The following is a 144,179-nucleotide window of genomic DNA, read 5'->3' as shown; positions in this document are numbered from 1 at the left end:
AAACTTGTTCTGATTAGAAGCTGCTGCCCAGGGAGGTGTGATCTAAGGAAGACAGAGAAGGTAACACACGTTTGTCTTACACCAGTGTTACTACAGTGCCACAGCGAGCATTGCCAGTTGTGATGCCAAATGCACCTTGCAGGAAAATGGCATTGTTTTCAATTGTGTAGAAACTGTTCATAGTTCACAGGATATTAGGGGTTGGAAGGGACCCAAGGAGGTCATTAAGTCCAACCCCCCCTGCCAGAGCATGCAAACAAATCTTCTAGTGAAGTTTTCTAAGGTGAAACGGGTTTTGAAGGGCAGAAATGAAACTCGATAGCCAATGCAACAATGCACACTAGGAAGTGAGAGTTACTAAGGGATTACTGGCCCCACTGCACAGTGTGTAACTTTTGGAGAGGTGTCTTTCTGCAGTGCAGAGCTTTGAGTACTGCTTCAGGCCCCTCTTCCTTCTGCAAAGAATCTTCACCATCTGGTGAAGGAAAGCTTGGGGCCAGGACACTGAGAGATACCATGTGGTAGGCTTCTAGTTGTGGGTCACAGCAGTAATGCTGTTAGCAGAAGATACCTCCTCTGCCTGGCTTTAAGTTGGTAAGGCTTTATAATAGGATTTTCTTTAATGAGGCCAATCTCTGTGGTTTGCCTGCTCCCAGTTTGCTTCACTTGACTTTTTCTGCTCTTGTCACTTAGTAGCACGAGTCTCCCAGCTCTTCTGAAGTATCGCTGTAGTCTGCTGAGTCCACACAGGCAGAACTCACTCTGTATTTAAATGGCTTTGGACACTAACAAGAAAAGAAAGCAAAGTAACTGATACTAGCAGCAGCCTGAAAAACTTGTGCCAAAAGATGGTGAGAAAGGACTGAGTACAGTGTGATCAGAAAGAAGCTTTTGGATGTGAGTTGCTAGCATGTCTCTCTCTTGCTCCTTTGGTGTTTTGGTCTATTCACTGTTAATTCTCTGTAGCACAGCTTGGTAACAACATTCTGAAGAAGTAGCTCAGTTTTTAGTATATTCTGTGTATCCAGAATGTTCAGGCTCTGCAGAGGTAGCAGCACTCAGTGATTCTCTGGAGAGACTCTACCCTATACCCTTCTGTTAGCATCCCTCCTGACTGTGTAATCTGTTACCCATTTCGCAGTTGGTAAATGTTTGCTCCTTAGAAATGAGGTCTGCCTTTCTTTAATGTTTTAATGGCACATTACTGTGTTTCTCTAAACAGTGTGGTAAAGGTTAAATATTGACACAGTGGATAAAATGAAATAAATTGGTTTTTATATAATATCTTTCAACAAACCTGTAACACAAGAAGTCTTTTGTAACACAGAAAATTCAGGTTTGAGACCCAGGGGCACTGCTGAGCAGAACCCTCTGAGAGGCTGCAGATCCCACATGCAATTCATTATGGGTTTTTTAAACCCATATGAAAAAAAGATGAAAATGAACTCAAAACATCATGTGACTTAAACTGGGAAATAAAATTGGCTTAACAAGTGCTTTGTATTTTACATTATTGCAGTTTGAAGCAAATATTTAAAACAAGCTGTGGAAGGTTTTGCTGAATTGATTCCGATGAGTCACTTCACAGACACAGGTAATTTCTCAAAAGCATTGGTATGTAAACATCATTTCATGACTTCTAATACTATGTGCACCTGCCTTTCATTTACCATCCTGCAAATAAATGTAAAAAACAACTATTTCATTATATCTATTTTTATCTGTGCCCTGCCTTCTCACCTCCACAAGGAAAGATGCAGGGAGGTTTCTTTGGAGGGTAAACGCTGACTTGGAATCATTTCCTGCAGATGGCTTCATTTCTGCTTCTGACGGTTTCTTTTAAGAGGCACTTTAGACACAATCCAGTGAGTATAGAAGTAGGGATACTAGGGGTTTCTGAAGGCTGAGGCAGCTGGAGCAGCAGCAGCAGCAGAAATCTGTTTGTTAAAGTTCAGCAAACTTAATCCAATTAGATAAGAATTAACACTAGGACAGCAAGCAGTTGTGGAAGATGAACTGCGAAGTTTGTAGGAGGGTCATGGAAAAAAGAAATCCAGTGCTGAATGAAATGGTCTCTATCAGCTTTCTTAATGGGCCTGAGGTCTAGCTGCATTGATCAGGGACAGGAAAAAGGTGTTTCTTTGCAGTGGGCTTGAGCTGATGTTGCTGTAGAACCTTTAACTTGGGAAATGCTGAATTTTAAAGGCAACACCTAACATTAAACTTTTAATCAGTCAGCCACTTTCTAGCCCTTCATGTGGAAATGCCTACAGGGTACCAAACTTGTGCTGGGAAACAGCCCCAGCTATTTTCAAATCAAATGAAGAGTGGTCTTTGAGCAGTTACCCCCCTTCCATGTGTTTACTTCCCAAACACCTACAGTGTGGGCACAGCCTTAGTTCAGTTCCCTCAAAGATTTTATTTGTACTGAATACCAAAGCCATCACCCTGGTAAGGAGTGGTAACTCCATCCCCCATCCTGCCTCCAGCCTGAAAGAGCTGCTTTTCTCAGTCAGTGTGTGCTGCATTCTTCTACAGTTACCTCTTGTTCAAGCATGCCCCAAGTTCCTCCTGCTGGGTACAGATTGCAAAATGTTATCAGTGAAGAAGTGCCACCAAATAAATCCTCCCTGGGAGTGCTTTTTCTTGTTGTGTTTCTCCTTGCTGAAATGTAGCAAGGACATTGCTGAAGTGCTGCTTTAACTGAGTGGCCACTTTAAAGTTCAAATAAGTTGAATGAAGTAAGTTTGACTGTTTTTCTTAGGGAAGACTGCTTTGGTGAGTGACCTCTGTGTGCTCTGTCCTTGAGTGTTGTCATCTTTCTGCAAGTTAGTCTCCGCATCCACTTGAGAAATCAGAGGACTGAGGTCACAGGATACAACACTGACATCTCTGCTGTCGTTTTTGTCTTTCTTACAACCCAAAGTACTTGGAAAAGAGCAGGGAGGGGGAGGGTTACCTTAATTTCTGAATAACTGCAGTTCAGGAAGATGTCTACTTTTAAACCTTGCTGAGACTTGATCTGCCAAGATGTTTGTAAATTGCAGAGGATATAGAATGTTGAGTCTGCAGAAATTACCATTGCCATGAGACCTCCCCCCCACCACCCTGGAGTACTGTGTCCAGCACTGGACAAGACAAGAACATGGACCTGTTTCTCAGTGGTCTCCTCTGGAGCCACTCTAACATGATCTGAGGGCTATGGCACCTCTCCTGTGAAAACGGGCTGAGAGAGTTGAGGTTGTTCAGACTGGAAAAAAGAAGGCTCCAGGGAGACCTTAAACAGCCTTCCAGTATTTGAAGGGGGCTGGAGGAGAGCTGGAGAGGGGTGTTTACAAAGGCATGGACTGACAGGATGAGAGATTAATGGCTTCAAACTGGAAGCAGCTCAATTGAAATCAGACATTAGAAAGAAACTCTTCCCCATGAGGGTGGTGAGGCACTGGAACAGGTTGCCCAGAGCAGCTGTGGAGGCTCCAAGCCTGGAAGTGTTCCAAGCCTGGCTTGATGGGGCCTTTTGAGCAACCTGGTCTAGTAGAAGGTGTCCCTGCCCATGGCAGGGAAGTGGGAACTAGATGATCTTTGAGTTCCCTTCCAACCCAAACCAGTCTGTAATATACTGATTCTAAAGGTAAGTATTTTTTCAAATCAAATGGAGTTGTAATCTCAAAGTCATCTTTTCTGTCATATCTCTAACAAAGCTTAGAACTTGAGCAGATCTACTCACTTTCTAGAGACAGCAAGATAGGAATATACAAAGAAGTTGTCAATAACTCTTCCTGTTGAAAGGTATTATTCTGCTCTGGATTCCTCCTTGAAGGATAGGTTTTGCTGTCTGGAAGGAGCAGAAAGGGACATGGTGCCAACTGTACACTCAGAGGGAAAAACACCTATTAACCTGAAAAAAAGACATGTTCCATGCCAGAAGCAAACCTCTCCCTCAGAACTTCTTGCCCCTTCCTCCTGAAGCATTTTGGTTTTGAAAGCTGATTACTGTTACACAGCCCCCACTAGTCAGCCCAAGCTGGGGTGGTAAGTTTGGTGCTTAGGCACCACTTGAGTCCGTGTGAATATGATCCCCTTACAGTCATGCACAGCTCCTAACTGCAGTAGTAACTCTTTGCATCACTTCAGTAGCTGTCAAAGTGGTGTGTCCTTGTGACAGCATTTGACAGGGCTTTTCAAAAGCCCTTTTGGTGTCCCATTTGTGCTGTGACCTGCTGAATAATCTTGGGAAGGGTAGTTTGCCACTTATCTGTCTTTCCATATCATTATCTTTTTTTCTGAGGTACTGCATGAAGCTTTCCTGAAATAGTGAGAGAAATGCTATGCAGGAGCCTACTACTGGAGTACCTGTGGTGTTTGATGAGAATTATTGGAAGTTCCTCCCCTTTGATGTAGGTTTAGAAGAGAATCTAAAACTGTGGTTTTAAATTACCACATCAAATGATTTCACTTCAGAGTATGTTCATTGTGAAGGCTGATGACTCATTTCTTTATCATCACAGGCTCAAATCTTACGCAACTGCTCTCCAAGAACAGTTCTCTGTTCTCTAAGAACATCTTTGTTGGTGATTTGGACAGTAGGACTAAGGCACCCTCAGCAAGTTTGCTGAAGACAGCAAGCTGAGAGGTCTGGTCACACTGGAGGGATGGAATATCATCCAGAGGGACCTGGACAGGCTTGAGGGATGGGCCACTGGCGACCTCATGGAGTTCAGCAAAGCCAAGGGCAAGGTCCTGTACCTGGGTCAGGGCAATCCCCAGCATAAATACAGGCTGGGTGGAGAATGGAGAGAGAGCAATGCCAAAGAGGACTTGGGGTGCTGGTTGATTGAGAAGCTTGACATGAGCTGTAAATGTGTGCTTGCAGCTCAGAAAGCCCACTCTGAGTTGGCTACAAGAGAGCTGGGGAGGGACTTTTTACAGAGGCAGGGAGTGACAGGATAAAGGGAAAGGTTCAAACTGGAAAAAGCTGTATTCAGATTAGACATGAAGAAGAAATTTTTCTGCTTGAGGGTGATGAGGCACTGGAACAGGTCACCCAGAGAAGTTGCAGAGGCTCCAAGCCTGGAAGTGTTGAAAGGCAGATTGGATGGAGCCTTGAGCAACGTGATCTAGCAGGAGGTATCCCAGCCTATGGCAGAAAGGCTGGAATAGATTTAAGGTCCCTTTCACCCCAAACTGTTCCATGCTTCTCTGAAACACTTCTGTTTATCATGTACCAGACACTCTTTTCCTCTTCACAGGCTTCCCTTGAGCTCAGTTCTTTTCTCTACTTTTGTTAGGTGGCTCTATCCCTCAAGATCCACAGACTTAGATCCTTCCTGGAGCTATAAAAAATCTCTGGAAAGGAGTTCTGTAGGAAGAACCCCAGTGCAATTATGAATGGAACCAGCTCAATGGGAGCTGATAGTTGCAAACCACTTGATTTTTCTCAATACAATCTTAAGCAATTAAACAATGGAAGAAGAATTGTCTTTCCCTGGGCTAGATTGTTGGGTTTTCCTGATGCTGCGTTGCTTTTACTGCCATTAATGAAGATGATTGGCTTGTCCCACACCCATTGAAGGAGAACAGTTCCAGGAAATATTTAGAGTGTATCATGGACATTGGCTAAACAACTGTGACTGGTGATTTACCTGTAAATTCAGTGTGTCCTGAAGATCCCTAGCATGCCAGAATGCCTTAATGAAGTATTTAAGAGCAACCACCAATAGCTTTTGATTTTTGGACTTGATGCCACTTTTAAAACTTTAGGTGAAATATCTTAAAATGTAGTTTTTTTTTTTTTTCCCCTGTAAGTAGGGAAAATATATGGGACTATATGGCACTAAAGAAGTTACTGTAAGTCATTTGTATTCCTGTACCTTGTCATCAGGGTCTCCAAGCTGCACATTTTAACATCAACACCTAACAACCTGAGGCTGGCACTGACACAGAGCCTGCCGGGTGGTCCTCTGGTGAAGAATGGCAGGAAACAGCAGGAAGTATCAGGGGAGAGGGAACCCTCAGCTTGGGCACAGCAGGGAAGAGGACCCCTGCTTTTAAGAATTCCTTTCATAGTAAAAGTGCCTGGAATTAGATTTATGTACTTTGGAAGGTGGAAGGACTGAGTCAGCCCTGCTGGAATTTGAACTTTTGTGCTAGGGTGCTGAGATGGCTTCAAGTCTGAGCTCACACTGCATCTCCTGCACCAGCTCATGAGAGCTTTCTTAGCCTTGCAGCCTTCAGTCTGCAACCTGCTGTGGCTGTGTGAAGGGGAGAGTTTGGTTTTAAACCCACTTAAATCCCCAATGTAACGTTTCCTTATTTTTTACAGCTGCTGCTTCCAAGTGAGCATTTGAGGATCCCCTCTGTGACACCCCTGTATTTAATGCAGTCGATAGATCAGAGGTAAAATATGCAGTACCTTCTCACACGCAGCCAAGGTGTGGGCTTTCATCTGCAGTTGTTATTTCAGATAAGCAAGCTGCAGCTCCTTTGTTCCTGGGGGATGCCAGCTCAGGATTTCACTTTGAAATGCAGCTACTCTCCACCTCTTAGCTCCTTTTCCCATACCAAATCAAAGATCAAACTCCTCATGCCACCATTGGCTTCTTTGCTAAGCACATGGTTTAAAACTTGGTGGTTTTTACATTCTATGTAACCCTGAGGAAGAAAAAAAAAATAAAGCTGCTCAGTGTTTTTCAGGTGTTAAAATACAGGTTGATTCAGTTTGGTTGGATAAGAGGACACATTTCTTCTGCAAAAGGGTTAAGCCCTGGACCAGGCTGCCCAGGGCAGTGGTAGAGTCCCCACACCTAGAGGGGTTTAAAAGATGTGCAGGTGTGATGCTGAGGGACATGGTTTAGTGGTTTACTTAGAAGCATTGGGTTAGTAGTTTGACTCAATGAGCTTAAAGGTCTTTTCCAACCTAAACAACTCTGATTTTATGATATGACCTTTCTATGTTCAGGACAGTCAAAGCAGTATCTTAATAGTGCATTTAATACTAATGTAATGTCAGCTTTGCCTCAATGCAGGCTTTGGTGGTTCCATGCCCAAGTCTGTGCCTTCAGGCACAATGGTGCTTACAAATACTCCACAAAGCACAGTTGTATTAAACGAGTGCAGCAGATCTTTTGGGCAAGTGGAAGACATCCAGGTATCACTGGAGCAGGAGCTACTAGGGTACAAACACTGCCAGCCATGTGTCATGGAAAGCATTTCTGAAAGCTTGGTCATGTCCTTGTTCACCAAGAAGCAATGCTTGTCCTCAGTGGTGTGTGGGTTCCTCCTTAGTGTCATCTCTGAGAAACAAAATATGTCAGTTGTGCCACTTTCTCTCCAGGGAGATGGTTACTCTGAGGCTGCTGTTACTTAATTTGCACTTTTGTTTCAGTTGTGTGGGGAAGAGTGTGACACTTGTTGAGGCTTCAGATATTGAGTAACCTCTGCCATGACAGGTGGGACATCTTGTGGTTTTCACATTTGATACTCAGCTTTCTCTTGCCTTTCAATAGAGATGACACCTGATGTGGGTAATAGGAACAACAGGCTCAATAGTGCCTGATTTCATGTCAAGTCTATTGCTCCTGCTTCTTGTCAGCTTCAGCAGAGCCAGGGGCTGATGCAGCTGGTTCCTGTATCTTCTGCTGTTACCAGCTAAACAACAAGAGGCAGGGATTCAATTTCTGGTTTAAATCCTTTTCATGATGTTTGCTGTCTAAGCTGCCAGTGCTAATAAGCTACTTTACTCTAAATCTTTATCAGTTTGCTACTACTGTTCTTAGATTTAAGTGCAAATGAGCCTTGTCAGGTCATTAAGATTTAAAAGCAGTCGTGCAGGAATCAGCAGGGGTGCTGTGCAAAGGACAAGTCTGCTTTTGCTCAGGTCCATCTTGTTTAGAAATTACTGTGCTCATCTCTTTTCAGAAGGATAGAAGTGATTTCCTGAAAATTTATCCATGCTCAATTTCTCACATATATGTGTCCAATTTATTTTCCAGCAAACTGCAAAACAATCATAACCACTTTTTCTAATTCCCTTCTCCTACCTGCCCCCTGCTCCCCTTCTGGCTTAGGGGAATGAACTCACTTTAAAACAAAATGAAAAGGACTCTAGTTGCCTCCTGGCTTGCAGTACTTGAAATCACAGAAGACCAATTTCTTTCATTGGGGGTACACAGTCTGTTGCCATTTTACTGCATAGATGTTTTTCCTCAGCAAAACCTTCTACTTTGAGCTGGTGGATGAGATTTTTTTTAATATATATAAAGCTAATTATAAGGTTAAGTGCTTATGTTGTTCTGAAATATTGCATGAATCAGTCATTAAACTATAAAACCCTCACACTTGCATCCAATTTTCTTCACCTTGAGGCAACAGGCATGTGCCATTCCATACACTGCCCAGGTTTTACTTTTATGAACAGAAAGCCCACGGGGTTGGGCATTTCTGCTACTACCATTCTTGAGTATCTTGAGCCTTAGATGCACGTTAACATCCAGACCCAAAGGGATGATGAAGCAAACATCATTTCATTCTCCAGGTGTCTTGTGTCACTGAAGAAAAAGTGACACCCCCCCCGAAACTGGTGCTGGGAGAAGCAATGAAGCTCGCTCCCATTAGAGGCTCACAGCACACACAAGCTTATCTTTTCCTTGCTGTGGGCTGTTTCTGGACTAACAAGAGACCAGAAGGCTTGAACTATCCTGTATCTTGTGGAGTCAAGGTGCAGACAGCTCAACTTCAGGTTGCTTGGATAAAGAAAAGGCTTCGCTTTCCTGTGCAGTCAGAAATGAGGTAAATCCAAGTCAGTGAGCTAGTTTGGATCAGGTCACTTCTGAAGCAGAACTCTCCATTCCCACTTACCCTCCCTCAGTTTATATTACAGAGCTTTCTGAACACTTCATTGAATTCCTTTTGGATTAAGCTAAACTCCAAGACATACTTCAGGAATGCTCCTAATGTGCTTCAGCCATGAATGCCTTGCTGTCCATGGAACCAAATCAGAGCTAACTCAAAGGAAAGCTTCCTTGCACTGTGTGTAGTCTGGATAACTGTTTACAGATCTGCTTTTGTGGGCTCACAGAACTTAGACAGGGCCAAATGGCTATGAATATGCCTTACCATAGAGTTATGTTGCTTTTGCTTGCACCAACTCTACCAAAGACTAAGAAATTGTGTCCCCTTTTTGAATTTCAGAGTCATTAACTGAAAAAAACCATCTGCAAACCCTGATACTCAGGGGCAGTTTTTCCTACCCAAGGTTGTTAGCAGAGTGATGTTGCACAGCCTGGGAGCTGGGGGTGTATTTCTCTTCCTCGTTCTCCTTTATTAAAATACATTTTAGCCATCATCCCATTCTCTTCTGGAGGAAAACAGGATATAAGTATGCAGAAATGCATGGAAAAGCCAACTGATAGTTGTCTTCAGCAAACCAGAGGACTCCAGGGTTTTGTTAGTTACTTGGGCCAAAGAGTAAGACTGCTCTGGTGAGACCCTGCAGGAACTGCTGTCCAGCTCTGGAGTCCCCAAGACAAGGAGGACATGGAAATGCTGGAGTGGGTCCAGATGAGGGCCGTAAAGATGATCCAAGGGCTGGAGCACCTCTGCTACAAAGACAGGCTGAGAGAGTTGGAGTTACTCAGACTGGAAAAGAAAAAGCTCCAGGGAGACCTTAGTCTTCCAGTATTTGAAGGGGGCTATAGGAGAGCTGGAGCAGGAGTCATGGAGTGACAGAATGAAAGGTAATGGCTTCAAACTGGTTGAAGCTGCACTCAGATTAGACTGTAGGAGGAAATTCTTCCCCATGAAGGTGGAGAGGCACTGGAACAGCTTGCCCAGAGCAGCTGTGGAGGGCCCAAGCCTGAAAGTGTTCAAAGGCTGGTGGGACAGGGCCTTGAGCAACCTGGTCTAGTGGAAGGTGTCCCTGCCCCTGGCAGAGGGTTGGAATTAGATGAGCTTTAAGGCCCCTTCCAACCCAAACTCTTCTATGATTGTTCTTCATTTCACAAAACACGGAACAGCAACTTTCACATGTGCATGAGCCAGCCATGGCAGAGAGCAGAACAGAAAGTCAGACAATGGTGCATCTGCCAAGGAAACCTTCAGCTTGGCATCCAACTCTTCAGATCAGAATTCCCTTAGAAGTGGTTGCTGCTGCTTCTGATTAGATCCTTAACACCATAGCTTGCAGAAGATACTGGAATCTCTTGTGGGAGAAGCTGTATTATTCACCTTTGGTAGATTATGTATCTATCCAGAGTACAACAATTAAAAGGAGTCCTGAGTTAAGCAAAAGCTCAGCAAAACAACCTGGTGCTGACACACAGATACTGTCAGCTGATAGCTGGTTGGTGTTATGCATTATAAAACAAGCAAGTCCAGACAGAGTTTAACTTTCAGGAAGCTACAAAAATACATGTAGCTGTAAAATTATATTTAGCCATTAATTTATTGTCAAGTCTGTCAAACCTGATCATAAAATGCTTAATGAAGAAGGTTACACATGCTCAGGGCCCTGTGTGTTTCTCCTGGGAAGTGCTCTGTGCGGTAGCATGCCCCTACAACACCAAACTGTCACTGTAACAGAGCATTTTTGCTCTTCATCGCCAAGGTGAAGCTGTTATTTCAGTTTCCATCTTTCAGGCAGCGAGGTACTGGTGGCTCACCAGAAAGCAAACCCACTGACCTAGCCAAAGCTCTGTAAAAATGTCAGCTTTTTTGTGCAGGATCTCTAGACAAAGAACAAAGCCTAATCATTGCTGGGATTCAGATTTGTTCCTGAGCTTCTGTCCCATTGCTGCAACTCAAATCTTAGGACTTCACAGGGGAAACAGATATTAGTAGGTAATGAGCCCTGACATATCACATGGTCTTTCTACTGGGCCTTTGTCAAGGGCTAGGGATGGACCAGACACTGAACAAGTGACAGATGCTCGCTATGAACCCCTCTCCCTTCCTCAAGGGAAGAGAAGGGGAGGGAAGGATAGAGACTGATGGGTTGGGAAAAAAAATTAAAACAGCTTCAATGAAATATGTACAAATACAAACAAAACGTCAAACCCAAGGACAGAAGACCCACAGGCTGAGACGAAAATGGATTTCATGAAACAGCCAAACTGATCCCAGTGTCCATACAAAGCATATAAAGTTATACACAGCCTATCAAAGGTCCAGCAGTCACAGCAAACAGGAAGGCAGTCCTCAGGAGAAAGAGTAGGGTCAGAAGAAGCTCAAGCAGGAAGCTCTAGCAGAAGGTTCCTCTTACCTCAAACTTCCCCCTTTATGCTGAGTGTAATCCTGATGGTGTGGGACACACCTGTAGCCAACTGCAGTCAGCTGTGCTGGCTGACTCACAACTGCTGATGGCCTGCAGCCCATGGCTGGGCTGACATTCCAGCCCAGCACAACCAGGACATTGACTGATATTTTCCTGGAGGACATCTGAATCTCCATGGATTTTCTAAACACTGTCTCAAAATGTTCACAAATATGGCACATCATGTTGAAACTGGCAGCTCCAAAGTGGCTCTTCCTCAACACTTGGGTTTAATGTGCCCTGGTTCATCTTCTTTGGGATAGATATGAGCAAATAAGCTGAAGCCTTACCCTGATAAAGAAACATCTGGATTTGTAGAGGCACAATTGACTTTCTTGAAGCATGGAGAATGCCAATCCTGCTTTACCATAGGATCCCAGGATGTTAGGGGTTGGAAGGGACCTTCGAAGATCATCAAGTCCAACCCTCCTGCCAGAGCAGGACCATAGAATCCAGTACAGGTCACACAGGAACACATTCAGATGGGTCTTGAAAGTCTCCAGAGAAGGAGACTCCACAACCTCTCTGGGCAGCCTGCTCCAGGGCTCTGTGACCCTCACAGTGAAGAAGTTCCTCTCATGTTGAGGTGGAACCTCCTGTGCTATAGTGGATATCTATTACCCCTTGTCCTAGCACAGTGTGCAACTGAGCAGAGCCTGTCCCCTCCCTCTTGACACCCAGCCCTCATATTTATAAACGTTTATTGAATCCCCTCTCAGTCTTCTCCAGATGACGCCAAGAAGCACAAAGGCTCAGATGCCTATGGCTCTACAGCACAGCCATATTAAGTACAGAGCAGTTTGCACAGGGTGGGGTTTTATAATGTGGCTACATGCTGGAGGAGAACAAACAATACCTAAAATTATATGGAGTTAGATCATTGTATCAAATCATAGAGTGGTTTGGGTTGGAAGAGACCTTAAAGATCATCTAGTTCCAACCTCGCCACCATGGGCTGGGACATCTCCTACTTGACCAGGTTGCTCAAGGCCCCAGCCATCCCTCTCCAGCTCTGCCGTAGGCCACTTCAAATGCTGGAAGGCTGCTTGAGGGTCTCCCTTGGAGCTGTCTCTTCTCCAGGCTGAACAACCCCAACTCTCTCATCCTGTCTTCATAGGAGAGGTGCTCCAGCCCTCAGACCACCTTTGTGGCCATCCTCTGGGCCTGAAATGGAAAACAATAACTGATTTAGCAATGGTAATTACATCTCCAAACTTTCCCTTCTAAAGGATTTGTAATGGTGTCCTCCTTCGGATTCTGTGCCTGCAAAAGTTTCATCTAAGCTGTGTGCCTAAAACAGGCCAGTATAGAAGTCAGTGTCGCAAAATGGGGGTGGGAGAGACAAAGCTCTATTTGGGACCACAGCAGAGCACTCTAAGCACTGAGCTTTCTGTAAGATCATGAGATGATAGGAAATAAAAGTGACTGAGATCAGGCAGCGGGAAAGACTGTCTCCTCCAGTGGTTTTCCTGAACACACTAGATTGCATGGTGCTTTTCCCATGTGCACCTGAAGAAAAGGGAGGGAATGAATTCTGCTGGGCTGTCATTTGAGGGAGTGGAAATTCACTGCTTGGATCAGAGTTTTTACTCTCCGGTTCTTTGCAGAAGAATAGCTTCATGGGCAGTACTGTGAAGAGCAGTAAGTGTAACAGCTCCTGAATAAATGAGGCCAGCCAGGCTGGAGGGACTGGAGGTGATTGTTCTTCCTTGTCAAACTGTTTGGGGAGGAGGGTGCAGTGTAGCAGAGGGCAGCCACCAGGGAATGGACATTTTGAGGGGGGAAAGGCCATGTATCAGTGAGCTGTGGAGTCTTGCTTCAGAGAGTTAATACAAATGCGCTGGGTTAGGAACTGGCTGGAGGGCTGAGCCCAGAGAGTGGTGGTGAATGGTGCCACATCCAGCTGGCAGCCTGTCACTAGTGGTGTCCCCCAGGGATCAGTGCTGGGCCCCATCCTGTTCAGTAGCTTTATTGATGATCTGGATGAGGGGATTGAGTCCATCATCAGTAAATTTGCAGATGACACCAAGCTGGGAGCAGGTGTTGATCTGTTAGAAGGTAGAAGGACTCTGCAGAGGGACCTTGCCAGGCTGGACAGATGGGCAGAGTCCAACAGGATGGCATTCAACAAGTCCAAGTGCCAGGTGCTGCACTTTGGCCACAACAACCCCATGCAGAGCTACAGGCTGGGGTCAGAGTGGCTGGAGAGCAGCCAGGTGGAAAGGGACCTGGGGGTACTGGTTGACAGGCGCCTGAACATGAGCCAGCAGTGTGCCCAGGTGGCCAAGAGAGCCAATGGCATCCTGGCCTGCATCAGGAATAGTGTGGCCAGCAGGAGCAGGGAGGTCATTGTACCCCTGTACACAGCACTGGTTAGGCCACACCTTGAGTACTGTGTCCAGTTCTGGGCCCCTCAGTTTAGGAAAGATGTTGAATTGCTGGAGCATGTCCAGAGAAGGGCAACGAGGCTGGGGAGAGGCCTTGAGCACAAGCCCTATGAGGAGAGGCTGAGGGAGCTGGGACTGTTTAGCCTGGAGAAGAGGAGGCTCAGGGGTGACCTCATTGCTGTCTACAACTACCTGAAGGGAGGTTGTAGCCAGGAGGGGGTTGGTCTCTTCTCCCAGGCAACCAGCACCAGAACAAGAGGACACAGTCTCAAGCTGCGCCAGGGGAAGTTTAGGCTGGAGGTGAGGAGAAAGTTCTTCACAAGAGAGAGTGGTTGGCCATTGGAATGTGCTGCCCAGGGAGGTGGTAGAGTCACCATCCCTGGAGGTGTTCAAGAGGGGATTGGATGTGGCACTTGGTGCCATGGTTTAGATAGGCATGAGGTGTACGGTGACAGGTTGGACTCGATGATCCTTGAGGTCTCTTCCAACCTTCTTGATTCTAAATGAGAACTGTTAAGTATTGAGACCTAGAAAACCGCCTTCACCTTCTGCAAGACTTGTTCTGCATGAGTGGTGGGTTTGGATGGGTGAGTTTTTTGCCCCACTCTCATTATCAATTATTGTTCAGCAGTTGGTGGCTTGGTCATAGAGTGGTGTGGACTTGGGTTTTTTCCAGGGATCATACAATAATTAGGATTGCATACTGGCTGCAGCTTTCTTACTTCTGCCTAGAACAGAATCTTCTGGTGCAACAAAGTTCTTGTCCCAAAACAGACCACAGCATGCCACTCTGAACACTGTCTTAAGCACTGCACAATGAGGAGGTGCCAGCTCCTGTGGGCTGTGCTGCAGCTCATTTTATAATAGATTTTCCTTCTTAAGATCTGAGTTGTAGGAATAGAGTGATTGCAATAGAACACAACTTTGCAAAATTAAAAACAAACCCTACAGCTTGGAAACTGTGAGTCAGGTCCATCCTCAAGCTCAGAAACCAGAAAGCAAATAAAAGAACCTAATGATGTTGCCCAAAATAAATACCCACAGTGTTGGGACACCTGACTGAGGAAGGGTGTAGGGGAGAAGCTCTTTGTTTTTTTTAATCCTCAAGCTTGGCACATCTGCCACAAACTAAACAAACAAATGGTTCTTGGAGTCAGGAAAGGACAAGCTAATGTACAACAGGCTGAGTGGTCATAGCAGTCTGCCACAGGTGAGTGCTTCTCACAGAAGTGACTTGAAATGCCAAACAACCCTTCCACTGAAATCTTGGGAATGTGTTTATCCAACCATTTTGGTTTTACTCTAAGAAGTAGTGACAGCTACTATGAAAAATGTGTACAGAGAAATAGAAACACTGCAAACTGCTGTAAAACTTAGCAGGAAACTTCCTTCCTTCCTTGGCTTCCCCGACACCCCAGTGCCAGAGCAGCCACAGGCACTGAGCAGTCACTGTGAGTCAGGCCTAGTGAAAGCAGAAGTTATGAAAACTTCAAGCATTGCCTTTCCTTTTTTAAATTCCAAGGTTTTACAGAATGCAGCTGCTTCTTTTTCCTTGCAGCCACTAGAATTATCAATGGCAAAGAAAAGAAAAGGTGGAATTCCTGCCTAATCTGGGCTCCAACAGGTTTTATGGGGAAAGAGACACTGATGGTGCAAGACTAATGATACAAGAAGGACAGCTGGTAAGACATAAATGTCTTCGGCTCCTCAATGCTGCCACGAGGCAACTTTGCCAAAACTTGTCAGCAAATGTTGTGTTATTTCTCTTTGGGTTAGTGCTCGCTTGGAATCTTTCAGTCTCGGGATGGTACGTTAGGCTAAAGATGACCATCACATGAATGCTCAGCAGGTGTCAGAGTGAATTAGTGGCCCAAACTGACAAATAATTAACACTTAACCTTGACCAAATGAGGAGGCCTAGTAGACCACACACACAAATACGTGTTCTGAGAATAACTGAAGAGGGCCTATTTCTGGAGTGCTTGAGGAGCATTATGACAATGTTTGTTCCTCCAGCTCAGCCAGCCCTGATGGGCTTCTCATGTTTCTCACTTCAGAATACAACTGTATAAAAATGACTTCTGTCAGAAGTGCTGTTAAATTTGGAGAACAGTGTGGTGGGTTGACCCTCTGCTCTATCACTCTCCTTCTCAGATGGACAGAGGAAAGACAAAATAATGGAAGGCTCCTGTGTCAAGATAAGGACTGGGGAAGGACATCACTCACCAACTACTATCACAGGCAAAACAAATTTGGGGGAAAATATTTACTTGTTTGTTTGGTTTTTTATTACCAGTCAGACCAGAAATGGAGAATTAGAAATAAAGCCCAGTCTTCCCCCCACCCCTCCTTTCTTCCAAGGTGCAGCTTCACTCCTGATTTCTCTTTCTTCTACCCCACAGTGGTGCAGGGGGATAGGGAATGGGAGCTGCAGCCACTTCATCGCATCTCCACTGCTCCTTCCTCCCCAGGGCAGGATTCATCACACTGTTACCCTGCTCTAGTGTGCCCTGTCTCCCATGGCAGACAAACTTCTCCACCATGAGTCCTTCCCATGGGCTACAGGTCTTCACAAGCTGCTCTTGCATGGGTCCCTTCCAGAGGGTGCTGTCCTTCAGGAGCAGACTGCTCCCACGTAGTCACAAGTCTTCCCAGCAAACCTGCTCCCATCTGGGCTCCTTTCTCCACAGGTCCAGAGCAGGCTTCCCACAATGTCACAGTCACCTTTGGGCATCCACCTGCTGTGGCATGGGGTCCTCCTTGGCCTGCAGGTGGTATCTACTCCACCATGGACCTCCATGATCTGCAGGGAGACAGCCTGCCTCACCATGGTCTTCACCACAGGCTGCAGGGAAATCTCTGCTCTAGCACCTGCAGCACCTCCTCTCCCTCCTCCTTCACTGACTTTGGTGCCTGCAGAGATGTTTCTCTCACACATTCTCATTCCTCTCTTGGGCTGTGATTGCACAATTGGAGGTTTTTCTCCCTTTCTTAAATATGTTTTCACAGAGGCACTGCCACTGATGGGCTTGGCCTTGGCCAGCAGTGGGTCCATTCTGGAGCCAGCTGGCATTGCCTCTGTTGGACACAGGGGAAGCTTCTAGCAGCTTCTCACAGAAGCCACAGTCTGTAACCCTCACTACCAAAACCTGTCCAGGCAAACCCAATGTCCAGGTAGCCCTTATTTCATGTGCCTGCTCAGGCTCACCTTGATTAGAACAGAACTCAACAGATAGTGCAAGTTTAGATCTCTTTTTTTAGGTGAAAAGCTGAAACAATGGTCCAAGAGGCTTTATGAGTCTTCATGACAGGGGCTGTTTGAGCAGAACAAGAAGGCAGGTTTATTTGATGGCTGAACAGTCTTAACAGAGCTAAATAGCTTAGACAGCAAATCTTTATTTAGATTTAATTGCAGTAGATCTAATTAACAGTTGTATATTAAAGACCTGAGAGTCTCTGATCTCTTTGAAAGTCACCAATGCTGCCAAAACTACACACTCATGAAAACCAGGAGGCTGACTTACACTGTGAGGTGATTGCACTGAAGTAATGAACGCAGTTCCTTTGGGAGGAAAATAATGGCTGTTTACAAAAAAACAACAAACTCACCCAATTGGCATAAAAGGCTAAATCTAGGAGAAAGTGTGAAATATTGGAAGAACTTGTAACAAGGAGACTTGCCTGGTGTAGGCAGCAGCCTACTTCAGTATCAGGTACTGCAGAGGTTCAGAGATTTTGATGCTATCATAAAAAGGAATCTAGGAAGCATGTTTCTATTTTAGCTAAGGAGCTATAATGGCAAAGCTGTGCCCCTAGCATGGGTGGGTACAGCCCTGCTCTGCCTGGCTGCCAAGGGATGGGATGGGCCTGTAGCACAGGGCTCCAGCTAACGTTAGGCTGTAGCTTATTTCTCACATTTCCCTGCAGCAGTACAGATGCTCTTCAGTCTATTTGACCTCCTGTGCAGACAGGAAAAAGAAGTTGCAATACTTCATTGCAAAGGAGGGAAGCAAAAGCTAAGATCACCCACAATAATGATTTTATGTCTCTCCTCCCTTTGGGATCCATGACTGCTGCATTGCTGCCATCAGGAGAAAGTTCAGGTTTGGAAATAAAAACCAAAAATGCATGTCAGGGTTTTTTATGTTTTGTTTATCATCTTTTCCTTCCCACTCCTCCACTGTAGATGACTAATTTCCCCTCAAGTCCTTGGGGACACTGACAGTACAGCACAGCCTTCAGCTGCCTCTTCAACTATCCTGGATGCAGAACATGCAGCCCATATGCAGCCTCCATATTCTGTCCTTCTTAGAGGCAGGTACTGGCCATATGTAGAACATGAAGACCTCCTTTTGCAGATAAAATGGTACCAGAAGAGGATGAAGACCTGTAATTTCTCTTCTCCTGTCCCTTTAGGTCTTGAGAGGACATCTGACCATGACTGTCATACTAGCAATGGATAATCCTGCACTAATCCACTTATTTACCTGCATGACTTCCCTCTGCTCTTGCAAATGATAGTATCTGCCCAGCTTCCCCAGCCTGCCTCTTGGGCATGCATATCCTTCCAAGGAAAGCCACAGCCACACAAGGAGAAGACAGAATGCTCAAACACACCAATGTTCAGTGCAGTTCAGGCAAAGTCAGACAGCTGTTTCATATTTGACCCCAACAACCTTTTGGTGGGCAGTGTACTCTGATACTGCAGAAATGGAGAAGTACCTGCAGGTTAGTGAGACTGTGAAAAATGCAAACTTAGGGCTTTTCCTTTCTCTCTGGAGTTCTGATGTGTCTTTCACAGCCTTTTTCTGAATTTCTGGTTTGTGTTTTTTGGTGTTTTTGTTGTGTGTGGGTTTTTTTGTTTGTTTGTTTGTTTGGTGTTTTTTGGGTTTTTTTTTGTTTTTTTGTTCCCAGAGCAGACAGGAATATTAGCCCTCCAGAAACAAGTTTTACAGGAAGATCTAATTACATACTCTATATTCAACCCAGGGCATATTATACAGCCTACTTTTGAAACAAAGCTACTTGTTATGGTTCCCTAATGTTATTACTAATGTTATAATAGGGATTTTGTGTCTGACCTGCCTCCTATCTCACCACTCTATCAGATTGGTTGCCTTTTGTAAATTCTGATTAAGCATTAACTCAAAACATAAATACTCAGGAATTTTCCTAGTCAGTCTGACATTTTCTAGTTTGCTGCCAGGCACAGAAACCCCATTCTACAAAATCCTGTGCTGCTGCTTTAGTGAATGAATACAGAACACTCTTGAAGCCATTGCAAATACAGACTTTTACAGGGAGAGGCCTAATTCCTTTCAGCTGTATAATTTCCCATCTCTTGCTACATCCTGTGTTTTCCTAATCAAACCACCTGCTGTTTCAGCTAAATGGCTAAAACTACTACCTGCCTGGTTTAAGTTTAGAATCCAAAGAGGGTGTAACAAGAGGATCATTCATCATTCAATCTGTATCCTCCAAGCAGATAACTAAATTCAGCATTCAAATGAAACATAAATGTTCAGCTGGACTGAGAAACTCCTGAACCAGTTGGTAGACTACATTCCTAGTGGGAAGAAAGTCCTCTGCCTTTAAAATCTGGGTTGTTCTCACAGCTAGGAGCACACCCTTAGGAAACAGCAAACAGATTCTCCCAGAAGGGGGAAGTGTACACAGTTTCCAAATAAGGAATTCTCCCCAGAGTCTTAAACAAAGGAAATCGTCCTCTTTTCCTACTGTAAGTCACATGAATCATTTTTCCCCTAAAAGAGGCTTCAGTACAACCTTCCCAGATGAATATGTTCACTTCAGCAGTTCGAGTTCCTATGCTTTCAGTTTTGGTTTTGCAAAACGCAGTAGAAATGATGTCTCAAGTTCCAGTAGGCAGACTTGTTTCCTTAGCTTCTTTATATTCCCTGCTCCAGCTGGTTTGGGAGAGCTGCTCTGTCTGCAGAGACAAAAGGCAAAGTAGTTGGTTGTTTTTTTTTAAATAAAACCTTTCTGAAATCTGCAGAGAATATATTCGTATGACAAATATTTGTTACTGCTCCCAGAAAAAAAGGGACCAAACCCATTTGTACATCTCATGTAGGAAATTCTTTTTAAAAAGGAAAAAAAATAGCCTTAAGCACTGTCTAATCTGCTTTTGCTCTACTGGCCTTCTGCTGAGTAACAGGCTTCAGGGACCTCTTACAATCAAGGTCAAAGATTGCTACATGACTTAAGAACCCACCTTGGAGCCTGCAGCTAACACGTCCTTGCTTTCCAGTGCTAGTGAAGCCACCTCTTCCTCTGTGTTACTCACACCACTAGCTTGTGAGCTCCTGGACAGCACTGACAATGTCAGCTGGTGCAAACCTACAGCTCCTGCCTGGAATTTGGATTTTTCTCCTATACTGGGTCTTTGTATGAAGTTCATGCCTGTAACTTTTCCAAGAGCTGTTTTAGCCCACAGGCAGACCTTTCAACTATTGTTGCAAGATCTCTCAATAAAATCAGGACCTAATTATTAGTGATTTTTCCCCCCTCCCAGAAGCTGATAAGCCTACACCCTAAATATCTTCACTGTATCCTGTGGTTAGCAGCAGCTGCTAGCTGCTCCAGCCAGCTCAGTCCTTGGAAGGTGCCAGCAAGCCTCCTGGTGATGCTTCCCCAGAGCTGGCTTCATAAACAGAGTATTGGCCACTATAAAGACAGCAACACAGCTGAAGTTTCCATGTGTATCATCTGACACTTTCCAGCTCCAAGCTGAGGGCTAGGTCTCAGTTCAGAACGTTTTTCTGCTCCAGTAGGGACAGGAGTTGCTCAGTAACAAGAGAGCAGTCGATAAAGACTGTGAAAGGAATACTGGGAGGAGTGAAAAGGTTGGTTTGCCTCTAAGGAAATGATGCCCTCATTCTGTAAAGTTTCCTCTCCCACTTGGAGAGAGGGGAAAGGTGGGAAGCAGCAAGAGAGGAGATTCACACATTTCTTGTTTCACTTCTCTATGATACAATGAAGGGAACTGTGTTCCACATCTGGCCTTAAGCTGAGCACTGGGTGAACCCCACTCCAGTCACTGCTGCTCATTTACACTCTCTCTATCACTGCCTCTCAGCTGTGTTCATTCCTGGGAAGACTCTCTCTTGCCAGGCATGTTTTTGCATCCTCATCCCACCCACCCATCCAAGTTTTTCTGGCAGATGTGTCTTAGCCTTGCTCCAGCCCTTAGGATGCCTCCACCTACCACTTCCTGCTATAAAAACCCTTTAGAGTTCCACCACTTGGATAAGGAGGCACCAAGTGCAGAGCTGTGCCACCTCTCAAAGGCACAGACAGAAGGAGGGCTGCCAAATGACAGTAGTGTACCGTGGCAGCTCTTTTCCTGCTTGTATTCTCGTAGACCCACACACATCAAGAACTGAGTCTGTTTTAACAGCCCTTGAATTCACTTCAGCAGTCCCTGTAGCACATAAGAGTCACCACAGTGAACACTCCCTGTACAGCAGCTACTGTGTGGGAGTATTTGTGACTGTCCTACACAGCTCTCAAGATATTCCATTTCTCCAGCCATGAAGGTTCTGATCCTTTGCCACCCTTCAGCTGCAACAACTTGGCCTTCGTGCTACCCTTGGGGCCCTTAAGCCATTCCCCTGTGCATCATGTGAGTACAAATAGGCAGCTCCAGCCCAGCCAGGTGTGGGAGGGTGCAAAAGATTTTAAGACATGAAGAAGCTGGGAGAAGAGGCAGGAAGATGAGAGCTCTGTGGAGACTAAGAAAGGAGCTGCAAAAGGCTTCTCCCAAAGGGAGAAGATGTTCCACGGGAAACTCCACAACAAAGAGGAGTGTGCTTCAGATTCCCTTCTGACATTGCTGTTCATGGAGAAGGGAGTTAGTTTAAAGCATCACTAGGAGCTGGCTTGTCCTGCTTGCTCCATTTTAAGTTATTAAAAATAGAAATGAAAATTTTAAAAAATCTATTTTCCTGAATCTCTCTGTCAGCAATAGAAAAGAAAGATTTTTACATTTTATTTCTAGCTGGCATTTCATTTAATGTTACAAAACTGTAATGTTTGGGCTGTAAATGCTTCAGGCAACTTGAAGGAAAACTATTTCCACAGGATCTTAAATCACAGAAACAGTTCTATTGCTATGAATTCCTCACACTATACAAAAAAAAAAAAGAGCTTTTTATGCTTTTAGGTTTAGCTCTTCTTTATTTACCTCATACCATTATAGCAGGGAAGGGTTCATAAATATTGAGTATATACTCGAAATAATGTCAAAACCATGAATTATCAAGATTCCTAAAGAGAAAAGCAGCAGGGACAGAAGACAGAGAGACAAAGAGGGACAAAGAGAGAAGGTCATTTATTAAAAGCTGAACATTTTACAGGAGCAAATATATGATTAGATTTCTAATAATGTAACTCTCAAATAATGTATGCCATGAATTCTTTCAAACCCCTCAAAACTTACATGTGTGTGGAAGGCAATATGTGCCAGGGGCCCAAACCAAGGAACACATACAAAGTACTACAGGATCCCTGCATGTAGTGTAAATTATTCTGACCGCAATTACAAGGATTTTTATGCCTGAGAGGAACCAAAGCAAGTTTCCTATGCTCCCAGAATATAGGAATATAGCTGTGAAATGAGTGCATGATAAATTAGGCCTTTCTCTCCTTATTTTTGCTGGCTTTCTTATATCAGGAAAACCTCAGTGCTAGCCAAAGACAAGGGTTTGGTTGTTTTTTTTTCCCATAAGAGATCAATGATTATAACATTTCCTATCCAGTCCACATTTCTACCCCTTGTTTCCTGGAGACTGTTCTAGTCCCCACCACACCAGCCTAATTCTCATGATAATAAAATCATGCCCTGCTCAGTTTCAGAAAGATAAAACAGGATCCAAAAGCAGAGAAGGCTTCATGGCTGTGAATCAGTTAAGGCGACTTCCTTCAGTCCAGAGTTAGTTAAGTAAGATCCTGAGCCTCAAAGATTTAGATGTCTAACTTGTATTTAAAGGCACCTAATTACCTTTAAGAATCTGAGCCTAAGTCCCTTGGGGTTAACTTATGGCTCTCTCCTTAGTGTTTCCTACAGCTGTTTCAGAAAGATCCCTGTTTGGTTTGCTGACACTAGACACTTCAGGAGGGAACAGGACTCTTATTTCAGACCTGTGGGTGCCAGTAGGTACCAGAGCAGTTAAAAGTGAAGATGCTTCAAAGGAACTGCTGGCACCTTTTCAATCCCCACTGTGAATTTAGTTTCTTGTTCCCACTGACTTGACTTTGCATGCACTTGAAACCCCACCTATTGCCAATTCTTGTGCTTTCCACCTTCTATATGCTTACATACAACTTCTTTCATGAGCCCTACATAATATGCTGCCTTCCTCTAAGAAGCTGCAGGCTCTTTCTTTCCTCTCCTGCTTTGCGACATCCTTGCTTTGGAATCCATCCAGTAAGCTCCTTAGGCACAAAGAGTCACAAGTACTTAGCACAGAAGGGTATTACATAAATAATAATAATAATAATACCATTAATAGCCCATAAATGGAACCTTAAGGGGCTTCTAATCTTCACACATGCTTGGAAAGTGACTTTCCAAAACTTTCTAGTTTGGGTGAGAGTTCTTAGCAGCAACATAATAAGCAAGATATCAAACAGGTTTGTACAATTACACAGCTGAGTGGGCTCCAGCACAAGGCAGCAATGTGTGTGTATATAGTTCAGCTGTGGCAGAGCATTGCCCATCCCTGGGTTTTTGGAGCTGAGTTTTAAATGCAGTTTACAGGGAATGTGTAGGATGTATTACTCTTCTGCTCCACTCACTTGCAACTGGGTGCCAGGTTGAAGGAGTGAATCATTTTGGAAGCAGTGGATTTCTTTTAAGTTTCCTGAAATAAGGGATGACGTAATGTGTGCAGTTACACACATACTAGCAATACACTGTTGATGCCTATATTTAATGGTCTTTACTTTTTTTAAAAGTTAAGTGATATCATATATAATTTCAACAACTCTGGTGCTTGTAAGAACATTTTGTTCTCCATTTTACTGGAAGATTTCAGCACCAAAATTGTGAGCAAAATGAGCAGTTGATTTAACACTTCTAATAGAGTTTCTGGTTTTACTTAGGACTGAAATGTTGCTTATGCTTAAGAAAAAAATAAACAAAATAGAGGTATCCTTGAATAACAACTTTTGCTTCAGACCACTGTGACTACAACATCCTCTCCACTGCTCAGCAGTTTGACGTTTGAAGAGAGTTCACTGAGTTTGCCGTAAAATGCACATATTTTAGCAAACATTGATTGGTTTAGAGCTCAGCAGTGGTCTGCACTGGGGAAAGAGCTGTCCTGGCAAAGAGCTGTCTTAGTCTGGAAACCAAAGTGGCTAAGACATGGGCAACAGCCCCTCTCTCTGACACAGCACATGCTGATGTGTTGGCCCATACTTTCCATTGCTGGTGCCCGACTCCGCAGCAGGTGCTGGGAATCCACTGGCATGGGACTTGGAAATCTCATGAAGAAAACCAGCCTCCCCTTGGAAAAACCAAGCCGTCATTGCCAGCCTGCCCGGGGATGGTGGAAACTGCCGGCTTGGAATCTGGGGCACTGAGGTAGCCCTTAGGGCTGCGTCCTCTCACAGACCGTCCCCAGAGCTTGCGTGTGGGGTAACAGAGGCTTCTCTGGGATGAAAACCGAAGATTTGCCCGTATCAGCTCTCCTTTTTCCTGCGGTTCTTCCTCAAGGCTGGGAGCGGGGCGTGTGGAAATCACTAATAATAACGGAAAGCCCCTCGGGAAAGGGGGAGAACGCAGCAGCAGCAGGAAGGACGCCGCGCGGACTTAACGGGCGCTGCAGCCATGGCAACGCCATTCCCTTCAGCGGGCCGCGGCGGCGCCGGGGCGAAGGGGCGGCGGGCGCGGCGGGACCGGGGGCGGCAGGAAAACTGCCGCCCCCGGGCTCGCCGCGCCCGCCGCCCCCTCGCCCCGGCCGTCAAGAGTCTGTGTCAAGTTTCCCACTACAGGGTACCTCCAACCACAGTGCACAGAACGAAAATACAGAGAGAAACATAAACCACGCAGACACAGGGCTGCTGGGCCAGTGAAGTGTGTAAATGCCCACGCTTATGAAGGGAAGTGCATGAAATGGAACGCTGAGGTAGATGGAGAAGTGGGTGAAAGAGACACGCTGTAAGCCCAAGTTTCACCCCTTTTTTGAGTTTAAATGCAACATTTCTCAATGGGTGGTCTGGAGGAGGTGGTTTCACAGAATCAGCCAGGTTGGAAGAGAACTGCAAGATCATCAATCTCAACCAATCACCTAACCCTAATTAATCAACCAGACCATGGCATTCAGTGCCTCATCCAGTTGCTTCTTAAACACCTCCAGAGACATCGACCCCACCACCTCCCTGGGCAGCTCATTCCAATGGCCAATCACTCTTGCTGGGAAGAACTTCTTTCTAAGATCAAGCCTAAACTTCCCCCTGCACAGCTTGAGACTGTGTCCTCTTGTTCTGGCGCTGGTTGCCTGGGAGAAGAGACCGAACCCCACCTGGCTACAACCACCCTCCAGTAGTTGTAGAGGGCAATAAGGTCTCCCCTGAGCCTCTTCTTCTCCAGGCTACCCCAGCTCCTTCAGACACTCTTGTGTCAGTTTCACTGGCAGGTGGTTCTGAGAGGCATCCCAGCCCAGGGAGGATGCTGGTGACAGCCCACTGTGATCCAGGATAGCTCGAAGGCTCTCATTTTGGATTGCCATTTATAGGCTGCAAGATAATTGACTTTTGTGAGGTTCTTTTCCATTTTGGCCTAACTCTGGTTTGCACTAGCCCAGGACTTGCTAGATTTGGGGGTCCTGGTACTTTTCAATCAGTTGTACATGCCCAGAACTTTCTGGATCTTGGGTTCCTGGTATGCCCTCTTTGGCCCACAACGCAAGTACAAGTGTACTGGTTGCAAGAAGGTTGACTGATTGTTCAAGATGATAAAGAGGGTACTAGGAGCCAGGTGTGCCACAGGAATGCCTCAGCCAGTGCTCTGGTCCACTGCAGGAGATAATTGTTATTCCTGGCCCCAGAGAAGAGAGGAGGCAGGAACCAGGTACGTTCAGAGGGGCACCTTAACGCTCTGGCTGGCTGCCTGGCACAATCTGTACTTTTCCAATGGTCTGCGGTGTGGCTCAGGGAGGGAGTCACACCCTGTGTCAAGAGGCCCATGAGCGAGGGGGAATCATACCACAACAACGAGCACCACAAAGAGGAACAGAAAGAGAGGAATCTAAGGTTTGCCTGGGAAGAGCAAAGGCAGCAAAGCTACACTTTATCATCTGTCATTCCCCTTCCCAAATACGGACCCTCAGGGTGCTGACTGCACAGCTGACATGGCCCCAGGGCCAGTTACTGCTGGGGTGCTACTTGCATGGCCGCACACCCCTCTCAGTCTCTTCTTATCCCTTGTGCTGCCCTCTGCAAATTGTGCCCAAAACTGGGGCAAGGAAGCAGAATGGTGGAGGAGCTGGTTGCTGCTCCAGAGGTGAGGAGAATGGGATGTTCCCTGCTGATAGATCATCTGGGCTGGAAATGTGAAGGTGCACCCACAATTTGCTATTCCTCTGCTGTCAACAAATAACAGCAACAAACTGTCAAGTCTCTGTGCTGCCCATCTGTATAAAAGATGGCGATTTGCCACTGATAGAGATTAATCCCCCAACTTAAATGGCAGAAGGGCATGTTGTGGAGTTACAGTGTTCATTGAACCTGCTAATGCATATGCAGTAACATGCATGAATTCAGTTGATGAGTGCCCTCTCTGTACTTTTAATATAGCCTGCAAAATTATGCTGCAGGACTCATTCTTCATTTGTCCTCCTCCTGCATATATTCATCACATTGCAGGTTTCAATGGTGTGAGTGTGTGGGGTTTTGCCACAGGATGTCTATTCCTTAGTTCCTGAGTGGATGGTGCTCTGGGGATGAGTTGCAGCTGGGTGCTGAAGCAGGAGGTTACACAGCCAGCTCCTGTTTCTGTTTTGCAGAAATTGGAACATGGATAGTGAGCAACACCAGGGAGGTCCAAGGGAGACGGGATGGTCTCAATAGCAAGGCAAGTCAAGCCAAGCACCATTTAGCAGAACTGCAAGCTCTCTTTGCCGATGTGACACAATGCTGGGCAGCAACTCCAGCGTGCTGGCCACTGCCAGTATGTGCTCCAGTGACTGGGTATCCAGTCTGCACCACCAGAGATACAGCTCAGATCATCAGATTTCTAATCCTAATACAGAAAGTGCAAAAAAAGATATTAAATACTCTGAAAAAGTAAGTGAAACAGAAGTTGGATGTGCTTCAGACTGAGAATCCAAAGTACTGTGTCCCTTGTTTATATTCTTTGCCAGCCTTAAGGAGCATTTCCTGCGGTATCAAAGCACAGCCCATGTGCTGTTCCCTGCCTCTGCACAGCAGCTGCCAGCTCCCCAAAGACAATAATGCAACCATCTGTGTGCCTGCAGTGCAGATGAGTTACAGGCCAGTCTCATAAATGATTGCATCAGCTGGGGTTGTTTAACCTGGAGAAGAGGAGGCTCAGGGGTGACCTCATTGCTGTCTACAACTCCCTGAAGGGAGGTTGTAGCCAGGTAGGGGTTGGTCTCTTCTCCCAGGCAACCAGCAGCAGAACAAGAGGACACAGTCTCAAGTTGTGCCAGGGGAGGTATAGGCAGGATATTAGGAGGAAGTTCTTCACAGAGAGGGTGATTGCCCATGGGAATGGACTGCCCAGGGAGGTGGTGGAGTCACCATCGCTGGAGACGTTCAAGAGGAGACTGGATGAGGCAGTTGGTGCCATGGTCTAGTTGATTGCTTAGGCCTGGGTGATCAGTTGGACTGGATGATCTTGGAGGTCTCTTCCAACCTGGTTGATTCTATGATTCTATGATCAACACTACCATGGAGGACGTGCAGTGTGCTGCAGGAGTGGGACAGGGCAGCTGGAAATGGCGGCTGATGTCTTCAACTTCTTTTGCCACAGGAGAAACTGTTCCTAGAACTGCACCCTGAGTCCCTTATCCCTCAAGTAGTACCAATGTGAAAACTTGTCCCTCACCTCAGAAAGGTCTGTAACAACCTCTACATGAATGTTGGAGAGTAACTCTGCCATCTGAGTCCTTGAGCTGCAGCAGCGTTTGGTGTCTGTGAACACATAAACACAGGCAGAACAGAGAAGAAATCAGATAGTTGACCAGGCGCTCACCAAGTGGTCACTGGCTGTTCTGCTCACCAAATGATGCCTGGATCCCACAGGATGCAAACCCTGGAACATCTCACGTGATTAAAGACTGCACCCTCGCACAACTGCGCAGGGGTCCAAGCGAAGGGCACAGCTTGTAACCCAGCATTTGGCTAAAATACTAATTTCCTTTGAGGCATTCTGTTTATCCAAAAATACCTCTCCTCCCATCTAGAACTGTTCAGGGCAGCTGTCCCTCCATTCCAGCCTGCCTGTGACACCTGGGAGGCTGTCACTGCCAGCAGTGGCAGGGTGCCTGAGGAGCAGCCATGAGCTGGTAGGGACATCCTGAGTCCTGCCTGCTGCTGGGCAGCTGAGCCCAGCCCCGGAGCTGGGCAGGGGTTGCTGCTATGAATTTCCTGAGCTGCAGGGGTGGAGAGAAGCAGCCTGTGTTGCCCAGGTAAAGGCAGGCTCTGGGGGTGTGCTATTGATTTGCTGGGCCAGACTTTTGACATGGCACAAGAGAGAGAAGTGAGCAGCTGAGGCCTGTGGTAGGATGGCTTGCCCCACCAGAGATCAGTACACCTCAGCAGACTGGGGAGCAGGCACTGGCAAAGCCCCTAGTTAGAGGGGTTGAAGTTTTCTTTGTTCTGTTTGTCTTATGGAAAAACAAACTGATGAGGAAATAGGTTTAAGGGTTCAGGACACAGGGAAGGGAATATTTATGAAATCTTTATTTACTGAGTAGCACAGCCCAGCTAGCAGTGACTGTTCTTTTAAAGACTTGGAAGGTTGTCTGTAGCTGAGGAAATCATGACTGGTCAGGGTGGGGAATCTAGAGAGTTTAGTGCATGTTTGTTGGGTTACTTCTAGTTTGAAATAAGGGCAGCTTCAGGGACAAGTGGCTAAGTTCCCAAGCCAGTATTTTTGTGGTTTCACAATCACACTTTCAAAAATGTTTTCTTCTTCCTGTTGCTTTGCAGAGGATTCACCAAAATAGCCCTGAAGATTGCCAACATACCAGGCAAAAGGAAAAAAATATTGCTAATAAGCGTCTGGTTTGCTGTTTGTGTGACATACAACACCAGAAGACAAATAGGTTTGAAATGCAAGTGTGTTTTCTATTGTTTTTAATTTCACAGTGGCTCTTTAAGAACACAACATTGCCACCAGAGTTTATTTTGCATTTCACAGTAAATAAGAGTTAGGCTGCCAGGAGTGGTTACTTTGGGTATTTTTTCAGTTGTTCCTAAAATTGTGGTCTAAAAAATCCTAAAATGCAGATTGTGCTGTTGCATGTTTTTGGAAGGACAAGTTCATTGTGTCCCCACAGTGCTCCATACTCTGCTTTACTGCTGCACGTTTACCTCTAAGCTGTATTCAAAGAAATCCTATTTCAAGCCTTTGTTCTCTTTAATGAGGGCATAGGAAAAGCACTTCCTTTTTTTACTGTACAATCCAAAGATTATGAGCTAAACTGGTTACAAGTGGTGACTGATGAGTGACTGTCCATGATGGTACTACGTTTCTGGAGATGGCTCTGGTTCATACATCCAGTATTACTCAGGCAATGCCCAAGCACAAGCCAAAAACTATTCCAAGTAGGCAGTGTGGAGACTTGCTTTAGGAAAGAATTTTAGAATAATTTTGTTTGGAAAAGACCTTTAAAATCATCAAGTCCAGCCATTCTCTAAATAAACCAAAGGTGGTGCTAAGCTGTGTCTCTCAGCACCACATCTCTTCCTCTTTGAAGCACCTTCAGGGATGGAGATTCAACCACCTCCCTGGGGAGCCTGTTCCAGGGCTTGAGAATACTTTTATTTAGTGAAGAAATTTCTTCTCATATCCAACCTAAACCTCCCCTGGCACAACCTGAAGCCATTTCCTCTCATCCTGTCACTTGTTCATATTACTAATACAGACAAATGATTTCTGAAGGAGGTAATTCCTCATTTTCAAGTGGAAGGCTGAGGAGGAAACAGTGAGATGAAGCATGCAGGGCAAACGATAGGAGATCTTGAGATACAACTTGAATCTTCTTTTGATTAAGTTTCAAGGCCATAAATTCACGAAGTTGGTGTTTCAGGTTTTGATAACGAGGCAACTAGTCTGAAACACTGCCACAAATCTCAGCTTCATTAAGTACTCAGCTGGCCTACATCTATCCTATGTAGTGGCCCAGGTCCTCTGTTAGGAAAACCTCAAGCTGGTGGAACTACTTGCCTGATTTCTTTACAGAATAGATAGTAATTTAAGTAACAAAATGTAGATTTCAGCTACACCAGATACATCCAAGCAATCCTCTTTTTTTTTTCTTAGAAAAAATGTGGATTTCCTCTAGGATGTGAAAGATGAACTACAAAGTAAAGGGAGAAAGAAAATTTACATTTTCTCCTGCTACTGGAAGTCTGTAAGTTCTGGCAGAGAGTGTCATCTGCTGAGTGTGTTCATGCCTCAGACTAAGCCTGCCAGTGTGTCTGAAAGAGACCAACATCAGTTTGAAGAAGGGAAGATGTCTGGAACCACTCTCCTTCAGCAAGCTGCTTCAGCTCTTCAACCACTAAACTTAGGGATACAGCAGCTGTAGACCAAGAAAATTAATTCCAGCTTCCCTTGCCCTTCCTCCCCAAACCCCAAACACCCTGAGTTATCCCTAAATAATGTCTGTGGTTGCCTATTTAAGTTGCTTGCAAAGTTTCCACTTAACCACAGTCATTTTGTAGGAATGAGTGTGTTCCTTCAGTGTTAGAGGATAACGCTTTGTGATAGAGAGAGCAGAAATAGGGAACAGAAAAAAGGCCAGAGGAAAGCAGAGGCCTCGCCTCGTACTGCCCAAATAGCCTGAGCAGAGCCACGGAAAAGCCAGGCACACCATATTTAGGGTTGGATGGTGTTTGTACAGGCAAGAAGGCTGTTGTCTATGCAGTTAACTCCAAGCACTTTTAATTGGTCTGATTGACGGCTGCCACATTGGGAAACAGTGAAGCCCAGTTAAGCCTGGAAACAGAACAAGGGGCCCCACATGCACCCTAAGATTGCCTGCTGTAAAAACAAGACAGCTAATTCAGGTCCTCGCTTCTGAAGCAGCTCTGCTTTCAAATCCCTGAAGCTTTGCTCCTCTCTGCTCCTGCCAGACTGTGTGACTACGTGGGGAGGCTAAGTCACAGAGATGTTCACTGGGGTGGGTGTCTTGCCAACTTGAAGCTTCATCGGAGCAGTAGCACAAACCAGCTGTCTGTAGGGCAGCAGGTGGGAAGTTGATAAGCCTTTAAAATCAAATAACAACTCACCTGCTACATACTTAAAATAGCTCCTTTTTAAGGTAGGAAAGCTGCAGATGTCAAGGAAAAGGTTACAGGCATGCACAAGCTAGAGAAGGATGACTGCTTCCAGCACAGAGCTGTGTTTGTGTGGAGTCAGGATGTGCTAATCCACACTTGCACAGATAAGGCACTGAGTTCATGCTCACCTTTGTTGTGTGAATCTGACATTCCCAAAGGTGCCTCCAGGATTTAGGTGTTCAATTCCCAGGGGCAACAGGGTGCTGAAATGTAGTTACTTCCTATGAGAGCAGAAAGAGTAGAGCTAAGTGACTATGAGTACCCATTTCTTCACCAAAAGTGATGCCAGCTTGTTCTTCCAGCTCCCATCAAGCCATGGCAGCTTTGCACCATTTCAGTGTCATGCTTTAACAGCTCCAGCCATTGTGCTTCTGTAAATTCGTTTGCAAAGGTTCTAGGTTCTTCTGATCAGACTGGAGGAGGAGAAGCCTCATTTGAAATGCTTGTGGGTCCTACTCTTTATCTCACAGGAGGGCCTTGACCCAAAGAAATCTGCAGTGCCTCTGAGCTGAGCTGTCACTGCTTTTGTGTCACTTGAGCAGAAGGCTTTCTGTGCTTGGCATTGCAAATGTCAAAAGGCTCTGACCTGCACAGCCACAGAACTATATTTCCCTTTTTATTTCAGCCTTTTCTCAGAACTGTGGGGTAGAGAAAAATGCCTACATTTCCCCAGACAGTTCCAGTAATCATATATGACAACAGTAGATAAATCTGCATGTGTACCTAAATAAAATCATACAGAAAATTCAGGTGCATTTTTGTATAGTGTAATTTTAAAGCTAATAAATAGCAAAAAAAAAAAAAAATCACCTCAACTTTGGAATCACAGAACATTGGAGGTTGGAAGGGACCTCCAGAGATCATCGGGTCCAACCCCCCTGCCCAAGCAGGATCACCCAGGGTAGTCTGCACAGGAATTTCACATGCAAGCCATTTCTAACAGAAAACATCCCTATTTTCCCATCTTCCAAGCTTGCCACAGCTTGTTCTGTGTGGTGAAGCAGGTGTATTAGGCATTGAACTGAAAGAAACAGTGATAGAACTTGTCCTTTCTTCATCTTTTATTTTTTTTAATTTGTTTTCTTCTTGCCTCCAAGGCCTGAGCTGATATCTTCTGCCATTTACAGAAGCAATAGTCCTTTACATTACATGCCCAAGCCACCAGCCTGGTGGAACAGCCCACATTTTAGACACTACAAACCTTTCCCATCTCTCTTTAAAAGGCTGGTGGATTGATCCTGCCCAGCTGTTTCTGTGGGTTCTTACCAGGTGTAAGGGGAGTGGCAGGGAGAGAATGAAGGTGGTAGAGGGATGAGCTACAGTGCTCAGCAGTAGAGGCAGCAGGAGTAGTAGACAGCTAAAGCAGTACTGTGCTGGGTTTGGCTGGCACAGAATTAGTTTTCTTCCCTGTAGCTGTTGTGGGGCTGTGTTTTGGATTTGTGCTGGAAGCAGTGTTACTAACACAGGGATGTTTATGTTACTGCTGAGCAGAGCTTGCATAGAGTCAAGGTCTTCTCTGCCTCTCACCCTACCAGCGAGCACAAGAAGTTGGGAGCTGACCCAGCTGGGATAGCTGACCCCAACTGAGCAAAGGGATATTCCAGACCATATGATGCCATGCTCAGCACACAAAGCTGGGGGGAGAAGGAAGGAGAGGACATTCAGAATGATGGCATTTGCCTTCCCAAGTAGCTGTTACATGGGATGGAGCCCAGCTCTCCTGGAGATGGCTGAACACCTGCCTGCCCCTGGGAAGTGGTGAGTGAATTCCTTGGTTTTCTTTGCTTGCAGGTGCTGGTTTTTGCTTTACCTGTTAACCTGCCTTTATCTCAACCCAGAGTTCTCTCACTTTCACCCTTCTGATTCTCTCCCCTCGACGCACTGGGGGAGAGTGACTGAGTGCCTCTGTGGGGCTGAGTTGCTGGCTGGGGTTCAGTCATGACAAGTGGAGCAGGGTTGAAGAAGGGAAGGAAAAGACGGAAGAATGTTTTAAGACACTTCCAGCAAAGCACTTGTGTGTTTATTTAGAGTGCTGTGCTTTGTGGCTTCACTGTGCTTTTGCTGTGCTTTACAGAGTTTATCAGGAAGACCTTTAAAAAGTCTTGACCTCCACCACACTCATTCATGTGGCCATTTGAGCCAAACATTTTGCTGGCTTCCTCTCCTTTTTACTTTTTAAGCCATTGGGAAGTTCCTCCTCTCCCTCTTTCTCCATGGAAGGTGCTTGTTAGCTGTCCATGGCTTTACAGTCTTTTCCCCTCCCTTGCCTGGGGCTGTCTGATCACATCTCCGTTAACTTTAAGGTACTTTAGAAAATACTATGTTAAAATTCCTTCAGTTTTGAAGCCTCTCTTGTTAAAGCTCCTTTAACTGTACATTGGTGGATCAAAGAAGCAGAAATCATTGCCAGGTCAAGATAAAACATCTCCACTGCATCTAAGCACAGTTCAGTGTCTGCTCTTTTCCTGTGGCTGCTGTTTCAAAAAAAAAACATTCTTCAATTTCCTACTTCAGCTTGTGCCAAAAGTAGCACCCAGCTATTGAGGTATAACAACATGTGCTAGTAGGGCTCAGACGTTTGTCTTTGCACCAGGCCAACCATCAGCAGCCCTTCCAAAACTAGTATCAACAAAAGGGAGCCTCCTCTTTTACCTCCCTAGAGCAAATAGAGAATTGCATAAAGGTGTGAATTGTATGCATGAATGGAACACAGACTGGAACATAAGTGTTCTCAGAGTAATAATTGTGATTACCTCAGGAAATAAGATAAGTACCTTGGACATCTAATCCAAGTCTTGTTAGTAGAGGCCATCAGTTGCCCTCTAACAACATGCTCTGCCTTCCACTACAAAGTCAGTGACAGGACAAGAGGCAATGGCTTCAAACTGGGAGAAGCTCGTTTGAGATTAGACATTAGGAAGAAATTCCTCCCCGTGAGGGTGGTGAAGCACTGGAACAAGTTGCCCAGAGCAGCTGTGGGAGCTCCAAGCCTGGAACTGTTGAAAGCAAGGTTGGATTGGGTCTTGAGCAACCTGGTGTAGTAGGAGGTGTCCCTGCCCATGGCAGGGGAGTTGGAACTAGGTCAACTCTAAGGTTCTTTCCAACCCAAACCATTCTATGATTCCATGTAGATTTATTTTCTCAAACTAAGTTGTGTTTTAGCAGAGACAGATCAGAGAAGTTGCCACTAGACATCTTTGTCAGATTTTTAAAAGTTTGGTTTTAAATCAGAAGGTAGATGGCAAAACCAGCTGGTGGCCTGTCCTGAAAAATAGTAATTTGCTCAGTTTGGGAGGCAGAATTCTTTATTCACCTGTGAGTACATGCTGTGATTCTGTGATTTTAGCTTTTTCCAGTTCAAACTAGTTCATGCCAGCTTTGTTTCACATGGAGATGTGTACTTACAGGTAGTTTTAGTGCCTCTGCTTTACAGGCTTCAGGAACTTGATCCCATTCAACACAGTCACATTTCTCCTAGTGCAATGTTGCATTCCAGCCAGAGAAGAAAACACCCTAGGGAAAAAAAAGATCTTGACAAGAAGAACCATCCCACAGAGGAAAAATGACCAAGTATTTCAGATTGCATCTCCTAGAAATGTCTTGTGGGGCTTAGACACAAACAGGTCACTACCAAACTGATCCAGTCAGATTCTCTGGGTTCCAGCAGGCCATGTTTAATTAAGGTGACTGATTCACTGATCAAATATTTTTTTTTTCCTAGGGAAAAAATCATTATTAGCTTCTTCATAGTTAGATTGTCCTATAAACAGTGTTTTGGATTCCTGTTTTAAAGCAACTACAAAACTTAATATATTTTGACGAACATTTTCTTATTTATAGACCTCAGTATAGGTCTTTCAACTCTTCACAGTTTTGGTCAGGAAAAAAAGAAAGTGTTCAAATATTCACAGAACAGGACTACTGTAAACTGAGTTAATCTCTATCATGGATTTCCTGGACACAAATGTCACTCCCAGCTTGGATTCTCCCCTGATCATGGTCTTCCTCTCCAGTAACCAAGGTCTTGCTGACTGAGGCACAAGCAGAGGAACAGTTCTGCTGTGAAAGAAGGAAATCAGCACAGTCACAAGTTCTGTGTCAGCTCAGAATAAAGCTGAAGGCTCAGAAGAAGGGAGGAGGTTGTTGGAGGCTCTTCAGAGTTTCCAAGAATCCAGTTGGCTGTGAAACCAACTGAATGGCAGGGACATGTTACTGTGGAACCAAAGCACAAGACCTCAACGATGCAGCCTTCACAATATTTACACCTCAGTCACTGGGAATATCAGTTCCTGCTCAGATCACCTCTCTGCTGACTGGACCTCAGTCACAGGTGCTGTGTTTCTAACTCTCCTGCCTGTGTCTGTGCCTTCAGACAGCTGTGCTGAAGTTCCCAGGAACACCTGCAGTTGTGACCCCCTACACTGAGATTAATAAACCTTCCCATCTGCCTGGATGGAGAGCTGTGGTAACCAAGCATTTCCTCTGAAGTTCTTATGCATCCTTCTCTCCCACAGCCTCCATATCCATGTGTTTAAAGTCAGCAGGTGAGCTGCAGAGTCTCCTTTCTGAGTTGTGGGATTGCAGTTGACAACACACTCCCTACTTCTCCCAGAAGGAACCTGAAGGAACAGGGAGGAATCATGGCCCTATGCTCTGGCCAGCTTCCACTTTAGATAGTGACACCCTGCTAGTCTCTATCCCTTTTGCAGATTTAACTAGATACAGGGCATGACTCACTGCCCACCAGAGCTTTCTGTGTAGCTTCCTGGGTGGCTAAGACATAGCTCAGCAAGAAGATGGTGGATAGCCTTTGTGCATCTGAAACTTTATGAATCAGTCTAGATGAATTCCAGGCTGTGGGCATCTGAGAGAAAATAGCACTAGAACAGACTAAGCACAGCTTTGAGTCTTTAGACTATGAAAACACAAAAACCCTTATGGATGCTACTGAAACCTGATCCCTGATGAAACTTGCACCACAAGATTCAAGATCACACCTTAAGATCAGAAGAGAAAAATCAAAACCTGAGATGGATCTGTGTTCGCTTCTCTCTCCTTATGATGCACCTTATGAACCCTTTCTGCTCCGAAAGGGTTCTCAAGCCCTGGAACCGGCTCCCCAGGGAGGTGGTTGAATCCCTGTTCCTGGAGGTGTTTCAGAGAGGCAGAGATGTGGTGCTGAGGGACATGGTTTTGCACCAGACTCAGCAGAATTAAATAATGATTGGACTTGATGCTCTAAAGGTCTTTTCCCACCAAAACAATTCTATGATGGGGGACACCACACTGGACTCCCACTCATCCTGGAAGAGCAGGCTGCTAAGGGAATTCCCTACACACTGCCTAGGAAATCAGACCACCACTGGCCAGTGAAAATAAACCAGGAGTCTATCACTGCCTGTCTTCATGTCAATCATAAGAAACTTGGCAGCCTTTGAAGTCCCTGAGCTGGGCATCCAGTCCCGTGAGTCAATTCATGTCAGCTGTGTCCATCCACACTCCCCAGGAGAGCAGCTGCCCTTATGGAGGTCTTGAAGGGCCTCCAGGGTCTGTTACATATCCCCTGCATGCAGTGTTCTCCAACACTTGGTAGCTGTTTGTTGGCTTACTGATGTTAATGTTCTGTGAGCTCCTATCAGAGATATTTATTGCCATGGCTGTTAATGTTTTGGGAAGGCACAGGCTGGCTTGAATTCAAAGGAGGGCCCACAGGGATGGAAAATAAGCCCTAAGGTGCTTATTTCAGGAGCCTGACTAATGCACCTTACTAAAGAGATGGTTGAAGAAGGCAATGTGATGAGTGGGTGTTGATATCACAGCTGCAGAAGGTGTTATGGCGAAGGGCTTTTCAGTTCCGCACAGCAAGATCCTGTTTCTTGCTGTTGCTGTTAGAACTTCCAACAATCTATCAAATGAAGGCATTTCTGCCAGGGGACAGTGATTAGTCACCAGGGCAGGGGGCAGGGGGATCAATAAACTCACCCCTCTGGGAGATGCTAAAAAGAGAAAAAGCAAAAGCAAGCTGTGCTGCATTGACTGAGACATGCCAGCGTGCTGGGGAGGGCAGGGCATGTGAAGGATGTGAGCTAGCAAGATCTTGGGGGCTCTCTTTTAACTCAATAATGTGTAAATCCTTTGTGCTCCTGCAGTGTAGTCTGTGAGGGTGGCAGTGGGAAAATGTTCAAGGTCGTGTTGTGATGTAAGAATACTGGGAAATGAGGTGCTGCATGTTCTGTTATTACTGGTGGAGCGCTTTGAATGCAGAGCAGCATAAGGAACAACTGTGGTCCCATGGGATCCCAGAGAGACAATGCTGCATGGGCAAGAGCTTAAAGCCAAACTCCCAAATTCCTGCTGTCATCCTCCTCTCTGCTGGCCCTTTGTTCAGTGCTAATTAGTGCAGAACTCACATGAAAGAAAACAAAATGAAATCACTTCTTCAGAATCCCAAGTAGCTCTAGTCTTCACAAGGAGGGTGATAGTGAAGACAGGATGGTATTGGTGATGGATAGAAGTTTGTCACTGTGGATGTGGAACTCGAGGAATGACAGAGAGGGAACTCATATTCTGAAGGGTGTGAAGAGCAGATGCTCTTTATAGCCAAACAGAACAAAAGCTTGATTTTCTGGAAGGTGTGCTGCTCTGTGGAAGCTTTGCATCAGCCAGGTGAGAGGTACAGTTTAGGTGCTCTCCTGGCTCCTTTCAGTGGCTCTGTTTTGTTTGTTTTTTTTTTTTTTTTTTCCATTTCTAAGCTATCAGGATGTTTAACAGGAATTCAGCCTCTATGAATGAGATAAAGAAGAAATTTTCTGTCACATTCTGTGATTCTGTGTTCCTTTTGAAATCATAAGGTTCAATAGCCTTGCTTTATAAAACCTGCTGAAATATTACGTGAACTTTGGTATTTTTGGACACTTCTTGTAGCTTCAGAAATTCAGTTGACTACTTCAGACCATCCATGCTGTTCCTTCAGCATTCCCTTTGAAGAAGAAGAATGAGGATGAGACTTTCTTGCTAACCAGGCTCAGTGTGTTTTATACACTCAAAAGGGTGGAGCGCAGCTAAAAAAGATACAACCTAAAAGAAGTGAGGAGGAGAAGAAATCAAGAACAGGGCTTCATTTGATCTTGCCTAGTGAAAGAGTGCTTGCTTTCTGAGCTGGGGCAGAGGGATGGGGCCAGGCTGGGCAGGGCAGCTCTGTTTTGCCTCCTGTTTCCCACCAGGGAAGGAAGCACGAGCCTGTCCTTTGGAGGAGGAGCATCTTCATTATTGACTTTCTGACTCACTATTGGCTTTTTGACTGACTCTGTCCTGGACCCTGTTATCTCAGGGCTTTTCTCCTGGCCCCTCAGTCCCAGCCTACTTCAGTAATATCCCAGCCCTGCCATCAAGGCCAGTTTGAAGGGACAGAGGACAGCTGCAGTCCGAGGGGAATCTGGTAGGATAGAGGAAGCACCAGGAGAAGGTGGGTTTCTAATTAACTTGAAAAAAAGAGAAAGAATCAAGGGTCTTCAGTAACAGGCTTGCCTCTTCTCATTGAGCTTGTCTTAAGCTTGCAATGAAGGGCATAATTAGGTGTCCCTCTCTGTAGCTTGTGTTCCTGTGCTCTATAAAATTGTAACTTACATGCAAAAATAAAAAGAAGTTAGAGGGAGCTTTCTGTTTGGTGCATTTTCGCTGGGAGCTGAAGCCACCCTGAGTAAGCAGAAAGGGTTTTGTGAAGGATGCAATGACTTTGCCCAGACTTCATTGACTTAAACTTGGAAGCACAATGGGGAAATGAGGTCCAGGAGATGTTTTTGCATATCCATGCAGCAGTCACACAGTCTTGCTGCCCTGGATCAAAGGAGAGCCTGGCCTGAGATTAAAGGGGGGATAATTGCAAGCAACCAGAAAGGTTTATAATAAAGGTGATAATAATATACAGCAGAGGAAGGAAACTGCAAAGAACAGAAATGAGGATAAAATGCAAATAAAAAGAGATCCTTTGATCCTTCTGGCTTCTCCCTGTATAACAGAATTATTTTATCACCCACTTACTTAATTTCCCTTCCACTTTCATCTTGCTTTCCTCTCATAGCTTTCTAGATCTCCTGCTCTGACTCTGCACCAGCTCTGCCTCCCTCCACATGTCTCGTAGCAGTGCAGTGCTGATTCCAAACATGAAACATCTTCAACAATGGACTGTACCTCTCAGTGCTTCTGACTTTGGGAAGCAATAGAGCTGGCAGAGGGAGGAGCACTGAAAATCACCCCACATAGTGAGCCACTTGGTGTAACTACAGCCTTGAAATGCCAGAGCTCCTAACCACCATTCCAGGAGAAAATGTAAACAGTTAAAGGAATGAGAACCCAAGAAAGGAGCAATCTGGGAGTTGGATTCTGCAGACTTTTTGGAAATGCCTGGTTTTCACCAAAGCTGTGGAAATAAAAAGCATTTTCCTTCCTCCTTTCATCCCTTATTCTGTGTCCTGTTTGCTTTCACAGGTCAAGAGGTCTGTGACCAGAAGGAAGGAACCAGCCTTTTCTAAAGAGGACGTCTCCTACAGAAGCCTCTGCACTGCAGCACTTCAGAAAGCCTGGTCAGCCCCAGCCAGAAGCTCAGGCTAAACTTGGTTATGTGAGTCACCACTTTGCTACCTCCATAGCTCAGCCATGACTGGAAATAGTGCTGGTGATCCTAACGTGCACCAGAGCAAGGAACCTGCAGGGAACAGAAGAGGAGGGGCAAAACAAAGAGAAATGAGAGTCAGAGCCAGTTTCTGCTCCTAGGTGGCTGGAAGCTGTGTGGATGACCTAAAAATGGGTTAAATGCATGTCTGATAGTGGCTTCTGCTTGGCTTGCTGTCTGCTCACTTTGAGGGGGTGACTCTTTAAAGCACAGGAGCTTTATCTAGTGCTTGAGCAGCAGTTCCAGCTGTGTGGGAGGATGAAGGCCTCCTTGGTGCAGGTGTATGGGGATGGCCTGCTTGGTGCAGGGTGCTTTTTCTGATGTTGCTAGAAGAGCAAGGCTGCAGGAACGAAGGTGTTTCCTGTTCTGAGGTAGGGCTCTGCAATTTCTTTACCAACTGCTTGCACAGACACCTTGCTGCTCTGGGGGCAGGGAAGCCCTACATCAGCTGGAGAGGGGCTGAGGTGTATCCTGGGGAGTGAGGAACAGATCTAGTGGGACAGGTATAGGTGTAACAAAGTGAAAGGTTGCCAGGGGCAGCTGGACTTCAGAGAGAGATAAGAATGTGATTAATCTTGTCCTCCTTGTCATGGCCCTCAGGCTTTGACAGGGCACTCCTGGCAGAGCTGGTAGTGCCTGGTTCCTGTGGCCTTGAATGGGCTCACCAGTGAGGGATGTTATTAAAAATATTTGGGTTTCCAATTGTTGACTCATCCTCTGCTACTCTGGTGCCTAAACAGAATGGGTGATCTGAGTGGTGCAGACAAGTGCTTGGAGGATTGAATAATGGAGGGGTAGAGCATACATGCTTTACTGTGCCAGCAGTGTTTAGAGCATACTGGTAGCAAACAGGGCAACAAGAAAGATGACAGAAGCGACACCAGAAACTTGGACTTCCACAGATTAATTAGCCAAACACACATGTATACAATGAGAAAATTCAGTATTGGTGATAAAATGATCTGCACACAGCCCTGACCTGCAAAGATCTATGATGAGCTTTCTGTTCTTCTAGCACTTTCCAGCTAAATCTATTCCTAATGCTTTGGGAAGAATTTAGCTCCTTTTCAAATCTAAGCATGTATTTACCCAATAGATTCATTATATTCCAGAGTAATGTGGAATGTAGGATTTTTGTGTGGTCAAAACCTAAAAACACAAATTCAAAGCAGGGCTGTACGTGTGGTATGCCCTCTGGCTTGTGTTCTTTATGTTCTCCAAGGCCTCAGCTGAGATCTGGAGGGCTAGCAGGTTGAGGAAAAGGATTCTGCCCTTCTAGTACTCTCTGGTGAGAGTGCATCTGGGATACTGCATCCAGCTCTGGAGTCCTCAGCACAGAAAAGAAACGAAACTCTTGGAGTGAGTTCAGAGAAGACCACAAAAATGATACAAGGGCTGGAGCACCTCTGCTATGAGGAGAGGCTGAGAGAGTTGGGGTTGTTTAGCCTGAAGAAGGCTCCAGGGAGACTTTCTTGTAGCCTTTGGGTATTTAAAGGGTCCTGTAAGAAAGCTGGGGACAGACATTTTAGCAGGCCCTGTTGTGTCAGGACAAAGGGTGATGATTAAGCTAAGAGGGAGATTCAGACTAGAGAGAAGGAAGAAATTTTTTTGTACTGAAGGTGGTGAGACCCTGGCTCAGGCTGCCCAGAGAGGTGGCAGTTGCACCATCCCTGGAACCATCCCAGGTCACGTTGGATGGGCTCTGAGCAACCTGCTTTAGTTGCAGATACCCCTGCTGACTGTCCCTGCGGGGAAGGTTGGACTATATGGCCTTTAAAGGTCTTTTCCAATCTAATGCGTTCTATGGGTCTCTGATTCTTTCTCCAACTCATCTGAGGCTGGTGTTGGCGCCTGCAGATCCCTCGTGTACCACAGGAGGGCAGCACTGGATAAGTGTGCACCTCCGGTGCTGCGGTTTCGGCTCGCACGTGGTTTGTAATCTCACCTCTTCTAAACAGGATTTAATTTTTTCTGAGTTATTTTCCTGTTTTTTTTCTGCATGTTCTCATTTTTTTAACTAATTATGTTAAAAGGGCCTCAGAAGCACAGACAGGCTGAGTGAGAGAGCTGGGGCTGTTCAACCTGGAGAAGGCTTCAGGGAGACCTTTGAGTAGGCTTACAGTATTGGGAGGAGGCTACAGGAGAGTTGGAGAGGGACTTGTTATAGAGCCATGGAGTGCCAGGACAAGAAGTCATGGCTTCAAAGTGGAAGAGGCTCGACTGAGATCAGACATTAGGAAGCAATTCTTCCTCTTGAGGGTGGTGAGGCACTGAAACAAGTTGACCAGAGCAGATGTGGAGGCTCCAAGCCTCAAGGTGGTCAGAGCCAGGTTGGATGGGGCCTTGAGCAACCTCGTTTAGTAGGAGGTGCCCCTGCTCGTTGCAGGGGGTTGGAACTAGATGATCTTTCAGGTTGTTTCCAACCCAAACCATTCTATGAGCCTATGATATATATCTATATTATAATATATATTTGTTAAAAGCTACTTATAGTATTATGAAAGAAGAATTAAAATCCTGCATAGCTAACAGTTAAGCAGCTTGGGAAAGAAGGGAAAGTCTGCTTCTGGCCAAAAGGCAGTGTTCAGATATTACTGAAAATACTGAAGTTAGCGTTGTGGACAGAGCCAGACCAAGACGCTTGGAGCTCTGCCATAAAATTGAGTAAACCAAAGCTTGGTCATTTAACCCAGTCCTTGGCAGAGGAGCCTCCCTTTTTCTCAATCCAAAAGTTTTGTTTTGTTAGTACAACCTGGCAAAAAAGTCAATGGAGTCTCTTGTTTCAGAGCAAAACACTGCACTATAGTGACCACAAGGCAAAACAAAGAGTCACGAGAAATCTGCTTGTCATTTGCCTTTTGTTAAAACAAAAGTGTCTGCAAACTCTTCTCCTTCCCCCTCCCTAAAAGCTGCCTGTCTTCATGGTGGCATCTTCTGGAGATAAAGCTCTCTCCTCTTCAAAGCTAAATTTAGAACATAAACCTTAGTAGGAAATTTGCTTTTTATTCTGTTAGCCAAATAGAGAAATGGAGCTTAGTCTTCAAAGTAGTATGGAAGTTCTTACAACCTAAATATTTTCCTTAGCATCATGAAATGGAGTGGGTGGGAGAGGAAGAAAAAAACTTGGTGGTTGAAGCAAGTAAACTAGAAAAGAAGGCATTCAGTTAAGGGTACCAATGTAGTGGAGAAAAGGAGACTAAGGGCAGAACCTCTGGCTCTTTACAGCTCCCTGAAAGGAGGTTGGAGCCAGGTGGTTGTTGGTCTCTTCTCTATAGTAACAAGTGGTAGGAGAAGAAACGGCCTCAAATTCTACCTGGCAAGGTTTGGGTTGGATATTAGAAGAATCTTAGAAATCACTGAAAGAGTTCTCAAGCCCTGGAACAGGCTCCCAGGGAGGTGGCTGAATCCCCATCTCTGGAGGTGTTTCAAAGAGGCAGAGATGTGGTGCTGAGAGACATGGTTTGGCACCAGATGTGGCAGAGTTAGAGAATGGTTGGACTGGATGATCTTAAAGCTCTTTTCCAGCCAAAATGATTCTCTGCTTCTATGTTATTGTTCTCCAAGTGGTGTTTGTAGTGCTAAAAAGTTGCTTTTGGTGCAGCAGGTTTCCACTAGGACCTCTAAGAAGTAAGATTATAACAATAATTCTGTAGGGCCACATCTGGAGAACAAGTCACAAAGGTAGTGGTGTAAAACAAAGACAGTGGCAGCATCTGAAATACAAAATGCACAGGACATTTCCACAAAAATTAAGAATATTTGAAGACCAAATTTGAATTTAGTGAATTCTTCTACATGAAAGAAATTAGCTTAGAGAAAGTTACTGGTTCAGGCACAGAAGGAATCATTCTGTCTCAATATTTTCTGGAGGCAGTATTTGAGAATGTGAAATATTTCTAACCAAGTGCACCTAAAGTGGTCAGTTTGTAAAACTGTTCAGAGCTGGCTCAAAATAAGACAAAGCCTCTGCAGGGGATGGGGGAGAGTAGGTATTGATTCTGGGCTGAAGTGAAATCTTCTCTTTAATGTACAGAGGTAGAAAACGTTTGTGTAAAGAGAACTGCAACGGTCTGTCAGCCTGTCTTCAGCAGACATCACTTACAGCAGAGGTTCTTCTCTCTTAAAGCAGCACTTAATTAGTGGAATTTAATCTGAACCACCACTGAAATGCTTACTTGCTAATTGCATGGCTTCAACCCCCTGCCTTGTTCTATGGAGATGAACTGGCTGCAGGATTATCTACCCTGATGACACACACTGGCCAGCTCTGGGTACCTACCTGGCAGGAGCAGGGATGTGAGAACAACAGGCAGCTCCAAGAGGAGCTCTCGGAGTGCTGGGTAGCCTCAGGAATACTCTCAGGAAGGGACAGGGACCCTTGAGACAGACTTGGCTGCTGGGGGTCACACACAGCGTGGAGCAGCAGGGCAGGGCCTCCTTGCCCAAGCTGCTTTGCCTCAGGCTAAGAGAACACCTTAGTTAAGAGATCTTCTTCACTGGGGATGGATGACCCAGTGTGCATGTGTGTGGTGATGAGCTGTTGCTGGAAGGGAGGAAAATGTAAACAGAAGGATGATGAAACTGCTCATTAAATTTAATAGTCATGCTATTTATATTGGAGCTGGCTTTGCAGCAGTCAGGGAAATGTTAGCCAAAGGAAAATCTAAATATGACCTAACAAAGCTCAGAGGGTGCTGAGAACTTGGACAGCTTTGGCTCTGGAGGTTTTTAAGAAACCACTCCCTGTTTCAGAAATGTCTCTCCAGCCTGGAAGCTGAAAGCAGTAGCTTCATTAGCTTTGCCATGAGAAACGCATATCCTGCTTAAAGGAAGCTTTGTCTCTCAGGAGGGTTCCTTGCTGCACACAGAGAGGCTGCTCCTCCACTGTGAGACAAGAGCAAGCCGGGAGACCACATTTCATCAGGAAGACCAGTTCTATAGCATGAGTCTGGAAGTTGGAAACCATCACCACTAGCTAAAGGTTAGATTCAAAATTCACAAGGCCAAAACTTAATATTCAGGGGCCACATTCCTGTCCTGCCTGTCTTTAGCTCCTGTTGTGGTATCTAAATATTGACCTCCTGATTGAAGGGAAGGAATTCAGTCCTGTTGTAAGGAAGGGCTGCCACTGACCTGAGCTGGTCCTTGGCTGAGGCACTGCCATTCGTGGCTGTGAAAGAACTGGAGTTCACAGGAACAAGTAGCAAAAGTTATACACAAGGTTTTTATTACATGGATAATTTGACATCCTCCGCGGCAGTCAGGTACAAGTGCATTTAATTAATGCTTTGTGGACATCGTAACAGTCGGAATATTTCAGCTCAACAGTCAGTATGTGGCTGAATTCAAGCCAGTGCAATTCAGGACATAACCATAAACAGGAAGTTACAGGTCTACAATGAGGTTAGACTAGATAGCAACAGCATATTTATTGTCACATCAAAGCATTACCAAGTATGAAAGCCCAATATTGCAACTACCTCTAAAATGGTATTTGTACAAACCTGTCGTAGATACTTAAAACTTGTGGCATCAGTAATGGATCATAGGGATTTAATTTTGGGAGCTCTTTCAATAGTCAAACTATTTGGGGTGACAAGAAGAAATGTAAACATCTGATAGTCCTTTGAAAGTCCCTTCTGAGAAAATACACTGTGTGCCAGAGGAAAAGTGCATTCTAACTAACTGGTGTGTCTGCTATGGCCAGTGTGACTCAAATTCACCTAGCACCCAGTATTGACCTGTTTCTGCAGTAAAAAGTTAGAAAATCTTTGTATTAACTCAGAAAAGAGAAAACAAAGTCAAAAGTTTTCTTCTTCTTTCTTTAGAGGAAAGACAATGAAATTAACACCCACCCACCCCAGACATTTAAACCATTACCTCTTATGTACAAAGGAACCAACAGCTAGCAGAGCGCATAGCCAGTGAACAGTCTTAGTTCTTTTCCTCCAGGTCCATGTACCTGAATATAGGAGTTTATTTACAGCTGGACAGGGATCCACAGAAGTGATGATCAGAATACTTCTATTTGGCTAAAAGTTGTATAAAAAAAGACAACCACCTTTTTTTCCTTCTTTTCAAATACTTTCCAAATATATATATATATATGTATAGATATAGATAGATAGATCTTAAAAGCGGTCAGAATTCCCATTAGTGCCAGAGTTGGAAGCTCTTTCTCTTTTTAAAGAGTTGGTAGCTGCTAACTGCTGAAGACCTGCCCTCGAGCACTGTTTCCGAGCCATGGGGCTCTGTGGCTCACGCCGCAGGGGCCCTGGTGAGGAATGTGTTTTCCTGCTGAGCAGCATACGAGCAGCACTGTGTTTTATTAAGAGGACAGCGGTTACAAAAACCAACCCCACCGAAGCAGTGGAAGTATTCGTTATGCAAATGGACAACTAGCATGGACAGGGAGCTCACTGAATGGGAAAACATTAACTCCATGCTGATTCTTGTAAAGAACAGAAACCTACAGGCCTTAGCCCATCGAATACACAATCACTGCAAAAATACTTCTCAGTTAAACATAACCTCGATGAGTGCACATCTCTGGACAGGCCAGAACACTGCAGCCCTCATATTGCTACCATGTATTGACCAGAAACAAAGTCTGTCTTGGTTGTTGAGTCCAGGCTTCCTTTAAACCAAGGATATTTTTAATGCTTCTATTTTCTTTTTTTTTAATTTTTTGCCTTTCTGTAGGGTAAACTGTGAGAAACAGGCTTCATCCCCTGACCAGGCTGGGCTGATGTGTAGTACAGCAACAAACCCACCTTTAAGTGTGTTGCATGCAGTACCTTCTTCTTTCATTTAGCTACACCAGCAACAAGAGTAAGACATCCATTTTCACCTTCCCCACTCCTTGCCAACAGAGAGTACACTAAAACCAAGGTCTGATGCTTTGTCTCTTCCACAGCTGAGCGCTGAAGTCCAGCCAAGGTTGAGGATGAGGGATTGTTTGGAGCAAGGTATCATCTTAGCACAACCCCTAAGAAGCTGTGCTGCAGAACACAGTGGTGGTAAGAAAACTAGGCTGGTAGGGTGGCTGAAAAGGCTCTCCAGAGAGGGAGGCTACGAGACCAGTTTGTAGTGGTCTCCTCCTTCGTATGGATTGTTCTAGTGTGGCTGCAAACTCCTCCAGACCCTATGTGAGAACAGCTGCTCGTCCTGCTCTGCTGCCTGAGTGTGCAAGACACTGAGTAGCCATGCCAGAGGTGCCTGGGCCAGAGCAGCAGCCCCTGTGGCTGGGTGAGCGCTGTTTACCATGTCCCTCTGCTTGGCCACATGAGGCCTGGGAGTCCAAACCGGTCCACCAGAGCATGCCAGGTCTCTACCTTGGACATAGTCCCCCAGCCACTCTGCTCCTGGGACCCTCTAGCTTCATGCTCCCCCAACCTGCTTCTTAGGCTTTTGGAGAGCAGAAACAAGACAGGAGACAAACATGTTAAAGGAGATGGGAGAACCTTCAGCTCCTGAAGTTTGGGGGGATGGCTAACCTAGGGGAAAAGGTTGAATTGATTCAAAACACAGTATGCAGCTGTTTGAAAATGCATAGTTCATAGGTATACATTCATCTACAGAGATCAAAGGCAAGTACTTTGCTATGTAGTTTAATCACCATCTGCTTTCAACAAAGACACGACCCACCAAAGCTACAGGAGACAAGCACACAGCTTGGGAGGCAGTGGTAGCTGAACAGCACTTCCCAAACAAAGAATTAGCTTCTTGCTTTTTTTTTTTTTTTGCAGAGATAGTGTTAAGGAGCTGCTCTTATGAAGACTTGGGTTTTGTTTTGTTCTGTGTTTTTTTTATCTTTTTTCCCTGTAGTCATAATAGAGTTGGGAGATTTCAACAGATTCCAGTTCAACCGTGGTTCTCTGAATATTGGCATGCCCTGTCCTGAGGTTCATTAACCAGGTATAAGCCCTGTAAGACAAACCAGCAAACCCATAGAAGTCTGGTTTTGAGTGTGCTAGAGTAGCACATGGTTCTTTTACGCTGCTGAGGGCCTAGTGCAGCAGTGAGCAGCGCTCATTGCTTGTTTGGCAATAGCTGGACTCGTAGTTAGAAAATTCTAGGAGCTTGCTCACGTTTGCTTTTACTTCAGTTAGCACATTGGAACCTGGCTGCTTCCCATGAGGAATGTCTGTTGTCCTGAGCATCCCTGAATGTAATGTGCCAGGTAGGATAAGCTTAAACACAATGAGACCCTGGGTTTAAATTATCTATTTTAATCTTGTTTTCTATTTGTGCTTTTTGCTGAAGAAAAATAGCTTTCTTACTTGTGATACTAAGCCATAGTGGTTTGCTACTAAATAAAACTTCAACAACCATCACTACTTTTTACTAATCAAGGTGGTGAGGCACTGGAACAGGTTGCCCAGAGAAGTTGTGGAGGCTCCAAGCCTGGAAGTATTCAAAGCCAGGATGGATGAGGCCTTGAGCAAGGTGGTCTAGTGGCAGGTGTCCCTGCCCACAGCAGGGGGGTTGGAACTGGATAATCTTTCAGGTTCCTTCCAACCCAAACCATTCCATGATTCTATGTTTTATAAATATTTAATTCAGCAATGAATTGACTTTATTCCTGATACTTCACACCCATGTTTCTTCAAGTACTTAATTTTTACTTAGGAAAAAAAAGTGGTTAATGCATTGATTAGATGACTGAGAGTCTTCCCTGCAATTTTTATTCAACCACGTCTATGAAAATTGCACCAAAGCATTCTTGAAGCTAGAAACAACAAACAAATCAGATAATCAGGATTCATGTGGAGGGAAGTAAATTTATCAGTGTATTTTGCAATCTAGGTGAAGAAACAGCTAGTGACCTGGACATGCACTAGGAAAGGAAAAAGCAGGGAAGTCTGGTTTTTTAAATCCATACAAACAATGAATATAGGAAGTGCAAGATGATGAGATCTGCTTATTCTAAACCCTAGTGAATAATTTGTTTCTATTCATTACCTGACTTACTTGAATAACTTGATTTTCAGTTACTCAGCCCAAAGTTGGTTTAGTGCATTAAGAGAACTCAGGAGTTCAGCAGCAGTTCAGGCTTTCTTTAAAGTTCAAGTGCAAGCACATACCTCAGAGTATTTTGACTCAATTATTTTCATAGACTTTAGGCATTAATCTACACCTCCTACTTCTGCAAATATCTTTAAGAAAAATATTTGAAATGTTTGGAGCACCATGGCTTGCACTGAGGACTCCCCACATAGCCAAAGTGTGCTGGAAGGGCCTTTGGTTCAGCAGGCAGCATCAACTCAGTTGTACAGACAGAGAGTTTAGATACAAAGACTTCAACATTTTCCTTTTTCCCCTGCTATAAACTGGAAGCAAAATCCTCAGAGAAGTTTTGGAGCACTGAATCATGTTCAGTGGCAGTAATGGCAGAAACTTTTTCATGAGTTATGGCCAAGGTCTGCTGGAGTTCTGTTCACTACAGGCAGACAGTGAGAGTTTAACAAAGGTCTGCACCATGGCACTTTGCCACTCTGTGGGGGGTCTAAGTTAAGAAAAAGCATCTTCTAGCAAGCAATGGTTCTATGCCATGGGTAAGTCAGTGGCAGTGGAAATACCTATCTTTAGGTACCTTCAGATAAGGGTAGGGTCCTCATGAGACCAAGTCTCATGAAGAGCAGCTGAGGGAACTGGGGTTGTTTATTCTGCAGAAAAGGAGGCTGAGGGGAGACCTGGTTCAGTACAACTCCCTGAAAGGGGGTTGGAGCCAAGGGGGCGTTGGTCTCCTCTCCCTAGTAACAAGTGATAGGAGGACAGGAAATGGCCTCAAATTCCACCTGGCAAAGTTTAGGTTAGATATTAGAAGAAACTTCACTAAAAGGGTTCTCAAGCCCTGGCAGAGGCTCCCCCAGGGGGCTGAATCCCCATCCCCGGAGGTGTTTCAAAGAGGCAGAGCTATGGTGCTGAGAGACATGGTTTGGCACCAAACATGGCAGTTAGAGAATGGATGGACTGGATATCTTAAAGCTCTTTTCCAACCAAGCCAGTTCCATAGCTCTAAGATTCCATCAATCTGCTGTGCTGTGCCACAGGCTGCCCCTAGAGGGCAGAACCCTATTAGAGTGCGAAGGAGCTTTCATCTACCCGCAGGGATCTTCTCCCGAGCTTTCCCTGCAGCACACCTCAACGGACAGCAGCTAGTTGGGCAGCAGGAGTGGTATGTGTACTGCCACCTGGCTGCAGGCCTCTCACTGCTCTTGCTCCTCAACCAAACACAAACTTTGATTTCAGACAATGCAAAGGTTTGAAGCTTGCTTTCCCCACACCTGCCAGAGCTGAGCAGCACTGTGCAGCACCATCTCTGTGGGAGGATCTACAGGTAACATTAACCTCATCCCAGCTAGCACAGTGCTGACTGATACTAAGCACAGGGCTTGCATGCTACTGTCCCTGAGAGCACACAAGAGCTTTAGAGCATGGAGAAATACCCAGATCCTGCACTTTTTGTAGGCAAAACTGAAGCTTGATTTCACAGGGCAAGATAATTTCTTTGCAGCTTGAGATGAGACAGTGTTCATGCTGCTGGAGCAGTGGTTAGCTTTACTTTTACCTATGGATATGGAAATGAAGCAGCAGAGTCTCTGAAAGTCTTATAAAAGGAATTGGGGATAAATGGTTTTGGCAGAGATTTCACATCATGGGGTCAAGCACTTCTTCAGAGTGGTGTGTGGTCTGTGCACAGGTGCTGGGAAATGGGAGCATCACCATCTCTATCCTCTTTACTGCCCTGTGTCTTGTTTTCCAGTCACTGCAAACTTCCCTTTTTCTAGGTGTGATTTGGAATAAACAGTTTGGACAAAGTGCAAGTTAAAAAAGTCTTTATTTTTCAGTATACTCCACAAGATCTGAAAGGATTCCATGCTGGGGTAGAGGTGCTGCTCTTTCTCTGAAGCACTGAAACTGGCATCTAAAAGCTCTTCAGCTAAACTACATGCAGTAGGGTTCAACTAAAGCCTTGAGGGAAGAGGAGTTATTCTTTAGCTCATTTAGGAGCAAAAGAACAAGATTGTCTTTGCTGTCAAAATTATCGAGGGGATGAAGGCAAGAAAGCAGCAAATGGAAATACTGTTGTCAAGCTGGAGGTGGGCCTGTAAAAGGACAAGAGTTTGGAGAGCTGCTGTTTACAGCAGGAAAATAGACAGTACAGCTTCTGGTGGTGTCTTGTACAGGCATGAGTTCAGCCCCTCCAGAGACAAGGGCCTCCTCACATTGCCTGCTGTACAGCTCTGCATTAGCCTGGTGAAAAAGGGATCTCTTTGGTAGTGGAGCTGACTTAAACTTTTCTGTGAGCTCTTTTCATTTTCACCTGGCTTTAAATTAAATAGCTCTCCACTTCCTTACACTAGGATCAGGCTAATTTTTCACAGCCCCCCAATCAATTAAACTCATGTAGGGTTTTGCACCTAAGCAAATCCAATGTCTAGAACTTTGTCTCCTGCTTATTCATACTCAATTTTAAACCATGGTACCTGTTACTGGCTTGAATTTCCTAAAGAATAAATAATTTCAGAAGCTGTAACGTTCCTCAATGTATCACTAAAAATGGCTCTGACCTAATTAGTCCGTTTTCTGTATTTTATGGAACTTTTTATTAAAAGATCTTAGTTTCATGGCTAATTTCTAGTTAAAACTACATTAAGAGAACCGTTACTGCTTAAAATGCATGGCCTAGCAAGTGAAAAAATATATTAAGTGCAATGCAGAGCAACGTAAAGCTCAGTGACTTTGGGTGGAAGAGGAAACACTCTGCTTCTAAAAATAATAATTCAGGAAAAATGGTTTTAAAGAAGAACTTACATTTACTTACTGTTTTTCAAAACAATGCTTGATAGGGAACAAAGGAAGAAAAATACCTCTGGGCAGACAGTTCCCTTTTGTCACTGAAGCAAGACAAAAGGATGCATGGATCTAACCACTGCAGCCTTACAAACCTTTCCCTTTTCCTGGCATTTCCATATAGAAAGAAGCTGAAAATTGCCAAGCAAAGCAGCTGAGGATCTTTCCTGTTTGCTACCATATCTGGAAAAGACGCATACCCTGGTTTTCTGTGGCCCAGAGGTCACATCTCCGCCCCCTGCCCCCCAAATGTTCTGTGGCCTGGGATTACTAAAATACATCAAACTGGCTCCAGAACACTCCTGGGGCCAGAGGAGAAGCAAAGTCCAGTGAGGCTGCTTTTCCTGTCCCATAACTCCAAAATCTGCTTAATAAAACCTTGGCACAGTTAAGATGTAGTCTTAAGACTCATTGCATGTAGGATTATTCCTCTTTTCCACTCTGTAGACTCCATTCACACCAAAATCAGTGCTGTTTAACAGTATTCTGGTAGTGGTTAGCAACCAGCCATTAGTGGGCATCTCTTGAGCTGGCTGCTGTAAGCATATGTGCAAGTCCAGGCCCCCTTGAGACTCTAGCCAGCACAGAGTGGGATAAAGGCAATACTGTCACAGCTGCCACTTGAAGAGCAGAGGTACAAACCCACAAGCCGTGTACTGATCAAGCCTTTAGGCATTTGATGTAGTCCTGCACCTGTAGTAGTTCCATACAGCAGCACAGGCTCACACCAACTTAACCTGCTGTGGAACTATAGTGTCAGGTGAATTGTGGAGATCTAAATCTAAAATCCTATTACCCAGAGCCCAAGACTTGCAAAGGCAGCGTTGGGCTCCTTGCAAATGCAGGGGGTAGCTGCTGTCTCAGAAAGAGCCACCAGAAAGTGATGGGGCAATGCCCCTTCATCAAAGTCTAGTAGTAAAATGGAAGAGTTGGGAAAGAGCTGGAAAGAGTCTCCTTTACCTGGGCCTGGTATCAGTAGGACAGATCATAGGCTGAAGAGCTCTTAAATCTTTCACCAAGTGACACATCCTAAGTACTGTCACTTTGGCATTAGCAGAAACTGACCCAACCTTTTCCAACAGCCAAGCCAATGTGCTCACGGATATATTGATCTCTCTCACAAAGCCCAACAGCAAGATTCTCTTCCCAAGTACTCAGAAGGGGCCACTTGCAATTTCACACTCCCACTTACCCTGGGAAGAAGCACACAGAAAATCCAAGTGCCTACTTCTACAGCCATTACCTGTGTGAGCAGTCCTAGTCCAGGCACTCACAGGAACAATTGCAGCTCTTCTATTGCAAGAGTTTTTACTAGGCTTGTAATTTAAAAACAAGTAACACAAACCTCCTCTAATTGAGTGCTTAAGACTAGCTTCCTCCCACTAGGATCCCATTCTGAGCAATTTTGTTTCAGGTTTTACCTGACTGGCTCAAACCTCTTTTAACTCTGAATCTGAGTCTGCCCTTGGGCCCTTTGCTAGAGACAGGGAAGCAACCAAACAGCCTCTCACAAACCTGATTAGTCCTGACTTTCAGTCAACTCTGGACACTGAACTTACGACAAAAACAGTAACAGAGATGGGAAAAGGACTTGTATGTCATTATTTAACAGCAAATAACCAAGTGTAAGACAGCAAGATGCCCCATACTTGGCAGCCTGTATTCTGTTGACCCACACAGTGCAGAAAACAGGTATGGGAGCAGAGCTCTTGGTCTGATTGTTCAAACCCTTTCCTAACTGCGCAATGAACCCTCCGTGGAGTATTTTCCTGTATAACCTTCTGCTGGCATGAACTCTCCACAGAAGCTAGAGCAGATCTCGGACTGTACAGTATGATGTAGAACTTGCCCTATTAAAAGAATTATTTTCAAAAGAATACAAGTTGAAGCCAAGTACTGGTGACTTAGGAATGTCATCCCAATCAGAACACAGAAAACACCCAATAATAAAAAGCAAGAGGCAAAGCAAATGCTAAATCCTCAAGTAGGCATTTTCAGGCCATCACTGGAAATTCAGATTGAGCTAACTCTGTAGGCAAGGGAAATGTTTTTGTTTTCTTTTTTTCCCAGAACCTGTACAGCTTTGTGAAGGTGTTTTGAGGCTCCTTCTGCCATGTAAAACAACATAACCACTACTCTGTGTGATTTACAATTCCCCCTTCTTGTCCTTCTGGTTCTTAGGAAATCCCAAATCCTGTTTCATAACATGTAATAAACAGTTAGGAAATGACACCAACATTATCATCTCAGAGAGGTAATCAGCTCCCAGTGCTATAAAAGTCAGGTTTCAAAGAGTGCAGACTTTGCAGTGATGTGCAGACACACACCACTCACTTCCATAATTTAGCCCTTTGTGAGTATTGCACCTGGTTAATAAGGCTACTGCCTATCTTCTCTGAACACTAAAGATTGCACACACAGACAACATCATTCATGGCTTAAGAGCACAGTATTCCTAAACTTTTCAGGTAAACTTATTTATTTCCTTGCACACTCAGTGCTGTCCTACTTCAGCTGCCCAGAGCAGTGCTGAGCACCCAGATGGACTGATACAAATTTAGAGAACATCGCCTTGCTTCTTGTGCATTTCTGTTCTGATGTGCTTCTCTGAGCTTGATGGCAGATGGACAAACCCAAGCAATGCTTTCACACAATGAAACATACAGTCACACTACTCTTCCCACTTTGCAATGCAAAAAATAATTGAAAAAGGAAGATTCTCTAAATTTGTCTGCCCTTCTGCATCCAAGGTAAATTGCATAAACATCAGAAGATTGATTGTCTTACAAAGTGCCTCTTTCAAGCCTTGAGACTACCTGCTTTTTGTCAAGGCCTGATCTCAGAAGAGCAAACTTGTGCCTAGCTTTGGAAACACCAACAAATCCTGAAAATTAAGTCAAACACACACTTGAGTGCTCTGATGCATCTGAGCCTACATTGTGTTGGTGCAATTCCAGCAGTTCTGCCTCTGTGCAGCCAGACCTGCTCATCTACAGATTTGTGCATCCCATCATCCAGAGATTTGTTGGCATCATTGGAGGAATTAATTACTGCAGTTAAATACTGAGACAAAAAATTCTGATGACAGGTCCTATGTATTTTTAGGTCATGATATTAAAGATTTCTGGTTTTAATTCACTTCAGCATAAATATTTGGAGCAGGTTGTCTAGGAAAGTTGTGAAGACTCCAAGCCTGGAAGTGTTTCAAGACAGTCTGGATGGGGCCCTGAGCTACCTGGTCTAGTAGGAGATGTCTGTGTCCATGGCAGGTGGCTGGACCTAGATGATTTTTAAGGTGCTTTACAACCCAAACCATTCAGTGAGTCTATGAAATAAAGAAACCTTGGAGAATACTAGTTAACATAGCTCAACAAAACCTTCGGTTTACTGAAGCTAATATTTCTGCAGACATAAAAAAAAACCAACAGTGGTGGCATGTTGTCTTGCATTAAAAAAAGACCAGGCCTGGCATTTCATGTAGAATTAGCACTTTGCAAAGTGGAGTACCCAATACCTGCAGGAAGGGTATCATGCTAACGTTGCATTTTTTTGCTTGATGAAGTAATTTGGTAAGGAGCAATCCAATTATAGAGGATGCACTGACCCAGCAGCTATATAAACCAAACAGCCTTTATATTTACAGTAGATCCTGAAAAGATTTATACAAATATAGAGATTTATATTACAATTAGGTTGTGGTTCAAGCTCATATTCTGTATTTTTGTATCACTTATCTCTTTTTTCTTTCTTCTATATGGAACTTCACAAGCTCTAGCATTAAGACCATGTTCACCGATTAGTGCTTCCTTCTAATGTTAACCATTCAAGTAGTGACATATTGCTCTTTAAATTGTGCCTGGAACAGAAAAAACCCAACATTTTTTTAGCATTGCAATAACCCAACCCCCTGCCCTTACAGCCCTCTTATGTTCCCTGAGGAAATCTGTATTAACTACTGTATTTTATTTTCCATCTTCCCAAGGCAGCTTTTTCTATACTCTTTATCTGACCACTACACAGCACAGACTAATGGCTGCAGGGTACAACAAACTAAAGATAAGGACTCCAAAGTCAAACCTGAATTTTTCAAGAAGATTGGTAAATGGTCAACACCAACATTTAAACACTTTAAAGTGTTCCAGCCCATCTTTTGCACTGAATTACATGCAGAAGTGGGACTTAATCTTGAAACACTGCCTCAGCAGTACAATATTGTGTGCATGCCCAAGGAACAGGAAAGCTGAAACAGCATTTCTATTGCTAAATTACTTTCCCTCAAGGGTATATTAAAGATGTCGTGTTCAAACCCAAACATGGAAGGAAAACAATTCCTGGTGTGAAGATGTGTTATAAACAAGCAGAACACTGGCTTGGTACTAAATTTATCCATACCCTTACATTTCATTAGCTCACTGGCCAAAGAAATTCTTGCTGTGAGCACGAGCAAGCACAGGAGCAAAGTGTGTTGCATTTTTCTTGGTGCACTCAGCAGCAGGCTGACTTCTGTTTCCAGTGTCTGTGTGAAGCACAAAGAACACCATTAGTGTTTTTCATATTGAGGAATGAACTCAGAAATCTGCAAGTAGAAGATGCAGAGTTTTCATCTTGCACTTGGTTAGAAGTGAGAGCATGGTCAATGCCAAAGCACTGCAGTCTTAAGAGGGAAAGCCCAGTTCAAGTGGGCACTGTCAGCTGCTTTGTTTCTTTGCAATCCCAAAGCTTTGCAAGCTCCAAATAGACACAGACAGGGCTGCTCACATCTAGCAGACACTGAGTATATTAAAACTATCAGCTTGATAATTTTTGCTCATGACTGACGTTCTAGCTATTTTGCTAAAGGTGCCATAGAACCCTCCTCAACTTACATGAGAACAAAATCTATGTTTTGATGCTTTCAGCCCACAGTGCCCTGCCAGGAAAATCCTGACAAATGTGGACCAAAACCAATGCTCCATACAGGTCTCAGTTCCAGCACTGCCACCTCACAGAAAGATTGACTAAGATAAATGTAAGACCAAAATGAGACTTTACAAACATTTCCTTACCCAAGCATTTCTAAGAGGCACAGCACAACCTTCTTTAACAGCTGACTTTAGGTCTGAATTCACAGAAACAAGCCTCACTGATAATCTCTTATGTCTTCATACATGGCTAGCAAGGGCCTAGACTCATGGCCTCTTTCTGAGATGGTGTCTCAGAAGAAGACCAGGGAAGAAATAATTTCTTATCATCAGACTAACAGTCACTGTCCTGAATTCTTGGCAGGGCTGCTCTAGCTGGCTCCAAACTGCAGCAAGAAAGAGAAAACCACCCCACTTCACTGGATCAGAATGAATGAAAAAGTAAAAAGGCAGTGACAAGGCAGCTGGGATATGACATGGATCTGGATTTGCTTCTTACATGCAGGTTCTACAAGAACTGCCTAAGCTTTGCCTCCTGATGTCTTGCCCACCTAGCTGTTAGCTTCAAAAATGAAGGAATGAAGATAGTGATGCCAGTGACAGCAAACAGGTGCAAGGAAGCTGAAGACTGTTCAGTAGCTAACACTCACACCAGGCTAATGATCTGGAAAAAGAACTCAACAGACAGACATTCTGCTCAGCTTACCCACACAGACAGGTCAGACAGCAGGTACCTGCTAGGTGACAACTGGTATTGGTTAAGAGTGCAAACCTGTACTGGAATGGAAGAGTTTTTCTCACTTTGGATCTTGTGAATCCTATTACATTTGTGCAAGGCACTGGAGAATCAGGCACATTGTTCTGGGTGGAAACTGTTTTGTGATTAAGATGATCTGAGTCCAGTAGCTTCACCTAGGAACAGCTGGGCCACAGTCACATTTCAAAAATGGCCACTAGAATTACCCACTTCTAAAAGGACCTCATTTTCCAGATCTTTTGGGAGATGGGGTAAAGGAAGAAGTAGGAAATAGCTCAGTTATAGCAAGAAAAGTCCTAAAGGAAAAGAGCTGAGATTTCTACAGCTAATCTCCACTCTGATACTGATGGTGGCAATGTCTGTTACCAGCACCAGTGCTAGCCAGATCCTTCCATTTCTGTATCTCAGGGGGGAGTGCTGGCTTTTGACATGAATGAGGCCATGTCCAAGTGCCTGCAGCACACAGAGAGTACCCAATATGTTCAGGTTGTTCTTTGCCACTCCTCCCTGAGATCAGAGACCATGACCCACAGAGAAACCAATCCCAGGGGAAATGGAATGTACCAATGAGGACCATAGCCCCTGGGATAGCTCTGCCTTGGGGAAACTCTTTCAGAAAGGCTGGTGCAGAAGGGTGAGATGAATCAGCTGAGAGGACAGTGGTGCAGCTTAAAGCAAGAGACTGAAAGATGGCAGAGGTTATTCCAGATTACAACCAGTACTGCAGCCCAGGAAAGGCTCTGCTGACGCTTCTGTGCTTGCAGGGTGTGTCAGGATGGTGAGGGGGATCTCGGTGGGCACCCACATGCTGCAGGAACAGGAAGTCATCTGAGTTCAAAGCACAAAGCTGGTGAACGCTTCACGCAGGTCCAGACAGCCATGGGTGAGACACAGTGTCTGGAGAAGTGCCTGCTTTTGGATCAAAATGCCACAGCCATAAGATGCAAAACTCATTTAATGTAAACTGCTGATTAAAGGTTGTGTAAAAATATTGTTGATTTAGCTTGGCAGGATGCATGGAGTGTCTTCTGTCCTCTGCTTTGTTGATGCCGACTTTCTATCCTGTTTTGATGACTTGTGCCTATATGAAATCCATATCAAAGTTGCACCAGGGGGCAACATGGTCTGGCAACAAAACCATTGTTCTTTGCAGAAAGTTAGAGAGAATCATCTGATTTGTAAAATGCCCTCAGGAAAGGTGCTCACAATGCCATGACACCAGAGAAACAACATACAACCCCCAGAGCTTAGTTTCAAAAGGATCCTCCAAGCAAAGAGGGAAAATACAAAAGGAGGGGAACAACAAATACATGGGCAAATACTATCAGTCTACAATAGTCAAATGAATTAGGGAACACTCTGCACTTCATCTTGGGCTTCTTGCAAAAATGGGAGGGCAAATTGGCAGGAGCATCTTGGAAAAGTCCCAAATTTTCTAAGCACTCCCAAGGGAAGTACACCATCAACAAGCTCAGTGCTTGAAGATGAAGTGACTCTGAATTACTGTGAGATACTGTATTAAGGAAACTGGAAAAATACAGCATCCAAAGGAAAACCAGGACCCACATTTTCCTAGGAATGAAGGTAAAACAATGGCTATAGGCAGACCTTTAGAGTCAGGGGGGGGATTATATTTATAAAGAAAACAATCTTTCTCCTCCTTGTTGATCCCAGATCTTTTTTATATATATATATATATATAAAACCCACTATACAATATATAGGTTTTTTTATATATATATATATATATATATATATATAAACACTCATACACACACACACATATACATTTCAGGGTCTGTATTAGAGTCTATTTTTTGTTTTAAAATTACTTAAGAGAGCACAACTGGGTAAAAAAATGGTAAGTGGGTGCATGCAAGTGCATCTTGCCACTTGTGCACGTAACTGACGCAATCTGTAAACAGATTTTTGCAGAAACAGCAAACTCAGATTTGCCATCTGATTACTCAACTTGTTCAAAGAAAAGCAGCTGATAACCTTCAGCAGCTCCTACTGTACACTGGACTTCTCAGCACTATTTGACTGAATCCACAGCCACTGCTCCAAACAGCCACAGTGTTACTTTGTGCTTTTCACAGGTGTGAGCAGCGCTGTGTGCTGAATGAAGCCCTCACCACGTCAACTTTGGAACAGATTTTGGAAAGCTGTTTAGATACTTCAGTGAGATAATTCAGTGAGAATGAGCCAGCTCAGATAATTAAGAAAAAGAGCTGGTCTCATTTCAAAGGGTATGAAGAAAAATAATAATGCAGAAATTTGTAGCCTTCCATGCCTCTATTAAGAGGCAAAATTTTGCTTCTACATCTTTGATTTTTTTAGAGGTGTCTTGCTTTCCTTAACAGGCAAATATTGTTTAACCATATACATTCATATCCTTGGAACTCCTTCTTTTTGAATTGAAATAATCATTAATTAATGGTAATTTGGTACTAGGTGAGATCAAACACCAGCTTGCTGCACTCCACTGTATACTTCTTTATGGACAGAGAAACTCAAATACCCAAACCTGTCCAAGTACTGCGAGTAGAAAAAAAAATCTGTTAACCTGTGTATCAAAATGAGTTAAGAAATGGACTTTTACCATAAACATGTTGTTCCTTTGCTCTTGTATTTCTTGTTCTGAGATGACGTTGTGGAGGGGAGGTATTTTCTTTCCTTTATCAATTTTTTTGCATTGAATAAATCTTAGTAACTTTAATAGGAGGAGGGTAAAAAAAAAAAAATCACTGAGCAAACCACTATCTTAACAACAATCTCTCTGATAAGAGAAAAGGCAGCAAGAGCAGAACTGCTGGGCTGGATCGTGTCCCTGAATAGGTTATTACAGACAATCCTCCTGGCTGCATTTACCAGTTCTTTGCAGGCCTCCGGCAGCAACAGACACGCTGGTCCCACACATCCTCCCTCAGAGCCGGAAGAGCAGCAAGAAGAGCTGCTGGACCCCCATTATATTCTTACAGGCTTCAGTCAAGCATCACTGGATTTCTTCCCTTAATTTCTGGTTGTGGCAGAATCTGCTGGTGACTTTCCGGTGCCGCTTTTCTTCCTCTAGAGGATCAAAATCCAATTTGGTACTGAAATGACTCTCTTCCACTCCACTGGTCTGCTCCTGGTTTCAAAAATCTTCCAGGAGCACCACTTGTCCTTCTATTGAATTCAGACTTTACTTTTCTCCTAGAAACAAACCAATGAAAATCCAAGCTCCTCCCCACATCCCTTTTCCAAAAAATATAGTAAAGTGTGATCATCTGCATCAGGAGAGTCACTGAGCAGTCTCCAGTCTTAGCACAGCTTCTGCTGAGAAAACTGTAGCTTATAGGACTCTGAAGTGTTTATTAGAAAGCTTTCAAAAAGAGATCTTCTTTTCAGGAAAAGACAAACTGTTCAGTTTAGCAAATACAGACGTTCACAGCACAGAGACTGAAATGGTTAAAAATGATCCTAAGGAGCAAGTAGCTCATAGAGTTAGCCAAAAAAAAAAAAAAAAGTAACTTTTTTCCTTTCTTTTACAGAAAAACACTAATAGCTGCTCTGGTTTTCATACTTAGTAAGACAGAATTTTGTTGTACGTTCTTGGTTTTGCTTGTAGGTTGTGGGGTTTTTTTTCTTTGTTTTTCCTTGTCTTTTTTTTTAATCTCTATTGCTCCACACAGGTTTTGATTAGTGCTTCTCCTTGGCTACAAGTGCTTCACTTTGAAATACAAAGCTCTTTAGAAAAAAAACAAAACAAAACAAAAAACCAAATCAACACCCCAAAAAAACCCAAAACTCTCCAACACCACATCACTGGAGGGAAAATGGGAAGTAATACAGTGCAGCTGCAGCAGCCTGGTTCTGCTGTTGTCCTCCCCCACCCCCAAATCCTCTGCATAATCGTAATCTTTAGTCGATGAACCTTTGGCAGGCCTTCTTCCATCGGCAGGCAGTGCACCACATATCTCTGTTCTCCATCCCATAGACCTTCCGACACTTTTTCCCCTCCCCTCTAGGCTTCCTGTCAGAGAGAAAGGGAAGCTTGTTAAGGAGATGCTTTTGTGGCTTTTATCACCCTAAGACCAGACCAACAATCTCAAGAGAGCGCAGCAGGCAGAGAACTCTCAGAATCACACTCCTGGCCTTTCAGAGGGATCTGCGCTTTTTCCAGTCAGCTGGGAGCTGACCAGGCAGATAGACAGGGTCGTGACTCCACAGCTTTGAGGAACCAGACCTTCTCCTCTTCTACACCCTCTGCAGCAGCTGCTGAGCCTGCTCCTCTGCCCCAAAGATGATCAGGAACACACAGCCCTGACTTCAGCCAGCAACTAACCCCAGTCTACATAAATGGCACTTCAGCCACTTTTAGTGCCAAGCTGTAATGGGTGGTCAGAACTCTTCTACACCACAGTCCTGGTCATATCAGGCAGAAGTCCTCCTTGCTGTGGCCCAAATATTTTGCATAGCCTTGAGCTGCAGACTGTGCCTACCAGCAGGCAGCAACTATGCAAAAGAGGGGAAAAGCTACCAGCTTCTGAGCTTGCCAGTCCCTTCTGCATGGTTTGCTCTGACTCGCTGGCTGCCAAACAGCAAAGCAACTGCCAACAAGGTCTAGCCCTTGCCCTCACTTGCAGCGTGTTCCTGTGTGCTGCTCCTCTGTGGTTCCCAAAGGCAGAAAGGCAGGCAGTGAGGCAGTGTCTGCTTCTGCAGCTGTAAGGACTGGCATGTTTTCCATCTTATAACCACACTCAATATTTTACAAAGTACCTGTTGAAATGGGACTCTTTTTAGTGAACTCATAGCAAGCCAGCAAACCTGAGGAGCAACCCTATGACAAGTATCCACAGGTCCCCTATGGCAGAGCCATCTGCCCTGGAGTCTTTAAATCAAGTAACTGTCCAAACAGAACTGTGTTATTCCTCTACTACATACTGCATGGCACACATGGCAGCTGCCTGGTGACCCCTCTTGCACACCTGTCCACTTTCTGATTACTGAACATTCATCAATGGGCATAATCCACGAATTGGGAAGATCTTAAGTTTAGCTTGTAGCATAAGCAATGATCTGAGAGTCATCAAGAAACTGAAAAGCATCAAATCTTCCTTTTGTCTCATTTTAGGCTATAGCCACCTTTAGTACTGCGAGAAATAAGGAATTTCCTTACTGTAAGAAATTTAGCATCACAGTTTGATTTTTTTAACATAACTTTTGGTTCACAAACATCAGTTAGCTTCAAATGGAAGTGAATGAAGCTCATGTCAAGGAAGACAAGGTATAAAAAGCTGTGATCTAATTTAGTATAAGATATGGTTTCTCAGAATTCAGTCGAAGCCAAATACCACACTGACTGAGTGGAGATGAACACCCAGGGCAGCCCAGCCCTTCAAGGACAAAACCACCCACTGCTGTTCAGGGGGCTTTGGCTGCAGCAGTGACTCAGGGCAGTGCTGCTTCACAGGGCCATTTGGATCTGCAGCTGACCTCTGGACGTGCCTGGCATAAGGCCTGCAGTTTTGCCTCACAGCCTGCCTGTTTCATTTCCCAACAATTCCTTTTTCTCCCCAATTTTACCTTCAATGCTAATGCAAAGCCAAACAGGTCCAGAACACTTAGTCTGAAGTGTTCTAGTAAGAAACTGCCTGACCCCTGCAGTGCTGGGTGGTGGTGTGGTTTTTCTGTCTTTCTGTCCACTGACATCTTATTTCTTAAGTGCCCTCCAGGTTCTTGACTGCTGCTCTGTCAGCAAGAGCTAATGGTCCCATACCTCAAGCCAAATGCTACTCTAGGCGGTGATGAAAGAACTGTGTGGGACTGTTTCTGCTCTCCAATCCCTGCAGGACGATTATGAGTTGGTGAGACCTGTCAATACAGACAAAAAAGCTGCTTGTGAAGAACATACAGATATGAACAAATGCAGTACAAACACTTGTCCCAGAAAAGGCAGTTTGTGGTACATGCTGGCAAGGACACCCAGGAAAGGTTACCAGACAACACACAGCTCAACTACATTGTAGGTCTCTAGAGAAAGATGTCCACTGAGCATTAGGTACCTGATGACAGCTCCATTTTGTTTCCCTCTATTTCCAGTCACCCTAACAGAGCAAACCAGGACACAGATCAACTCACTGCAGGTTTGGGGAAATACAGAAAAAGGATCTGTTCTTTTCTAAGAACTCTGAGTACTCTATGGCTTCTGTTGAGGTGCTCAGGAGCTTGCTGATAAGCACACTCACATTAACAAGGGCCTTTCAGAGCTGCTCTGCCAAAGGCTGCTTGAAGCCAAGACTTAAAGCAAGTTGTGATGTCTCTCTGAACACCCTGGGATAGCAATCAGGGAGCACTCAGAGTCATCAAAATTCAGTGTCCACACAAATGAACAGGGAAACATCTGAGGCAGGTGTCAAAAACCCCACAAAAGACAACTATTTTGAAATTCCATCTCTCTCATGGCCTTCACTGCTGACATGCAGGTCTAGAGAGAAGCCTGTTCAAACTCAGGATTCAACAGCCCTCTAATGGGTCTGGGAACAGAACAGCCCCAGTCCATCATTGCTAGACTAACTTAGGCACATTTGCAAATCCTTACCTAATCCTTTACTGCTCAGTGATTTGTCCAGGCCAAAAAAAGCATCCCAAAACCATTTTAGAAGATGTCTGGAATAAATATGAAGGGTCAGGGCCAAAGGTAACTGTTTGGATGTATTCTCTGAATTTCCCTTGTGTGCTATAGACATGCATCTCATCTCAAGGACCAGGAATCCATACAATTGCAGGAGTTTATACTATGCTGTCTCTGTCACACAAGTCTGGGCTTAAATAAACCTCCCAAGAGAAGGAGCAAGTCCCCTGTTCTACAGCTTTCCTCAAGCAGTTGCGCTCAGTGTGACTGAGTCAGTTGACAGAGCCCTGTTTTTATGAGGCGCTCTCTAATTTATTTTGGAATGGAGAAATGAAACCTTCACTTAATACAGAGTTATTTAACATCACTTTGCACCCATCCTCACTTATTGCATTCAAGTCTCCACTGCAGGCAAGCCTTTGGAATTCACAAACAGTCTCATGGTTGGCAGGATGTTCAAACGTGTGCAAACCTGGAAGGGTTTTTTCCCTTTCCCCCCCCCCCCCCCTTTTTTTTTTCTCCCTAAATAGCCTTATAAACATTTTTAGACAGATATAAAGGCAGCTTAAGTGGTTCCCTGAGTGGTTCTCATTCTGCCACCTACACTGCTTCCCCAGCTTCTTGTATTGGGATTGCACTGAAATTGAACTTCAACAGCTGCCATCTGCATATGATTCTCAGAGAGGGAGCTGGCATTCCTGAGATTCTTTTGAGAACCCTTTACTCTGCAGCCACAGATCAATGTTGCTGCTCCAACAAGCAAACCCAACACATACATGTCTAATCCTGGCCTGTTAAGTGTCTGATTTACAATGTGACTAATTGGGTTTGTAGATGCTCAACACTCCTGGCACCGATAGCTGCTGCTCCACAAAAGGAGCCTGTTTCATAATTACTCCATATCAACCCCATTGTTGGGAAATCAAATTCTCAAGGAACTTTATGGATAGCAGGCTCTGTCAAGGCACTCTTGTTGAAATTGCTGCCAGCAGGATGTCTTTCACTGTTAGTTGTTCCTTGATGGAATTTAATAAATATTCATTGGCAGAGTGCAGTGTAATTGATTCAGCCACTTCCATTTTTTTATCAGCCCTGCAGGATGCCACAGCCTCTGCAGGAAATCTCCAAAGATTTGGCAAAGGTTGACACTAAGAAGCTTTGGAGAGTCACTTGGTGAAGAGAAAGGAGGGAAATAGTATCTCATATTGCCATGTCTAATATTGACTGTCAGGAGGGCAAAAAAAAAAAAGGCTGTATGGTTCTTTGGATGAGCAATGTGCTGTGCGTACCACACTTTAAAAATCCATACATTCATGAAGTACAGCATTAAACAAGATGCTGTGATCTCAAAAAGGTTTATTATTAGAGAATATAAATTTGTACTGAGAAATGCCCTCCAATAAAACCCAGCATACATTAATATGTATTTCTATTTATTACACGGAAGATTTTCCACCCATTGTAACTAGTGATTTACATTTACTTTTCGTGTTCACTATACCAGGCACTAGAGGACCAGTCCTGTAGAGCTTTTCATAAATGTTTTTAACTCCTCTGCAGCACCCACACTTACACTGCTTTACATTCAGGACTACTTCAAGCCTGTGTTTAAACAAACATCTCATTTCTGCAGTCCTGTTCATGAAATTAGCCTTGCAATCCAGCTTTTTCCAAGAAAGGGTCAGAGCTGACTTTACATCTAACACAGCTTCATTAGAAAGTTGTCCAAATGCAGTATGTGCTGTGGTCATACCAAGATGCAGTATGGACTGAACACATTTTCTGTATAAACCAACAATTTTCTGCTATCAGTAGGAGCTACATATATGTAGCCTGCTAGAATCAGACTTCACATTTCAACTTACTGTTTCTTTCAGCTGCCTTTCAAACTTGTTTCATTTTCCAAGTTCATTTAGCTAACAGCCCTACTGCTAGAATCCAGTTTTCCTCTGAGCAAAACCATTACCTTGCTGATTTTACATCTAGTTTTGTCAGAATGAACGAGCATGCAGTGCCAGACTCTGCACCTACCAAAATATTCTTCTGTAAGTATAGGGTTTAAAAAAATACATACTACAGATCTAATTTGCTGCTTGTAGACACTGATTAAAAAAAAAAAAAGTAACTACTGAATTCAAGAGGCTGGCAAAAAACATTAAAATCAGCCATGCTGGCAAACTGAGGCATCTATTTCATTTGATTCCTACTGGTATCTCTTAAGTCATTTATTTCTACCATAAGACAACGTGAAACAACCCAGAAAAAAGTTCTAAAAATTTGTTCCTGTTTTTGTTGTTGTTCACTTACTGGAATGCCAGTGAAGGTAACTGGAGGTGACTGCCAGGAGATGCTAAAGCTACTGCCATTGGGAGTGAATTTTGCTGACCCTGGAATGTTCACCGGAGGAGTGGCCTGCGTGGAAAGAAAATATTATTCCAGTAAGAAGAACCATTCCTCTTCCAAAGCATTTCAAGGGTTCATCCCACTGAAACTGTAAATCTACCAGAGACTTTCCAGGCTGGAAAAAACCCACGTTTTACTTCTATGGAAGGGCTAATCATGGGTAAGCCAGCGAGGAAGGGATAGATTTATATAGCACTGTTCTTAAAACCTTGTTGAAAGACAAGAGCTCTCACAGGAATTCACTCAAATCCCTTCCAAACTAGGTTAACCCTCCCCACCAAGTCAAACACCACATCCAAAGAACTTGTCAAATAATGCCAGCTAGCAACAAATACACTGCAAACGATCACCTGTTCCAGAATGATAAAGAAAGCAGCATTTCAATTGGCAGCAGTTGGCTTAAACAACTGAAGAGTAGTTGGTGAGGCTTCTTGGACAACAAAAAGTGGTGCTGAGGGACATGGTTTATCACCAGCCTCTGTAGAATTAGATAATGGATGGGACTTGATCTTAGAGGTCTTTTCCAAATTGAATGATTTTATGATTCTAAGAGTGCCTGAACTTGCCTGCTCGCTTCCTCTTTACTCCTCTCTTAGTACAGGTATCACATTTGCCATTTTACAGCCATATGGGATGTGGCAACTAGCAGATGGCTTGCAGTTTCTTGCAGCCCATCTTAGGATTCCATGTATTTTTCCCTTTTCTAGCAGGAATCCTGGGATGAACATTATTCAGGCTCTGTTATCAGAGTTGTATGAGCTGTGAATTTTGCCTCTTTGCTCCCAATGAAGTAGCTTCTACTTTCATGCTCTCATTCATATGTGATGTTGCCTTCCTCACAACATAACATTCCAATACTTTAATCTTGATACAGGTAAGATCAGAAGTAAAAAAAAAGTTCTTAAATTCTGGACACGGGTCACTCCAGCAAGCAAAACGCAGGAAACATGACAGTGCTAAGGATGCTGCTGTCACCTTCTCTTCTCCTCCCTCTTATACAACAGGTTAGTCACAGGAATGCTTAAATGCTATGAGTGACAGCTGGGCTCAATTCCTCCTGCTTCTGATGGGAGTTGAATTTCCATTTTGCCTCCTGGAGAGTGTTGCTCTTGCTGGACGAAAAGGACTCTAGCACAAGATGCCACTCACCTGCTCTGCAGCTCCTTTGCAAGGACAACCTGAATGCCTGAGCAGAGACCTTCTGCCATGCACAAGTGTCTACAACAAGCCTGTGAATTCTGTGTGCTTCCCTCTGCCCATTTAGTGGGTCTGCTCCAGACACGCAGCACAAAGGTTCCATCTGCACAATGCTGTATGCAGAAGTTATTGCATCTGATTAAACAGAGTTCCCTTCCCTGGTGCACAGGCAGGTCATAGACCACACTACTTCAAAGCCCCTGTTCTTCTTTTGTCACATGGTGTCCAGACCAAAACCTTTCACATTTTATTGCACTTTAAAATTGATGCTTTCTGTCTGAACTTAGCTGGAAGTTTTTGCAACAGGAGTTTTGGGATCTGATTGGATTTTTGCCACTGCAAATGACTACCTCTCAAGGCAGGAGGACACCACATCTGCCTTTTCATTCTTCCTATTCTGCCTCACATGTGCAGACTGACACCTCACACTGTACAGATAAAGGAAATTAATTGTTCCTGGCATCCCCCTGGTACCTGCCTACAGACATGTACAGTAAAAGCAGAGCTGAAATGGCAGACTCTGGATAGACTCAGCTGACTGAATGAGGACTTTTACAATGCAGGAGATCACATCTGAGCTCATCACCTGGGGCCTTCCTAAGGGTCAGTGCAGAATTAATGATGAGGCAGTGGGACACAGAGCAACTCTTCCCAACCTGAAGTACAGGGACAGGCTGCGAGAGTTGGGGCTGTTCAGCCTGGAGAAGAGAAGGGTCCAGGGAGACCTTAGAGCAACCTTCCAGTACCTGAAGGGGGCCTACAAGAAAGCTGGGGAGGGACCCTTTACAGGAGCTTGTAGTGATAGGATAAGAGGGAATGGATTGAAGCTAGAAGAAGGTAGATTTAGACTGGATATTAGGAAGATATTCTTTGCAGTGAGGGTGGTGAGATGCTGGAACAGGTTGCTCAAAAGGGAGTTGTGGGTTCCCTCTCCCTGCAGGTGTTCAAGATTAGACTGGATGAAGCCTTGAGCAACCTGGTCTAAAGGAAGGCGTCCCTGCCCATGGCAGGGGAAATTGGAACTAGATGATCTTTAAGGTCTCTTACAACGCAAACCAGTCTATGATTCTGTGAAGCATGCACCCATGTGTGGCTGGATAAACAGCAGCCCCAAGTCCAGCAGCTATGGCAGGAGCACAAACAAACCAAGAATCAACCATCTATTTCAGAAGTGAACATCTATCTTGACCTGCACGTGCTGAGTGGAGGTCACCCTCCGCAGGGTTACCTGGTAAGCGTGGTCCGTGTGTACGAGGTAGAGGTTGGTAGGAGCTGAGCGGCTCAGAGGTGTCATCAATTTTGTCTCGGTTTTGGCACAAGAAGTTTCAGGACGGATTGCATCTTGGGTGGGAAAGGAAGGTGGAGACGCTAAAGATGGAGAGACTGGGGAAAGACTGCTTAAGCCATCAGCTACTGAGTCCGTGTTGAGCCTGATTTCTGTATAGTAAAAATCCTCCTCTCCATCACTGTAGTCAGACTCTCCTACACGTCTGTGCCGAGAGATAGAAGGACTGATTAAATGAAAGCAACAATCCCAAGGTGAATTTTAAGTTCTAGATGCATGAGCAAATATATTCACACTGTCAATAAATTAATATTCCCAGTTCAAATCCTACCTACTTTATCAGCATTCTGGCTGCAGGGAAGAGGGAGAGGAAAAGAAATTAATCTAGTCTGAAGGGAAAAGAAGTAGGAATTGGATTTTTTTTTGTGTGTGTTACTCTTGACTAATTCTTTGCCCCTGGAATAGATGTTTAATTTCTATGCTTCAGCTTAAATATCAGCTTCTCATTGCTAACTATTGAAGTTAACAAGAATCATAACACATTATGACTTTAGAAATGACAAAGCATCCACAGAATGACAGGTGAAGGTGACAAACACAGGCAGGATGTACTTCACTAATGGTACAGCAAACAGGCTGTAATCTTAGCACAGGTTACTTAATTAAACCAAATACAGTTATGGACATGGTTCACCATAACTTTCCTTGGCATAACAGAAGAAGCTGCTACAAAACAGTCTCACCACACAATTCCCTCACACACAGGTAGATAAAGGACATACACAGGCTAGCTTGCCAGTGAAGGACTTTCTGGTCCTACTCTCCAGAAGCAGACTTCCTGCAGGAGGTGTGGAAGGTTTAATTCTGCCTGCATCCCTGGCACTATTTACTGCTGTGTTTGTGCTAGGAATGCAGCAACCCAGTCAAAGCAGGAGTTCCCAGTAGGCTACTTGTGATCTTGAAGTCCAAACCACACCACTGTTTTAGCACATTCATAATCCACATGCTATACTCACAGGTATGAGAGGTAACTCACAGCTCATGCACATCTATTTCCTCCTGAATCTTCCCCATGGGAAATCTGTGAGCCCAAAGCATCCTGCCTTCCATGTCCACCCCAGGACTGAATGCTGGGCCTCTCCTTTTCCATGTCCACCCCAGGACTGAATGCTGGGCCTCTCCTTTTCCATGTCCACCCCAGGACTGAATGCTGGGCCTCTCCTTTTCCAGGCATGCACCCCAAAGCCAGCCCCTAGCCTTATGACCCATGTGTCTCTGTACAGTCCTCTCACCAGCCTACACAGCAGAACTCACTGAGAGAGCATGGCTTCAGCAGGTGTGAAAGGCTCTACCAGAAGCACTATCTGACCACAGCCAGCCATTCCCTAAAAGTCCTCTCTGGCAAACTACAAATTCCAGGGAATTTCTGCTGTTTGATGTTAATTTCTCTTTCTCCCATGACACAGAAACAATGTCCCCATAGCACATAGGCCAAAGCAATGTTCTTAATTGCATTTTTTCCTCTGTTTCTGATAGCCTCACTCTTCAGAGACTAAGCTCAACAGCAATTACTGAGACCCTTGCAAGATTCTCCTTGAGCTCCACACCAGACTACTTCCTCTTGGTCACTTTAGTTTTTAAACACTGAGTAACACAGATTTACACAACAGAGATGTATTTCCACATATCTTACAGGTGAAGACCATGAATCTCCACTGTACTTCCATATGACACAGCTAGGTCACTCAGGAAATTGCACAAGAGATTTCAGTTACAAGCTAAAGCTCTGAGCCAAACTTGTGCCACACAAGATTCAGCCACTTTTGCTCCTAGTCCAAGCAACATACACATGGAAACTGCCGTTTAGCTGCTTTTTCTCAGGTTCCTTAGGATTTGGGGGTTTATTTGGCATGAATTTGACTCCCAACTAGCACAAGCACCTGATCTGATGTAGAATGAGGCTGGAAAGTATTCATGCAAGACCCTGAAACTTGCTGTCCCCTTTAGAGTTCAGAAGAGACTGCTGCCTTACCCAAGGTGAATGGTCCGTATGTGTTTCTGAATCCCTGCAGCTGTGCTCAGTACCTTCCCACAGTTTTTCCACAGGCATTTGAACATCACCTTCATGGAGTTCTGAAAGTGATGAGAAAATAACATTAGCTGTATGGAAGATAGAAAGCAAACCAAGCCACCCAGAGCAGATAGACAGTTACAAACCCCTGTGGAGGTTCAGAGCCTCTACCTTGACTCTGCAATCATGTAATGATGTCTCCATCAGCAGTGCCACCCTACAGAACTCAACACAATTCCATGACAAGCTGCAGGAGCAGCTTGAGACAGAACTTCATCAACTCACTGCTCTCTAGTACAGCTTTTTCACTTGCAGTTTCTAGTTTCTGCCTCCCTGCTAAAGGAGGTAGACAATATAAAGACTTACTATGCCTCTTTGGGGTCTTTCAAAGAACAACTGATGAGGACTTCCAACTTAATGCAAAGCCTCTTCTTAAATGTAGATATTCCCAAAGTAAGCTCTTGTGAGCACTGTCACTCAGCAGAAATGCAGAACATAAACCCTACTTCCATTTCTGACTAACCCAAGAATTGCCAAGAATGCTAAGACAACAATGGAACAGAAATGGTTTGGTGAGGAATAACTATGTTAGTGGAAACTTTCAGGCAAACAACTTTCTTAAACAGGAAGTGGTTGCTAACATGACATTTTCCAAACATGAAATGGAAGAAACTTTAATGAGTACAAGTAAGGTTCCCAGTCACTCTATTTCCAGTTTACTCCTGCTGATTTTCACAACCCCAAAGAAGAAATAACCTGCACATTTTCATTTCAGTTTTTGAAGGTGCAAAGCTGTACTCAGATAAAGTACCATGCTGGGACCAGAATCACAACCTGCAGGAAACACAGTTCACTTATAAACCAAAGTTTGGCAGCCAATATTAGTATTTATCTAAACAAAACACTTGCCATACAGAGCAAAATCCCTAGGAACCAGAACTGACAGCATAATAGATGTGTGGTGACTACAGAAATAGAAATCACAGAATCACAGGATGGTTGGGTTGGAAAGGACCTCTGGAGATCACCTAGTCCAACCCCCCTGCTCAAGCAGAGGCAGCCACAGCACCTTGCCCATGCAGGTTTTCAGTCTCCCAAGAAGGAGACTCCACAACCTCTCTGGGTATCCTGGTCCAGTGCTCCAGCACCCTCACAGAGAAGCAGTTTTTCCTTTTGTTTAAGTGGAACTTCCTCTGTTCTAGTTTATGTCTGTTGCCTCTTGTCCTATCAATGGGCACTGCTGAACAGAGTCTGGCTCCATCCTCTTGTCCCCCATCCTTTAGCTATTAGTAAGATCCCCTTTAAGTCTTCTCCAAGCTAAACAGCTCCAGGTCTCTTGACAACAAGTTAGAAAACAAGAAAGGTGGCAGCTGCAAATCCATCTGTCTCATGGCAGCTAAGCATTAAGAGTGATGCTAATAAGGTGATGTTAATAACTTTGAGAACTAAAAAGAAAACCAGAACCACTTCTGCATTCATACTTCTGTCCCACATCCCCCAATATCTGCCCTGTCTTTAGTTTAACAGACAGCTCTAGCTTCAAATTTATCATAACAAAGGTGTCCTACAAAATATTTTTTGTCTCTCTAACAAGAAGCACAAACATCTCATACCCCTCTCCCTCAAACAAGGGCAGAACAGTGTGAGGCAGCAAATAAGCAGCTTCTGGAGCAGAAGGATAAATCTGAACAGGTTTAAACAATCATTAGAGCTTCTTCCTGCTGGTGATGAAGCAATTAACTATCTCAGGCTGAGCCAGAAACAAAATCACTGAGGAGAATACATTTTCTGGTTTTTCTCCTTACAAAAAGCCCTTTTTCATCTTGCTATGTAAAATCTGTCCTGTTGTGTTGGGAGGGAAGGGAAGCTGGAGAAGTGCCATCTCTTTGTTTTCTTTTTCTTCCAGAGGAGCCTGCTTGCTAGCGTAACACTGCTTTTTTGGGGGAGAGTTTTCGACTTCATTGTTTTTTAAAGCTGTGTTTTATTTAGTCTGCTTCTGCACTCCTACCAAGGATAAATTTGGCCACTGCTAATACTGTATCAAAAGCCATCAGGTTTGATCTCTCCTTTTTTCACTCCATATGTTTGCACAGAGAAAACTTCACAGTATTAAGGTATCTGACATGCTGTCAGACAAACAGCACTTGCAGGGAACAAGAGATATTAAGGCCACATTCAGTTTTTGTGATGACATCTCAAGGCTGCCTGTTGCATCCTGCATACAAAGAATTTGCTAAAGTAGGACAGAAATTCCTTGAATGGCCAGAGGCAACACCTTCTGGAAATCACTCTAGTGTTTTCTGAGCAGGAGGCTCTGTAGAACCTCACCATCTGCCAGCAAATATGTGGTGCTGATGGCAGCATGTGTGTGCAGCAGGTGATGTGGTTGAACAAGCCACAGTGTGGAGGCCAAGTACCTGTGTTAACTGGATGCCAAAGAGGCATACATATGCAAAGCTGCTTGGGTAACCTCTTCCTTTCTCACAGCAAAATTCTGTCTGCCCATAGGCATGGAATTAAACACAAGACTAACCTTTCTCTTCCTAGGAATGGGTTCATCAAAGAGAAGGTTGCTTGTTTCAGCTTCATCAATACCATCATCTGGCTGGGAAGGTGTCCGAAAAGCTTTGAAACTATCAGCTGACAGAGGTGGAGATGGGGTGGATGGGTTGGACTGGTCACTGGGAGCATTCCAGCTCCAGTATCCACTGCTGCTGGTACTAGAAGGCACAAATCCTCCTTCTTTCCAAGATCCATTTAGGGATTCTGTCAAAAACAACAGCCATCATTACAACAGTCTCACATGCAGGGCTAAGGAGCTCTTTGATCTAAGGCTTAGATGCTGTGACAGTAATTAACATTTAATAAAGGAAAGCAAAGTTGCTGGATGTAGAAAGAAAAGTCACATCTAACCCACTGCATACAAATGATACATTCCATATTTGACTTTTTTTTTTTTTAAATAGGGATTTTTCTGAAAAGAAATGCTAGGCTTGGAAAATAACCTCTTCTGGTGCATAATAAGCAGTCAGGCATTGCCTGCAAGATGAAGGGAAAACATTCAAATACATCCTCAGTTTTCAACAGGAACACACCACTGTGGTGGGACATCACAGCAAACTGCAAGCCACCACATGTCCAACAGGAGATGCCCTGGGAAGGGAACATACACTCTGAGCCCCTAAGAAGATCTGCAAAAACACGATGGTCATCACAGTACTACACAGCAAAGAAAACCACAGTTACACACTCAAATGCCTCCTCCTCATCGCCCAGAGCACAGGCCTCTGCCCACTTTGGATCTCTAAACAAGGCTGTATGGATCCTTGGAAGAATCTCCCTTTTTCTTCATACAGGTGTATCATTAGGCATCTGGTTTCAGAAGCAGGACACAAACTCTGGCTCACCTCCACATCTACTCACTGGAGGAACCACCTCCTCACCTCAGCAGTTCCTCAAACACTGGGCTGTCAGCAGGCACTCAAACCAACAAGTTACTCTCCAGCTCAGAGTGTGGTGATAACAGCCCTGCTTTCACAGTCTGAGGCATAGCTTGAGCCATTCCGAGGTTCTCAGGCTCTGGATACTGGCATGTCACTCTTCCCAGTGCCTGAAGGGCTTTTGGCAGGAGAGGAGCATATGAGTCATCAGCTCAGCAAATGTATGGCCTGAGCAAGCCCAGAGGTACAACCACCCATGGCTCTGCCTGAAGCTTCAGGTTCTCACAGGGCACATGGGCAGGGATAGCTTAGGTGCAGTTCCTCCTTAACTCAAGCATTGGAAGCTTTTGGCAATGACACTGTAAGTGCCTGAACATTGTGCAATACCCAGCTTTGGAGCTGGCAAGCAAGTAACAGCTTATCTGCTGGTCAAACATTGCTGAAGTGTGAGACAGGAGTCTTTTCAAGCCAGCACCTGCCTTGAAGGGTTATGCAGAAGTCACTCCTTCATTCCTTATCAATGTCTTACAGATACGTTTAACTAATTACATCAGGGAGAAAATAATAAAGGCCAAGATCCTGCAGTTGTGGGGCCACAGAGCACAAATGGGATCAACCCCCCCTCCCCACCCCAAATTCCTCCTTGGAGAAGGACAAACACACTTCAGGCAGCTAACATATGAAACTGTCATGTTCTGGTTCATGATCGCAGTCTTCATTTCACTGTGCTGGGGGTGGGGTTTGTTTCATTTAAGTACTTGAGTCTTGTGCCAAATCCAAGAAGTACATCTGGTGTCAACTTGTGGCCTCAGCACAGTTCAGTATTTCCATTTTTTCATGGAAACAAAAGAAGCAGCATTCTTTCAACTACTACTTTCTGAGACATTTATGGTGGTGCTTTGTGTCCTCATGGTTTACAGCTTCTCCTCACCAAGCTGAGAAAGAAATGTAAATCAAGAACATTTGAAAAGTAGCATGGAAAAGATTGAATGAGGTTGACAACAGGAAAAAAACCCAAGCACTGGCCCTCATTGATACTAACAAATCTGTCAACGTAAAGAAGTTTGAAATATAAATATAAATGCAACTTACTCTTATTCTGGGGCTCTTTTCACATTGCTGGAGTTGCGTGAGAGAGAACCAGACCAAATATTACTCAGCTGCAAGGCAACGAGGGCCAGACTCTGATCCAGTTTACATGGGTGATGATCCCCAGCAATTCCAGCACAGATCAGACTTTACTGTTAATGCTGAAGTCAGTTTTGGTTTTGGTTTTTTTTTTACTTCTAAGCAAAATTCCATTTGTTTTAACAAATGTTCCTTTAGTGACACTGCTACTGACTGCCTTTTTCTGGCAAAGGATGTAAAGAATTAATCACTAGTACCTTTGCAGCTCCTGAGATCAGAGCCTAGCCTTGCAATACCAAAGGAGCTTTAAATCATCAACTATTTCCACTTTTAAGCTTTTAGTAAGCCTTCACTCAGGTAAAAGTGAGAGAGGGAGAAGGCACCCAACAACAGCTTCCAAATCTTGTCTGTGACTGCTGACAAGTGAATTACTTTTTCAGGCTAGTCTTCCCAGGTTTGGGAATCAAGCAGACAAGCTATGTGAAGAGATATCAAAGAGCACTCAAGACTGCAAGAAGAAATATCAAAGGCAGTTAACAGCTACCACTTACCTATTAGCAATTCAAAAGGGCTTGTTTGGAGGATCTTTCCAGTCCAGCTGCTACCTAATGTGCACTGCTACTCCTGCCAAGTGTCATCTGCTCAAACTAAGGTGGCAGATAGTGCCTTGCCCCACTCTACAGCAGCTCCCCTTGATTTGGGGTGCAATGTGGGACATGTGCATGCCTTGGCTGCTCCAAACTACTGTCTGGCACATCAGCCAAAATCCACCTTCGTCTGTGGTGTTGGCTGTGAGCTCAGCAGATGGAGGGCAGGTACATTTTTAGCCTTCCATGTTTTCACCCTTTTATAGGCTTTCTGTGAGGGCTGGCAACCTCCAGTCCTGAGGCAGAACATTCACTGGGGATGTCACTGCCAGAGGTTTCCCAGGGTTCCTCAGAGCAGTGCTACTCCATAAATACTTCTGGTTTTCAGCACTGGAAAGCACATAAATAGGAGCCATGAGTGTTCACAGCTAGAGTTGCAGCTGACTAGAGAAAACATACATTTTCTAGAAAGTCATGGAAAAGACATACAATTGTCCAAAAATATTTAAAGCTGGGACATTGGTACAAATTCCTTGTAAAGCCAGGTTTGATGGGGCTTTGACCAACCTGCTCTAGTAGAGGGTGTCTCTGCTCATGGCAGGGGGTTGGAACTAGGTCTCTTTCAACCCAAATCACTCTTTGGTTGTATGAAAGAACATCATTCAGTAGATGGTCTCTGCTTCCATGAAGAAATGCAGACTAACTCCCTATTGATTTGCATCTCTAAGTATTCCTCGGAGTCCTTCAGTTATTTACAGTAGGAGGGCACCTGGTATCTAGTTAGCAGTTACAGGTAAGAAAAGCCAGAGACACACAAACAATGCTGAGACATCCAAAGAGGGGTGTCCTCATTTAAATGACTCCTTAAAATAGAACACTTTGTAAAATTTCAGGCTTCAGAGATTAGTTATATTTTATTAACATCATTATTATCACTAAGTGTTTAGATTTATTTTTGTGTGCCTTCTGCTATACCATGAATGGAGCAGTCTTTTAAGGGATTATGGATTGTATGGCAGACCATCAGAATTACAGAGGGCACAGGAACTGAGGGTCTAATCCTGCCTCAGCAGAAACAGACCTGTTCCTGTGCAGACTGCTAGTCCATTGTGTCTCAGCTGGAAAGGTTCCTTCTCAGTTCTGCTAGTGCTGCACCGAAGATCTTGACTAGGCCAGAGCAAAGCTCAGCATGATCCCCAGCATGCACAGGTCTCTGCCATAAGATGGCCATTGACCCCTGGTCCTCCACCACAGCCACAACTCCTGGAAATAAGCCCTCAGATACATGGACCTGGCACCCCTCCCTGCAGCCCTTGCCCAGGCACTGCTCTGTAGGCTTACCGTTGGGTCGGACAGGAGGGCTGCGGACCAAAGGGCTGGTGGATAAACTGGTGAGTACCATGGCTGCTGTTACTTTATCCATGTCCAGTTCTTCTGAAGATTTTCTGAAACACAGTGAATAGGAGGCAGGAAGTATATCAGCAAACATTCAACTTCTTTCAGTGTTTTGGTTTTTAAATACCATCCCAAACCCTAAGCCAGCCTAGAACAGTAACAGAAGCACTGCTCTGAGCAGAGGGCTCAAACCTTTTGTCTCTGGCAACCTGAGTATATCAAGTGGCTACTATAAGCAAAATGGCTTCAAGTTGCACCAGAGGAGGTTTTGGCTGAGTATTAGAAGACACTTCTTCACTGAAAGGATTCTCAACCACTGGAACAGGCTACCCAGAGAGGTGGTTGAATTCCTGTCCTTGGAGGTTTTTCATAGGGGCAAAGATGTGGTGCTGAGGGACATGGTTTGGCACCAGACTTGGTAGTGTTAGAGAATGGACTGGATGATCTTACAGGTCTTTTCCAACAAAAATGATTCTACAATTCTAAGCAAACCAGCTCCATGTAAATAGGAAAAGCAGCAGGAAAAAAGACTCCATCTTTGTACAAAATTGTCAGGTGATCCTAAGTTTGACTCTGTCTCCTTTTGTACTCAGACTCTTACAGCTATGTGTGTACTTTTCCTTTTGGATGAGCACACAGAGATGCAAACCCAGGTAATATTACTAAAACCATGCATAACATGCATTAGCCTCTGCAGAATGAGGAAGAGCTATGAACTGGAGCTAAGGGATGCGATTTTTCCCTTGTTGCTTCTGCTTAACACAATGAACCTTCCTGTACTCTCTCTGAAAGACTGATCCTGAATATCCTCCTGGACCACTTATTTCAAATAATCAGCAAATTGGCAGAAAACCAGTGCAAAGAGAGAAAAGGAGAACATCTTCTGCAAGTGTGACAAGCACCTGAGCCAGCAGGACAGCACAGCAAGAAGAGAGGGACTCACGGCTGTCATAGCTTGGCCTTGCTGGGAACCAGCGCCACATCAGAGGAGCAAGCACAGGGAAAAAGTTGTAAGGGAGAGGAAAGCAGCCAGCTTTTCAGGGGAGGGAGGAGAGGATTTGAGGAACAGTGGAGGCTTCAGTGATCCATTGCTCAAGGTATAGTGCTTTTTGAGGCAATGCAGGATTTTCTTTGTCTGTAAAAATGTTTACTATCACTTTCGCCCCTAAAGTAACTCTATTCCTGACAATGTACAACTTTTGAAGAGTGACTGTACCAAAATAAAACTACTGAACTGAGTTTAGCAGACTTTTGCTTTCCATTTTAATGAGACAGTGGAATCAAAGCAGCAAACTTCTTGTAAATGTTTGCTTTTGAACATAGGACTGGTCATCTAAGACCATCTTTTCATTTACTAGAGATCAAGTGAATTTATTTTTCTTACAAAAGGACCATTTTCTCAGCTCTGTTCTGCATTGCTGGATTTCTGGACTTCTCCCTGTGTCTTGCCAGGAGACCTGCTTAACTGGTCAGGTTAAGTCTTTATTTAAAGCCCAACATGAGAAGTGTTCAGCTACTTGATGTTTTCTATCAACTGTTCATCAGTACTAACTGACGAACTGGGGAACCAGACATACTGGTTGCAGTTCTCTTTCTAGGATCCCATTTCACCCATTGGGTACAAGGCTCTAACTGGAAAATATGCTGTAGTCAAAGCCTCTTGCTATTTCAGTGAGCAAACCATGACCTTGTCCATGGAACAGTTCCCAGCTGCTTTCTGGCAGATGCCAACAAATGCTTTCCCATGCTGCACAACAGCTTAGCTCTTATAACTGTCTTTTACAACACACTAGACTCTGGAACTGAAATGCTGATGGTGGTTCCTGCTGCCTTCTGATTACATCCATAGAAACTCCTTTTCTTCAGCCAAGGCTGCTGCTAAGAGCATAGCAGTCATATACAAAGGAGTTGGATATCTGCTATAACCATGTAACACCTTGAATTCGTCACCCATCGGGTCCTCTTGGCTGCAGAGGAGCCTTTCACTCAGAATGCCAAGTGCTGCTGCACTCAGAAGACCTTTCCTCAGAGATGACATGGAGATGCTTAATTTTCTGGAGACCAGCCCTGCCAGATGATTTTCCAATTACCTAATGTCCCAGCATAAAAATCCACTCTGTGAGAAGGATTCGGCTGCTCTGTAATCCACTCCTGCAAGACTACACCAACTGCCCCTACTCCTTTATGCAGCTGTGGAACCACTAATAATTGCATTTCTGCAACGTGAGTACAAAATCACCCAACACACTGGAGAAGCTGATCCCTAGTGCTTGCAATCAGCCTCCTAACAAGGCTCTTCTCTGTGTGTGGCAACAGGGCTAACACGCTCCCACCTGGGGCCTCTTAGACAATCACACTACAGCCCTTGTTGCAAGCATTCACCAAGTCGGTGTCAAGAAGTCAGAGTCTAGACCTGGAGCTAATCCCAAAGATCCTCCAAATAGTCTGCAATTTTAACTCCTTCTAGCTCTTCTGCTGATGTGGCTACTTCCTCTTCTGCAGTGCCCCAGACTGCTGTTCTGAAGAACTATCCTTTGCTCCAAATCATTTTGTCAATAATGCCCCATAGCTGTCAGCGTTGGCATCTGTGCTCAAGAGAAAAACTTTTACAGGAACAGTCATGAGAATCCCTGCCTTTTCTAGCTGTGCTAAACCACACTCCTGCAATTACTACAATGCTTTTTTTTTCCCCTACCTGGTCCAACTTATCAGTTTTTCAATAGGGAAAGCCCAAATAAATCCATCTTTGGACTTTTTCTCTGCCCGCTTTGAGTGCCAGTCATTTTTACTGCTCGCCAATGCTCAGCTGCACCCTGTGAACAAGGAGTCCTCTGCTCATAATTCCCACCCACAAGAATGTCAGCAGCTACAAGTGCTGGTTTCTGTGACTCTGCTCCCAAACACACTTTTACAGTTTGGCTCATAGATGTAAACACACATATTTCATGTATCACTCAGCCAGCACTGCTGCAGCAACAGCAGCCTGAGAGAGAGGCAAAGCATGAAGCTGAAGACAGGAACCACTTGAGCCATCTGCATTTACTCAGCATCACATCTGAGTCAATGCCTTGGGACTGCCTCAGCCTTTTCCAGCTTTCTCCACTGGGAAGCTGAACCTGCACGCAGCTGTGCAACAGTATTTGCACTCTGTTTGTTACACACTGATTGCTCACAAATAATTTATGCCACCAGTGCTAAGGTGATCTTTTGTGGACTGAAGTTACAATCCCTCACGTTGCTTACACTGTTATGAGGTGTAATGAAATCTAAATCAGTTGCAAGGTAATCTACTACATCAGCTGTGAGGATTTCTTCTTTCCTCTATAATACCACATACAGGTCTTCAAACACCAGCTCCCAACTTCTGGAGTGACATATTTGCAGCACTGTGGTCTGGATTTGAGACCAAGGTGGTTTGGATCCTTTATTTCCAAGTCTTTGTAAATCTAAGCACACACCAACAGCTGAATTATGATGAACCATCTGAGACATAAGCAGCAGAAGTCAGAAGACCTGGAGACAGATCTTTCACCACCACCTCAAGTCTCTCAGCTTCACGTCTCCCTGCTTCCTCTGCAAGGAGAATGGTTTCACTGGTTCCCTGCAATAACTTAGCCCAGTCAGCCTGGCACTTCAAATCCTCCTCTTCTTTAACAGCCACACTCACACTAAACTAAAGCTACTGCCCTCCCTCTTACTGAGGCTTCCTTGGTTTTGCTGATGATTTTACAGCTTCTAGTTTGGAGTCACTACCCCTTATCCTGCTACTCCATGCCTTTGTAAAACGTCCTTCTCCAAGCTCTCCTGTAGGCCCCCTTCAAATACTAGAAAGATGCTCTAAATTTTCCTGGAGGCTTCTCTTCTCCAGGCTTAACAGGCCCAACTCTCTCAGCCTGTCTTCATAGGAGAGGCTCTGGTCCTTGGATTATCTCTGTGGCCTCCTCTTGACCTGCTCCAGTAGTCAATAGTTCCATGCCCTGCTTGTGCTGGGGGCTCCAGAGCTGGAGATCCCAGTGGGATCTCATGAGAGTGGAGTAGAGGGAGAAAATCACCATCCTCAAGCAGCTGGCCATGCTGCTTTCGATGCTGCCAAGCAGAAATTCAACTGTGATGAAGATACCTCCTTCATCTGGAAGATAACATCTTCAGCACCTTCCACACTGTCCCCTGGAAGCTGCCTTCAGTATTAAACCACATTCTGTATAAATTTATCACTTTTATGAAGAGTTCTAAAATGCCCACATTATGGTTGATGCTACTAAGCCTACTACTACCGAAGGTAACACAGATAAGATGGCCTCATTTTCCATTAGAGAATTCAACTCTCTTCCTATTCTCACAGAGAGGTGGAGCCTTTTCCACTGATGCACAACATGAAGAAAGACTGAGAGAACTGGGACTGTTTAGTCTGGAGAAAAGGTGTCTGAGAGAGGATCTTATTAATGTCTATGAATAGCTGAGGGGTGAGTGGCAAGAGGAAGTGGACAGGCTCTTTTCAGTGGTACCCAGTGATAAGATCAGGAATAATGGATATAAGCTAGAATACAGAAGTTGCAGCTCAGCATGAGGAGAAACTTCTTTACTGTGGAGGTGATGGAGCCCTGGAACAGGCTGCCTAGAGAGGTTGTGGAGTCTCCTCTTGAGATTTTGAAAGCCATCCTGGAGGTGTTCCTGTGTGGTCTGCCCTAGATGATCCTGCTTTAGCAGGGGGAGTTGGACCCAATGATCTCTAGAGGTCCCATTCTGTGATTTTCCATCTTTTTATTTTTCTATTTCCATACTACTAGCACTGGTCTAACGGTCCAGTTTCTTTGTCTTCATCTAAAGCACCTAAAATTGGCTGAGCTGTGCAGTGCTCCCTGAGGACAGAGGAGGAGAGCATCTGCAGTCACAAAGACATTGATATTTGAAGTTTTCAGTGATTCTTTTCATACCCAACACAGTGAGCAGCACCTCTCTCTTCAGGAAGGAGAGAAGTCTCATAGGAGCACTGTTATTAGTTTAGTCTTAACATCATAGCCACTAGAAATATAGGCTTGGAGAGCCAAAGGCAACTGCAAACGTGAATCATTCTGCTTTGCATACCGTCGGGCACATGGTCTGTAATTTCCATAAATTCAAGCATCTTCTTTTCCTCAACTTCTCCCTTGTCATCTCAGTACCTCTGTCTTGTGATGCTCTGCTCTGGTTTCGCTATCCTCCCTTTTTTCCTGATGACAGATTTCCCCTTGCATACCTGCCTTTTTCTATAGATGTCTCAGAATTTCTGAGTGAAAAAAAGTCCCACTACAATGTAATGAAACTTCACAGGTGAAGACAAACACACACATCTTTCAATACAACAGATGAAAAGGAGTAGCATCAGCATGTGAGAAGCTGGCAGTCAAAGTTTAGTGCCTGCTTAACACTCACTTTGAAGGAGTCCTCTCTGCAGTACTGGACAACCACAGCCTCCTCCTCCGTGCTCTCCTGGGAGCTTCCAGTAAGGATGTTAGCAGCTTTGGACCAAAGTGATGTGGCCTTCATGGAGAATGAATTATTTCTCCATGAGTCTGGAAGCAGCATTCAGTAGCAGCAAAGCACTTGGCTCAAACACTTAGGAGTCAGGTCCTCGTCATGACAGGAGCAAGTCCTGGTAGGAAAGGCTGCAAGCTGCAGAGTGCCACAGTAGTACTGTCATGAAAGCTTGCTGATACAAATATGACTTCAGCCCACTGCAGTCCACTGTCCTGCTCTCAGTGGTGTCCAGCCTCTTGGAAATCATCCAAAACCTTTCTTTGTTTTTTTCAGTTTGTTGTTGTTGTTGTTGTTTTGGTGTTTTTGTTTCCTCAGGGAAAGATGATGTTCACTCTCATGACCCTTATTGTGGTGACTGCAGCTTCAGTAGCAGGGTTGCATTTTCAGAAGGTATTGCTCACAGAGCACACCCCAACAAATCAGTGTGCTTCAGGCACTACTCCAGAGTGAGGGAGGGAGGGAGAGAGGAAAGGAAGGAAGGAAAGAAGGAGGCAAGGGAGGACCTGAAACCTCCTGATGTACGACTTGAGAACTGTGGGACTCAACTAAACTACATCAAAACAACATTCATGAGAAACAGCTTGGAGTCCTCCTGTGCTTCAGGGATGACTGCTAATAGTGAGAAAACACAGGGCAGAGCCTGTTGCAGAGCCTGCATTAACTGCAATTGCTGGAGTTTTTACCACCGATTTGATGATGTGCACAATTGAATTGGGGTAAACTAGGAAGAAAGAAGAGAGCAGACATGCACCTGTGCACAGGTCATTAGGAAAGCACCATTCTACCATTCACAATTATTTTTGCTTTACATCTCATCTTCCTCCTGCACAGGACCTTACAGCCCAATTTTTGATTCATTAATTCACATATCAGACAGCATATTTAGGTTTTGTGTTAAAGGACTATCTTAAAAAGAGAATCATTAACTTATTAGCATCAGAAAATGAGTCACGTGTTTGTGTCTATACATGATCCACATACACAATTTACTAACCAAAGGTAGGCAGCTATAACCAGCAACACACTGAGCATGATAAATGACCCTGAAGCCCTCATCTATAATACTGCATCCTCAAAAATACCCCACATTTTGCAAGAAAAAACATTAATACAACACAGACACGTGCTTTAAGACTAATTTTTTTTGTAGTCATTCTTTGCTACCAGGGCCATGTTTGGAGTGTGTCCAGAGAAGAGCCATGAGGATGAGCACAGGGCTGGAGCACCTCTGCTATGAGGAAAGACTGAGAGGGTTGGGACTATTCAGTCTGGAGAAGAGAAGGCTCTGAGAAGACCTTATTGTGGCCTTCCAGTACCTTAAGGGGGCCTACAAGAAAGCTGAAGAGGGACTTTTTAGGGTGTCATGTAATGACAGGACTAGGGGAGACGGAACAAAAGTAGGTAGATTCAAAAATGGAAGATTCAGATTGGATGTTAGAAAGAAGTTCTTCACCATGAGGGTGGTGAGACACTGGAACAGGTGGTCCAGTGAGGTGGTGGAAGCCCCATCCCTGGAGGGTTTTAAGGCCAGGCTGGATGTGGCTCTGAGCAACCTGATCTAGTGTGAGGTGTCCCTGCCCATGGCAGGGGGGTTGGAACTGGATGATCATTGAGGTCCCTTCCAACCCTAACAATTCTATGATTCTGTGCTTGGTAGGACTGAAAATGAACTCCAGGGCTGGCTAAGCCCATGATGGTTTCTCCTCCCTGCCCTCCCTGCTCACTGTGGTGCTGAAGGGATGCTCTGTCACAAGGGATTCATCAACCAGCCGACCAGTGAGGCTGTTACACAATGCATCCATCTGTGGTTCCTCTGCTGGCTCTGACTGCTTGCCTCAGGACAGCTCAGCGTGCTGCCAACCTCACTTGGTATGGAAGAGGCTCTCCCTGCTCTTTAAATAATGCTGAGGATGACGTGTGTGTGACTCCTCACTGCTGTACCCAGCTCATGAGGAGCAGTGCCTGGAGTCACGCTGATACAATGCTGATTGTGTCACCGCTGGGGCTGCAGGACCAGGAACTCCTAAATCCTGCCTTTCCAAAGCAGAAACCCAGCAAAATCACAACAGAATGGAAAGAGAAAAAGCAAAGGCTTCAGCCTTGCCCATTTTGCCCAGCCCTCCATTCAGGCTGACTCCTGACGACCAAGCATGCTGAGGGTGGAGCTGCACAGCAGAGACCCCAGCCCAGAGCGAGACAGAAAGCTGTTCCCTTCTAATTTCACTCCTCCATCAGGGGCCCAAACAGCCTAGCACTGGGATGCATAAGACTCCCACTGCTCTGAACTGGTCTGGTTTCTGTGCTTCTGCCTTGCTAATGGACCTGTTGGTAACTGCAGAGGTTTCTCCCAGACTAAATGGTGTTTAGATAAACACATGCCTAACTAACCCCTATGCCTTAGCCAAAAATGAATCATCAGAAAACAGATTTTCAAACGCACAGCCAAATATATTAAAGAAAAAAAAAGGGAAGAAAGAAAAGAGCTTTGGCTCTTCTGTAACTCACAGCTTCCTCCAGCATACTCACTCCCAAGCAGTATATTTGAGACAAGCTAAAACATCTATGTATTGATGTGAGAAAAGACTACTCTAGCATAAAGTTATGTTTATTAGGGCTGTTTAAAAATCCTCACATGCTGTCATACTCCATCAGACAGACATAACTTTGGTCTCCAGATTCAGAGGAGCATATTTGACCCACTCAAATCACTATATGGTGGAAGATGCATCAAAAATACCATCTTCCCAAAATATTTCATGAAAATCTAAATTGTGTCCTAGGCTGCATCAAGAGGAGTGTGGCCAGCAGGTCAAGAGAGGTGATTCTGCTTCTTTACCCTGCTCTTGTGAGACCCCACCTTGAATACTGCATCCAGTTCTGGAGTGTCCATCAGAAGGACACAAAGATGTTCAAGGGAGTCCAGAGAAGGGCCACAAAGATGATCTAAGGGCTGGAACACTTCTGCTATGAGGACAGGCTGAGACAGCTGGGGTTATTCAGCCTAGAGAAGAGAAGGGAAGACTGCAGGGGGACTTTAGAGTTGCCTTCCAATACCTGAAGGGATCTGACAGGAAGGCTGGAGAGGGACTTCTCATAAGGTAGTCTAGAGACATGGCAAGGGAGAATGGTTTGAAGCTGAGGGAGAGCAGAGTTAGACTGGATCTTAGGAAGAAGTTCTTCAGTACAAGGGTGGTGAGACTCAGGAACAGGTTGCCCAGGGAGATTGTTCATTGCCAGGTTGGATAAGGTCTTGAGCACCTGAGTCTAGTTGAGAGACATCCATGTCCATGGCAGGGAGGTTGTAGCAGATAATGTCTAAGGTCTCTTTCAACTTAAGCCGTTCTGTGGTTCAAACTAAATGATGTTGTTGCATGTGTGTTCACAACCATGCTGTGGGGCATAAAACCTAGCAATGTGGAAGCACCAGGTTTTCAGAAAATATTAAGGCAGTTGCTTTAAAGAAAACCTTGTTGTAATCAGTAGTTGCAATCAGACAATGTGATCAGCAAAGTCTCACACACCACTCTTGAATCAGAGATGTGCAGAAGTTAAATTGGTTTCACATTTCAGCCTGGATGGCATCTGAGTTATACAGGGAAGCCCAAATGCCTCAGGAAACTTTGCTGCAGAATTACTGGGAGGTGAACAGCCAAGATTTTGGGTAATTCAAATGTAGCAATCAAAAAAAGTAAGCACTGCCTTTGTTTTTGGGTTCATCATCTCACCTTTTACTCAAGAACAAACAGGTTTTTCTCTCAGCTCATTTTCTTCAAACTATCATCATTTAAAGCAATCACAGATTCACCAGAGACAAATTAGCAGGTAATGCTATAAAAGTTGCCTTCACAGAAATTTTCACCGCTTAGAGCTGAGAATACAAACTAGCAAGCAAGGGTTGTGTTCTCACCACATACAACGTGGAGCAGCATGTCTATAGCATATAGAATCATAGAATTGTTTAGGTTGGGAAAGACCTCTAAGATCATGGAATCCAACCATCACCACCAGGGCCATTAAGCCATGTCCTGAAATGCCACGTCTACGTTTCTTGAACACCTCCAGAGACTGGTGACTCCACCAACTCCCTGGCATCCAACCATGGCCATTAAACCATGTTCTGAAGTGCCATGTTCCACACATTTCTTTAACACCTCCAGGGATGGTGACTCAACCATCTCCCTGGGCAACCTGTTCCAATGCCTGGCCAGTTTCTGGCAGAGATCTAAGTAAGGTCTGTTTTCAAAACTAAATTGCCAGACAAAATCTGTGGGGCAAATATTTGTTTTCAACCTCAGTCTCTCTTTGGCTTCACCTTCTATGAACAGAAGTTTGCAAAAGCCATTCTGAGGAGTGTTTTTGCCGACAGAATTGTAACTGTACTCTTAAATCATGCTGTAGAGTGAGCATCCATTTTCCATTTTTTTTCCCATGAAAGCTGTGGTTTTTACTACTTTCCCAGAGGAAAACCATGCATCTTCAAGCTGTGCCTCAGAAGATGACACAGCAAAGCTGTGTGCATAGACTGGAGGATTTCACAGACTGACAGACTGGATTTTCCCACACTAGACTGCTGGGATGACTCACTGGCTGAAATTCTGCTTCAGCAGCCCACAGTCCTCTGTACTCAACACAAAGAACCCATGATAAAAGGTTTCCCCCCTACATTTGCACTCCAGAATTATTTCAATGGAGGTATATGCTGCCTTTTTCTTCCCTGACTTAAGATACAATTTGACAAGGGCAGTTCAAGCACAGCTCATTAATGTTCAATAGCAATTGATTATGTAAGGCTCATTAAAATTCATTTATAGTGATGACAAGAACACAGTTATTGGTGGAAAGAAAAATAAATACCTGCTCTACTCAGAAATCAGCTGTCAGCCCTGCTGAGTTGCTACATAATTTAAATTCCATTAATTTTCCACTGTAGAAACTCCCAGCAGGAAACACAAAAGACCCAAGAAGAACTTTTTGCAAATACCTGGGTCCTTCAGCCAAGTGATCCTTTTGCCTGTGCTGCTTCTAAGCCAAATGTGCTAAAATCAATGGGTTTGTGCCTGACTGGCTACGCTGGGCCTTGTGAAACAATCAAAATCAGAGTACCACCAGAGTGCATTGCTAGAAATCTTCCTGACTTACCAAGTCCTCAGATTAGAAAAATCAAATGGTCCACTAATAAAAACTATGTTTTGGGGTTTTTTTTATATATTTGGCATAAATGTCAATGTCTAATCCTGTAATATACATTTTGTGTCAAGAATCTTACCAAAACTCATTTTTGAGGGGTTTTGATTTAGAAATGAAAACTCAGTTACAGAATGGAATAACAGAGCCTTGTTGATGCTCCATTAATAAGGAACATCTATACATCTACATACCCACCTTCCACAAAAAGGCAACTTCTTGTTGAACACTAGTCCTGCAAAAATGTTAAGAAGCAGGAATGGGTGGGGGGGGAAACCCCAAACTGCACCCATATAATTTTCTAACACCACTCTGGAAGCAAAAGAGAGAGCTCACTCTTTTTTGTTTTGCACTGATGCCGAATTTTGTTTATTAGAAGCTCTCCTAGGCCTTTAAATAATTCATAACGCAGTGCCTGTTGTTTAGTTCAAGGAGGGAGCTTGGAGAATGTTAATCAAACCAGAGATGAATTGGCACAGCTGTAACTCTGCAAGATCCCTCCCCAGTGAGCTCATCCCCTAGCAGTGCAAATTAGAATGACATCATGCTTGCAACGCTGCAGGCATGCACTCAGACTCACTCCCTGTCTCCTCCTCCCCACACATGATTTCTGCTACTTTTTCATATATCTGTTTTCCAAAAAAGATCATTAGATGCAGATACACCTAGGTAGAAGGAACAGCATCTGCCACTAAAACCATGGGGTTTGCCCTGTTAGATCTGTCACAGCTCCAGCACAGACACAGAAGATACATCTTTCCATTTGGAAAAGAAAAACACTGCATATTTATCAGTCCAGCTCAAAAAATGCTTTAAAATAAGAAGTATTAGAGACATGCCTTTGAATAGGATCTACACAGTCCAAGGGACTGCTCGATGGTTTTACTTATCTTCATCAAGCACATAACTTCAGGATCTTTAGCTCACAAAATCACTCTCAAAAACAGGTCTCAAACAGGTGTGTTTGCAAAAGAAAATGGTCACATAGTTGAAATCTCTCATTTCCTAAACCCTGTTTCACTCAGCAGTCAGACACTTAAGGTGCAGGTACAAAAATACGTAATAGAGGTGAAAAGTCAGAACCTACCCATAGTGGATAACTTCACAGATAAACCAAACAGTTAATACAAAGCTCAGAAACAGAAATAATGCAGGGGCACAAAATGCTTGAAGAACAGTTTTGATACTAAGCTGCAGAATTTCAAGGTGTTTTCCTAATTGTCCATGAAAAAGGGCAGCTGCATTTGTTTGCTCTCATGAGTCTGCTAGCCCAGGTCCGTCACAAGCTTAGTGACTTCAGCAAGTACAGTAACCATTAAGAAGCTCATTTAGGCCTACTTCATATTCATCCTTAAAAAATATTCTTTTACTGGAGAAGTTTCTAAAACTCCTGTTTGCAGTAGAAAGCACAGCTTGTTTGTCCCACACAGCTACCTCTCAACAAAAACAAAACGGGAAACACCTCTCGGTCGCGCAGCAGGCACTGCTCTGGTAAACACCCCACACCAAGATCAGGTTTCTTTCTTCAAGGCATAGATTATAAACCCCCATACGAGATTGTAAAGGGGAAGAAATACAATCTAAGAAAAGTTCAAACCTCTGTATTCCTCATAGAACACCAGAAAATGCTTTCTGCAATTTTAAGACTGTAGGTAATTTTTTTCTGTCCACTTGTCAAACCATCTATAAAGAACAGCCCAAGTTAACATATCCAAAGCTAAGTAATGTAGTTTTAATGTGCAGCATCATCTCTCTGCCTTCTAGTCCACATCAAGCCCAAGGGACCAGGTTTCTGCTTCGTGTAAGAGCGACAGAATACAGCTGCAGGAGGTTTACAGCTTGTCAGTTATAACACCAAACAGCTGGATTTTCTGCTTCATGTCTGTGGAATTAGTCCACCTAAAATCCAGTTTGCTGAGGAAAAAAAAAAGGCACATAGGGCATTCTCAGCAACATCTGAGGAGCTTTGCAGACAGCAAAAAGGCCACTGAAGAAAACAGAAATAGCTTTTTAGGTGCAGAGGAAAAATAGAAAATGAGAAACCAAACAGAGAGAAGATAGAGAATGGGTGCACTTGACAGTGATGAAGGATGTGGGGAAGCTGAATGCAGCCAGGAGGCAGCACCAAACAGCCTAAGCCAAGACAAAAGGTGCACCACAGTAAGAAGGGTCTTTCAGATGCCAGAGGAACAGCTGCTCACCTTGGAGGGCAACACAACTGGGGTTCTTGGAAAGTGTTAGAAATGTCTGAGGAGCACTTGGAAAATCCAGCAGAAAGGAATCAGTCAGAGGGCCAAAGGAGAGTGGCTGCAGAAAGCAAAGGACTCTTAGAGCCTGACCTGTCTGGTGTGGAAGCAGAAGAGGAAAAAGCCAGCCTCACAGGTTAGAGGAATTCAGGACTGTGACTCTGCATAGTGGTTTCAGTGTTTAGTACAGTGGTGTCATTATTGGACTAGGATCTTTTTTACTTGGGTTATTCCTTGCATCTCCTTCCACTCCAAGGAATCCTGTCCAGCTTCTCCATGTAAACACTGATATGTTCAAGATTTCAGAACATAAGATTTTGGCAGAGGAAAACAAGCCAAAACATCTCTTCCAATCCAAGTGCAGATTTTGAATCTTGGAAACAGACTTTGTATTATGAAGATCTGTTTGGAAATCTCCCATCTTAGCATCAAAGTCTTTGGCAATTAGCCCCCAGATCCAAATTCAGCAGCTTTGTTCTACCACACACTTATCCTTCAGTATTTACTGTTCTTAAAATGTCAAGCAACTTGAACCTCTCTCTTCTCCCCCTCAAGATGGGATGCTTTATATTAATCTGGACAAAGGCTAAGCAGAAAGAGCGTTTAGATGGAACAACACATCGTTTCATCTCTCTACATGATTACTTTGCTCCAGAAGATGACAACAAAATGCAGCAGCAGTGCCTCTGCTTTAAAAAAAAAAAAAGTCATTTTAGATTTGGAATTTAGACAACATTTTTACCTAAGCTCTTCCCCATCTTTCCATCTGCACACAGCAGCATGGAGATTTAATGCAATTTAGCACCTAATGGCATGCAATTTCAGTGCTCAATAAGCCTCCCCAAGCACAAAATATGTAAATAAAGAGTTACAGTATGGAAAAACTCTATTGACATAGAAGACTTCTCCTGCTGCTTCTTTCCAAAGCTGCATAGAAAGCTTGCCACTTGGGTAATCAAAGCAATAAGTGCACTTCAATTACTTATTATTAGCTGTTCTTTGCAAATAATCTAATTCTGTAAAAGTTATGAAAATCTATGGCATATGAACCACATCTTTTCATTATTTCAATGACACTATATACATATGTGGACAGCAAGTGTGACTTTGTGAAGGATGCTTTAGAAACACATCTCACAGAAATACCATAATTTCATGCAAGACTTGTTTATGTGGCTTTTTCAACATGGCATGTACTAATTTACATTTTTTGAGCTGCGTAAGCTAGATCAGAGCCAAGGCCTGCTGCTAGTTTTTCCAAAGGTAAGGATCTAAACTGTAAGGTGCAAGATGGGCAGGTGCACCAGCACCAGCTGCAAAAGAAAGTGCATGCCCAAAAGGGGACTTTTGGTAGTCAGTCTCTTGTGTAACATCAGGCAGAAGTGGCACTTTAAGAAAGCCTTTTTGCACTTTGTGAAAGCCTTTTTGCACTTTGTGCAAGCCATGGGAAACAGGCAACTCAGCAACTCAGCACAAGGAAAGTATGTGGAGAATAAGCAGCACAGGGACTTTTGGATGAAATAACCACAAAGGTGTCAAGAGCTATGATGCTCAGAAGTACTCAGAGTTGGACAACACAGAGGGATAACCAGCTAAGAGATGACTATGTGTGCAGTGAGATGTGGAAGTAAAATAATGGCAGAGAACAGAGCCCTCACCACTGGTGTAAGTCCCAGAAAATACACCCAGAGGTGAAAACAGGAGGCAACAGATCCCCAAGGAACAAATTGGGCAATCTGTAGGACAAAGCTCAGAGAAATAGAGGCACCAGCAGAGGTGCTGGAATGCCAGTGGGCACAATGGAAGGGCTCCCTGGCTAGCCCTGGCAGCATTTCAGAAACCATCAGAAGATAAAATCATCCTTCCTCACTGACTGCTTCACTTCTCTGCTTCTACAGTTTCCCTTCCATGCACCAGTGAAGCATTATAAAATATTACTACATAAAGGACTGGACAGTGCTAATTTAGACTGGATATTAGAACAAACTCCTTCACTGAAGGGGTTCTCAAAGACTGAAACAGGCTGCCCAGGGAGGTGGTGGAAGCCCATCTCTGCAGGTATTTAATGAGTCAGGGATGTGGTCCTTAGGGACATGGCTTGCCACCAGATTTGGTAGAGTTAGAGAATGGCTGGATTTGATGATCTTAAAGGTCTTTTCCAACCAAAATGATTCCATGATTCTATGAAAGGGGAGAAAGAAAATCAGTCCAGGTCTTGTAAAAGAGTTCACCAGTTCACCAACACACAGCTTTAGTAAATATTTTTAGAAGGAGGTTTAAAACAAAGCCAAGATACTGTTTGTTCCAAAACCAGCTGCTGTCCAGTTAAAGATACATACCACCAGCATAACCAGGAGAATGCTAACTGCTCTTCTGAGCTACTCCTGATTCTAACATCTGCTGTAAAAAGAGAGGTTTGCTTTGGTTAAACACAGCTTTTCCAGTTTCAGTAAGATAGGAGATCTGTTAATCCTAGTTTCACCTAACATTTGGTGTTTGATAAACCAAATAACTGCAGGACATCATTGTGCTGCTGCAGCACATCACATCAGTCAGTAAACACCATGCATTCTTCAGCTGAACCAGCACTTAAAGAAGCAGTTAGTGAGCTCTGCTTCCTTCTGCTAACAGCAGACCCTCACCTCTCAAATACACCACAATTTACTTCAGAGGTGACTGGTAACAATTATTTGTGAATCACAAACTCACCTCAAAGTTTAAACATACCTCACCCTTTTAAGCTCCTCTAAAAACCCTCTCAAAACAAATTCACTTCAGCTCAAACATTTGTGTGCTTGGGTCAAATGACCCAGTAGGACAGGCAGGTTGTGTACCTGGAGTCCTTCAGCTAAATCTGTTCAGCAGTTTGAGCACCACCTCTATAAAAACAAACCAGTTTGTGCCACATGTTAGACTAAAAACCTTATACGCATAAAAAATCTGCAGTGACTACAAGCAACTTACTCTGTCATAAAGATCTCATTGAGAATAAATGTGTCTGAAAGAAACTAGTGAAGTCTGAGCCCCCACCTTCCTCTTGTGTGCACACTAGAAAGGGTTTTCAAAAGCTGTGGAGTGCCAACTGTAGGAAGTGGTCAGCCCCTCATGCTCCTGGGAGGCGACTGGCTGCATGGTGGCCCAGAAGAGCTGCCTGCACCTGTCTCTGGAATGCATTTCAGTTCAGCTACACAGCTGAAAGAGTCTCTGGCTGCTGCAATCTCTTCTACCTCAGACTCCCAATATTATCAGCGTCAACAGGTGTTTCCTTTGTTATTTTTATTTAATTGAAATTGAACAATCTAGATGTGATTAATCATGGGAGCTAGGAGATTATGTGGAGTCTGCTTCCTTTATGGTTTTCCGCAGGAGCCAGAGTGCCATGGTAGCCTAGGTCCCATTTTTAGCAATGCTTCATGAGGCTGAGGTTCATAAGCATGTCTTTGCTGAAAGCACATTGCAGGTGCTTTGAACCTCCCACCTTCTAACAGCAGAGGCGTTCCCCAGCTCATTGCTGTGGCCTGAGCTGCAGAGAACATGAAACACATGACCGTGTGTTTTCTTACATGAAAAACGTACCTTTGTGCTATTCACTTCTATACACTGAGGTTAATGAGGTATGAGGGGTGGTATCACAGATACTAAGCTATTCAGAAGCTAAGCTACAAAAGACGAATGGCTGATGCATTTATTCTTCTTCTAAATCTCTACTGCTATGAAACATACTCTTCTCTGAAGACCAACATGAGTGCAAAATCAGTCAAGTTGCCAAACTCATGCAGAGGTCTCACTGCTGAACATCCTGGGTGACTGCAAGTCTGAGTGCTCAGCACCTCTAAGAGCCATGCTTTACATGACTTGAGTTAATCATCCAAATACAAAAGATCTTAAAAATATAAATGACACTCTAAGAACACATGCTTTTGACCATCCTTTGAAGACAAGTATCACAACAGAAAAAGCATTTTGACATCTAAAAGAAACCAGGAGCTTTTTCTTTTGTTTTTAAAGGCCATTAGGCATAAAGGGCAGGAAGACACAAAGAAGGGGTGTAAGCTTTTATATGGAGTAAACAAAGGTATTTTGCTCTGGCTTCAGATCAGAGGCTTTTCCTATTTTTCAACTGGGCTTTGAGGTAGGATTTTGAACAACAGACCTCAGAGGGGATGTATAACCTGGGCACAGAAGTTAGAATCTGGCTGTTGGGACTCAGCAAAAGTAGTAAAGCAGGGCTGGCAGTCAGGAAGTCTCCACTTCTAATCCTGCTCCAGCCCCTGCTTTGCTGCGCAACCACTTCCTCCTGCAGTGTGACTTCTCAAACATCTTTAAACCAGTTTTGCTTACTGTTGTCTGTTATTTTGGAACATGCCAGTGTCTCTACAGCAATGAATCATAAAAATGCTGTACTAAGCATTATTACTTTTACTGCCATGACAGTTGCTATCCTGCACACAGACAGGCTTCAGTTATCAAGCTGAAAGCATCCTCACAAATATCCAGCACCCTAATAAGATGTGCTGCAGAACACAAGTGTGTAACACTGCACACACAGGGACAAGGGAAAGTTCATGGGAAACCATTCATAGAATCATAGAATGGTCCAGGCCAGAAGGGACCTCCACAGGTCATCCAGTCCAACCTCCTGGCAGTCACCAGGGACATCCCCAATAGATCAGGCTGCCTAGGGCCTTGTCAAATCTTACCTTGAATATCTCCAGGGAAGGAGCCTCAGCCACCTCCCCGAACAACCTGTTCCAATGTTCCACCATCCTCCCATCAACATAGTCAGCAAAGCAGCCATGATCAGAGTGATTAAGTTCTGAATGCCATGCATTTGAACTGGATGATGCACATGAAAATACTCAGTAGGAAATTGTTCTTCACTTTTACCAGAGGGTCATCTGTTCAACCATCCCCTGGTCTAACTGCAACCCAGCTCCCATAGAAAACAAAGTATCTCTGGCAGGAGAAGGGAAAATGGGAATCACTTCTGAAACTCCTGTAAAGCAGATACTTTTTGACCTCCTGTTCTCAAGCCTCTGTAGATATGCATGTATATGTTTTATATACACTGAACATACATAGCTATATAAAATGAACACTTCATCACCAATGGTCTGCAGTCTGGTGTTTGTCAAAACCTATCTAGTGCACCACTATTAAAAGCCACATGGATGGATGGCTGCCAGACACACACAAATAGTGCATCTGCTTTGTACCTGCTGTAAACTGTTCAGAGCATCGATCCTCACACCCAGCTTCCAGCAGCACTCTGCTGTTGGGAGCCCATGTACATTTTGAGGGGCACAGAGGGAAAGAGATGTGAACAAGAGCTGCAGAAATATATTAAGCATTATAAAAAAGGGATAAACTCAGTTTTAAATGCAGAATGATAAGACTACTGCTTTTACAAGTGAACTTCTCTAAACTAGTTTTAGTGCCAGTGGACAAAAGTGGCATTTCTGGGCTTCCAGCCATAGATGACTACAGCAGATTGGGTCAGGTCCAATGATCAGCCCATACATAATGCATTAATATGGAAAATAATATGTTCCCTTTCCCTGTGTGAAAACAGCAGAAGTCTCACCCAGTTATCCTACTCACCAGCCTCAGAGATGTACTTGACCAGCTGCAGAGCTCCTCTACTCCGCCACTGTTTACCTCAAGCATTAAAACTGGAGAATAGAGGGGGGAAAATAATAATAAAACCACAGAAGAAGTTGACAGTTAAAAGGTATGATCCACAAATTCCTCAAGCCACAGCCATCTTCAGTTCCTGCTTGTGACATGCTCAAGGGTATCTGCCACCATGTGTATTTGCTGACTAGTGTCAGTCCCCCTCCTGTCTCATCCCATCTCCAGTCTGACCTCCTTTGTTTCATGCAGGGTGCCTCGCTCACTTGTCCTCAGCAAAAGGCTAGAGCCAGATCATCTCTGCCCCAGTGAAAGGGGATGTCAATTTTTAACGTTATTCATGCAACTCACACTACACAGCAGCTGGGTAAAAGATGTCCCTTCCACTCCCCAAAAGAGACTGGATGGAGGGTAAAATCCAAAACAAAGGGAGGGGGCATGTTCTCCATGCCCACTGGGGCAAGGCAAAGCAGGAAGGGATATAAAAAGCAACAAGGAAGGTTTTAGCTGTAATTGGAAAGCATTCTGGCAGTGAATATATTTAAACCTTGGAACTGATGACTGAATGATAACTTTTCAATGGCTACCAACTTTTAAAAACAAATTAGACAAACAGTTATCCAAAGGGATCTTGCAGAGGAGCAGCTGAGAGCTGTATGACCAATGGAGGACCTTCCACCTGTATTTTTCTGCTGTTCCAATGCTATCAATCAAAACATGCCAATATCTATCCTATCTTCTTAAACACATATCAGAGGCAACAGCATTTAAGCTACATGCATACTAAGTGAGCAATTATCAATTATTTGGCAGAGATGAAGATTTGGGAAGTCTGGCAATACACCAGAAATAAAACATGTAGTCATACATCTCCCAAAAGATAAGAGTTTGGGAAAGTGTTCAGCATATTTTTTAAACAGAACATGGTATGGTTGGTAAAAGGTTGGTAAAATCTGTTCAAATATTTTCCATTAAAATGACAGCAATTAGAATCATAGAATCAGTCAGGGTTGGAAGGGACCTCAAGGATCATCCAGTTCCAATCCCCCTGCCATGGGCAGGGACACCTCACACTAGAGCAGGCTGGCCTGAGCCTCATCCAGCCTGGCCTTAAACACCTCCAGGGCTGGGGCCCCAACCACCTCCCTGGACAACCCATTCCAGGCTCTCACCACTCTCATGGTGAAGAACTTCTTCCTCATGTCCAGTCTGAATCTCCCCCCTTAAAGCTTTATTCCATTCCCCCTAGTCCTATCACTACCTGATATCCTAAAAAATTCTTTCTATCAACAAGGCAAGGTCCTGAGGTAACGAAGCACACCCAGTTTCCCCATCAAGGTAACTCTAAGGTAACCCAGGGCTTGCATTCTGTGCACAAGCACACACAAATGTTTTAAGGAAATACATAAATCCTCACCAACCTCAGTGTAACTTTCCATTACAGCTTTTATAAACCCCACCACTTCTTCTATGAAGGCTGGGTGCTGCAGATGAAGGTCAGGCTTTGTTTTCATTGAAATCAGTTAGGGAAGATGCATGGTAGCAGAGCCAAATTGCTTCAGCAGGGCTACACCAGTTGCAAAGGCAGCCCACTGCGTGTGCAGCTTGGCACTTCATCTCCAGCTCTTGTACTCAAGACAAAGCTGCCCTACCAAGTAATGAATGAACCTTTCTGCTAATCTAAAAAAGGCCTGGGTTTGTATGCAGAAAGGAACCAAGGCACCCTCAAGTCTGTAAACCACGATTTTCATAACAGGTACCCACCCACTCATGCTTGCACATAACTGGCTCACCATATTCCTAGGAATGGGCTCCTGAGGTCCCTTCCAACCCCTAACATTCTGTGACTCTGCGATGCTGTAACAGCCTTAGAGGTTGAGTTTCAGGTTCAGGTATAGTGTCGGCAGAGAACAAGTCATTAGACTTAGCAATATATACTTAAAGCTGTTTTAGGAAGAGCGGAAATTAGCCATCTGTTCATAATGGTTGTTCTCAGGGCTTTATGCTGTCTACTTTTCACTTGGCTTGTAGGGTTTTGGTTTGGGGTTTTTTTTGTTTGGTTGGCTTTTTTCAGGTTGTTTGTTTTGGGTTTGTTTTCTTTTGTTTGTTTGGGGTTTTTGGTTTTTTTGTTGTTGTTCTGTTTGGTTTGTTGCTGGTTGTTTTGCTGTTGTTGGGTTTTTTTTATACTAGACAAATAAGCTTCTTCATAATCTAGTGTTTTCTTTAGGTTGTGCTGTTTACAGAAATCAGCAATAATTTGTCTGCCACTGCTTACATAAAGAAAATAATGCGTGTGGTGTTTGTGGCCTCATCATAGGTATTACTCAGCAAGTTTTAATGATCCTGTGGGTGATTTAGTGTTGGATAGAAACATACTCACATGTTGGATAGAAATATACTCACATGCTCGTATGCATGTCAGCCCTTACTTCTGAAAGCCTGATACTTCTGGATGGATCAAAGAAATGCACAAGAGATTTTTAACTTTAGTCTCTTGTTCACTGTCCCCCCCCAAACAAAAACTGCATATAATCATCTTAGATGGCACCGTCTTAGACAGGTGATTCTGCCACTTTGCTCTGGTGAGACCTCACCTGCAGCACTGCCTCCTGCTCTGGAGCCCTCAATATAGGAAGGATATGGACCTGATGGAGCAGGTCCAGAGTAGGGCCACAAAAACGAGCATAGGGTTGGAGCACCTCTGCTATGAAAACAGGCTGAGGGAGCTGGGGATGTTCAGCCTGGAGGCTCCAGGCAGACCTAATAGCGACCTTCCAGTACCTGAAGGGGGTCTACAGGAAGGATGGAGAGAGAGACTGTTTACAAAGACCTGTAGTGATAGGATGAGGGGCAATGGCTTCAAACTAGAGAAGAGCAGATTTAGATTGCATGTTAGGAACAAGTTCTTTACCATGAGGGCAGTGGAATACAGGAACAGGTTGCCCAGGGAGGTGGTTGAGGTCCCACCCCTGGAGATATTCAAGGTGAGGCTCAACAGGGTCTGGGCAGCCTGATCTAGTTGAGGATGCCCCTGCTGCGGTTGCAGAGGGGGTTGGACTGGATGACCTTTGGAGGTCCCTTCCAGCCCTGATTCTATATAACAAGTGTTTGCAACTTCACAAAAATAGCACTTAAAACCACGACAACTGGGTTATTTATTTAGGTAGCCAGATTTGCTTTTTCCTAGCTACTTCCTTCCCTCCCTGAGACTGCCAGGGCAAGCAAGGAAGGGCAGACAAAGATAACGTGGATATTTTCCAGGCACACAGATATATTTGGTGTATGGTATGAGAACAGGAGGTTTCAACCATGGACTTCCTTAATTCAGTACAAGATAATTTATCCTAAACAGCAACTACAGAATACATCATAGAAGCATGAGGAGAGGACCATTTCAGAGTATTTGGAAGTACATCTTCTGGAGAAGAAGAAAAATGTGTCTCTCATTGGAACCGAAGGAATGATTTTAGAAGTCCAACTGTAAAAAACGTAAAGTATTTGAAAGGAGGTGAGGTTTGGAGAATCATTGGTGTTCTTAAAGGATGGCTAGAGCAGAAGCATACCCACAGAAGGAATGGCACCAGGAGAACAAGTGGGAGGAAGAGAATATGCAGCAATAGATGGGTATGTGGGAGGCTGTATAGCACAGTGAGTCAACAGATTTTACAGAGCACGAGGGTAGTCTGGGCCAGATGCTTTTTAAGTTCCATGACATCAATGGATACACTTAGCTCAGACAAGCTTTGATTTTTAAAAAGTAGGTAAGAAAGGCAGAAATTTATAGAATGGCTAAATATTAGCTTCTTGATGTAGAGATGGACAGAAGGACAGGCTGTCTTCAGTTTGGAAGTCTGACTAAAGATTTTATCTGCCATATTTCCTGTTTCTGATATACTTGATAGCAGATAAATAAACTTCTAGGACCACATAGAGGCAACAGTATTTTGAAAGGCACAGATGGGACTGAAGGACTGTGATGAATGGGAGCTCCTTTATCAGGGCTGTATCTTACCCTCACACAGACAAGAAAAACTACGTGAGAGACCCTGGCTCCTCAGCTGTACGTGAGCATTGCCCTCTATCCTGGGGTGGACTTCGTGAGAAAATGAGGACAGCATCTACTGCTGTAGAGGCTCAGCTGCAACCACGATGCTGAGGGGCAGCAGCTGCCAAGATCTGACTTGTCCTGCAGAAGAAGCCCCAGCTATGCTGGGCAGTGCTGGTACATGGGACCTCTACTGATCGTTCATTGTTTTTTTCCACAGCAACTAAGTTTTCCTCTGGCTCATAAATCCAACTGTGGATGTACTGCCTCTCCAATTCCTCTGCCATAATAATGACAGGCAAACTCAATTAATACTGTGAACAGTTTGGATGTCTGCACAACAGGTTGCCAAAACAAAAAAATCTCAGGAAAAAAAGAAAAAATACAAACAACCCAAACATAACTAAGAACATTTGCTGCTTAATGTAATGCAAGGCTTCTGTCTGTAGGACCAATACCGGCCAGGTTTATTAATGCCACACATTATGTCTTAAATTAAAATCTGAAAGCTTGCTTTTTCACTGCTTTAATGTTAATGATTTATTGTAAGTGTAGCACGTATCCAGTTTATTTTTTGTTATGCATTCCATGTATATCTTCTCTCCAAGCTTCTTACTCAGATGAAACCATAATAAAATGACAAATTTCCCCTGCACACACTTGCTTCAGAGATTATCAAGAGATAGTGATACATCTTCCTTTGTAATACTTTGAATTTCTGTCAACACCATCATAAAACATATACCACAAAATATAAACAACTGTAACCACAAGCCTTTCATATGACATGTTTTAAAGGGCTTTCAGCATTGATTGGATCTTTCCTGTTGCTCCTGTTATTACTTCTGTGTTCTAAAAGTACTCTGGCTAGCTGCTAGAAGTAGAAACACCAGTTTGGAAAGGTTAAATATCAGCAAGGTATTTCTCGGGACATTAGGGCACAAGTATGTCGCACAAACACATGCTGTTCGATTGCTGATAGGTATTTATATGTACATAAAAACAGTATTTGATAGCTACTCTGTGCTTACTGTGAGAGTTACAAATCTGTACACTTGGAGCCAAGGGCCCAGTGAACCCTGTTAAAAGCAATCACCAGGAGGAAAGGATCCTTTAATCCAAGAAGACACAAACAAACTTCAGGATGCAGTTCTCAGAAGAGTTAACAAGCTAGGAAAAAGCAACCAAAATATTCTGTATAAATCATCAGCACAGACTTATCAGGAAGTGGCTTCAAAGCTTTTATCACAGACACTTTCATCAGAAATAAACATCAAAATAGGCCCAGGGCATCCTCTTGGTTATAATTTCCCTCCTCACCCAGTCAGGTGAGGAGTGCTCTCACAGCAACCTGTCAGGCATATGGTTCCTCCCACTCCACACTGTATGTGTGTTAGCCCTTTGTGTCTAAATGGGAAAGTACTAAATACCTTTTTTTAAGCACTACTTCCCTTCTCCCCTCAGCTTCAAGGGAGGAACCAATCCGACACAGGGAAAATCAAAGAGATGATCCAAATTAAGATACAAAGGAAAAAGAGACAGCCACAGCAGGAAGCCTCAGTTTGGGAACACAGTATGAGATAAAAAAAATGTTCTTCATAGACAAAATGAAGGATTTTAACAGGAAAGCAATGCTTTACTTCATTATAAAGCTGACCATAATAACAGTACATCTGTTGCTGGTGGAAATATCACCCTCTGTCCCTCCTCAAAGAAACGGCCAAGACATTATGTTTTCAGAAACAAACCAAATCAAATGAGGAGCAACAGTACTGCAGTGTAAAAGCATCAACTGGCTATTGACTCCATTTACCATCTGGAATATTGTTATTACTGAAAACATCCATGTGTCAATACAGTAGCAGCCTCAATGAAATACGCCAATGTTGATGCTGCAGAGGACAACTATTTCCATAAGACAATGCAGCTCAGGTGTGCAGCCACGTGGGCTTCTAGTATGCTCCTGGAGAGAAGGGAGGACAACTCTCAGCTAGTTTGTACAATGTATAATTCAAGACAAGAATCACTCTGCTACTGTGTTCTGGCAATGTTGTTCCATCCTGTTTCCCTGAGTTCCCGAAGGAGGCTATTTTGAAGATGTGGTTATCGAACAAACCATTTCACATAGACAACCACTAACACTGAATGTTTTATCCCATAATGAGAACCAAGTTATGTTTCTAAACGTCGGTTCTATACAAAGTGTAAACATACATTTGCTTGGGAATATTAAGTATTTTTAGCAAAGCATCTCGTCTCAGTTCATTTCATCTTTTACTCTATGGATACAAGAGCAAGGTACTTCAGGACATACTTCCCTGCTGGGACCATTAACAGCTGAAGTATGCATTTCATGTACAACTTCCTCCTGTCCACTGAAGATGCTACTGTCTCTGTTCTGTTCACTGGGTAATAAGCAAAGACAGCTCAAGATCACTTGTCAGACACAGTGTTAGATAACTCATTTAAAATACAGACCCCTGCAAAATAGACGAACTCCCTACCTACTGAGCTAGACTTGCATACTTGAAGAGCCAAACCTACTTTTGCTTGTTGGCTTGAGAAAGATATGAACTAGTTACGAAGTATGTCATGAAAATACACTCCCAAAAGCAGCCATTCAGCTAGGTTGGAACTAGGCTTTCCACAGGGAACAAAAGTCATGCTGCAGATCATGTGCAGCAGGCCTTCGGTGCAAGACGCTGCCATCAAGTGCAGCTTCAGTAACAAAGTCAAGGGATATTTTATATGAGAAGATTAGCAACTTACAAACAAGTGTAGCTGTGTACCTAGCAACACTTCTTTCCCACCATTTTCCCAAAGCAAAAAAAGCTAAGAGTTGGAGCTTACATTGAACCATGCAGATTACTAAAAACCCCCACAATGATGTGGTTCTTCTTCAAATAAAAATAACCTGTTAGAAAAATCAAATTTATCCTAACCTAGATATTGATGTTTCGAAGTGATTAAGTGTTCCATCCTTTGACAATGCTCCTGTGGTCACAAAACCTGAAATAGCAGGTAAATCAGGTATCTGATGCACGTAAAACAACATATAATAGAGATTAGGAAAATCTTAACCTCAACAAATAACAAAAGGCACCTTAAATATAGCCTTTCATCTGTACAAACCAATTACAGACTTTAGGTACCACATACAGAAGACAAGATCAGATGGCTTTCCTTGCAGTGTAGTTGTCTTAGGGACACAAACAAAACACTGAAAGGCCCTTGGACACAAATGGAGAACAGTCACACTTTCTACCTATTGTTTTTGCTTTCATGGAGATGATGCTAAAGGAGTTAAGACAGAAATATCTAGAAATATTTCACAAACAACAATCAGCGATACAACTTCTCTCAGCAAGGCTTGCTTCATGTCTTTGCTGACCACAGTGATTCAAGGTTGAATATCACTGTATAAACTAGAATATTTAACTTTTGTAACATTTAACTAAAATTCCACCTATGACCAAAGCTGTGATGTCTATAACCTATGTAGCTATACACACAGCAGCCCATTCTTGTACATTTCACATGCACACAAGTTATAAACCATGTACTCATTGGCTTTTTTTCTGTTTCTCAGCACAGATGGCATTTCAAGAGGAATTTGTTTTGTGCCACTGCTAACACAAACCACAAAGAAATTACTCTTATTCAGTATGGCCTGCTGCTGAAGAGTGTTTGGAAATGACACTCCATTTTTTAAGGGATCTGAAGAGCTGAGAACAAGCCCTGCATTGACATCACTGGCTAACAGATAAACAGCAACTCTGGCTGAAAGCAGTTCTTCAAGAGCCAGTGCCTAACAGTTGCTGCAGATCAGGGCATGTTCTTGCTCTGTGCCACATCAGAGGAATTCATTGAAACTTGCTTGGTAATGAAATGCTGTCCTGGCAGCTCCCATCACACTTATACAAGTATTTAACCTTTTGCCTTGGCTACCAGTGGAAGAAGATTTTAGATAGAAGCAGGTACAGTTCTTTCTCAGCAACGCTTTGAACACAGGATTTTTCTAGAGAAATGGGAAATGTGCATATACACATATGTACACAAGCAAAATCTTCTTTGGAAAAGAATAATTACCTAAAATAATACAGACTCCAAGCAATAGAACAACTTAGCATTACCATACTTAACTGCACAATCAAAGTTTCATGCTTTTAGTTTTCACTGAAATTTCATTCCCTGGAAACATCATTGCAAGTCTCTAGTTAAAAACAATACCAGTGGACAAAACTCCAGATGGCTAAAGTCACCCTGGTGTTAGAAGTTTCCTTCCCCCTACTATCAATACTACTGCACACATCAGAAGACAGAGTGAAAGCTGAAAATTATGGAAACCCAGAAAAATGAACTAAGAGATTTGTGTAATGATCTGTAGAGTTCAATAATGGTTGGACTCTGTGATCTTAAAGGTCTTTTCCAACCGAAGCAATTCTATGATTAGTTGCTACAAAAAGCCTCACTAAACAGAAAATCATTTATTCATGAGAAGTAAGCTTCATCCATATTCTTGCTAGGTCCATCACTCTTCAATCCCTCCCTGCTCTCGGGATCAAGTACAGGTTGAAGGACTACAACCACAAAACGGCAAAATGGTAGTTGCCATTATACTGAATTGTGTGAAAAATCACCATCAAATGCAAAATGTTGTGAGGAAAAGAACGGGGTGGGAGGGGGAGATTAATGAGACTAGTATTACCTCCACTTTGAGCATTGCTGGGAAAGAAAGACCACCTCAAGAGAAATTCATGCAAAAAAACACATACTAAGAAGAATATTGTGTTGGCAAAATGCTGCTGGATAGGCCAGCTAGATATCTAAGATTGGTGATGAAAGAATAAATTGTGTCATGTAACTGGGTCCTCTACAAGCTGCAACTGATTGAGCACACTGGTTGGGGGGAACTTAGTATTACAACTAAGTAGGAGGGATCTTGAAACCCTCTGATGTGCACACACAGTATGACACGAAGGAAAGTAATGCTAAATTATGCACGCTTCCACAGTAGGTTTCTCTACAGCAGGGGATGTTTTAACAACTCTTTTAACAAATGACCCTGCCCACCATATCATTGTGGCTCTCTGACAGTGGGGACTTTGGAATCCTAATGCCACTCTGCACCACCCAGCTAGGAAATCCAATCTCATGTACAGTAAACTCCATTGTGGTCAGCCACCCTTTGAATGGGACAGTCCTACTGAGGGCAGGCCTCTGTTACACAGCACTTTTGAGACTTGATCCACCTCACCACCTGAAGGTGAGCTTCCAACACTCTGCAAGCTGTCATGACCTCTATCATCTCTCTCAGCACCACGAGAAGCTGGAGCAGCTATCATGACAACAGCACTGTGCATATCCAGGCAAGTCACCTGGAAGATAACATTCCAATTAAAAGAGCAAGGAGACTTCTAGAGTTCAGGTCTGACTCTGCCATATCACATAGCAGACTAGCAACTCTGCAGAGTTTTTACTTGCACTTTAACCTACACTTTTCAAAAAATTTTCTGCTGCACTGCTTTTGCATACTGCAGACAGATCAAAACCACTGAGAGCTTAAAGCACACACAGAGCCCTTCTAGAACAGAAACAAAATGTAGTTTTAAAAAGCAGCATCGAGACATAGATGGCGTTTTACTTCAAAATGTGCTAATGGAGCAATTCTCTGATTGCTCTTTAGCTAAGCCTCTTTTTCCTGTTAACAGTGAGATCCTAGCAGGCACCACACCTTTCTGCAGCAGACCATTACGAGCAGTTTACTATCAATATTAAACATAATCAAGCTCTAATGACTGCTTGGGTGAAATCCAATCAAGCTGCGCACATATTTAGCTACAGAAGTGTAGGAAAACAAAGCAACAATTTACTACTTCAGCATTTAGCTGCTGCGGATATTTGGAGAAGCTTCTTTTAAATAGGATATTGCCAACTACCAGCATTTACAAAAGCCCCTGAAATATGGGAATGACTCTGGGAGTAATTCTCATTACAGTAAACCCAACTGTTTTCAAAGCCCGTAACTACCATGGATGCACAGGAAATGAAACAAGAAATGGGAGCAGTGAACTAGAGTAGGATGGTGAAAAAAGAGTGGAGAAAACTTCACACCTCAGTGAAGTGCGTTTGGGTGAGAAGTAAAACTACAGAGCTCAAAAGCTTGCAGAGCTACAGTCAGTAAATCTGAAGCACAGCATGGTTTCTTGGCCTTTTGTTTTCATCCAATTTGACTGAAAAGCCTCAGAAGCCAACAAGTAGCTGATGCCTTCTGAAGCTGCCCCATCAATCTTCTGTGCCAAAAATTGTGAGATATACAGGAAAGGATCTTCCCCAAGGAGAACTGAGAAGCCTTCTAAAACAGATGGAGAAGAATAACAGAAGACAATCTTCGAACAAACATCACCTCTGGATAAACAGAAAAGCACAACTGGATTGTCAGGTTCTTCCCTCTGCAGGCAGACTAGGAAGTCCTCCTGGTGAAGGTATCATAGTTAAGCAGAAAGGGCTTTCGATCTTCAAGTCAGGCTCCTGGAGAGTTTTGGCTGTGAAAATATGCAAATGTTCCCACTGCAATGCATGGTGCATAATCAGTCATGCCCAGCAGGCCTCATGGATTCTACATTCCTGGAGGCAGCAGGCAAAAACTCACTATGGGATGAAAATGCAGCACCTGCCTATGCTGTTTCTTTAATCCAGTGGTCAGAAAACAGAGCTGCAATTCATGTTGCCCCAGTTTTCTGCAGCTCTTCTAGGACCTAAAGTGAGAGGGGGGGAAGGGAATGTCTAGAAATATTTCATTTACTTTATAACAACTATTTCACATATTCTTCAATTAAATTAGAAACTAATTAGTAGATAAAAGACAGGTGCATTAGTAAAATTAATTTTGCAGCAATTGAGCAACTTTTTTATATGTAAGAGAAACAGAAGATAGCAAAATCCAATATATTATTTTCATGGCAAATGTCACTGCTTAATTGTAGTGAACCAGAAGAGCATAGGAACCAGAAGGTTTTATTGCACAATAGCTATTTTCATACTACATAAAGTGCTTAAGCAGCTGAGGTTTAGCTTTGGCTTGTCCTCCAAAAGCACAAACAATGTAGAAAATGTTAGGCCATTAGAAAGTTTTTATTTCCTTCCTTTATTTTGTTTTTTCAGAGAAGGTAGGACACAGGTGGACTAGGGAGAAGAAGAATGATGTGGCATGGGAATAGTATGGATTTTGTAATATTTTGAAGTCATCTAGCAAATGGTTAACAAAAACAGATCTATTAAAAAAATCCTACCTATCAGAGGAGTAGGAGAAATGCCTGCCTAGTTCCTTCTTTAATTCTTCTAACCCTTCAGATGTTTTCTGGGACACCAGAAAGGACATCACTTCTGACACTAGTGCATGAAAGTTTTGAAGGGTTTGGATCTTTAACCCCATCACCATTTACAGACATCTAGTCTCACATTTTACTCAAAAAAAAAAAAAAAGGAAACTTCATCCTATACTCTCCAATGCCCACCCTTCCATCCTCATTCTCTGAGAGGAAGGTGTTCCCCATGTGCCTGACCTGCACTGGGTTCCTTCACTGTGACCCACACTCCCACACCCACTGTGTCAGAGGCCAGCCTTTTTCTCCTTTTTCTTGTTGATTTGCTTGGGGAGTGAGTGTGCATTATGGTAAGTAACTGATGAAAACACAACTGAGCAAGAAGTCCCTGTTAGCTTTCATGTTGCTGCCTACTGAGGACATCATCTTTGATTACATCTGACCTCTACAGATACAGCTGCCAGAAACGCTGGTAGACCTGTGCTTGCTTCTGTCCACAAGACAGGATGATAAATCCCTCAGTGACACCACTCTGTTATTAGAGAAATGACCCTTCATCCTCAGGATGTGGGCTGGGTTTGATTGCTCACGTTTGAACTAGAGGTCAATCTAAAGCATATTCTCCTCTGTTGTACAGACAACATCCCAAATCTCAGAGATGACTGCAGTTTATAGTTGAGTGGTCAGCACCAAAACTTTAAAGTGAAAATAAGGAATTCAAATTTCCTTTTATATTAAATAATTCATTTACTTACGCTGACCAGTTTAATTTCTGCTCATCTGAGTTTCAGAAGAAAGCTATTGAACTCAAATTTTGTTGAAAATGAAGCAAATGAAGAACAAATGAAGAAGACTAAAAAGGGAAAGACTTAAGGCCTTTAACCTCTCATTTCAGTCTTGCATTCCAAAACATAAAAATCAGTCAGAAAAAGTCAGGGTCTCCTCCTATTTCAATCCAAAAGACACTTTCGGTACAGCACACAGCATAAAGAGAAGGGTCTGCAGTATTACTGCATGACGAAATAGAAATAGAATCAGAGTCACTGTGGTTGGAAATGACCTTTAAAATCAAGTCCAACCATTATCTAACAATGAACTTTAACAACAAACTTTAATATTGAAATTAAATTTTAAAGTTATCCTGCCTGCAATAAAATGTTTATTTCAGGTCTGCCTCATTCAGCCCAACACTATCACTTTAAAGAGCTACCTTATGAAGCACCTGGAATAAGACAGGACACCTCCTGGAGGTTTAGACACCTCCTATGTACACCAGAGACCCCAGTTTGGGTCCTTGCTCCATGAACCTCACCCCACACCTTCTACACTCCAGGCAAAAATGTAACTGTGGGGATACAGCATTTACCTGGAGCACGGAAGGTGTGGGTTCAGTTTCTTTCCTTGTTGTGTTAATTAAATCTACCCCTTCTTCCCAGAATTCATTAACAAAATTCTGACATGTCCATGATTTCCATTAGTTTCCCATTTTCCTGCATGTGCAAGTGAGACAGCTACCAGCCTGTCCCTGTTCTGCAGTTCCATCTACTGTAACTCCAGTGCACCTGAGTACCAGTCATCCAAAACACCACATTTCTAAAATGTCAGCATCTGCAAGCATTAACAAAATCCCTGCAGCTGAATGCCTCAGAAACAACAATCATGATGCTCTTTCCTGAACTGTTAGTTATCTTGGATACAGCATCTCATCAAGATTTTCATTCTCACTCACTGAAATCCTTAAAAAAAGTAAGGTGGGATGGGCTTTGTTTCATTTTGTGGCCAAAGTGAAGTAAACTTAACCACGTTACCAGCTCTTTTGCAGACACTTCATGCACCCTTGTTAATAAGGATTGTGCAGTATGACAAACTTCTGTCTCAGAATCCACTGCATATTGTGCTGGTTTAGTAAGAAGCTACAAAATTTACCAATACCCTTCACCTTGCCATCTGAAGTAAAGTAGGTAACCTTCCCAGATCCACTAAGATTTTAAAACAAAATCATAGAATCATGGAATCATAGAATCAAGAAGGTTGGAAGAGACTTCAAAGATCATCGAGTCCAACCTGTCACCCTAAACCTCATGACTATCTAAACCATGGCACCAAGTGCCACGTCCAATCCCCTCTTGAACACTTCCAGGGATGGTGACTCCACCACCTCCCTGGGCAGCACATTCCAATGGCCAACCACTCTCTCTGGGAAGAACTTTCTCCTCACCTCCAGCCTAAACCTCCCCTGGCGCAGCTTGAGACTGTGTCCTCTTGTTCTGGTGCTGGTTGCCTGGGAGAAGAGACCAAACCCCTCCTGGCTACAACCTCCCTTCAGGTAGTTGTAGACAGCAATGAGGTCTCCCCTGAGCCTCCTCTTCTCCAGGCTAAACAGTCCCAGCTCCCTCAGCCTCTCCTCACAGGGCTTGTGCTCAAGGCCTCTCCCCAGCCTCGTTGCCCTTCTCTGGACATGCTCCAGCAATTCAACATCTTTCCTAAACTGAGGGGTCCAGAACTGGACACAGTACTCAAGGTGTGGCCTAACCAGTGCTGTGTACAGGGGTAAAATGACCTCCCTGCTCCTGCTGGCCAAACTATGCCTGATGCAGGCCAGGATGCCATTGGCTCTCTTGGCCACCTGGGCACACTGCTGGCTCATGTTCAGGCGCCTGTCAACCAGTACCCCCAGGTCCCTTTCCACCTGGCTGCTCTCCAGCCACTCTGACCCCAGCCTGTAGCTCTGCATGGGGTTGTTGTGGCCGAAGTGGAGCACCCGGCACTTGGACTTGTTGAATGCCATCCTGTTGGACTCTGCCCATCTGTCCAGCCTGTCAAGGTCCCTCTGCAGAGCCCTACTACCTTCTAACAGATCAGTACCTGCTCCCAGCTTGGTGTCATCTGCAAATTTATTGATGATGGACTCAATCCCCTCATCCAGGTCATCAATAAAGATATTGAACAGGATGGGGCCCAGCACTGATCCCTGGGGGACACCACTAGTGACAGGCTGCCAGCTGGATGTGGCACCATTCACCACCACTCTCTGGGCTTGGCCCTCCAGCCAGTTCCTAACCCAGCACAGTGCTGCTGTCCAAGCCACAGGCTGACAGCTTGGCCAGGAGTTTGCTGTGGGGGACAGTGTCAAAGGCCTTGCTGAAGTCCAGGTAGACTACATCCACAGCCTGCCCCACATCCACCAGGAGGTCACCTGAGCACAGAAGGAGATCAGGTTGGTGAGGCAGGACCTGCCCTTCCTAAATCCATGTTGGCTGGGCCTGATTCCTTGGCCATCCTTCAGGTGCACAGTGATTGCCCCCAAGACAATCTGCTCCATGATTTTCCCTGGCACTGAGGTCAGGCTGACAGGCCTGTAGTTCCCAGGTTCTTCTGTTCGTCCCTTCTTGTGGATGGGCGTCACGTTGGCCAGTTTCCAGTCTTCTGGGACCTATCCAGTGAGCCAGGACTGGTGGAAAATGATGGAGAGAGGCTTGGCCAGCTCATCTGCCAGCTCTTTCAGCACCCTAGGATGAATCCCATCAGGTCCCATGGACTTGTGAATATCCAAGTGACTCAACAAGTCTCGAACTAATTCCACATGGATTTCAGGAGTACAACACTGCTCCTTGACCCCATCAACCAGCTCAGGAGGCCAGTTATCCTGAAGTCCTCCTGCCTTACTGTTGAAAATGGAGGCAAAGAAGGTATTTAGAATCTCAGCCTTCTCCTCATCCTTACCTACAATGATACCCTCCACGTCCAATAAAGAGTGGAGGCTCCTCTTGCCCCTCTTTTTAGCATTAATATATTTATAAAAATGCTTTTTGTTGTCTTTCACAGAAGCGGCCAGTTTAATTTCTAACTGTGCTTTTGCCTCTCTAATTTTTCTCCTACATGATCTAGCAACATCCTTAAACATATCACTAGTTGCCTCCCCCCCTTTCCAAAGGCGATAAACCCTCTTTTTTTCCCTTAAATCCTTCAGGAGCTCCTTGCTCATCCAGGCCGGTCGTCTTCCCCGCCGGCTCGTCTTACGGCATGTGGGAACTGCCAGTTCCTGTGCCTTTAGGAGCTCCTGTTTGAAGTAGGTCCAACCATCCTGGACCCCTTTCTTCTTAAGGGCTATTACCCAGGGAACTTTCTGAATAAGTTGCCTGAACAACCTGAAGTTTGCCCTCCGAAAGTCCAAAGTGAAGGTTCTGTTACTGCTCCTCCCTATCTCCCTACATATTGAAAACTCCACTATCTCATGGTCGCTGCACCCTAGACAGCCTCCAACCATCACATCTCCCACCAGCCCTTCTCTATTTGAGAACAGCAGATCAAGCAGAGCCTTACCCCTGGTAGGTTCACCTAAGAGCTGCATCAGGAAGTTGTCATCCATACACTCTAGGAACCTTCTGGACTGTCTCCTCTCTGCTGAATTAAGTTCCCAGCAGATATCTGGTAGGTTAAAGTCCCCCACAAGGACAAGGTCTGATGATCTTGAGACAGCTTCCAGATGCTTATAGAATATCTCATCGGCCTCCTCGTCCTGGTTGGGTGGTCTATAACAGACTCCAACCAGGATGTCAGTTTTGTGCGGCCTCCCTCTGATTTTAACCCACAAGCATTCAACCCTTTCTTCTGCAACCTCAAGTTCTGAGGCATCAAAGGATTCCCTAATATACAGGGCCAATAATTCACAAGCTTCATTTCCACAGCATTTTCCAACTTCAAAATGATAGCTGAATGTTTTTTGTCAAGAGGATGTATGTAGCAATAAGAAACTGAAGATCACGTGAAACTCCCTATTTCTCCCATGCATTCTTAAACATCTGCTTAACTCACAAAATCACAGAATGTTAAGGGCTGGAAGGGACCTCAAAAGATCACCCAGTCCAACCCCTCTGCCAGAGCAGGATCCCCTATACCAGATCACACAGAACACATCCAGGGGAGTTTTTAATGTCCTCAGAGAGGGAGGCTCCACAGCCCCCCTGGGCAGCCTATTCCCTGACCTTTCACAATTGGACATGACAGTCTTTGAAGGCAATATTCAAGCTGCAAAGGTGGATGGATGTTCTTATGAGAAGACCTAACAAGTCCTGCCAGAAGAACAGAGGAAGAATTCACCTCTGGAGAACACACAACTTGATCAGCACAGTCCTAGACAGAATACTGGAAGGGGCTTCTAAAGATGCAGAAGAACACCAAATTCCTGGACTCTCACTTCTCAGAGGACATGACTTAAGAGATCAAACTGTGCTGAAGAGGAAGAGAGACTACTGGGCATTCCCCTCATTATACCAACAAATACTTAGTAAGAGCTCCAAAGGCTTTGGCTCTCTTCCTGTCCCATTTGGACAAATGGCCCAATAAATCACTTCAGATTAAAAGGGAAACTGAATGATTTCCGCAAAACTGTACGAAAAGCAACCAAGATGTTTATCCCACTACCAAATTTAGACTCTAGGTTTGTTTTCTATTTCATTCTCTAAATGCAGCAGCTCAGGCTGTGTGTCTGAAAACAACATACCATGATCATTTATCTGCTCACAACGAAATGCAGAAACAACAAACAAGTTTAGAAGACACCTTTTCAAATGAACATACTTCCCATCATCTTGCAGTGACAGAAAAGGGAAGTTCAACTCTTTCTTTAGATGAATTATCTGCATGAAGCCACATTAAAAGGCACTTTAATCCTGTACCTTGACTATCTGAACTGCAAAATGGAAATGCTAACATATGGTTTGAGCAGGAGGTTGGACTAGGTGACTTCCTGAGGTCCCTGCTGACCTGAATTTTCTGATGATTTGATTTGAGACATACAAGCATGAATGAGAAGGGCACTCAGCCATTACAGGGTTGGTTACTGGTGAAAATCTCAAGTAAGCATCTTAACATTTTCAAGCTTTTAATGCAAATCTTTTTACTAGATACACAAAATCCTGTCAAAACGCTCAAGAACCTCATGGTTTTCACAAGTATCATCCATGGGAACCAGAGGAAAACAATGGTCATCCTATTCTGCCAGAATCTGATGGTTTATGTTGGGTTTTAAAGAGCAAACAAACAAAAAACCAGCAAAATATCCTATTTGACTACCTATTTTTAAAGCATCACTACAAACTCAGAAGGACTTTCACTGCGAATCAATTTATCTGGCAGGTTAAGGAAAAAATAATCTTTGCAGACAGACTGATGCCAACATGAATTCACAACAAAAAGCAAAAGCACTTGTCATCTTGCAGTGCAGAATAACCAATTTGTTGTCATTTCTTCATCACTGATACAAGTGAGACTGTTCAGCATTACTGCATATGTTTCTTTTATACTGATATTCATCATTTCCTACAGGAGTCATTCCCTTTCTCTTTCAAAACACTGAGGTCCTTCCCCAAAACCTGAAGGCTCTAGACTGTATTTTCAAGCTTCTTCTCTTTAAATCACTAATTAGTCTCAAATTCTCAGTTTCTCTATTATTCCACCTAAATATCAAGAAGGAAAAAACAAAATAGACAAACAAACCTTTAATTTGTTTCTGTGATCTACATCAACTCTCAGATTAAAGAAAAGCTATTTTTCTCAAATTAATTCCCTAGAAATAGTTTCTAATTAGAAATGTAACTGCCCAGATGCAGATGCTGAAGGCACAAACACCGATGTGCCTTCACAACAGAACCTCAAGGAATAACAAATTAAAAGCAGCACCAAAATCTCCAAATCCCTATTTTCTACAAATCTGATTACCCTGTGCTGGCCTTTCCTCACTACTTTTTTCTGCTAGTTAATTCACAGGCCACATTATAACTCAGCTGTACACTGATGCAGGGATATAAGAGAACGTAAGATATTACCTCCTCTCTATGTAGCCTAAGTCACTACACTCCCATGAGTTTAAAGTGACTGCAGGTATAACAGTCAAAAAACCCACCTAAATTCTTAAAACACTGCTAGCAGGTAAGATGATTCTATATCTAGTTTAGAAGACTACATCTCAGGGTGAAGCTGAGACAATCTCCTCAAGCACCTCTGCCACACCACTTTAGAAAAGCAAAATCAATCCAAAATCCTGCACTGCAAGTGATCTCAGTTTGTGCTACTAACGTTTTCCATTTTCAGTCTCTCCAACAGTGGAGTTGTGATTGATTTTGGGCTGCTTGGGCACAAATACTAGTCCTATCAGTTCATTATACTGCTTCCCAAATTTGTCTCTAATATCCCATTTAAATAATCAGAGGAAAAGAAAAAAAAAAGAAAAAAATAAAGAAAAGCTTACAAGAAAACACAACAAAAACCCCCCGACTTTTCTTACCTTGCTGGAGGCACATCAATATTTGAAGAAACAACCTTGCGCTTCTGTTCCAGAAGACAAACAGAACGAGTGTTTTCCTTTTCATACTCATGAGCTCTGTTTGGTTTTTTGGTCTCTGCTGTTTTTAAATCTTCCTCCTTTGTAGCAAACAGGAGAAACTGTTGGTCTGGCAGTTTTTGACTGATGTCACTTTTTACATCCTCCTGTTGAAATGCAGGGAAGGTCATTTCACGCTTGATGCTGGCTGCCTGTAAAATTAAAAGCAATTATTAATTTTCATCTAATTCTCCTAAAATATGTGTGTGTGTGTGTGTGAACCCAAATACCCACAGGCATTTGCTTCTAATTAGTTCTTTGACTCAGATAATACCATTTATTTGCCCTTCATAAATTCTGAAACTGCCATTAAATTTCTCAACAGTGTTGAAGACTCTCCAGGCAAATCAGCAATTCCTGTCCATTTGATACAGCAAACAGTTACCTCTTAATGTTAAATCAAAAAGGTATTTGAATAGGGATCTCAGAAACCACACAGCACATATAGCATATATTTAATGTACACCCATCCATGCTGCATAACTATGCAGCAACTAGGCAAAAGAAATCCTAGCTGCTCTCCTCCTAAAACATCAGGAAAAAAAAGGCAGAATTTATCCAGATAAAAGGCAACCACAAAATTAAAGTGTTTCCAACAGCCACTTACTTGTACTTGAGTATTTTGTATTTACAAAGAGGGTTTCACAGTGGGCATAAAAATATTCCACTGTGATTCAACTCAGCTGCCAGAAGGCAAAGGGGAGCAAGTGATGCTGGCAGGATCTCCACAAGGAGCCTGGCCAGCTCCACCACTGATGGCCAGTGATGAGGAGCATGGACACTCACAGGACCAGTACCAGGTTGCTTCTTAGGCCGCTGGCACTTCCCAGATCTTCAGGCCTGCTTCTTCCCATAAGCCAAGACTTCCTAAGCAAACAGACATCTTAACAAACATGCTACCTCTCTGGAATACGTGTTGGTGCAAATTACTGTAAGGTTGTAGTGAAAAGCTTGGAAAGCCAACAGAACCAAACCACTCCACTTTCCCAGCATGTAGAACAGAGCCCAGGATTTCCATTTTTCCTCTGGAACACCATTCCCTGGCCAGCTGGGCTTCCTTAGCTCCATGGGGGCAGACCTGTCTCACACACTGTCGTGAGTCTCTTGTCCTGCAATACATCAATCAAGCTCCTCCAGCTCCATAATTTCACCACAGGAAAAATGGTTTCCTCAGTTTATGGGATTCTTGTATTTTATACAGTTTCAGTAGGCATCTTGTGCCATACATTATTAAGTTTTCTTTACAAATATAAGTAGCCCCCACAAAAAGTTGCAGCCTCAGAGTATAGCTGTACAAATAAAGTCCAAACCAGAAAGAGCAAAATGCTTACACTGTGATACCAGATAATCTATGCAGTTTAAACAAATTCAGGTAACAGCTTGGGTTTTGTGTGTCCATGTGCCATAATTAATACCCAGCCCACGCGAATCTATGGAGGTGAAGAACGGCAAAAAACCACAGAAAGATGTGCTCGGGTTGCAGAACTGTCAGATCCTTTGGCTAACTGGCCAGAAACAGCAGAAGGCTAACTCCAATGCTTGGACAGAACCTCTCCTTTCCTTCAGTTTTCAACTGATGTTTGGAAATATTGATCTCTTTTTAAACTTTCCCTTGAGGGCAACCACAGAAAAAAAGAATATTTTCTGCTTTAAAAGCAGGTGATCCTAAGAGAAAGCCAAGAGCTTCCCTTGGTGGCCTTTCTATGGTAGTTCTTTCCTGCTCCACAGGCAGTTTATCTATTTTAATTCATCCATCTCCACTGATCCATGGCTCTTCTGCTGGAAATCCAGCCACCTACACAAGCAGACATTGACGTGGGGAGCACTGAGGGCCACAGTCACTCAACTGATCAGGTTCTGACTTTGTGGCAAAACACACCAATTAGCTACCAGGAGCCCTGGTGAACTATGCTTCACCATCACTCACAGTTTGGAGACAACATGGACAATTTCTTCCACTGTAACCTTCCAGATAAGTCAATTGTTCTGTCATATCTTATGAGGAACTACTTTTTATCAATGATCCTTCATATTCTTTTAACCCCTTTGAGGCTTGTGGTGGCCGTCTAAGCCCATAACATGTTCCAGCAAAACTTTTGTAGAAGGTCTAGTGCAAGAAGACACAGCCTGTCTTGCAGACAGCCAGACATTAGCACCAGAATACCAATCTATTTCAGCTTACTACCAATATTCCAATTTTCTGTCTCCTTAGTCATTCTGACACTGATTGCTATGTTGTTCCCTAATGGCTTGGCTTCTTTTGTCAAATCACACTTCTGTATATGCCACCTTTTTGCCTCCAGTATCAAATGTTGGTAAAAGCTTACACAGCTTTTTCCATAGACTTGAATAATCCTTGCTCATGCAAACCATTTTCTAACAGGCTCACTGTTTCTCTACGTAATTCATTATTTTCACTCTTAAGCCATTAGTAACCCTCAGCTTACTTTCAAATGAGTCCTGCACAACCTGGCCTCAGGCAACCAACATTGCTTGGAGGTTCAGTCACAGAAATGGGAGTTGCAATGGGAGTAATCTGCAAATTAAAAAAAACTAGCTTTGTTTCTGTCTGCAGTTACCCTCACCTGCCTTTGACAACTCTACATCACTGGGCAAGGGAAACTCTCAATAGGCTGCTGCTTGGAAACACCAGAATTAGCTGCACCTTCCTATTGGGACCCAGCTCTGCCACTGCCACACGCTTTGGAATCTGACCTGGCTTCAACTCTTGAAGCAGGCACTGGCCTTTTACACTCCCTCCTGTGTTTTCAACACTTAATAGCGTGACCATTTCCAGGAACCTCTTTGAAGGGTCAGAGAGTGCTCATTTAGAGCTATGCTATTTCACTGAGCACAGCACAGCATGCTGTGACAGCCCCAAACAGATGCCACAACAACCAGGGACCTTGGTAATCTTCCTGCAATTTCTTGCTTTGGATTCTAAACAGAAACTTTATTAAACAAAACATAAAAAAAGAAAGTGTTTCAGTTTCTGCTCTGAAGCTGTCAAGACAACGGTATGTATTTAGGTTGAGGGGTTTACTAAAGTTCTTGCTTGATTCATTATTGTTATCTGATGAAGTTCAAGGCTCCACATGCCAGCTAAATGATTACCACAGTCACTATTTTCAGCACTATAATAATAATAATTTTCCATTTCAAAAGCCACCTTAACCTGCCTATGGAAACTTGTATTTGGTGGTATCTTGCCGCAACCAAGTGTCAGTCCTGAACCCCTGCAAGACCATGCACTGCAATGGAAGTCCTGCTCAAATTGAAGCAGACTCAACACTTACTCAAATTTTGACAAATTCAGAGTCATTTTTATTTCCTCTTTACGGAGAACAAACAGACAGAAATTTTTCAATCGTTTAGGCCTCAACTTATCTGCAGTCAATTTTTGTTAAGCCCAAAGCCACATCCTGATAAGATGCTCAGGTTGCAGTCAAACTTCACTCTTCTCCAATTTCAGTTAAAATTCAGCTCGGACTTTGCCCTAAGCAGCAAAAAAAAATATTGATCAAGCAGACAGCTCAAGTATTGAACTGCTCAGTCAAAGGATCAGCAAACACTGGGATAAGCAGACCTATCACATTTATATGTAAATGCAGAGACCTGCATTTGAGAGCCTCTATATGTCATGTCTTTAGCATCTTTCCTTACTTACGGTGCACTGCTGCTAAAACACTGAAGTTACTTACTTACAAATGCTTTACTAGCATTTAACAGGCATTAAGATATCTGTGTTTTGAACACAAAGGAAAGTATTAAACCCCCCAGAACACTGGTATCATCTACCTGTATGTGACTCACTTGGAGTACTGTGTCCAGCTCTTGGGGGTCCCCAACACAAGAGAGGCATAGACCTCCTGGATTGGGTCCGGAGGAGGGCCACAAAGAAGATCAGAGGGCTGAAGCACCTCTCCTATGAAGACAGGCTGAAAGAATTTGGGCTGCTCAACCCAGAGAAAGCTCCAGGGAGACTCTGTAGCTGCACTCCAGGGGACCTACAGGAAGGCTGGGGAGGGACTGTTTAGGTGGCCTTGTAGCGATAGGACAAGAGGCAATGGTTTGAAACTGGAGCAGGGAAGATTTCGGCTGGACATCAGCAGGAAGTTCTTTACAATGAGAGTGGGGAAATACTGGAACAGGCTGCCCAGGGATGTGGTCGAGGCCTTGTCCCTGGAGACACTCCAGATCACACTCAATGTGGCCCTGGGCAGCCTGATGTAGTTGGAGGTGTCATTGCAGGGGAGTTGGACAAGATGACCTTTGAGGGTCCCTTCCCACCCAATGCAATCTGTGACCCAAATATATGGGAAAATTAAATATTCTTGCAACTATGGCCTATTTTGTGCCTTTATGTTCTGTTCATACAGCTGAAGAGCTAATAACTGAACTCACCCACAGAGTCACTTCACTCCAAAACCAACAAGATCCCTCCCAAGCCACACTGGCTGCTTTCCAGACTGGAAGGAGGCAGGAGAGGTGGGGAACACGCTAATTAAACCACACATATAGAAAAACCCCATCCCAACAACAGGCACCCAACATACTGCTCCAGTTCTGGGTAATCTGCATTGTCAATAGAGAAATTACTTTAACTTCTGAGGTCTACATGCTCTAGTAGTACTATACAGCTGTTAAAGAAGATACAGCTCAAGATAAGGATTTTTCATTTCCATCTGATTTACTGTGTACCCAGTTAGTCTAATTCCATCAAAAATTTCTTTTAATTAAACAGCAATAGCTACAAGACAGTTTAAGATCAAACTATTTTTTGTTTGTTTTTATTCTGACTTTGTGACTGAATCCTTCCAATTTTCTGAAACATATGCAAGCATGCCAAGTATTAGGGACTGCCTATAAGAAAACAAAAAGAAAGAAAACAAAAGTCACTGGATTTTTTTTCCAGCAATGCTTTAGCAACATTTTTGACCAACTACAGAACAAATATACAGCTATATGAGGGAAGCAAAAGAAGAAATCAATATATAGCCTCGGTTATGAATTGAAAATAATAATTAAATGTATCTATTTAACATGACACACATGTAAAAAGTTCAGCCAAGACAAGAGCTCAATAACTGTCAGACTCTTTTCAGACCAAGTTAGCTAGTCTATGCTATCAGGATAGAGGTAAACCACTTTCCTGGAGAAGAAGGAAGTTCAGAGCAAAATACAACAAGCAGCAATGAGAAACACCCAAACTTATTATCAAGAGAACATTATACAAGTAAAAAATATTTAAAATAAATCCTTGGAGTAAAAAATATTTAAAATAAATCCTTGGAGAAAAAAAAAATGTTTTGGTTTATTTATATTACTTAGTGCTATTTCCAGTTCCAAGTTCCTATAACAGAGTTTTTTTACATAAAAAGGCTCTGAATTTTGCCATCCCCAAACAGCATCCTCACTGGAAGAAGGCATTGAATTTGCATCTCGCCAGAAATCTCTATTCATACTGGAATACAAAGAGATAAGACAGATTCTCATCATGATGCTTGGAAATAATCTGCCTTGAATTTCAATGTATTATTACATTTTCTAGTATATTTTGCATTTAATTACTCACTTTGCCAGCAGTTGCTCATTACACATAAACCATGTCAATCTAATCACTCTAAGCATTTGTAAACTGCTGCTCTCTAACAATACAGAAGACAATGTATTCTAAGGGCACTCTAAGTGTTCTTCACAATATACAGTATGCATCAATCTATAGTAATGTATTATTCATTTTCAGCCAGGCTAGGACAAAGTCCCTGCCTTCACCATCTGACTGAACATACAAAACCATCCATAGAATATAATTTCTAGATATTAAAATACAAATCTAAACGTTTACTTTGCCTAGGCTCACACTATGGTGTTAGGCAGCAGGAACTGGAGTCAGCAAGAAGTTTCTACCCTTTCATCGTCATGTGTGTGTCAGCGCTTATCTGGCTAAATATAACTCATCCACAAAACCCTGCACCCCAGCACCAGACTGAGGTGTTTCTGAGCTACACAGTACCTAACAACAGACTGACAGAAACTTTTATGCTCATATCTGAAATTCAGAACCCATCCAATGTACCTGCTGAACTCCAAATAAAATGGTGGCAAACTTGTGGCATCTGAAATTCTGCCCTGACTGGCACAAGAAGCTCAGATGTTATTAAAGCTGGGAACAGAGGTGTCACTAAGGTTACAGAGGGAAACAGCAAGGAATGCTGAACACTACGAACTCATGACCCTTATCGTACAGCATTTTTAGGTCTAAACAAAAATGATTCAGAAATATTTGAGCCTTTTCCTCTCCACTACATAAACAAAAGAGCACCGGAACAGGCTGCGCAGAGAGGCGGTAGATTCTCCATCTCTGGAGATATGGATGTGTTCCTGTGTGGCATTCTCTAAGTGAACCTGCCTTGGCAGGGAGGTTGGACTCAATGATCTCAAGAGGTTCTTTCTAGGTCCTGCTATTCTGTGAATATGTGTGTGAGGGATGAAGATGAGAAAGTACAGCAGCTTCCTTTCCCATCCCAGATGCAGCAATAGTAAGATCCTTGAAGGAAAGTGCATGACATGACTTCTAAGGTACTCAGGCACCAATTTCATGTGCAAATAAAGTATCTTTAATTGAAATTATTTCAAGACCATTGCTGAAGACGTATGATAAGGTCCACTTGTTTCTTTTCATTTGCTAGTGGTTTGGGATCAGTAAGGACAGCATAATTTTCAATGGCATCATGACTTCTTGGATCATCTCACTCAGGCTCAAGAAAGCAGAGCTCCCAAAAATCAGATGACAGAAGTGGCAGCGGGGAGCTCCCTACAGTTAGTACAAGGTTTTGGAAATGATGCCTTGCTGCTCCTCAGTAAGAAACCCTTGTTCATTACCTCTGCATTTGAAAGCCCCCCCCACCTCTGCCTGGTTTGAGATATATAACAAACTATGCCTAGTGTAAAGAAAAACAGATCAGCTTCAGTTTCAAGATCTCCTGCAAATAAGGTACAGAGAGGTGTGAGATTTCTAAGGTCAAAAGCAATGGTGTGAGTTTGGAAGCAGCCAGCCAAGATGAGATGGTGCAGATCCTGGATCACTTAAAAGGATATGGAAATGTAATCCATTTGCCTTAACATCCTGGGAATAAAGAGACTTTGCTCTTTGTTTGTTTAAATGATGGAATTTCAGTGAAATTAAACCAAAGTACTTCACAGATTTATCCAACTGTTAACTTCTGAATTAAAGAGGCACTGTGAATGAAAGCTTCAAGGGCCAGCATGATCCCTGACCCAGCCTGGGTCAGAAACTAGAGAATCAGAATTAAGCATATATCCTCATCTCCTCTAACTGATCCCATGCCTGGAAGTAGGAAGCATGGAGCTTTTAACAAGCACAGAGTGTTGCCCCTACTTAAGAGATTCTTCTAAACTATGTTCAGCTCCAAAGCAAAACACTTAGCAGTCTTCCTGCTCAGAGCGGAAGAGGTCCCAAAAAAGTTTACTTTTGGGTCAGACTACACAGAGAAGTAGTATAACAGAGTTTCATCTAATTATCCTTGAAAGCAAAAGAGTAACACCAGCAGAAACCCAGACAGGCCAAACATCACCTTCTCTTCCTCAACCATGCCAGAAACCATCCCTCTTTCAAACCACTGAATGGATGGAATTGTGTCTCATGGGAGAAGAGCCTTCACAAAGAGCTTGAAGAACAATCAAGCATAGTCAAGCACAGCCCAAGCAATCAAACAGCTGCTCCTCTCTAAAAGAGGAAGGTTTGCTCCTTTTCTTTTTTTTTTCTTCCCAATGCCCACCCTAGCTGTGATATCCCATCTTTTGCCCTCTACCAAGATGCTTGACAAGCCCTTCCCTGAGTCACTTTAACTCCCTGAAGTTACAGGGTCTACAGGCTCTCTGCCGCACGTTTCCCTGTTGTTTCAGTAGCCCACAAAAGAACACAATAAATCCTGACACAAGTCCAAGGTAGGTAGTGCCTGGCTGCGAGATGGAAGAAGGATAGAAGGATGGAGAGGGGAATGCTTTGCCTTTCATGGAACTGATGAAATACTAAATCATCTCCACCAGGGCTCCACCAAGACCATCTGTTTTTACCCAGTGCCTAGGCACAAAGCATGCCATGCTTTAGAGGCTGCTGCTTCAGGAGAAAGGCCTACCAGCATGGATAGCGAAACAACTGCAAGACCAACCATTTCTCTACTGCCCTGAGAAAGTAAGGACAATTGTCTAGAACAGTGGTGGCCATGCACGCTGAAGCAAAATACCATTAGAAATCCTCAGCAGCCACCAGCTCACCCTTACTCATCTTTCTGCCTTTTCTATGTAGCTCTGTAAGCCAGGTGAAGACCATGGCTTTATAAATCATGAGTTACAGAGGAACCACCACAAACCCAGACCTATGAACAAGAAGAACTACACCACACTCTTCTCTTTAGAAGTATGTTAAAGTAGAAAAATCAGATTTTGTTTCCTCTGGCAGTACTTCCATTAGTCACAGATACATTCCAAAAAGAGACTTGTTGAGAAACACGAGGCCAAAAGCATTTTTAACCTAAAGCAAGTTCTTTTGCCATTATGAAAGGTCAGTGCTGGGTCCAGTCCTGTTCAATATATTAATCAACAACCTAGATGAAGAGACAGAGCTTCCCCTCAGCCAATTTGCTAACGATAGCAAACTGGGAGAAGTGGCTGATACGCTAGAGGCTGTGCTGCCATTCAGCAAGACCTGGACAGGCTGGAGAGCTGGGTGAAGGGGAACCTAATGAAGTTCAACAAAGGTAAGTGTAGAGTCCTCCACCTGCAGCGGAATAACACCATGCACCAGCAGAGGTTAGGGGCTGACCTGCTGGAGAGTAGCTCCTCAGAGGACTTTGGAGTCCTGGTTGATAGTAAGTTATCCATGGGACAGCAACATGCCCTGATGGCCAAAAAGGCCAATGGTACACTTGGATGCATTAAGAGTGTGTGCAGCAGGTCGAATGAGGTTTTCCTCCCCCTCTACTCACCTCTAGTTAGACCACATCTGGAATACAGTTCTGGGCTCCCCAGTTCAAGAGAGACAGGGAACTACTGGAGAGTGTTCAACAGCGAACTACAAGGATGATTAAGGGACTGAAGAATCTCTCTTACAAGGAAACACAGAGACCTGGGGTTAGTCTGGAGAAGAGAAGACTGAGAGGGGCCCTTATCAGTGTCTACAAATATCTGAAGGGTGTCTATCAGGATGGAGCCATTCTCCTTTCAGTGATACCCAGTGATAGGATGAGGATGTAAACTCAATCACAGAAAATTCTATCTCAATGTGAGAAAGAACTTTTTTTACTGTGAGGGTGCTGGAACACTGCAGAGGACTGCCCAGAAAGGTTGTGGAGTCTCCTTCTCCACAGATCTTCAAAACCTGCCTAGATGCATTCCTGTTTGACCTGCCCTAAATTGTCCTGCTTTGCAGAGGGGTTGGACTGGAAGTCCCTTCCAAGCCCTACCATTGTAAATATGTACAGATAGATCAGGCTGGCTCAAATGTCTATCTCTCCAACTTTACAAAGTCCAGTTTATAGGCAGTGATTGTACAATTAGCTCTCTGTGCCAGCACGATGCAGGTGGTGGCCACTTTATCTACTGAAGCAGTAAAAAACCCTTAAGTAACCATCCAGTCTTGTGGCTCCTTGCATAATTGCACTTCCCATCTAGAGTTCAACTAACCTTTTATCCACTGGGTTTGAAAAATACGTTAAAGATTGTAAAACAATAAGCTGTGTAATTTCACACTTCAGTATCTAATCATTTACCCTCCCTCTGATTCTGTGTCCAGTGATCAGAATGGTCTTCTAGACCATTTCTAGGACCACTGTGGAAAGGTTTTAGGAGACTATTAGATTCATTCTTGCAGTTACATAACTGAGCTGAACCCCCTCACCTGTTTAAATTAGCTGGACTTTTCCATGAACTTCAGCTGGGTCAGGGTTTTACAGAAATCTGATTCCTTATGTTTTGCAAAACCACCAATTAAAAGAGCTGTATTTTTATCTGAAGTTCAAGTACAGAAGTTGTTATGTTTCCTGTCTTCATTAGTTTTGTTGTCAAACAACAAATACCACCCACACATACTTTTTAATACAACGAGGCAATGTCACCACAATCGTCCCTTGGGACTGGGAAGTTTGGCATTGTGTCAGAGCTGTGAAAGTGATTCCATCACAGATTGTTGAGCAAGAGCATTAAGTTCCTTGGTGCTCTCTTCTGCAACAGCTACAGTGAAAAATGTCAATGCAAGTTGGTGAAATTGATCACCACAGGAGCTAATGAATGTCCTTTTTGACTCACTTTCTATTTCCTGTTCAATTTTAGCAAACAAACAAAACCACCAGGACACTAAGAAGCGTTTCTCTCTTAGCCCACCAGATTTCTGCAGTCTTTGGGCCAGCCTCAAGCAGCAGAAATGGTTAAGCTGCTCATGAATTTTTGAAATAAGCAGTAAGTGTTACAAAGCCAATGGGCACACTGATTCTGAGGGGAAAGAAAAAAGAATTAAAAAGTCCCATTATTCAACCCACAACAGCATTTACAGAACAGCTGCCAGCCAGAACCTCTATGCTCTCTATTGCCCTAGCAGCAAAACTCCCATCTTTGAGGTGGCCGAATCTAAGGCACTGATTTATCCCACCGCCTGCCAAGAGCCCTCTGGTGCTCTCTTATCACTGGAATTACTAATCTAGCAGTTGGGAAAACACAGAGTAGGTGTCAAGGGTTCAAAGCTGATCTGCAGGACTGTTAGGCTTCTCAGAAGCAAGGCTGGAAGAGCAGAGGGTCAGGAATAGCAGGGACAGTCCATGCGTCTGCACTTATCATAGGACAAATTACAACCATGAATTATTACACCATGAAAATCACATCCTCAAAACTTGATTTTCAGACACACACACAAATAAAAAAAAAAAAAGGAAAAATCGCTTCTATCATCAAGAAGGAATACCCTGGGAACTACAGGCTGGTCAGCCTCACCTTCATTCCTAGGAAAACATGATAGAGAAGTTAACCTCAAGAACATTTCAAGGCATATGAAGGACAAGAAAATCATTATGGCTTCATCAAGGGGAAGTTATGCTTGGCCAGCTTGACAAAATGACTAGCCTGGTAGGTGAAGCTCTCTTCATCTCCCTTCCACTCTCTATTCTTCAGGAAGGCTTTTGATGACATCTCCCCTAACACTTTCACAGACAAGCTGTTGATGGGCTGAATGAGAAGGCAGTGAGGGGAGTTGGAAGCTAGCTGAACAGACAGCCCCACAGGGTTTGGATCATAGGCATAAAAGTCTAGTTGGAGGCCAGTAGATGGTGATGTACCCCAGGGGCAGTACGGGATCCAGCCTCATTCAAGATCTTCATTACTGATCTAGAGGATGGGACAGATTGCATCCTCAGCAAGTTTGCAGATGATGTAACACTGGGAGAGTGTCTGATAGACCAGATAGTCATGCTGCCAACCAAAAGGACCTTGATAGGACTCTGAAATGAGCCAACAGGAACCTCATGAGTTCAGGAAGGGGAAATGTGAAGACTGGCTCCTGAAGAAGAATCCCAGGCACCAGTACATGCTGGGGGCTAGCCAGTTGGAATCAGCCTGGCAGAAAAGGTATCTGGGTGGAAACCAAGTTGAATTCAGGGTAGCTGTATGACCTTTTGGCAAGGAAAGTGAATGATGTCCTGGGCTGTGCTAGACAAAGTACTGCCAGCAGTACTACCAGGAAGGTGATCCTGCCCCTCCACTAGGCACTGGTGAGGCCACACCTGAAATGCTGGGCACACTTCTGGGAACCCCCAGTAGAGGACAGACATGGGCATACCAAGAGGGAATCCAGCACAGGGCCACCAAGATGATTAAGAGACTGGAGCATATCTCCCATGAGGAAAGGCTGAGAGAGCTGGGACTGCTCAGCCTGGAGAAGAGAAGGCTCAGGGGGTCTCTCACCAATGTCTATAAATACCTGAAGGGAGGGAGCAAAGAGGACAGAACCGGGCTCTTTTCAGTGGTGCCCTGTGACAGGACTGGAGGCAGTGAGCACACACCAAAACACAGGAGCTTCCCTCTAAACATCAGGAAACATTTTTTTCACTGGGAGAGTGACCAAGCACAGGGAGGTTGTGGAGTCTCTCTTGTTAATTAATCCCCTCATGGTACTAATGGGGCCACCTGTGGTAGATGAACAGAGTTCCATACAAAAGATGAAATAAACAAAATAAACAGGACTGAAAATTAATGTACACTAAAAGACAAAGGACTGGCAATGACACTATTTATTATTTTTCATCTAACTTCAAATGGCTGGAAAATGCAGCCAAAGCAGCAAGTGTGGGTTGCACAGGAAGATGCTCCCATGCAGAATGAGTCTGTATGACCAGCACCCTGGTGTTCATTGTTTCCTTACACAGATGAAGGAACTATTTCTGACAAACTAAGGAATCTCAGCACCGCTCACCAAAGCCTTGGAGGCTCTCAAAGTCTCTCTTTGCTACACACAGCATGCTCATGCTTCTTCCAGCAGCATGAAATAGCAGTGGGAAAGGGAGCCACAAATGTCTTTTCCAGTGCCCTCCAGTTGGACTTCAATGTGGCTAAAGAAGCAAATTTTGTATCTTCCCTACAAGCAACATTCTCTCTCATTCTCTTTTCTGTCCAATCTCTTCTGTCCTTTCAAGACTTTAGAAACTGTAGAAATAAGGTTTTTCTTAAGTACTTCCTCTGTCTCTACCTCCACACTTAAAAGCAGATGTCAAAAATGGACTCCCAGTGGTGCAACCAGACAGTGGACTTCTCTCTGGTGGAGACAATATGACTGTAAGACCTGATGGGGCAGGTGCTTTTACCATCCTGACTAGTAGACAGAGACTTTACTAAAAATAGAAATTCCCTTGCAAGTCCTGTGATGTATCAAAGGTGCTCCATGGAAGTGACTTTGTGCAGACCTTGCAAAAACCTCCAGCTTTAGCATGCCAGTCCACCCAAGGGCACAGACATCAAGGGTAGGTGTGCATAGTCTGTATCTGTACCACATACCAAACCATTGCATGCTGCTTTTTAATTGCATTATCTGGGTAGAGCATAAAACAAACCCAGCACCTAGACAACTTTGCTTTCAATCTGATTAAATTCTGAAGCTCTTCAGGATGTCTCTTCTTTTGAAGGTTATTGGATACTTCAACAATTTATGCTTTCTCTCAGCAGTGGAGAAATCTTCAACAAGCTTTCCTCCCAGACCCCAACTCAGAAGGCCAGGTCCAGGAGTCAAATGCTGCTGACCCCATGGCAGTTCTCCACTAGGCAGAAATCCCCTTTGGCAAACTACAACCAAATCACGCCAATCCTACCACTTTCTCAGTGACCCACCTACCCTATCAGCAGTTTTGCAGTTGGACCTCTGCATTCATTTTCATTCTTTCACATTTAATCTGTTGTTTTAAAAGTACTTGAAAGAAGCTTTAGGTGAAGCTTTACATGCTCCTACACTAACAATTTCTAAAGAAATACAAAGAAACCAAAGACCGTTTCTTTAAAAAGTTAAATAATAACTGTTTTCATAGCTTACAGTACCCAAAAGTAGAAAGTGAAAGCAAGAACCCAGCAGATCATAATGGTTGGAAGTATTACTCCACAAAGGTAAATATCTACTTTCTCCTGGTTATTTAAGATGACTTGAGAGTTTATTATGTAAACTAATGACCATTACTCCACTCACCTCATCCATGAGGCAGATTTACTGTCCAGGGAAGCAAACACATGCAAGCACAATGTTCTTTTATGCACATATAGTCTGAAGTACAAGGCAGAACTATCAGTAACCTTTACCTACATTAACAGACCTACCACTTGAAAGCATGTTGAGGTCTAACAAAGACACCAGAACACTCAGATGACCCATGTTACATGCAGCTTATAGCTCTGTAATCATAGAATGGTTTGGGTTGGAAAAGACCTTAAAGATCATCTAGTTCCAACCCTCTGCCAGGGACAGGAACACCTCCTGCAAGATTAGGTTACTCAAAGCCCCATCCAACCTGTCTTACACCAGTTGACACTTCAGATTGTGATCCATTTGAGAATTTCACACTTTTTTCTTGTTTGGTACACAGGGGAAGTTTTGCTGAGCCTTCTCTACCACCTGGAGTTATGCTCTGACATGGAGACTGATGGGACTAGAAGCCTATTCCAGTGCTCTTCATCCTTAGGCTGCCAGCCAAGTCTCAAAAGATTTTGTAGGAACGAATTGTCCCAGCCTGCCAGGCCTCAGTAGCGTGGCCAGTTTGACCCAGCCTCACTGATGAGTTACATGGACTAGGTCCAACAACCCAACTAGGTCAGGTTTATCCTGTCACTGTTACAACAAACTTGCTCTGAAGCAGTCTGGGGTTAATTGTATCATAGAATCATAGAATGGTCTAGGCCGGAGGGGACCTCCAAAGGTCATCCAGTCCGACCTCCCTGCAGTCAGCAGGGACATCCTCAACTACATCAGGCTGCCCAGGGCCTTGTCAAGTCTTCCCTTGAATATTTCCAGGAAAGAGCCCTCAACCATCTCCCTGGGCAACCTTTTCCTGTGTTCAACTACCCTTATGGTAAAGAACTTGTTCCTAACATCCAATCTAAATCTCCTCCAGCTTAAAGCCATTGCCTCTTATCCTGTCCCTGCAGGCCTTTGTAAACAGTCTCTCTCCATCCTTCCTGTAGGCCCCCTTCAGGTACTGGAAGGTTGCCAATAGGTCTCCCCAGAGCCTCCTCTTCTCCAGCTCCTCAACCCCAGCTCCCTCAGCCTGTCCTTGCAGCAGAGGTGCTCCAACCCCTTGATCATTCTCATGGGCCTCCTCTGGACCTGCTCCATGAGGTCCATGTCCTTCCTATACTGAGGGCTCCAGACCTGTACACAGTACCCCAGATGAGGTCTCACCAAAGTGGCAGACTCACCTCTCTGGATCTGCTGGCTTTTGATGCAGCCCAGGATATGATTGGCCTTCTGGGCTGCAAGCACACACTACCTGCTCATGTCCAGCTTCTCATCCATCAGCACCCCCAAGATCTCTTCCTCAGGGCCACTTTCTAACACCTCATCCCCTAGGCTGTACTGATAGCAAGGTGCAGAACCCTGCATCTGCTCTTATTGAACCTCATGAGGTTCACCTGGCCCCACCTCTCCAGCTTGTCCAGGTCCCTCTGGATGACATCTCGTCCCTCTGGTGTATCGACAGCACCACTCATCTTGGTGTCATCTGCAAACGTGCTGATACTGCACTAATCCCGCTGTCTATGTCATTGATAAAAATATCAAACAGCACAGGTCCCAGTATGGACCCCTGAGGGACACCACTTGTCACTGCTCTCCATCTGGACTTCAAGCCATTGAGCACTACCCTCTGGATGCGACCATCCAGACAATTCCTTATCCACTGAACAGTCCACCCATCAAATCCATATCCCTCCAATTTGGAGAGCAGGCTGTTGTGAGGGACCATGTCAAAGGACTTACAGAAGTCCAGATAGTTCATATCCATAGGTCATTTCTTACCTACTGACATAGTCACTCTATCATAGAAGGCCACAAAGTTAGTTCAGGCAGGACCTGCCCCTAGAAAAGCCATGCTCTGGCTGTCCTGAATCATCCCCCTGTCCTCCATGTGCCTCAGCATGGCATCTAGGAGGATCTGTTCCATGATCTTTCCAGGCTCAGATGTGAGGCTGACAGGTCAGTAGCTCCAAAAGTCCTCCTTTCTACCCTTTTTAAAAATAGGTGTGATGTTTCTGTTCTTCCAGTCCACAGGGACTTCACCTGACTGCCGGGCCTTTTCAAGTATCATGGAGAGTGTCTGCATATATCATGGAGAGCGGCTGCATTTCTGCTGCTGCTCTCCGTAAAGAATTACTTTGTTGTTTGCTTTGTTTGGTTTAGTTTCCTTTCATTTTTCCTTCTGTGGATACAGGGAAAACCTCACTGGCAATATGGCACTACTACCAGGCCAACCTTGATCTCTTTTTAAGTAAGAATCATCACCTATTTTTTTTTAAAATACAAGTTTAAAAAAACAATCCAAATAGATACCCTTCAAGCTTTCATACACATTTACTTTCCACAACCAGTGCACATCTATCACATGAATCCTCCACAGACCTACACACAGACTTAACCCTACTATCTGGGTTATCTCATGAGAAAAATAATTACAGAAAACCCCTCATGATAACATAATTAAGCCTAATCCTGCGGGATCTCTGACAGCGAGGGCGTTCAGCAGGTTGCTCTGAACATCTCGAATTCAGAGCACTACCCGAGCAGGCTGGGATGGGGTCTGCATGAAGCCTCCGCACAGTAGAGCTGCGTCCAAGAACTTTTCACAAATAGCCCACCCAGGTCTCCTTACCACGGCCACTACCAGCGCCCTGCACAGCACCGCGTAAGCTGCACACCCCGCGGGCACCACTCTCGTCTCGAAATAAACCCTGTGCAACGGCCGCGCCGAGCATCCTTAGCCGCCCCTGCCCTGTCGCCGCACACTCTGCCCGGGTACAGCTGTATCCCCAGGACTCGGACTACTTCAGTTGCCGGCGACTCCTCACGCCCGCCTCCTTTTAGCCGCCCCCGGGGCTCCTGAGCTCCGGGAGCCAGCCGACGCCTTCCCGGCGGGCCGCAATCGGCTCAGAGAACAAGCCTCAGGGACTTGTTGAGCGAGGGCCCGGCCCCACCGCAGAGCACCCCGGCCGTGCCAGGGGCCGCCCCGCCGCCAGCCGCAGGCCGTTCAAGCCGGGGCGGGCCATACCAGCAGCCCTCAGCACTCACCCAGCGCAGAGCAGGGCACCGACCCGCCCGGCCTGCCCCGCCCCGCCGGCCCAGTACCCCAGCTCGGGCCCATTCGCTGGCACCACGCCGGGCCGGACCGGACCGGGTGGCTGCCGCCACCGCTCCGCTCCCCGCCCTCCCGGGACGCACCTTCAGGCACCCCCGGACGGGGCTCTTGCCATGGCCGGTCAGCGTCGCGGGGGGACTCTCCAGGCCTCCCTCCTCCTCCTCTTCTTCCTCTTCCACCTCCACCACCACGTCCTCGTCTTCGTCCTCCTCCTCCAGCGCCGCGGCGGAGCCCTCCCGCAGGGGCGGCCTCCAGGCGCTCTCAGGCTTGGTGGGCCGGACCCCGTCCGCCTGCGCGGTCGCCGGCCCGGCGCTCAACCGCCGGCTGCCCATGCTGGAGCGCTTGGCCAAGCGCCGCGCCTGCATGGTGCCTCCACCCGGCCCGGCCCGGCCCGCCTCCCACCGCGCTTAGCCCCTGCCGCGGGCAGCGGCCCCGCCGCGGGCGCGCAGCGCCGAGCCCAAGCGGCGGCGGCGCTCACCGGGGGAAGGCAGTGGGTGTGTGTGGCGGGCGCGCCGCGGCCATGGGGGCCTGCGGGCGGGGCGAGGTGGGCCTGGTGCCGGTGCGGCTGTCCCGCCGCCCTCCTCCTCCTTCTCCTCTTTCCTCCTCCGCCACCGGTCTGTCCTCCTGGCCCGGCTGTCGGGCGCGGCACGGGGTCCGCTCCCGCTCACCCTTCCTCGCCGCCGCCGGTTCCCGGCACCAAAACCCGGACTGGATTCCCGCCGTCCGCGGCTCCGCCAGGCGCTGTGCGGGGCTGCCGAGCCCGCGCTGCCTCTGCCCGCGGCCGCGTGAGGATTTCCCTGTGGAGCGCAGCCGACCCCTGCCGCTCACCTGCATAGCCCCGGTACGCCTTGGGAGAGCGGGGTGCCGGTCTGGTCCGCGCCGCCGGCACACCCCCGCCGACATTCAGTCTGTTCGAACGGCAGGAGGGTAGCGGCAGGCACCATTTGAGTGTGTTACAGGCATCTATACAGTTTATTAAAGCCTTCTGTTACACTCCTGTAGTTCATATTATCACATGCTTTCCCTAACCTTTTCCTCTGCAAGTATATTCCCAGCGTGCATTTACAGGCTAGTTTTGAGCCATACGTATATTCTTTCCTATTTGAAAGTGAATTACAGGAATTCCCTTTCCAGGGCTCAGCACCTTTCTCCTTAAGGGCCAAATGCACACAGCAGATGTCAGCGTGCGACTGATCATCACCTCGAAAGCTGGGATAATTTGTCCCTGTCAAACAGCCACGGTGTTTATTCACCCAGGAATACAGCACGCAGCATGTTCTCTGCAAGAAACCACGGATCATATAGTACTTGTGAAGTTACTTTTATGTCAAACTATGGACACTGTTTCAATTTTCCCAGCTCCACAAGCCATCTGGTTCTACTGCTTCTTCCAAGGTTTCCAGAGATTGTGCTTCCCTGGACAAGACCCATAACAGAATTGCTGGCAGAATCTGGGGTATCAGGTCCTCCCCAGTGGATGGGGAGTGATAGCTCCAAATGTTTTAGCACAGATTTGAGCAGCTGTGCTGCAATGTCAGCACCGGCATCTCACAGCAGAAGAGCAGCCAAAGCTCCTGGCACACGTCACCACGAGATGTCCAGTCTTTTCTCCTGCCACTGTGCCTGTATTTAAGCCTCTTGATATCTGAGTGGATGAGTCATGGTGTTTTGAAGGTGATACTGCATTTGTGGAAGAGAAAAAAAAAGAAAAATGCTCTTCATTCCTACACTGAATGTTGGGAACAAAGGTTTAAATTTGACAGATATTATATTTAAGCTTTGCCTTGAACATTCATTCCAACATGAATTTAAATGGTGTTATCACTTCTACTTCAAAGACATAGAAATGGAATCATTCCACTATCTCCTAGCATTAAAATTATTGGAAATACTCTGTATCATTTCAATATCACCTAAATCTAATTGTGATCTTTTCCAGTGGCCCGTGTTCAGAGTTACCTGAATTATAAACGAGTTACTGAAGGCTCCATTCCTAGGATACACACTGAGAGACTTCCTGGAGTTTGTCAAAGGTCTGTATGTTTCAGTTGGAAGAAAACCAGAAAGAAAATTAGAAAAGATGTGTACTGAATGTGTTATCACTGAATTGGATTCCATGTGCCAGCATGAATACTGTAAACACCATCACAGAAACCAAAGGATCTCCTGTAGAAGGTAGTGATGCTAAAGGGTAGCTGGGCTTGCACAGACATGTCTGTTAACTTCTATGACAGCTCACTCTTAGCCTCTGTTTGAACTCTATATTCAGACCTATTGTCAGATTACTTCTGGGAGTGTTGATATCCTGGAGGATACGAAGGCCCTTCAGAGGAATATGGACAGGTTGGCCTGATGGGCCAAGGTCAGTGGTATGAGGTTCAGGGAACTGGCCGATGTTGTTGCCAAGCCATGCTCAGTCAAGTGCCAAGTCCTGCACTTGGTCCACAACAACCCCCTGCAATGCTCCAGGCTTGGGACTGAATGGCAGGAAGTTGCTCAGCAGAAAGGGACCTGTGTTGATGGATAGCTGGCTGAAGATGAGCCAGTGTGTGCTCAGGTGGCCAAGAAGGCCAACAGTGACCTGATCTGCATCAGGAATAGTGTGGCCAGCAGGACCAGGGAAGTGTTTGTTCCCCTGTACTCTGCCCTGGTGAGGCCATACCTTGAGTACTGCGTTCAGTTTTGGGGCCCTCACTACAAGGAAGACCTTGAGGTGCTGGAGTGGGTCCAGAGAAGGGCAATGAAGCTGGTGAAGGATCTAGAGAACAGGCCTTGCGAGGAGCAGCTGAGGGAACTGGGGTTGTTTAGTCAGGTGAAGACTGAGGGGAGACCTTCTGACTTGCTACAACTCCCTGAAAGGTGGGAGCCAGGTGGGTGTTGGTCTCTTTTCCCCAGCAGTGAGTGCTAGGATGAGAGGAAACGGCCTCAAGTTGCACCAAGGGAGGGTTAGATTGGACATCAGAAGAAACTTCTTCACTGAGAGGGTTCTCAACCACCGGAACAGGCTCCCTAAGGAGGTGGCTGAATCCCCATCCCTTGAAGCAGTTAAAAGAGACAGAGATGTGATGCTGAGGGACTTGGTTTAACACCAGCCACAGAAGAGTTATATAATGGTTGGACTTGATGACCTTAAAGGTCTTTTCCAACCAAAACAATTCTATGATTCCCTAGAGGTGACTGGACAGGTGGCTGAACATAAAAATACAGTTTGTTAACCAATAATCAGGCTTTTCGTTGTCAGTTCAACAATTGTTTAAAAAATTACCTGGTGGGTTCTCTGTTTTGGGAGCACTGTGGCATGCGGCAGAGGAGGGACGCTCAGATAGGTTCTTTGGGATGCACAAACCATCCCAGGCTTGCCTGCAGGAGGCTGCTCCATCCTACAGGATGCTGTCTCTCCTCCAGGACTCTGCCAGGTCATGGCCCCTCAGCTCTCAAAGCACAGTGAGATAGCAGGTAAATCCTGGAGAAGTCAGGCAGGGTGACAGATGTAGCACATAGCGAAGTTCTGATGGAGGGAGAAGAGGCAAAATAGTTTTGGGGTCAGGAGGGATAAGGAATGGCAGTCCAGAGTTCACTGAGCTGGTAGGCAGGGCAATCCTAGAAAGGGGTTTAAAGAACACTGACTTTTGATTAGCAATCTGAGCTGCTAATGCTTTTTTACTCCTGCTGTGTTATCCAACGCAATGAGAAGCCAGTGTTGACAACTCCACAACAGATTGGTTAAAGATTTCTAGCACTTCTCAGGCAAGCCAGATTGGAGCTGCAGCAAGAATAACTCCTCTCACAATATTTCATACAACCAAAAGATAGAAGTGACTGTTTGCTCCATTTCTTCCAGTCTGTCTGACTTGCAGTATGAATGGAGCTGAAGTTGAACTCGTATTGCTCTTTCAGTGCTTCCCAGGGGACTTAAATTATGGATAAAGTTTTCTGAGGACAGTCAAGGAGTCCTAGATACAGTCCTATTCAAGATCTTTACAGTCACAAACAGTTAAGAGTCAAACACAAGCCATAACCTGCTCCCAGCCATCAACATTTTTTTTTTCTCTGAGACTCAGTCTTGGCACTCTTGGGGTGAACTGCTGAACAATCCTGGCCCACAGCCACGTCCTGGCATTGAGTCCATTCTTGTGATACACAGAGTAGTATGGTATCACTTAGCGGAACAGAGATATCTCATGATTGTATTACAGCATGACATGCCTCTAACGAAAGTGCAGGCTCTGCCTGTAATAACAGCTGTTTACATGTCAATGATTTCCAAGCTTATTAAAAGTTAATGTGCACATTCACACTCCCTTTGCGTATACAGCAGAAGTGCCTCTTTGCTTCTAACCTTAGCAATCAGTTCATATCTCCAATTAAAGAAATCTCTCTTTCTCTCTCTAAAGACATGAGACAATTTGAATGAGAAGTCTATCTAAGCATATATCCCTCCAGAAGTTCTTTCAGCCCAGTCGGTGCAGGTGAATTACAGTGGCAGATTTGCAATTCGTTCTGAGTAATTATTGTCTAACTTCTTGCAGTAAATCCTCTGGGCTCTTCTGTGAACTAGCCACAGAAAAACAACCAAGGCTTCCCTGGCACTGCCCTACCTACCCCATACTGATCAATGGTGGAGCTTTCATATGACACATACTTCTTCCAAACATCAGTCCATCTCTCAGTTGTTTTCCTCTCATATTTAATATAACTATTTACTGATTTGTTTGTTCCATTCAGCTACTGCTACTTTATACTGTGATTGTGACTGCAGGCAAAGCTGGGGAAAGACTTCCTTTTGCCTCCAGATTCTTCCATGCGGCTCAGGGAGGCACTACTCAGTAACCACCTCACTGGCTGGTCCCAAACTGCTTCCATCAGGGACTCCTTCAGCACTGCTGCTGCCGGCAGCAACAAGCACTAGCCAGGGCTAACAAGCACTAGCAGGGGTGTGATTTACTATGCCTCACAGGAGCAGGTAGAGACATTGCAGTGTGCCTTTTGTTGGACCACCCAGAATACCGTCCCAGCTGAGTCTGCCTTTATTTTTTTCTTCTCTTTTCTGATATGCCTTTTTTTTTTTCTTTAGTCTTTGAATAACTTTCCCCTTCCCATGAGTGCCAGCTTTTTATCCCTAGAGCTAAAAATCAAGAGCCCCTCTGCTCTTCCCTTCTCTCTGTTCCCTGCCTTTAAAAAAAAGCCTAGCAGCAACAGGAAGCAAAGAAACTCTCAATTTTCTATGCATTTAATCACTTTTTTTTTTTAAAGCATAACCTGCTCGAGTAGTCATTAATTTTTCACTTTTTAGTGTGCAACAAATGTATTACTGTGAGCTTTAGTATTCCAACCAGCATGTGCACTATGTGCGTGTTCACTTCTCTCATAATCCCAGGCACTCGAGCCCCTGACAACTTCTTTATTTGGGGACCTGCCTTTTCCACACTCCCTTTGTGTGTGCATTTGTTTTGCTGTATGGCGATCATTGAAGTTCTCAAGAACAAGGCAATGATTGACAATATTAGGCAGAAAATTGTCTACTAGCTGCTGCTCAAAAGGAGAGGTGGTAACCTTCTGACCCCTCCTCAGTAAGCAAAGCCATCTCTTCTGTGACATGCTTCTGCCCCACTCATCAACTGAGCGGGGAACATAAGGTCACTTCTGTCTGGCTGTTGTGCAGTGAAAAGCTACCCTTCAGGCAACACACTCTGCTTGAAGGAGGTTCCAGTGCCAGCCATGCATTGGAATGAAGCAGCAACATTCATGAGCTATTTTAGAATCACAGAATCATAGAATCAGTCAGGGCTGGAAGGGACCACAGGGATCACCTAGTTCCAACCCCCTGCCATGGGCAGGGACACCTCACACTACAGCAGGCTGGCCAGAGCCTCATGCAGCCTGGCCTTAAACACCTCCAGGGATGGGACCCCAACCACCTCCCTGGACAACCCATTCCAGGATATCACCACTCTCATGGTGAAGAACTTCTTCCTTATGTCCAGCCTGAATCTCCCCACTTCCAGCTTTGTTCCACTCCCCTAGTCCTGTCACTATCTGATATCCTAAAAAGGCCCTCCTCAGCTTTCTTGCAGGCCCCTTTCAAATACTGGAAGGCCACAATAAGGTCACCTCGGAGCCTTCTCTTCTCCAGACTGAACAGCATTTTGCATTAATCTGTTTCATTAATTCTCTGAAATACTGACCAGTTCTGAATAATCCTACTGGTATGGAAAGGAATTCCAGAGAGTCCATCCCTAGACTGTGAGCAAATGAACACCAACCAGAACTGTGCAGCTTCAGTAAAACCTGTTCCCTAAGTCTTTGCTGTTGTTAGTAAGACTAACATCTTCCTAACTCATTAGTTCAGAGTGACTATGAAGGGGTTAAAAAACAGAACTAAAAAGCAACAAACACTTTTTCTTAACAAAAGTAGCACAGGACAAAAACCCAAACCAAACAAAAACCCCAAACCAAGCAGTCTACACAGAGGACAGAAAGTCAGAAAACACAGGCCTCTGGAATGCAAATGTTTAAGCACATACCAGTAAAATAACAAAATTTATATATAGTGTTTGGGGTTATGAAACCAAACCCAGACAAAAAAACCCAAAACAACTATTTGGGGGAGTTTCAAAGTTGTTTGTGCGCATCACTCAGGCAATGTGTGTGAGTAACAACCCCTAAAATGAGACTGGAATTAAAGAAAGGATATAAAAAAGGAAATATGATAATTAAAATACTATTTTAAGTACATCTATTAATTAATTGCCTTAATTTATGTGGAACTTCTCATGTAAGTTAAATATATATCAAGAAAACTGTGAGACTGGCATGTCAGGTTCCTCTTTCTCATTTAGGTGTCAGAGAACGTGGCTCGATGCTTGGAGTCAAGGCTGAATTTGCAGAGGTAGTAATTACAAAGAAAATAACTAGCTGTTCCTTTCAAAGCACTCAGGAAAACATAAATATTGTAAGATCACACACAACAGTACTTACAGACTTTTATGTGGAAACTCCACAGTAAATCTTGTGGAACTGAGAAAAAAAAAATAATATAGCTGTCATTCAATGCCTGCAATACAAATATTTACTCCAATAAATTAAGCAACAGCTACAATTTCATTTTTAGCATCTTGCTACTCATAAGATACTAGAGTTTTATCTATATAAATTCTTAATGCTGGAGAAGAATACTCAGCTATGAAAAAGGGACTCTGCTTTTATATTGTATTTTTTTGCCTTGCACACTAACTCCAGAGGCACTTTAAAGAAATACCACTGTAAGCAGAATGGAACACCAGAGAGCCAGGAAACTTCAGGATCACTCATGCCTCAAAGACTTCTTCATTAATCATCTGAAAGCCAAGTTACTATCATGAGATATACAAACCATCTTCCCTGTTGTACGTGTTCCTATTTTCCAGTGAGCATAAAAGGGTTCATTAACACTAATTTTGGGGGGTTGATCTTTTTTTTCCCCGACAGACGTTTCACTGGAGGTGCTCCTTCCAGTCGTCTCCTTTGGAGTTTTCAGAAGCGTGGACAGTTTTGATGGCTCATTTCTCCCTAATAAAAAAAGACTGGAAAAGTCAACTCTACAGACTGTTCCGCTTCCCTCCTCTGCCCCTTTTCGGGAACGAGCTGCCCTGCTCTCCCATGGGGAAATCCGGCTGACCTCTTCCTGCCTCTCCCATCCAGCTCTCCATACAGGCTCTCCCCACCGAACATACACACACGTATACACACACATATCCCCACCTCGGGGAGAGGCACAGAAGAGGACCCGTCTGGAAAGCAGACTTTTCTCCTTCAGGAACATGCCCCTTACTGCCAGACCGAAGCGCTGCAGCAGGCAGGGCAGAGCTGACAAGCGCCGCTTCCGACGCAGCCCCCACCCGCCGCTCGCCCTGGGTGTTTTGAGGGCCGGGCCAGCTCCCGCAGCCCTCGCTCCATGCTCCCGCCCGCGATCCTGTTCAGCTTTTGCCTCGGATTTCCCCTGCTGCCGGCAGAGCGCGGCCCGTAAACATGTGCGGCCCTGTCAGCGGGATCCGCCATGGCCTCCCTCCTCCCCGCCCCAGCCGCTGCCGGCCGGGCGGGCGCTGCTTACGCAGTACCGCGATGGGGAGCCGGGGGAGCAGCCCGGGGGGCGCGGAGGGGAAAGTGGCGGCTCCCCCAGGCCGCGGCGGCGCAGAGGGCGGGCAGAGCGCTGCTGCAGGCAGCGGGACGGGCCGGCACCTCCCGGGCGGTCGGAGGAGGAGAGTTTAGGGCCGGGGCTCCTGGGTCGGGACGCGCCCGCGTTGGGCTGCCTCGGGGTGTCGTCCCGCCATCATTGGTGTCTGCGTATTTCCTACGCCATGGCGGAGGGGGACCACCTCCTCTCCTCCTCAACCTCGCTCCGTTTACCTTGTGAGGTTAGGCTTCTGCGACGATCCGTTTTATAGTTGGTTATAAATAAACATCCTAAAGCCCCCATTACTGAAACCGGAGGGTTGCGTAAGACTTTCAGCTTCCTTTAAAAAGAAACAACCAAATAAAATACAAAATCTTTGTAACCTTCCTCTGTGATAATGTTTGCAAATTTGCTTTAAGTGAAAACAACGATCAGCAAATAGATAAAGTGCTCCAGATGTGGCTCGGTCACACCTCATGATGAAACCGATTAACTGGGAGCTCGTTAGGTTGGGACAAACGTGCACTGCAGCATTACTTGTTTTACAACCCCAGTACAAATGTAAGCATGCAATATTAAACACGTTGGGTTTGGGGGAGCAGGCACTTTGTACAACATAACGCAGTCAAGGTCACGACTAATTCCTGTGGCAAGTTCAGTTCTTCAGCTGCCACAACACCTCTCCCCCACCAAGGAAACAGCAGTTTAACATTAAATCTTCTTTCTCTGGCTGGTGGTTAGGGCTTTGGTTTTGTTTTGACAGGGAAAGCCTAGTAAAACTTGAAAACCTGAACTTTGAAGTGGCAGCGTTGCAAATGTTTTCTTATGATTATTTTTTCAAGTGCAATGTTTTGGCTTGAATTTCTAAGTCCTTTTAATTATGTTTTGGTTTCTAAACGATTTGAGTTTGTTTAGAAACACTAGAGCTGTTTTACTGGCTTCCGGTGGTGAAGATGTGTTGTGTTTTAATCTATGATTTGTGTGAGCAAAAGGAAAACCTTGTGGGTACTGAAAGCATTACAAAATACAAAGGGTTCTTTTCCAGTGTTTATAGGACAAACTTACTTGTGTATAAACTTTTTTTTTTTTTTTTAAATACCAATGAACTGCTGCTCCAGGCTTTGTTGCAAGAGGAATAGGGCAGCAGGAATGAGGACAGCAGAGGGAGAAGTCAACCTAAGCCATCCTGGATGTTTTTCCTCTTGGTGTTAAAAGATATTTGGTCAAAAGGTGCTATTACAATGCACAAGTTTGGTGTAGATGGCAAGATAAGGAGTTTCATTTGAGCTACAGATTAATGAAGCACTACTGCCTTGTCTGAGTTAGTAATTTGGACCATGTTACACAGTCTTAAAGCAGAAAAAAGGCAGAGGAAACACAGCATAGAGAAGGAACAACAGGAATATGAGAGCATGGCTATAATTGCAGAGGAAGGACAGCAAAAGGGGGGTGCAGAGGGATTGAATAGTAGCACCAGAGCTGTGAATGGCAGAAGAGCTGTTGATGAAACTAAGAATTCTGGGGGTTTTCCTCGCAAATTTCCCTTGAACACAATTCTTCTTCTAGACAGTTGATTGAGACAGAGCAGAAGTAGGTAATCAAACTGACACTACACCCTTGGGATAATTGCACATGACACAGGTAAGCATCCTGAAGATACCTGATACAGCTCTTGTTAAAAATCTGAATAATTTTCTTTTTTGTGGCTCTCTTTCTGTGGTCACATTGCCCCTGGTCTGCTCACAAGTTCAGCTGTCTGAAAACCCCACATTTAGGAGATTTAGGACCTAGATTTCCATTTTTCTGCACTAGTATGAACTCATTTTTACAAAATAACAAACTGTGATTTCATAGAATTAATCTCTTCTGCCACAGACCATTAGGTGAGCTGCCTGTCACATGAATTATTATTTTAAGCTTAATAGCTGAAGTGTAGCTTAGTTCTTTCAAAAAAGAGATTAGCTAACTGACACCGTCTATGCCTGCTGTGGTTATCTGCAACTAGATTTCAGAGAATGATGCTCCACTGGCACAGGCATTTTGCAAACTTACTCCTCAGTTGTGCTCCTTATTTTCCAAATTGCAGACATTGAGATGAAGGGTCTATAATTTCCTACTTTGCCTCTCTCGGAACACTGGTGCTGCACTGGCACCCATCCACTTTGCCGTGACTTCATATGAATACAGCAAATTCTTTATTATGATTAACAAAGGGTTGCTCTCCGGTCTGCTTTGAATCTCAGTCAGCTCATGGAGATTAGTAGGTTTTGAGCAATGCCAACTCACTAAATATCTCCGCTTCACTGATCTCAAAGACGTTTGTGACAATGGATTTAGTAGTCATTTTCATGCATGTTCTTGCCTTTGAATGGATAATACCTTAGTAGTGCTTGCTGTTTGATTCTCCATCCTATTCAAAAGGGTTTAAATTCAAAACTTCTCTTTCTTCTTATGTTGCTTCTTTGAGATACATAAACACATCTGTTTGTGGTTTGAATCCCTGAACGCACACACACCCCCACTCCCTGATTTCAGTTTTTACAGAATCACAGAATGCTTTAGGTTGGGAGGGACATTTAAAGGTCATTTAGTCCAGCCTCTTCATCTGTGCTCATAACCCTATGCAACCTGACCTGGAACGTTTTCAGGGATGGGGCTTCTATCACTTCTCCAGGCAACCTGGGCCAGTATTTCACCACCCTCATTGGAAAAAATTTCTTCCTTAGGTCTATTCTAAATCTCTCCTCTTTTAGTTTTAAACCATGAACCCTTGTCCTCTTGCAACAGGCCCTACTGAAAACTTCATCCCTGTCTTTCTTATTGGTCCCTTTTAAGTACTGAAAGGCTGCAATAAGTTCTGCCTGGAGCCTTTTCTTCTCCAGGTGGAACAGCCCCAATTCTCTCAGCCTGTCTTCATAGCAGAGGTGCTCCAGCCATTGGATCTTTGGGCTCTCCTCTGGACCCACTCCAACAGATTCACGTCCTTCTTGTACTGGGGAGCTCCAGAGCTGGCCACAACACTGCAAATGCAAAGGGGTAGAATCCCTTCCCTCAGCCACTGCTCACAGTGCTGGGGATGCATCCCAGGATGCCTTCTACGTGTCTCAGCATAGCTTCTAGAAGGACCTGTTCCATGATGTTCCCTGGCACTGAGAGAGGCCTTTTTTTTAAAAATGGGTGCAATGCTGCCCATTTCCAAGTCACTAGGGACTCATCTGACTTCCAGGACTTTTCAGATATCACAAAATCACCATGTTTGGAAAAGATCTTCAAGATTATTATATAACTCTGCTAGAACCACTACTACACCATATCCTTGATCATCATACCTTCACTGCTTTTAAACACATCCCAGGATGGCAATTCAACCACTTCCCTACCCAGTCTTTGATAACCATTTTGGTATAGAAGCTTTTTCTGATGTCTAACCTCTCCTGGTGTAATTTGATGCCATTTCCTCTTGTCCTATCAGTTGTTTCTTATGAGAAGAGACTCACACTTACCTCACTCCAGCCTCCTTACAGGGAGCTGTAGAGAGCAAGGTCTCCCCTCAGCCTCTTCATCTCCAGATTAAACAACCCCAGTTCCCTCAGCTGCTCCTCACAAGCCCTGTTCTCCAGACCCGTCACCAGCTTCATGCCTTTCTCTGGATCCACCCCAGTACCTCAATGTCTTTCTTGGGCCAGGGCTGCAAAACTGAATACAGGACTCAAGGTGTGGCCTCATCAGTGCAGAGTGCAGGGGGACAATTACTGCCCTGGTCCTGCTGGCCACACTATTCCTGATGCAGACCAGGATGCTGTTGACCTTCTTGGCCACCTGAGCACACACCTGCTCATCTTCAGCCAGCTATCCATCAACACTCCCAGGTCCCTTTCTGCTGAGCAGCTTTCCAGCCACTCAGCCCCAAGCCTGCAGGGGTGGTTGAGGGTCAAGTGTGGCTTGGCAACTACATCAGCCAATTCCTTCAGGACTCTGGGATGCATCTTATCAAGTCCCATGGACTCTCATATGGCCAGTTCCTCCTATAGTCCTCTTACAGTGGCATGGATTTTGCCTAACTCCCCCCCCAGTCCTTGTTTTACAGTCCATCAACTCGGGAGCTGTGAGGAAAGAGGTTGCCAGTGAAGACTGAAGCAGAAGTGTTGAATACCTCACCCTTCTCATCTGTTACCAGCTTGCTAGTCTAGGTCATTGGGGAAGCTATGCTTTGTTTGACCTTCCTTTTCTGGCTGACATACCTGC

At 44.3% G+C, this 144,179-nt stretch overlaps 1 protein-coding gene across 1 annotated transcript; it reads right to left on the bottom strand.

Moving 5' to 3' along the window:
* Positions 1 to 61,257: 61,257 nt before the first annotated feature.
* Positions 61,258 to 115,036, bottom strand: ZNF704 (zinc finger protein 704). Its single transcript, XM_054385487.1, has 8 exons — positions 114,795 to 115,036; positions 77,508 to 77,611; positions 73,545 to 73,777; positions 70,973 to 71,073; positions 68,884 to 69,145; positions 66,363 to 66,467; positions 63,201 to 63,295; positions 61,258 to 61,454 (listed from the first exon to the last, which is right to left on the bottom strand). The coding sequence occupies exons 1-8, from the start codon at positions 115,019 to 115,021 to the stop codon at positions 61,343 to 61,345; spliced, it is 1,239 nt and encodes a 412-aa protein (XP_054241462.1). The 5' UTR covers positions 115,022 to 115,036; the 3' UTR covers positions 61,258 to 61,342.
* Between the last annotated feature and the right edge of the window lie 29,143 nt (positions 115,037 to 144,179).

This window comes from Indicator indicator, chromosome 12 (assembly GCF_027791375.1).
Source record: "Indicator indicator isolate 239-I01 chromosome 12, UM_Iind_1.1, whole genome shotgun sequence".
NCBI classification, from domain to species: Eukaryota; Metazoa; Chordata; class Aves; order Piciformes; family Indicatoridae; genus Indicator; species Indicator indicator.
This window is presented reverse-complemented; position numbering and strand designations above follow the sequence as displayed.

What these genes read in the sequence shown, in the direction of transcription:
- ZNF704 (XM_054385487.1), bottom strand. Translation starts at nt 115,021, where the DNA reads ATGACCTTCCCTGCATTTCAACAGGAGGATGTAAAAAGTGACATCAGT. An exon ending in ATTGATGTGCCTCCAGCAAG is followed by an intron (nt 77,612 to 114,794) that starts GTAAGAAAAGTC and finishes ACTGTGTTTCAG; the next exon opens with AAAATCTTCAGAAGAACTGG. An exon ending in CCATTCCTAGGAAGAGAAAG is followed by an intron (nt 71,074 to 73,544) that starts GTTAGTCTTGTG and finishes CATCACTTTCAG; the next exon opens with AACTCCATGAAGGTGATGTT.